This window comes from Capra hircus, chromosome 13 (assembly GCF_001704415.2).
Source record: "Capra hircus breed San Clemente chromosome 13, ASM170441v1, whole genome shotgun sequence".
Classification (NCBI taxonomy): Eukaryota; Metazoa; Chordata; class Mammalia; order Artiodactyla; family Bovidae; genus Capra; species Capra hircus.
In genome coordinates, this window is record NC_030820.1 from 26029789 (window position 1) to 26173967 (window position 144179).

General features: G+C 45.0%; 3 protein-coding genes across 3 annotated transcripts; 2 read left to right on the forward strand and 1 right to left on the reverse strand.

The window, feature by feature from the left end:
* On the forward strand, positions 345-66086 carry GAD2 (glutamate decarboxylase 2). The gene is made up of 16 exons (XM_018057112.1): positions 345-649; positions 1316-1375; positions 1580-1729; positions 2753-2986; positions 7538-7628; positions 8186-8298; positions 13692-13807; positions 27081-27160; positions 36421-36475; positions 38195-38311; positions 39695-39759; positions 47526-47604; positions 51358-51507; positions 58904-59011; positions 59550-59639; positions 61999-66086. Exons 1-16 carry the CDS (start codon positions 574-576, stop codon positions 62170-62172), a joined length of 1758 nt encoding a protein of 585 aa, XP_017912601.1. The 5' UTR covers positions 345-573; the 3' UTR covers positions 62173-66086.
* On the forward strand, positions 90770-93983 carry GJD4 (gap junction protein delta 4). Its single transcript, XM_018056880.1, has 2 exons — positions 90770-91013; positions 92900-93983. Exons 1-2 carry the CDS (start codon positions 90950-90952, stop codon positions 93838-93840), a joined length of 1005 nt encoding a protein of 334 aa, XP_017912369.1. The 5' UTR covers positions 90770-90949; the 3' UTR covers positions 93841-93983.
* FZD8 (frizzled class receptor 8) lies at positions 117371-120947 on the reverse strand. Its single transcript, XM_018057113.1, has one exon. The coding sequence runs from the start codon at positions 120190-120192 to the stop codon at positions 118117-118119; it is 2076 nt and encodes a 691-aa protein (XP_017912602.1). The 5' UTR covers positions 120193-120947; the 3' UTR covers positions 117371-118116.

Here is a 144179-nt window from a genome sequence, read left to right on the forward strand (position 1 = left end):
CTGGTGCCGGCGCGCAGTCCGCCGCGTTAGCACTCTGGACAGCGCCCCCGGGGTCGCCAGCATCCTCTCGCCGCACGCTCCCCAGGGATCGCCTGCTCACCTCCCACCCGCTCACGCTGACTCCTGCACGGGCGCACTGTCTGCCTCGCCCTCGGACGATTCAGCTCTCTCCCTTCCGTTTTTCCCTCCTCCGCCCCCTCGTGCGTCCCGGCTGGGCTCCCTCTCCTTCAAAATCGCTCGAGTGCTCGGGCGCTTTCCCATCTCCTGGCGGTAAGGACCCTTCAATCCTCTTCTCTATTCACTCCCCGAAGCTTTCAGAGCTTTGCCACTTCTCTGAGCACACGCGCGCACACGGACACGCACGTTTCCTGCCCCTGTGTGACACCCACCCTCTGTCGTGCGGCCGCTCCAGACCCCGCGCGGTGTTCCTCCTACCGCCACACACACACACACACACACACACACACACACACACACAAACGCACGCACGCGCGCGCGCAGGGCGGAGCGGAGGGCAGGCAGCTCGCCGGCAGTTTGCACTCGGAGGCGTCTAGCTCCAGTATCGCAGCGCCGATGGCATCTCCGGGCTCCGGCTTTTGGTCCTTCGGATCTGAAGATGGCTCGGGGGATCCCGAGAACCCCGGCACAGGTAGGAGAAACGGGACCTGCAGGCGGAGAGCTTTGCGAGCGGACTGGGATTTGAGGGGCTGGGGAAGATTGAACGTTTTCCCACCTGCAACAGGAAACTTCGGACGCTTAGCGCTGCCCTCGGGGTGGGTCCTTGATGACCCAACAGACTCTTATCCCCTGGGAAGATGCCCAGGGACCGTCTGGTTCTTTCCGCTGAAATCTGGGAGAGCCTCTAAACACGGTCGTCTCCTCGACACCGAATTCCTGGGCCTGGGATTCTGCCACGGTCTTAGTGTCTGGAGAGAGAGAGGTGGTGGGGAAAAGGAAAATTGGAAAGGGGAGAGAATTGTTGATCTGAAAGGAGAGCGTGCGAGGAAATGGGCGGCCTCGGGTGTCGAGGAAAACTCGCCCAAGCGAGTCAAGAAGGAGACTTTGTCCTAACCGAGTGGCACCTGAAAGGCAAGTGTAAAGGGCCACAGTGTGGGCCGCTTCTGAGGAAACAGCCAAGGGTCGAGCCGGGCCGCCAGGCTCCCGCCGCCTCTGGCACCTGCTCGCTGTGCGGGCGCCAGGCAGGCAGCTTTTCCCGGAGCCCGGGTTTATTGACGTTCACAAAGAACGAAATTTCACACGTGTGTCTGCTGTTTTCTTTCTGCCTCGGTGTCCTCCCACCTGTCTTTCCTTGCAGCCAGGGCCTGGTGTCAGGTGGCCCAGAAGTTCACGGGCGGCATCGGAAACAAACTGTGCGGTGAGTGCCTGCGCGGGTACCCGAGGGAGGGAGGCGGACATGGCCAGGCACCTCGAAGCCCGAGGAAGCCAAAGCCACCCTCTCACCTCCGCATCCCGTGAGGGGTCGGATATTCTTGATTTGGGGACCGGGGATGGGGGTCGGGGGCTGGGAGCCGGGCCGGCGGGCGGCTGACCGAGGTCCGCGCTCCTTGTCCTTGCCCAGCCCTGCTCTATGGAGACGCCGAGAAGCCGGCGGAGAGCGGCGGGAGCCAGCCCCAGCGGGCCACCTCCCGCAAGGCCGCCTGCGCCTGCAACCAGAAGCCCTGCAGCTGCCCCAAAGCGGAGGTCAACTATGCATTTCTACACGCAACAGGTAAGGGCGCCTCGCGGGGTCCCGGGAGCTTCTGCCCCTCGCCCTGCCGCGTCCACCGTGACCAGGAGGGACTCGGCGCCGGGAGCCTGAGCCGGGACGTCGAGGTGCAGGGCAAAAGCAGACCTTAGAAGACTCTCCAGGAGACCCCGAGAAACGCTGGGCCTGCCCTCTCGGTCAGACCCAGACCCGGGCCTCTGCGTGGCGCTGGGCTCCGGGGTTCCAAGCAGGCTCCCGGACTGCGGGCGCTCTGCGCCCAGCGCCGCCCTCGGGTCTCCGGGTGGCCTAGGCGCCCCGGCGCACCCTAGCTCCAGGTCCTATTCTCCGTGCGCCCGAGGCCTCGGGTGAGATGCGATTTCTTGTTCAAAATAGCTTAGACTTTCTAGGTCTTCAGATCGCAAGAGTAATTTGTAGCTGTGGTTTCAGGAAAAAGATTGACAGGAAACCTGCGCGCAGTTTTACTCTCGTACTTGCACACCCAGTGTGCGAGCGCGCGCGCGCGCACACACGCACACACCACACACACACAGAGGCACGCTGACTTAGGAAACAGCGGGCCTTAGTTAATAAGCCAGAGATCCTGTGATGCCATAGGCTAATAATAAGCCAAATGATAACCAAAATCTTATGAGCCATTTTGCCCGATTTACCCAAAAGCATTCCTCAAACATTCCTGACTTGAACTGATCTTTTAAGATGACTTATTGAGAAATACCGTTTAGCGAGAACCCGGACGAAACAGATGAATGGAAGCATATTTTCTTTAAAAAAAAAAAAAAAAAGATAGAAAAAGGAAGCAAATTGGTTATGAACTGAAATGCAAGAAAATTTGGGATAAGGAAAGAAATCGTATTTTTTCATTCCTTCATTTTTGAAAAATACCTCCCCTTTAAAGAAGATGCTCTGCTTTTCCAGAAGATTTTTTTTAGCATAAAATCTCAGTTCAGAGAGAAAGTGTCAGATGAAGACCTTTCCTGGATATTTTCGTTGTAAAATTAAAACGTGGCATTTTGATTCTGTTCTTAGATCTGCTGCCAGCGTGTGATGGGGAAAGGCCCACTTTGGCGTTTCTGCAAGAGGTTATGGACATTTTGCTTCAGTATGTGGTGAAGAGTTTTGATAGATCAACCAAAGTGATTGATTTTCATTACCCTAATGAGCTTCTTCAAGAATATAATTGGGAATTGGCAGACCAACCACAAAATTTGGAGGAAATTTTGATGCATTGCCAAACAACTCTAAAATATGCAATTAAAACAGGTATTGTCTGATCAGAAATAATAAAGCTCTTTTTTATGATTTTTATTTTTTCTAGGAAAATGTTTTCTTTTATGGAGTTGATAATTTCAAATTTACAACATTATTTTCATCATTAAAAAAGTCGTGATTAGAATGATTAATGTCAAAAGCACCCTTTACTGTTATTGTTCATTGTTTTGAAGTCGGAAATGTTATCTAAGTATAAATCATCAGATTTTACATTGCACTATTTGGCCACAGAAATTATCCACTGAGTAGAAGCAACCATTTGTCAGTAGAGGCCAGTAGAAGTGACTCTCCTATAGAGAAAGAAAAAAAGAGAATCTAGAAATGAGAGCGTAAAAGGCATGATCCAAACAAAAGCCCAAATACCAGGTCAGTGCTGGTATTTCATTGGCATAGAAATGAATAGAAATTGAACAAACCATCTGTGTAATGGTTGAAGCAGAAGGGTAATATTTTGGCATTGTTTCAGAAGACTAAGACTTCAGATCTGAACTCCGGCTTTTCTCTATTTTTGAAGAAATGTACACAACACAATGCAAACTAGCTTAACAATTCAGCCATGTTATACAAGGATGAATGTGCTTCCTAACCACTCTGTATAGAAGATAAAGGGAAAAAAGGATAGAGGGGAATCAGATATCCTTAGGGACAATACTTTTAGTGTATTTTGTGTGTTTTTTAAAATAGTATTCTCTATACTCTATCCATTTTTAGCCCCAGATGTAACATATATGTGAATGCATTCTAAGCTTTCATTCTAGCTACACAAAGTCAGCTATTCGTCTCCCCAGGTCACGATGACCCCTGCCTTTTCTGCTTTGCCTCTAATCATCCTGATACATGGTGGCCATGCACTTCATTAAAACAATAAAAATAAGCATGAATGAATTTGGAAGGGAAGGAAGACCTTGTGGATCTAAATTGATTTGTAGCCTTAGAAAGATTTGCTAACAAATAAATATGTAAAGTATCATAAAACATTAATTACTCTAGAAACATGATCCTTTTCTCAGCATATTTAGAATTACATGGCTTATCAGTACAATTCTAATCAAAAACAAATTTTAAGAATGTTTGTTGTGTGACTTTTAGCCCTTTGTTTTTCTATAGTTTTGTTTTTGTGAGTTCTTTTCATTGACAGGATAGATATGCATAGAAGCTTTGGGAAATTGATTTCCTATACTATTATTTTCCACTTTTGTGAAACTATAGACTTAGAATTAAGTACATAGGAGAAAGAATTTAACTTGAAGATTTCTATCAAACTCAGTCTATGGAAGATGCTTTTTTTAAAGCATCTTAGATTTCATTCTCAACTATATTGACAGAGAATCCACATGAGGTATATACTAGGCATTAAAGATTTTTTTTTCCTTCCAGTTTTTTTGTATATTTGTAGGTGCAAGCCTGAGCAATGTTTTTAGTTCATTTTTGTTTGACCTACTCCCCAACCTAACATTTAAATACACTCACAGTAATTTGCTACCTATTATTTTTATTGCTACCAAGCCAAAAAGAATCTATAAAAGTGTTTTCATATCTTCATCCTTAAAAGCTGATGGAGTCTGAAATGCAATTTAAAGAGTAAAGATAATGACAATTGCAGGTCAATGAAAGGAATAGTTCTGTCAATGTTCCATTTAGTGTTGGGAAAAGATGGGCCAATTCAATACTTAGATTTTGCCATAATGCTTGTGAAACTGTTGGTCAGTGTAGCTCTAATATGTTTTTTTAAAGGTCAGAAAAAATATGATTAAGTTGAATTTCTGACCAAGGCATATCAATATTAATTCAGTACAACATTATTTATAACATATATAGTCTCCTGGTCCTTCCTCCCATCCCCAATAACATTTCAAATAATTAACAGCTGCCACCTTCCTTTTTGACTGGCAAGTTTATAGGTTTTCTGTGTAACTTGTATTTGACAAGTAGTACTTTGAAATAGTTTCTGTCACCGCTACCATTAGATGTGTTAATGTTCCTTGGGAGATTCCTATATAAAAGCATGTTACTACTGAGAGTCCATAACCTAATTTCCACTTGGACTCCAGGCTTAGAGAGAAGAGAGGGGAGGTGGGGAAATCTTTATGCATTGTTAAAATTACCTCTGTAAGAAATATTGGAATAGAACATGGAAAAGTGTGGAGAATGATAAAATTCTGAAATAATTAGACTTTGCTGGGGTCATCAGGTTTGGCGTTAGTGTTGGCGGCTGAGGAGTGAAGGGATTCATGAACCCAATCATGAGACAAAGGGATTGAAGTGTGAGTAAATGAGCCGTCCTTGAATGTGTGTTACTGGTCTAGAGAGAACAGTCTGGACCAACTTGGGGCCCTTTCCCAATAGACTGTGGACACCAGGGTCAGAGCTGCCTGGGGCTGGCTATTCGCAGTCTGTGCACCCTTCTTGGCTCACTTGCTGATCTGTGGGGAGCGGTCCAGTGGCACAAACAGCGCCTAGTTTCAAACTCGCTCTCTGAGGCGGCAGCTCATGGCCATCCGACTCCTTCGCAGGGGGCTGACTCGCAGCACAGGACCAGGATGGGGCAGCAGCAGCAGCAGCTGGATGCCAGGGTGACTCGGACAGCAGGCAGACAGGTCTCAGGGAACCCTACCTGAATTTGTCAGCAGCCTATTCACAGGAAGCCAGCAACCAAGGGGACATTTTGTTCTGATCTGTCAAAACTATCTCCCTTCGTATTTCCACATCATTATCAGTGAATGCAAATTTTGAGGCTGGAGAGATTTTGGTGAAATAGACCAAGGTCAAAATTCGACACAAGAAGGAAGCCAAGCAATTGCAGCATCGCACTTCTTACCATAGTTTCCCAGAGGGAGTCATCAGGCTGAATTGACCTTCTGATAACCTGGGGCACGACATAGGTCTTGGGATCCCACTCAGTTTTATGCAAAGGTTTTCCTGCCAAAGGGTCCATAGACTTGGTGTGAGATGAGAGATACCAGATTCATCCAGAAAATGCATAGGAGTTGAGAGAGTCGATTAATGGCTAGATTTGCTGATCCTTATTAATTTTCTCATTTCAAGGAAATGGCTTAGGGAAAGAGGAATGGAGGGGCACTGAGAGGGAGACGAGGGCTATGATTTCAGCTGTGAGCGCTAATGAAATGGGGAGTCAGTGAGGCAGAGAGGGGTGGAGGGCTGCTGCAGACAGCAGCGGCAGCCACAGCCAGGAAGGCTTTTTCCCTTTCCGGTGGACCTGTAGACTGATGGGAGCAGCGTCAGAGAGCCTGGGAAAGAGCAAAAAGCTCAAAGGGCACCCTGCAAGGCCATAAGGATGTAAAACAATGCCATGCGGAGAATAAGTGAGAGCTGCCCAGTCTCTTTAAAATGTGCTCTTTCCCAGCTCTTCTCAGCATCTACTCATCTAGTAGCCACATGCTGGAGGCTGATAAGAGAGCAGTCCCTGGTCCCGGAGATAAGCTTTGTGTTGACTTTTGTCTCTGCTCTCCCCATTGCCTACCTTTATCTTGTTTTGTCCAGGCTGGCCTGAGAGTCTGTCACATCCCCAGGCTTCAGACAGGTGTCCAGTAAGTGGCGGACGTGTTTTAATAAGAAACTGTTTCCAGAATTGTTAATCCTGCAGGATTTTGGCTGCAAAACAACATCATAGATTTATAGATAGGCTTATGTGGAGCAGGACAGGGAAATGGAAGTCTAATGAGATCTTTACAATCACATTTTAAATAATAGCCACAGGAGTGTTGGGGTGTCAACCCCTTTAGAGAGTTTTAGAGAAATCCAGAAGTTAATTAGATAAGCCTGACTGAGGGACTGATCAATCCTGTTGAATATACCTTCATGTATCTTGGGGACAAAACAGGGATGTTGGCTGTATTTAGGTTTATTTTTAATTGCAACTATGAAGGAGCTCTGTTGTGTAGAATCAAATATTTGGACAGAAAAGAATAGAGAAGAATTACATTTGTTCATACCAGCTTTAGACAGTCATTGCCTTTTGAATTCAGGGTAAATCACTCAATAGAGTGTCCTATTTTCTCATTTTTGCCTTGTCTTCTCTGATCATCAGCCGTTTGTCACTGATATTATATGGATGTTGGCATGCCTGGCAGATGTCATCGTATATGACTGATTCCCAGCACAATTTAATGGAAAAGGGTTTTTTAGCAGCACAAGTGTAAACAAGAAGTGGCCTATTTTTGAGTAGCTTGGCATTGCCCCAGCATTTGAATCTACAAATATATTGAAAGAATGCTAGAAAATAAACCAGTGTCCACACTGCAAACCACATTTATTATCTTTTTATAGCATATGGTTAAAGAAAGATTTTTAGCATGTATTTTAAGAAATATCACAACACCAAACAGTCTGTCTTATTAAAGGAAATGCTCCTTTGCTGACTCTGTGTGTGTGTCTGTGTGTGTGTGTGTGAGATGGATTTCTGAGTATGGATTTCGTATTACTGAAGGCTCTTTCAAGATTCTTCATCTAGAGAAATCATGGATTTCAGAGGCATTCATTTTCACTGGACTCACCCTGATTCTGGTGTTCCATCTAATTCAGGGCATCCAAGGTATTTCAATCAACTTTCTACCGGACTGGATATGGTTGGATTAGCAGCAGACTGGCTGACATCAACAGCAAACACTAACATGTAAGTAGCTAAATATGTTCTTGTGTAATCCAGGATAATTATTAATGACATTTCATAATATTTATTCTACTTCTTATGTAAAAAAAGAAATCTCTTTTTTTTTTAAAGTAGCCCCTAAAATAGTGAGACAAACTTCAGAAGAGTATGGGTATTCACTCTTGCTTAAAAGAAAATAGTCCTGATCTCTTTTTCATGCAATCAAAGTTATGCATCATGTTTTAAACACGAAAAGACACTTTGGGGGCATACTGGATGTATTATTCCATGTAATATGAGAGAGAAATGGTACTAGATGTTGTCTTTTAGATAGTGTTATAATGTTAGCCTGCAATATATTTATTCACTATGATAAATGACCCTTGTGCATGAAGCCAATCACTGAAGCTCTTGACTTATGAATGTAGGAAACAGAGCAAACCTTTTTTGGTCTGCTTAACGCTATAATTGTAACATTTGTGAAAGCAGGGTTTGAACAAGGAAATTGTTCTGTAGATATTGTAATGATGAATCATTCCTTTGAGTGACAGATATAAAATGTGGCCATTACTATGTTTCAGGTTCACCTATGAAATTGCTCCAGTATTTGTGCTTTTGGAATATGTCACGCTAAAGAAAATGAGAGAAATCATTGGCTGGCCTGGGGGCTCTGGTGATGGGATATTTTCTCCTGGTATATGATATTTTAATCTTTCTTCATATCTTTTTTCTGGTTTGTCATGCCTTATTATGAAGATCAGTTTAGTTCAGTCACTCAGTCGTGTCCGACTCTTTGTGACCCCGTGGACTGCAGCAAGCCAGGCTTCCCTGTCCATCACGAACTCCTAGAGCTTGCTCAAACTCATGACCATTGAGTTGGTGATGTCATCCAACCATCTCATCCTCTGTCGTCCCCTTCTCCTCCTGCCTTCAATGTTTCCCAGCATTAGGGTCTTTTCTAATAAGTCAGTTCTTCACATCAGGTTGCCAAATTATTGGAGCTTCAGCTTCAGCATCAGTCCTTCCAATGAATATTCAGGACTGATTTCCTTTATGATGGACTGCTTTGATCTCCTTGCAGTCCAAGGGACTCTCAAGAGTCTTCTCCAACACCACAGGTCAAAAACATCAATTCTTTGGTCCTCAGCTTTCACTTTATTATGAACATGGGAATTATTAAATATCTAGCCTGTGTTTCTGCTTAGGTTAAATAGACCAGAGGTCCAGCCTTTTTGGCACCAGGGACCAGTTTTGTGGAGAACAATTTTTCCAAGCACCCTTCATAGGGGATGGTTTGGGGATGATTCAAGCACATTACATTTATTGTACACTTTATTTCTATTATTATTATGTCAGCTCCACCTCAGATCATCAGGAATTAGATCCTGGAGATTGAGATTAAGTACATGTGACCACTGACCATGCATCCAAGTCAACTACCCCATGCTTGAATATTATTTTTGTGTGTGTTTAGAAAGAGGATAATCAACAATGATATTAACCCAGTACTTCTACTGTGATCCTACATACAGGATGCATGGATTGTGTGGAACAAAGGAATAAAGATTCCTAATAAGTGAATTAGGGAATACGGTATTGTACTTTCCCAAGCATCAGTGAAAGGAGAAGGGTACCCTCACTGAATAAAGCATTCTCTGATTGAAGGAAAATAACAGGTACAATGTACTTAACAGAGCCTCTGTACACCATCCCTTTCAAGGAACAAGCAGGGAAGCTGATTCATACAGTTTTCAAGTAGGACAGAAAGTGCCTGGAAGACAGTTTCTTAGCATTAAAAGAAAAGGGTGATGATTTCTTTCAGAGGTTTCCCATTCCTTTTTTTTTTTTTTAATGATGTCATTTAGTCCTTCCCACTCTGCCTTTTTATCACCAGCCATTGCATTCTAAGCTCCATTATGTATACTTCTTCCAGCCATGAAAGTCAGCGTGGGACAGAAAGTCCTGCTTTGGGTTTCCAGGTCTGTGTGTGTGACCTTGGTTTGATGCAGAGAACTAAAAGCTAGGAAGGCAGTGAGAAGAGAGAGAGCCACTGCCCTGTGGAAAAGAAACCTGGCGTACAGACCGTCACCTCCTCAGCAGCAGGAGTGGGGGCTCATCAGAATGGGCGTCACTGGCCCTGGAGCTTGGTACCTAGAGACTGGCCCTGCTGGGGAGGCCAGAGCTACATCTGCCATCGTGTCAGGGAGAGCAAAGGCTAAGTCATGATTCCTCTTTAGCAAATCTGCAAAGGCAGGGGGATCACAAAGGAGAGAGAAAATGAAATGAAAAGACAGAAAAGACATGATGATGAGTAACAGTGGCCTCAAGGCCAAGTCTTAAATTCAGCAACTTTATCTACAAGCTCAGATCAGCTATTTCATTTTCTGTTTGTAAAGAGGTAGCATATGTTTTCAGGGGCTGAAGGAAAATGTGTTAGTTAAATGAAAGGGAAAATTTGCCTTAAAAAAAAAGTCATTGTACACCAGCTGTGATGAAAATTTTAGGCTAGTTTCAATTTGTAGAGAACTTAGTATTTAGTGCCCTTGGAAAACCATCCCCGACTGAGGGGAGTTTGTTAGCATTAACTGGAACTGATGTTTACGGTGTTTTTCATGAGGAACTAGGTGAAGTTCAGAGATGAATGTTGTTCCCACCTTTGTTCCGCCTACTCTTGTACGAGTGGCTGTGTGACTGAGCTGTCCCCAGGGAGCCAGGAGCTCCTTGGGCTCCGTGTTCATGGTTCGCAGTAATGGGGAGAGAACAGCTGCTCCCATGGACCTGGAAAAGTTGACTAAGTGGAGTTGGACCCGGCCTAACCTACCTGGCTGGTCTTGGAACACGCCTGTCCCAGAAAATATACACCCAGAGAAAGACTCCTCTTTGGCAATTCTGCTAAGCCAGGTATGGACTAAGGGCTGCCACCCCCATCAATGATGGGGAATGATCAGATAGAGAAGACTTAAGTTCTATCCTGAGGCTCCTTCCTTGAATCCTGAAGATCCATGAGCTCTGGGTTCCCAATACAGAAGCCAAAAATGCCAGGCTACAGAGTAAGGAAGACACTGGAAAATCAGGAGGGAACTGAAGAAAATGTCATGAGCAACCTGTTTCTGCTCTGCTTTCTATAATGCATTACAGAGAGGAAATGGATCATAGCATCCTCAGTTGCTAATAGATGACTTTCTGGGTAGCATCCAGCCTTATTCCTGGGAGAAAGGGCCTATGATTTAAGGGGTGAACATAGGGGAAATCATACATCTATGTGCCTGAGATCTGACAGTCCCATTGCCTGGGACTAGGCATGGAGAGTTAGGTCCATGGCTTGAATACTTAGCTCAGCCAAGTTTTTCTACACCTCCATCTATAACATCCAGTGGGGTCATGCTATGGAAAGTTCTTTGAGAAGGACCAAAAAAAAAATATGTGCAGCCTAATGGTTGAGCCTAAACATTTTCTTTGGTGGAAATTTTTAGGGCTTAAGCCTAGGAGGCAGCATCTCAAAGTAACCCTCCTTTGAGGAGTTGAAGGGAGGAGCCAGGGTATACAGAAGTTTTGCAGTGAATAAGGGCTGGTAGTCTGAATGTCCAAAGATGATTGTTAATCAAAGGAAGCCAGCTATTCCAAATTAAGGAATTTAGTGCTTTTTTATGAATGGGAAGATACAAGAGTTTGGACTCACTGAAATCATTCCTTTCATATGCATCAGTCATCTGAGGCCAGTATCCTGGATTTTCACATCCTGACCTTCCTTGGGGCAGATCACAGATCACAGGTATTCTTCTCCTTCCTGAGTGCCCTTGAGGCTCACCGGCTCACAGTGGAGGGCTACAGTCACTGATGATTGTGATATCCTTGTTTATGGACATGGCAGGAAATACTCCATTTCTCAGAGACTTTCAGAAGAAATCTGTTTATGGGATGTCACCTTCACCTGGGAGTCAAAGGGAACTGGAGAACGCCACTGCTCAGCATGTCCTGAAGGGCCAAGGGGGAGAAGGTGTAGTCGCAAACCTGTTCCTGTCTAACAGGATTCTCAGAATGTTTGGGGCTTGTTGTTGCACCCTTTTGTGGAAAATTTCTGGGAAATAAGAGCTCATAGGGCTTCTGCATCTCTCCTCTTGCCTGTGTTACACAGTGTAGTCTGCTCTGTCCAGAGACCCAGAAGCCTCTTCATCCCTCCTGGGCTGCCAAACCTTTAAATGGAGAATGACTGAGCTGTGAGATGAAGAGTGGGAAGCTGCTCCCTGGATCATTGTCCTGGGAGGCCTACTTTCTTTGTGTCCTTTTTCTCCCTTTTTCTTTCCTTTATCTTCCTCCCTCCTTTCTTCCCAGCCTCTCTGAAAATAATGAGGGCAGCAATTCTTAGTGGGGAGTGATTTTGTCCCCAGGGGACATTTGGTAATGTCCAGAGATATTTTTGGTGGTCACAATTTATTTGGGAGTGGGGAGCAGGTAGTGCTCATGACATCTGGTGGGTAGAGGGTAGGGATGCCCAGGAAAGCCCCATCACATGGAACTGTCCAGCCCGAAAGCTGGTCCCATGCCCGGCATCCTGCCCAGTCAGCCTTTTAGGCAAGGTGTCAGCTCAGAGCCGGCCTGACCTGGATTCTATTTATCCCATGTCTCTAGGGTCCAGAAGCAGTAGGAATTGCCCTCGTTCTGACTGATGATAGAGCCAGGCTCTGGGTGATGCCTGCTCTGTGCCTGCTTGTGTCAGACCCCAGTGCTCACTAGGCAGAGATCATCACCTTACCTGGGCCATCCAGAGAAGCCTCCTGCTCCACAGCCACCAGAAGGGAAAAGAACTGGGAGAACTCACATGATGCCAGAGCCCTGGCGACCCCCTTTGGGTTGGGGAGGAGGGTCATTGTGTTTCACTCCTCTTCGTGTTCTCACAGCTCCCACATCAGCATATGCATTTGCTTTCACAACTTTCTGTCTTCTATCTGGTTAACAAAAATCCTAAACTATCCAACAATCCTGGGGAGAAGCTCACTTTTCTTTGCTTGTCAAATGAAACTCTACTTATAAGACACTAATTCTATGGTATGAAATCCTTGACAGTCTTAGGATGGCACATGAAAAGTAGTTCAACATGGATTTAACATTCCCCTTGTGTGTCTTCCTAATTATGAAATTGTAGCCATTAAAATTATATTGCAATGATGTCATTAAGAGGGAAGAGCCATCTGAGGGGAATTAACAGATAAGTATGATGAGATGGGCTTGGATGTTTATCATTCTATAAGGATTGTTAACAGTCCACGATATTAATAGCAACTGATCTTTTTCAGCTCAGATAGAAGGCACTGCATGAGCTGAAATGAAATGTCTTCTCCATGAGGACATACATAGGATTTTCACAGATCTAATGCTGAATGACCTAATCTTAAGCCAAGAAGGAAGTCAACTTTTTAAGTTATTAAAAGCCTTTTCAAACGGCCCTTAGTAAGAGCAGAGTCCACTGCAGTTCGTGCCCCGTCCTGCCAACCCCAAGTCCCCAGAGACGGACGTGGATGTGGAGGGCTGGAATCCATCCTAGGTTTGGGTCGAATCCTCCTTTGGGCCCTCTCAGCTAATGCCTTTGAGTCTGAGGATTCAATTCAAAACACAGCCAGTAAGACGATTTTCTTCCGTGTCCAAAGAGGACTCTGCGGCTGCTGCTGCTGCTAAGTAGCTTCAGTCATGTCCGACTCTGTGCGTCCCCATAGACGGCAGCCCCCCAGGCTCCGCCGTCCCTGGGATTCTCCAGGCAAGAACACTGGCTGGCGTGGGTTGCCATTTCCTTCTCCATTGCGTGAAAGTGAAAAGTGAAAGTGAAGTCGCTCAGTCGTGTCTGACTAGTAGTGACCCTATGGACTGCAGCCTACCAAACTCCTCCGTCCATGAGATTTTCTAGGCAAGAGTACTGGAGTGGCTTGCCATTGCCTTCTCCGAAAGAGGACTCTGCTGCTGCTGCTGCTAAGTCGCTTCAGTCGTGTCCGACTCTGTGCGACCCCATAGATGGTGTCAGTGGAATTAATGTTGCTTGCTTGTGACATGTTAACGATGACTAGAAAAGGTAACTGTTGTTGCTCTGCCCTCTAGGTGGCGCTATATCCAACATGTACGCCATGCTGATTGCGCGCTTTAAGATGTTCCCGGAAGTCAAGGAGAAAGGGATGGCTGCCGTCCCCAGGCTCATTGCCTTCACGTCTGAGCATGTAGGTGTTCGACGTCCTTTCCAAGTTTAAGGTTATATTCCGTAAAACCTGGGTTGAAGGAGTGGTATTTGGAAATACTTTACCCCACGTTTTCTCTTTCCAGAAGATGCTTCTTGGGAGAGGACGAAGGGGAGAAATCAGGTGGGTGGTGCAGTGCGGGGAGCTCCTTTCTCTTTGCAATTCAGAAAGATGCTCAAAGTAAAAGCAGTTTGCTTTCAACCACCAGTCCTATACTCCCTACTTTGTAATAAGGTTATGTGTTGGGGAAACAGGAAGAGGAGAGGGCAAAGTAACCGTGGACTCATATGGATCATCAATGCTGTGCAGTACAGAATTCAAAACTGCCAAGTATCCTGTTGATACAGGCTTTCTGTTAGAAAATTCTGATCAGATATTCTACCCTCTTGGTTCCTTGGAAGCGAGTGAATACAATTCACAACCACTCCACTAAAAATGGAATTAAAGGAAATTCATGATTGATTTTAATACATTATCCTTAGCATCTTGCTTTCAGTCATGTTTTAGCATGTTGAATGCCCTTCCTCAACTTATTGGCATCAAATTTAGCAGAGAAGAGGACAGCCTGAAATCACCTGATGTTTTCTTTTCCTGTTGCTGCTGGAACAAATTACCACAAATTGTGTGGCTTAAAACCACATGGGTATCTTACAGTTCTGGAGGCCAGAAATCTGTAGTGGGTCAGGAAGGCTGCGTTCCTTCTGAAGACTGTAGGAGAGAATTCATTTCCTTGCCTTTACAATTTCCAGAGGCTCTCTGCCTGCCTTGGGTCGTGGCCGCTTCTTCCGTCTTCAAAAGCGGCAACAGCTATCTTCAGATCCCCTGCCCCCAACCCCAGCCTCTGCTGCAATCACTGCACCTCCTTCTCTAGCTCTGACTCTCTTGTTTTCCTCTTCCTCTTGTGATTATACTTTGATAACACAGGATAATCTTTCATCTCAAGATCCTTCATTTAATCTCGTCTTCAAAGTCCCCATTGCCGAGGAAGGTTACATGTCCACAGATTTAAGGGATTAGGGTATGGTCTTCTTTGTGGAGATGACTGTGCACAGTATTCAGCCCACGAAGCCTGATTCCCCACCATGACATAGCTCTCATTTCTCAGCTTCTCCATGGGTAGAAAACCAGAATGCATTTGTCTTCCAGTGACTATTTCCCTACAGTGGATTTGGATCCCTCAGTAATTACATGTTACTGTATTCTCAGGCTCGAAACACCCAGGTGATCTTATATTGGTATCTTCCTCTTTGGGTTTCCTTGCTGTTTCCACATCTGGAATGAGGTTGACCTGTCAGCATGTTCATTGCGCTTTCTGGTTTCTGCATGAGTTTCTTGGGCTCAGGTTAGATGTAAGTTCATTTAACGTTGCTCAGAAAGTTCAGTCATGTGATCTGAGGATAATTTAATATACCTTAGTTCCTTGACATTGCCAACTTGGGATCTCTCTCTTCTCCATTTTCCAAGGAAAGAAAGGTGATTTAGAAAGAAATGATTCTACAACAGCCATTCAATTCTTCACCTCCTTCTGGTATTTCTATCTGTGCCTATAATTATGGAGCAAGATTTGAAAATTAGGAACCTAAATTACCAATTGTCTCTAACTCAATAATTATTTTGACAGATAAGCTATTCTTCTAACGTGCAAGACCTTATATCCAATTGTTATTGACCATTGCTAACCTCCAATAGATACATGTTCATTTAATTCAAGAGCAACCTTGTGGGCCAGGCAGAACAGGGCTTGTTCTCAGCATTTTTTTTTTTTTAAATGAAGAGGGTGTAGTTAGCTAGAGAGATAGAGCCAGGATTAAATAAATTTCCTGACTCCCAGAGCAGTGAGGGCCCTGCCCAAACCACCAGTGTAGAAACTAGCTTAAAAAATACAACAACAGAGTTTTATAAACTACAGCTCATCGACTGCTTTAACATTTTATACCTTCCCAAGTCAGATTTCCACCAAGAGCTTTTTTCTTAACATGAGGCGATGCTAAACTGTTTCTTCTCCGTCCCTCCCCAGACTAGAATATCTTTCATGATACCCATAGGTTGGGCTGGAACGGAGTTTTAGAGCTTGATTTAAAGAACTCCAGTGTCTCCTGGAGCACTCGATCCAAACCGTTCTGGACATTTGTTGTTGTTCGGTTGCTAAGTTGTGTCTGACTCTTTGTGACCCCATAACTGCAGCAAGCCAGGCTTCCTGTCCTCCACTGTCTCTCAGAGTTTGCTCAAACTCATGCTCAGATGGTAAAGAGTCTGCCTACAAGGCAGGAGACCTGGGTTCGATCCCTCACTTGGGAAGATCCCCTGGAGAAGGGAATGGCTACCCATTCCAGTATTCTTGCCTGGAGAATTCCATGGATAGAGGAGCCTGGCAAGAGTCGGACCCAGCTGAGAGGATAACACTTTGACATTCTGGATATATGAGCCCTTAAAAGTGAGTCCTGCCCTTGAGGCTTCAGGTTAAGTGGTAGCATACCCCCATGTCTAGCTGCCTCTGGGCTCCAGACCTCAGGGCCATTCCATCCCATTCATCCTTTTGTACTGCTCCTTCCAACTTCAGGCCATGCCGGATCTTTCCTTAATCTTAATGGATTTTGCAATCACTGTCTCCACCAGCTCCAGAAATAGACCTTCACAGGCTGAAGAAAGAAAATTACCAAATCAGGTTTCAGCATACCCTTTCCACAAGCTAGTTTCCATCTCTGCATGGAGGTTTCTTTCCTGAATCCCTTGACCTGCAAGGAGACTGGAGGGGGCGTGGGGTGGGGTGCTGTGTGGGTCAGATGGGGAAAGGAGTGGCCAGTGGCTGAGGCATGAACTGCCTCCATTATTGTCTCTTGTTATGCTCCTAGAGAATTCCCAAGTCACAGGACGTTGGGAGAATGGAATGAGAGTCTTAAAAAACACTTCCATCAGTGCCTGGGAGGTAGGAAGTGAAGTCGCTCAGTCATGTCCGATGCGACCCCATGGACTATAGCCTACCAGGCTCCTCCATCCATGGAATTTTCTAGGCAAGAGTACTAGAGTGGGTTGCCATTTCCTTCTCCAGGGGATCTTCCCGACCCAGGGATCGAACCCAGGTTTCCCTCATTGCGGGCAGACACTTTACTGTCTGAGCTACCAGGGAATCCCAATGGGATGTAGGAAGCTCCACATAAATATTAGGTAACTTGAAAAAAACCACCACCAGCTTGTTTTATGTATGAAGAAGTCAGGCCTCAGAGATGGAAGATATTTTTCCCAAGCTTTCACACTCAGGCAATGGCAGCATCTGCTCTGCTGCTGCTGCTAAGTCGCTTCAGTCGTGTCCGACTCTGCGACCCCAGAGACGGCAGCCCACCAGGCTCCCCCATCCCTGGGATTCTCCAGGCAAGAACACTGGAATGGGTTGCCATTTCCTTCTCCAATGCAGGAAAGTGAAAAGTGAAAGTGAAGTCGCTCAGTCATGTACGACTCTTCGCGACCCCGTGCAGCCTACCAGGCTCCTCCATCCATGGGATTTTCCAGGCAAGAGTACTAGCACCTCAGTTTTCTAACAATTCTGGCACTGTGCTTTCTGCTCCTAGGCTGGCTGACCAGAGAGCCACACTAGCTGGCTGTTCTACATTCACTGGAAGTAGCTTTCCTCAAATCCTATTTTCTTCATGTTGGTTATTCTGACGTTAATATAATTTCCTGATCTATTGAACTGAGCTGGTTACTGTCCTTTCTTCTATTCTGAGCAGGGAGTTGATAACTGGACATGGTTAGTGCCATAGAGATGAAAATGGTGTTGAGAAACTGCCATCCTCCAGCATCCAGAGAGAAACTTCACATGTTCAGAAGGCAGAGGGTCATCTGTTGGTTTCTAGAAGACACTCCACTCCCTCTCTGCCACGTTCCACAAAGCTACCCATCACTTCTCTGGCCACAAAAACAGACTAGAACTTTCCCTAGCTGATGAGGAGGGCAAGCTGGTTTTGTTTGTTCAAAACAAACTGTTCTTGAAATTCGCCTAAGATTAAAGCAAACAAATAGTATGGTGATAAATCACTGAGTTGAAATGAGATAGTGTTAAGTTATGAGTTAGGAGTTCTAAGATTATTTTTCTCTGAAATATAGAATCACAAAATTGGAAATGATCTTAAAGATTATCTGGTTCAGTATTCATCCTTTGCTGGAATCTCATCAAACTCAGTGACAGAGAGCCCAGAAAAAATTAACCTGATGAATTTTAGGTCCTTTCTTGAAAGCAGGTTTAGAGGGAAGCTAAGATCGCAGCTTGGTAATTCATCTCTCTCTCTCTAAATCTTTTGAAAGCCCCAACCATGAGCTTAATTCCAAATTCCTCTTATTTCCTCATGTGACACAAGCTCTTCCAGAAATAGCTTCAATGAAGCAGCATAATCACATCTTGGAAAAATGTTTCTTATAATCACAGCAGACGCTGAGATCTTTCAGATAAATCACCATAACTAACTCACTCCACTCGTCACATGCCAGGTCCAGGGCGGGTCTGCATCTCCTGGAATCATCACCGGTGTTCTGCTGAGACCCCTCATGACCTCAGCCCACTTCCATGGGGGTGATGATTCTCATAATTGCTTTAGAAAGGTGATTTTCAGATAGCAATACTTTTTGAGAGGGTTTCAATGACAATAGATGTCTTTTGTGTTAAAAAATGAATGGTGTATTGAAGTAATTGTTTGGCTTTGTAAAATTCAATTTAAATTTTAGAAAGAATGTAATTCTAAATTATTCAATGTATATGAATAATAAGGCTATAACAACTTCTTATTGATAACGAACTATTCATATGTTCCTTAACAACTTATTCTTTTGATTTTACAATGACGTAAGTCCTCTAACAAAAGTAATGATAAGTTCTAGAAAATAAAGAATTGGGGAAATATAAAAGCGAAAACAAAAAGTGAATGGTGACCTGGGCAGCTTGGAAAAAGCTCCCATGTTATGCTCCTCATTAGACAGAAACACTGACTGATCTTTCAGTAAGTGAACAAGTTAACCAAATTCAGCTCACTCTCAGCATCCCCTACCACCTCTGTGTTCCTCCCTCCTTTTCTTCATAGGGTCCTTGTCACCCCTGTGCCATCTTCTCTACCCAATCCCATCAAAACCTCCTCTTCAGAAAGAACCTGAAAGTCACGTCAGTTCAGTTGAGTCGCTGAATCATGTCCGACTCTTTGCGACCCCATGGACTGCAGCATGCCAGGCTTCCCTGTCCATCATGTAAATGACTGTAAAATCCAAGTGTTGCCTCTCATGGGGGCATTTTCACTGCAATAGGAGGTGAGGAATGAGGCAGAAAAGCAGAAATCCAGCCGCTGGGCACTGAGATGTTTCCTTTATTCCTTCCTCTACTCACTCCATGCTGCTGGATGCCAGGCACTGGGGAGACAGCTAGTGAACAGAACAGACCCAGTGTTGGCTCTCAAGGAGCCAGCATTTGCATTGTCAGAGAGGAGAAGAGGATGGTCACCTCTCCCGGTGCCTCTGAGTCACATTCCTCATCTGATGGGTGACTCTCCCTTGCTCCAAGTGCCAGGTCGAGTCACTGGATAGACCTATTTTTCTTCAGGTTAGTGGATAAAGCTCATAAGCTTTGGGGTAGACTAGAAATGATGACAGGGCCTACTCTGCCCCTCCCAGGAGATTACTTAGCTCATTTCTTCCTCATCTGTAAAATGAAGATTACAACACCCAGTTCATGTAGTTGTTGGGAAGACGAGATGGGCTAATACAGTGCCTGGCCTTTAGTAAACACTCCACCAATGTCAACCAACACTGCTCTTGTAACCAGCTACCCGCTGGTGTCCCCATAGGTAGAGAGCTGAGCGCCTCTGGAGGGCAAGGTGAGGGCATATCTGGGGGTCAGTTATTTTCTTAAGATGGATAATGGCACCTCCCCCAAAACGTTTCCCTGGTGGCTTAGATGGTAAAGACTCTGCCTGCAATGTGGGACACCTCGGTTCAGTCCTAGGGTTGGGAAGACACCCTGGAGAAGGGAATGGCAATTCACTCTAGTATTCTTGTCTGGAGAATTCCAAGACAGAGGATCCTGGAGGGCTACAATCCATGGGGTCAAAAAGAGTCAGACATGCCTGAGTGACTAACACTTTCAGTTTCCCCAAAAACACCAAGCAATACTCAAGGAATCCCAGCTTTAAGACAGTTTGGATTCTCTGTTGTTGCTTGTATGATTTGGAGAGTTTTTGTTTTTGTTTTTTCACATGCTCCAATTTGGCATATGCTTATTTTATAACGTAAAGTGAATTGACATTAGTTTTGTTTGAAGGTTTCGAAATTCTGCTCAAGTTACTCAGGGTATCTGAGGGTGGTATTACATTAGGTGACAGACTGGAGAATTGGAAGGACCACAATTTTGTGAGCATCTATCAATGCTGGGCGACCTGTGGGCCCTTCCTATTCAATAGCTATGCTTCTCACACCAACTCTCAAGGTAAGAATTCATCCTTGCAGCCCAACAAATGATGACTCAATGAGAGAGTAACTTGCCTAACTAGAGCCAGGTTGTTTTATCTCAAGGAACAGCTTTCTTTTTTCTTTCTTTAATTTTTTAAATTGAAGTATAGTTGATTTGCAGTTATATAGTTGTTGTGTTAATTTCTGCTGTGCAGAAAAGCAATTCAGTTATACACATATATACATTATTTTTCATTTCCTTTTCCATTATGGTTTATCAGAGGATATTGAATAGCTCCCTGTGCTATACAGTATGACCTGTTGTTTATCCATTCCTATATATTATCATTTGCATCTACCAATTCCAAGCTCCCAACCCATCCCTCCCCAGCTTTTCTCTATGTCTGTGCATCTGTTTCTGTTTCATAGATAACTTCACTTGTGTCATATTTTCAATTCCATATATAAGGGATATCATATGGTATTTGTCTTTCTCTGTCTGACTTACTTCACTTAGTATGATAATCTATAGTTTGATCCATGTTGCTGCAAATGGCATTATTTCATTCCTTTTTATGGCTAATTTCTCTTACATACGTATGTACCACATCTTTATCCATTCATCTGTTGATGGGCACTTAGGTTCTTTCCATGGCAGATGACCTCTTTTCATTACACATTTTCATTCCACTCTTCTCAGGATCCTAAAATCAGGGAAATAATTGCTTTCATGTGGCTGGATACATGCTTGGTGCTGGTGTTCACGTTTGTCGCCACACACCACCGTTGGGTCTACTCAATCCTGGTACACGCCATTCATTTCTTTTATTTTTATTTTTTATTTTTTTGGTTTTATCTATGTTTTATTAGATGATCGGTCTGCTCTTAATTATAAATTGTAAACAAAGGTTTTCTCTAACTTTTTTTTTATGGAATAGGTAGGTTTTATTTTTATTTATTTTTATTTTTTTTAATTTTAAAATCTTTAATTCTTACATGTGTTCCCAAACATGAACCCCCCTCCCACCTCCCTCCCCTTAACATCTCTCTGGGTCATCCCCATGCACCAGCCCCAAGCATGCTGTATCCTGTGTCAGACATAGACTGGTGATTCGATTCTTACATGATAGTATACATGTTAGAATGCCATTCTCCCAAATCATCCCACCCTCTCCCTCTCCCTCTGAGTCCAAAAGTCCGTTATACACATCTGTGTCTTTTTTGCTATGGGGCACAGACTCACAGTGGGGTAACTTAATAGCTTTGAGTGCAAATGATAAGGTGGAAGCTGCACAGAAATGCCTCATATGCAGATCATGTCACCTCTGACTCACACGGAGGCTCTAAGAACATGGAGGGAGATCCCCTCCCCTCCACTAAATCGTAATAATCAGAAACCAATGAGCTTGTACTCTGAGCTCCCACAGTACAAGCCCCTTTGTCCATCAGATGCTTTCCAAAGTAGGATGCTCTTTTAGTCCATTTGATGAGCAGAAGCAGGAGCAAGAGTGACCAGCTTGTCTGAGATGGTATAGGAGGCAAACGAGGAGGGTCAGGAAGGGGTGTGGAGTAGCAGGAGGACAGGGAAGGGCTGCTGGTTCACTAACTGGCCGTGGAGGAGGGACTCCAGGGCAAGACAAAGGGCTAAAGGAGCAGATTCCAGCTCAGTCATAGGCTAGGCTGGGCTTCAAGATTTCCTTGCTGGGCATCTGTGACGTGTAAGGATGCATAATCCATCTACTTCTGTTCTGTGTGCCTACACAGGCACATACACACACACACACACACACACACACACACTCACTCACACACACTCACACACACAGACCCCGTTCACTCTTCTCACAAATCGAAAGGCTATATTGGTAATAAAGGATCAAATCCAAGGATGACTGGTAGACCTTCCAGCTGAGAGGTAAAGCTATCTCTAGATACCTGCTTCCCAAGCTCCTCAGCCTTCAGGATGCTGTGCTCTGCTCTGGTTTATCAACAAGGGGTTCTGTTCAACATGGTGCCAAAGAGTAAAGATGTTTCTCCTGGTATTCTCACAAGCTCAGGGCATCCTGTCATTTAAGCTGTCCTTATTGTTTCTTCCTCACTAGGTAGTCTCTTTTTTTTTTCCCTCTTAAGTTCCTTCTCTCCTAGGTCACTGGTTATTTGTGGATGTTGTTGTTGTTTAGTGCGAAGTCATGTCTCTTTTGCAACCCCATGGGCCGTAGCCCACCAGGCTCCTCTATCCATGGGATTTCCCAGGCAAGAATCCTGGAGTAGGTTGCCATTTTTCCTTCTCCTGGCATCTTCCCAACCCAGAAGATGTGTGTCTCCTGCATTGGCAGGTGGATTCTTTACCCCTGAGTCACCAGGAAAGTCCCCTATTTGTAGATAGCATTTAGCTATTTCCCTGTTCCCTCTCTTGAAAATGTAAGTGGACTTAGTGTTTGGTTCCTAACTTTCTTTTTCATGCCTTTGTTCCCCCTCTTGAAGCTTCCTATTTGGGTGTGTGTTTTTCCTTTAAATGTCTGGCATTCGGTACAGTGATCAATTATCCTCAGTAACTGCCCCTCACTTGAGAATCCCCATTCTTCCTCATTAAAGACCAGACAAGGCTACTTCCTCTCATTGACCAGTGCATCAGATCTCTTATTTATCCTCAGTGTGCCATTTAGCTGTTTAGTGCTGTCAAAGTTCAGGAGAGGAAGAAAAACCCAGAAACCAGTGAATTACTGATAGTAGACGTTTATGGTGCTACTACTAAGTCATGTCGGACTCTTTGTGACCCCATGGATTGTAGTCCACCAGGCTTCCTAGTCCATGGGATTTCCCAGGCAAGAATGCTGGAGTGGATTGCCCTTTCCTTCTCCAGAGGATCTTCCCAACCCAGGGATAGAACCCACCTCTTCTGCATTGGCAAGCAATTCTTTACCAGTGAGTCACTTGGGAAGCCCAAAAGTTTATTGTACACACATCAATAAGACACCTTGCAAACCACGAGCAACGAGGCTCAGAGATTGTTGTTACAGAGCAGCTTATATAATGTGGAGGCACTGACGGTTGATTCCTCACAGCGGTTGGTTACAATATTAAAATTTTCTGAAGTGAAAGGGAATTGGTTCATGGTTCCCACCTATAAATGGAGGAAAGTGAAAAGTGAAAATCACTCACTCATGTCCAACTCTTTGCGACCTCATGGACTGTAGCCTGCCAGGCTCCTCCGTCTATTGAATTCTCCAGGCCAGAATACTAGATTGGGTAGCCATTCCCTCCTCCATCCATGGAATTCTCCAGGCCAGAATACTGGAGTGGGCAGGCTTTCTCTTCTCCAGGGGATCTTCCCAACCCAGGTGTCTCACATTGCCTGTGGATTCTTCACCGTCTGAGCCACCAGGGACGCCCAAAGAATAGTGGAGTGGGTAGCCGTTCCCTTCTCCAGTGGATCTTCCTGACCCAGGAGTCGAGCTGGGGTCTCCTGCATTCCAGGCAGATTCTTTACCAGCTGAGCTACTAGGGAAGCCCCTATAAATGGGGAGAATGATTTAAGTCTCATGATTTTCAGAGGCATCCTTGAAAAGCGACCCGTCAAGTGAGCCTCATTTGTCTTGGAAAATCAGATAAATTGAGCTTTGTTTGTCTGACTACCCTGGTTTTGTCTGCTCAGGGAATTTTCAAGTCTCTGTTTGTGTTGGGTTTTAATAGTGCTTACAGGCTCATTCACTGAGGGGCCTAGTTGGGGGTGTGTGTGCTTGCTCAGCAGGGCAGCTGGCACCTCCATTCTGTGCCTCCCCGGTAGGAACAGACTTAGTGCCGTTTTCCCCGGGTGTCTTCCTTTGGGGGTCACCCAGGGATCCAGTAACTACATAAGAGAGAACTTTTTTTTTTGGTGGGGAAGCCATGCTTCTTTCCAAACACAATGAAACTTTCTTAGTTCCCAGGTATCTTGGTAATGGTTGTCCACGTTGTTTTCCTGAGGTTGTAAAATTAACTAAGGACTCCTTCCCATCACTACGCTTAACGGCACTGGGCTTTTTAAAACTCCCCTATTCAACACCTCATTTATTGGTTTATAGTATTTGCTGCTGTTACAAATGTGATTTCTTCTTGCTTATTAGCCACACCCCCTAGAAGTATGCGTGTTACCAGTTCCTAGGCTGCACATTTGAGAATTCGGAGAAGTCCAAAGTGTACATTGGAGGAGAACACACTCTGGAGCCATCATTTAAAATTCAAGGCAGCCACCCTTTGTGGATGTAAATTGAGGAAGCAGCTCTCCTTTTGGACAGCTTAATGACCTGTATTTAATAGTAGGAGGCTGCTCGCAGATGCAGTACAGCTGGGCAAGGTTGGATCCTCTCTGCTCTTCAGAATGCACAGTGATTACAGCCATTGAAATGATTCAGATTCTTAGCCAGAATCCATAATCAAAATCACAAAGATTCTGCTCATCAGGGTGGCCTTTCCACTTGCACTGTTTGCCCAAGCCAGTGACTGATGCCTGCATCCTGATCACACCCTGGGCTGGATGGTCATCTTCACCACAAATAGACCCTCCAATGAGATTGGGATGAAAGAGTGCTGGGTTTCAGGCCAACTTCTCTTCCTTGAGGGCACATAATTTCACTGGACTTGAAAAAACGTGAATGTAATTTGAGTAGCAAAATGTAAGTCTGGGAGCCATACGATACACAGCTGCTGGAGGCTGTGGCTGTGTTCTGATGCCTTGTGTGTGAGATTGGCATGGATTACTGTGTGTTGTTTACTCATTCAGTTGTGTCCAGTTCTTTTGCAACTCCACGGACTATAGCCCTCCAGGCTCCTCTGTCCATGGGATTTTTCAGGCAAGAATACTAGAATGGGTTGCCATTTCATTCCTAGAGGATCTTCCTAACCTCGGGATTGAACCCGTGTCTCTGGCTTGGCAGGTGGATTCTTTACCACTAAGACACCTAGCAGGTTGTTTTTGTTTTTTTTTTTTTAAATAATTTCCAGGATCTTGTTATCTTCATGCAAAAGCCCAAGTGAATTCAACAGCAACAAAATCCAAACAACTCCCTTCAAAAATGGGCAAAGAACTTGTAGAGACATTTCTCCAAAGAAATGTACCAATGGCCAGTAAATCCATGAAATGATCTTTGACATCACTAATGATTAGGTCTATAAAAAGCAAAACCATAATGAAGTATCACCGCACACCTATCAGAATGACTGTTACCAGAAAGCAGAAAACAACAACCATTGCCAAGGGTGTGGAGACTCTGGAACTGTTGTGCACTGCCAGTGAGAAAGGAAATGCAGCTGCTAAGGAAACAATGTGGCAGTTCCTCAGAAGCAAAATTACCTTAACGATCCAGCATTTCCACTTCTGCCTATATACCCAAAAGAGTTAACAGCAAAACTCAAGGAGATGATTGTCCACCCATGTTCATAGCAGCCTTATGCACAAGGCCAAAGGCTGGAAGCAACCCAAGTGTTTATTGACAGATGAATGAAAAACTAAAGTATTGTGTGTACATAAGATAAATATGCAACGTGCTCTCAGTTGCTCAGTCGTGTCTGACTCTTCGTAGCCCCATGGACTGTAGCCCATTAGGTTCCTCTGTCCATGGGACTTTCCATGCAAGAGTATTGGAGTGGGTTGTCATTTCCTACCCTAGGAGATCTTCCCAACTCAGGGATCAAACCTGCATCTCTTGCTCTTCTTGCATTGCAGGCAGATTCTTTCCCACTGTGCCACCTTGGAAGTCCAAAATGAATGTGATCTGACATTAAAAAGGAAAGAAATTTTGACACATGCTACAACATGGATGAACCTTGAGGCTATTATGCTAATGAAATAAGCCAGTCACACACACACACAAATTACCTGATGGTTCCGCTGACATGAGGTATTAGAGTAGTCAAATTCATCAAGATAGAAAGTAGAATGGTAGGAGCAAACCCTTCAGGAGACTGTGATGTATCCCGCGGTTTGGGAACCACTGCTGGCGAGAAGGGTGGACCCTCCAGCATGAAGGAGCCTCTGTTCTCCTGCGCTGTGCATGTTCAGGGCAAGTCGAGTGCTTCTCGCTAAGGGGGTTCCATTGACAAATAAATGCAAGAAACATAGCAAAACAGATCTACCTGGGATATCTGCTGCATGTGTTTTCCTATTAAAGGCTCTGACAAGTCCTGTACTAGGGAGATTTAATTCAGCTTGTTTAACCAGAAAAAGTGAAAAGTAGAAGTGTTAAAGTCACTCAATTGTATCCAGCTCTTTGTGACGCTATGGGTTGTATCCTGCCAGGTTCCTCTGTCCATGGGATTTCTTAGGCAAGAATACTGGAGTGGGTTGCCATGCCCTTCTCCAGGGGATCTTCCTGACCCAGGGATGAACTCGGGTTCCCTGCATTGCAGGTGGATTCTTTACCACCTGAGCCAGCCACCAGGGATGCTTCCACAAATTCTTGAATGAGGAATACATTATCACTGTGGTGATACCTGATAGTCTTTTTGCTAGGAGTCGTCAAAAAATGGGGAGCTGCTGTTTAATGGATACAGAGTGTCAGTCTTTGCAAGATGATAAAGAGCTCAGGAGATAGATGGTGGTGATGGTTGCTCAACAGTGTGAATATATTTAATGCCATTGGCCTAGAGACTTAAAATAGTTAAGATGATAAATTTCATGTTATGTGCCTTTGACCACAATTGAAAATTAAAGGTTAAATGAAGGATTCCATCTTTTCTCAGCAATTCAGGCTTTGGAGGGACATGTCAGAAATAAAAGGAAAAAAGAAAAACAGCCAAGGAAAAGGATCTTGACTTTATTTGCAACTAATTACAAATGTGGTTTCTTTTACAGAGCCATTTTTCTCTCAAGAAGGGAGCTGCAGCCTTGGGCATTGGAACAGACAGTGTGATTCTGATTAAATGTGATGAAAGGTGAGCATGAATCTGCAACCCTTGTTGGTTACCAGTTTGCAGTTTGTATACATACGCCTTAAAAGTCTGAAAACAGGTGATGACCTGTAGGGCACAGACCTGCCTCCTTGCCAGCTGCTGGTCTTCGCTGTTTCTTTTTCCCTCTTGCTTGGAGTCCTAGGACGTGGTTCTTCAGTGACGCAGAGGCATTCACGGCCTTTGACTGAATCCACACCTTTGCTGAATCAACCAGAATTTTCTGCACCGAGAAGGTGCAGAAGGACATTTATCATCTGGGCACTTAAGCAGCAGCCAACAGGTTGAGAACTGATTTATGGAGGTGTCACTCCTCCAGGCACCACAGATTGTGCGAACTTGATGGAGTGATTACAGGAGGGGGACAGTTTAGGGAGCAGAAGGTAAATAATGCCTCCAGCAACTCATCAGCTCAGAGCCTGAGCCAAAGAGCTCTCTTAGGAAAACTTCCTGTCTTAATCTGGTACCCAAACTTCGTAGGTACTCTGGATAAAGGTGAGGTTAAAATGTAAGAAAATAAATTTAGTCTTAAAAGGATTGAATAAGAAATTCTACTAAATTAAAAGGAAGCCACTCAATTCACCATTTATTTATTCATATGAATTTATTAGAGAGATATTTATGATCACTTACCATGTCACTAGGTTCTAGAAAATCATAAAGCATAATCCTAGTTCCCTGGATGTATATGACCCAAGTAGGGAGAGGGTCTGTAGGCAGAAGGAGGGTGGGCTGACCTGGGGAGGAGCAGTGGAGATGAAGTGCTGGAATTGACAGGAATTACTGACTGACCCGGGGGAGGATGTGTGCAAGTTGACAGGTGAGAGGAGAGGAAACACCAGGCTTCCTGGCTAAGTCCATGTGGTGCTATTCTCTAAGCCAGGAACCACCCCCCCCTCCCCCGAAGTGGAGATGCTGAGTTTGTAGAGCTTATGAGATGTCCAAGTGAGGGTGTCAGGGTAGCCAACGGAAGTATCAGCCTGGAGGTCAGAAGATGTGTGATGGGAGCCGTGCAGAGTGGGCCTGGGCAAGAGTCAGGGGGAACCCACGTGTCAGGGACAGGCAGAGCGAGAGCAGCTGCCGTGCAGACTGAGGAGGGCCAGCCAGAGTTGTTGGAGGAGAATCAGGACCCAGGGCTGTGAGAGTGATTCTAGAAGTGGTTGAAAGCTGAAAGGATTAGTTTCTCAGTCCTGTCTGACTCGTTGTGACCCCGTGGACTGTAGCCCACTAGGCTCCGCTGTCTATGAAATTCTCCAGGCAAGAATACTGGAGTGGGTTGTCATTTCCTTCTCCAGGGGATCTTCCCGACCCAAGGACTGAACCTAGGTCTCCTGTATTGCAGGCAGATTACCGTTTGAGCCACCAGGGAAGCCTGTGAAGTGGGTGCAGCATCAAATGCCATCAGTAGATGAAATGAGGGTCAACAGCAGCCTCTCAGCTTTCCTTATAAGAAGGTGGCTGATGAGTTTGGCAGGAGCAGTTTCAATAGAGGGTTGAGACTAGAAGGCAGTTTGCAGTGGGTTCAAGGGTGAGCGGAGAGGAGGAAATGGAGAAAAAAAGCCAGATGTTTCCAGAGGTTGAGCCATGAAGGGGAGGAAGCAGGGTGGAAGCTGGCCGGAGTCCAGCATGGTTTGGGTTGGGTTGTTTTGAGGAAGGGGGCTTAAAGAAAAGAAAGTGTGACAGAAATGGAAGTCGCTCAGTTGTGTCTGACTCTTTGCAACCCCATGGACTGTAGCCCGCCAGGCTCCTCTGTCCATGGGATTCTCCAGGCAAAAATATTGGAGTGGTTTGCCATTCCCTTCTCCAGGGGATCTTCTCGACCCAGGGATTGAACCCAGATCTCTCACATTGCGGGCAGATTCTTTACTGTTTGAGCTACCTGGGAAGCCCAAGGGGGCTTAAGACATATTTAACTGCACAGGGAAGAGTCTGCTAGAGATGGAGTGTGAATTATATGGGAAAAAATGGAAAAAATAGCCGAGGTTTAATTTCCTTTGTGAGTTCCTTATTCTTTTGGCTGAAATTATGTAGGAACTGCCTCTGATGAGCTCACAAGCAATCTGAAATCATCTTACATTATAAAACAGGAAGGAGACAGGGAGGAGAGAGCAGGAGTGGTGAAGGAAGGGCAGGAAGAGGTTTAGGCAGGAGGGCTGGCGAGGACGGGAGGGGGCCAGCTGCTAGCTGATTTCAGTTCAGATACCCTCAGCATTAGAAAGGTTCCTAGACATTTGCTCATCCAGCCTTTTTTTTAACTTTGTAATTTTGTGAATAATTTCGACCAAAGAAAAACTGCAACGATAGTAACAAGAACTCTCACACACTCTACACCCAAAGTCACCAGTCATTAGCATTCTGATATGCTTGCTTTACCATTCTCTTTCTTTCTGTGGATGGAATTTAACATTAATATTACATGTTGAACATAATGAATATTACAGTATTGTTGTTTAGTCGCTAAAGCATATCCTACGCTTTGCCACCCCATGGACTGTCTCCTGCCAGGCTCCTCACTCCAGTGGGATTTCCCAGGCAAGAATACGGAGTGGGTTGCCATTTCCTTTTCCAGGGGATCTTCCCGACCTAGGGATAAGACCCATGTCTCCTGCATTGGCAGGCAGATTCTTTACCACTGAGTCACCAGGAAATCGTTACAATATTACATACATTAATATATGGATATTATAGACATAATTTTTTCTGAATCACTTGAGAATTTCTTGCAGACATCATTCCCCTTTACCCATTAATTTGTCAGTGTGTATTTTTGTTTGTTTGTTGGCCACGGCATGCAGCATGTGGGATCTTACTTCCCTGACCAGGGATCAAACCCATGACTCCTTCTGTGGAAGCAGAGTTTTAACAACTGGACCACCAGGAAAGTCTAGTTCAATGTGTATTTTTTTAAATAACAAAGATATTAATTTACCTAATCATAGTCCAGTTACCAAAATCAGGAAACTTGACATTGACACAGACTAATCTTTCATCTATCCACCCTATTCAGATTGCATCAGTTGTCCCAATCTTATCCTTTCAGTTCAGTTCAGTCACTCAGTTATGTCCACTGTTTGCCACCCCTTGGACTGCAGCATGCCAGGCATTGCCGTCCTTCACCGTCTCCCAGAGTTTGTGCAAACTCATGTCCATCGAGTCTGAGATGCCATCCAACCATCTCATCCTCTGTTGTCCCCTTAGAGCTATTTTTTTTTTCCCTGTCCAGGTTCACAGGTGACACTTAGTTTTCACCTTTTTAGTCCCCTTTAATCTGGAACTTGTCCTCATCCTTCCATTGTTTATCATGACATTGATATTTTGATGAGTGTAGATCATTTATTTTGCAGAATATTTCTTAATTGGGTTTATTTGACATTTCCTTAGATTCAGGCAATGCATTTTGGGCAGGAATTCCAGGAAGGTCTCTCCACTGTAAAATGACTGTTCTCTACTTTGCAGTTAATAATATTGGTAGGGGATGCTTTGAGACTATATATAAATACTATGTCCCTCCTAAAACATACATTCACTAGTTTAGCATCCATTGATGATGCTAAAGGAAGGAAGAATTTCCTTTTTTCTCTCTTTTTCCATCTCTCTTGCTCTATCTCTGTCTATCTTTCTGTCTCTAATATGTGTTATCAGTATGGACTTTCAGGTACTTTTAGAAGTTAATTCTTTCCAGCATTCTCTTCCACTTTCTTTGATTTCTCCATTTCTTGCTCCTCCCTTCAGGGTTCCCTTTAATTTACCTAAATTATTAGTAAATTGCTATTAAACTTCACAAGAAATATGTCTGACCAATATACATGATACCCTGTTGGCCTTGGACCAGAAGAGTTGTCAACCTTCCAGCCCCCTTGTAACACAGTCATAAGTCTCTTGTAGAGTTGACCTGGGGGGCAGAGATCAGGAGTAAGGCACAGTGCAGTGACTGCTTCTAAAACTGGTAGTTCCTCGTCACTGCTGGGGGCCATTGCTATTAACAATGGTTGTAACATTAGGCAATTTCTAATGGGAAGGATCACACATGCTTTCTTCTTTGCACATAAATCTCTGTGAACAGAGCCAAGCTCTCAGCTCTTAGGCTGGTAGAATTATTATAGTTTACCAGTGTTAATGAGCAGAGTCCCCAAAGACTCAAGCACCCCATTTGTGACCTGCCCAGAGTGCCACACTCCCCAGTAATGTGCTCCTTTGGGTAAGACAGTTTGCCCCTTTACAGCCGTGGGAAGATGACCGTGAATCTGTATAGCAAATCTGTGTCATTTGCTTCTTTCCACAAAGAGAAGATTCTTCCTCCTGGTGGCTCTAGCTGGCAGTGTGGGATTTTGCTCAGGCAACTTCATCAAGTTTTCTGACCCAAGAGCATCATATGGATTAAAAAAATTTTTAATTTATTGAGACAGCATTGGTTTATCATAGTTATCAAAATGTCATATGTACAACATAAGGTTTTGACTTCTGTATACATGATGAGAGCATCATATGAATTCTTTAATATTTATTTTTCATGCTTAGGTTTTTTTTAACCCATTCTGACACATTTTGCTTTTTAAATTTAGAAATTTTGTTTTTTATTTGGCCACTCTGCGTGGTATGTAGAATCTTAGTTACCCAACCAGGGGGCAAACCTGTACGGCCTGCAGTGGAAGCTCAGAGTCTTAGCCACTACATGGCTAGGGAAGTCTCCATCACATACATTTTTAAAAGACTATCAAAATCAAGAATCTCTATGTAAAACTGCCTCATCCAAAGCAGCAGTCTGGTTCAACAGTCCTCCCTTTTAATGGCAGTTTTTTCTTAAACACTGGCACCTAATAGAGAATAGCACCACGGAGCATCAACCACTGTTTCACTGGGTGCTTACAGGCTGCCGCATATCTAAAGATAAAATATATACATTTTGCTATGGAAATACTTCTAAACCAGACATGCAGGATGCAATAGCTGCCGTCTAAAGCTTCCCTGCATGAAAAGATGCTTGTCTGGAAAAGCTAGGGCTGCCAGAGAGCTTCTAATCCTTGGAGGAGCCTGTTGGGGAGTTTGGAGGCTCTCTTCCTCCTCACAGCACGTGGGCAGATGGGGATGCACAAAGTCATGGCCGGACTTCCTTCTGCTAGCTTCCCTATGTCTGTGATGGCTCAAAACCCTGGGTCCTGTGAAAAGTGCCTGGCTAGTATGTTACACAGTCATGGAAATACCTGCCAGGGTAAAACTTCCATTTCTAAAGCAACATTTCTCAACATGTGGACCTAGGTCTGCCTGTGCCACAATCTCCTTGTTAGAAATGCGGATTGCTATGCATGTTTGTTTGCTTGTTATTGTTTGTCTCCTCTGTTAGGATGTAAGCCGTGGACAGTAGAAACTGGCCTGTTTACCCCGGTACCCCAGCACCCGTAATAGCGTTTGGCACATAGTGAGTCTTCAGCAAATATTTGTAGAATAAATTAATTCCAGGGCCCTATCACTGACCTTCTGAATCAAAATCCCTAAGATCAGGGCCAAAGAATATGCATTTTGAAAACATATATCATGATTTTTATGCATGCGAAATTTTACAAAGTTATCCAATTCTAAGATCACTGAAAAGGTGAAAAGTTTTGTCTACAGAGTCTCCCATACTAGCTTTCTGATCAGTCACCAAGATAAAGTGAGTATATTAATATTATCCTGGGGTGAAACGTTAGCCTTCTAGTCACATACCTCCGACAAATGTCCATCTGCCACCTGCAGTGTGCCAGGCTCTGGGTTTCTAAGTGGGCAAGGCAAATACAGACTTGAAGGCTGGATGCCTGGAGAAGTCTGGAACCTCTCTGTTAAGGACAAACCCAGAGCTTTCCACTCTGTGAGAAGCAAACACTTGGACTTGATGACTTGACAAGGCTGTCCCTTCTCCCTGCCTTCATGTGGAAATGGGACAGCGTGTGTGTTCACTGGGCTTCCCATGTGCTGCTAGTGGTAAAGGATCCACCTGCCAACGCAGGAGACATAAGAGACGTGCGTTCTATCCCTGGGTCGGGAAGATCCCCTGGAGGAGGGCATGGCAACCCACTCCAGTATTCTTGCCTGGAAAATCCCATGGACAGAGGAGCCTGGTGGGCTACAGTCCATGGGGTCGCAAAGAGTCGGACATGACTTATCACGCCTGCATTCATACGTTCATTACTGCTTTCCCAGCAGGTGTGAATGGCAGCTCTGATTCTTGAAAGCTAAATGTCATCACAAAGGATTTATCTTATCTTCTTCAAAGACAACAACATTTGCATAGAGGTTTCCTATATGTTTGGCCCTTTGAGTTTGTTCTGGAAGCTTGGCATTTACTTTCTCATTTCAGCCAGGCTTTACCTGATCCTAGGCGGTCACGCAGGCAACTGTCTTATCCTGTTTCCTCATTTGAGAAATGAGACAATCATTGAGAAAACAAGAAAGAGGTCTTGGGCCCCTCCCAATTCTGATGTCCCCTATCTGTGACTTCTCTGTGTGGTCTTACTGCCAAGGGTTAACAAAATATCTAGATGTCATTAGTGAGCAAACAGCAATTGTCAAGTCAGTCTCCCCAGAACTCTCCAAGGCAGAGGAGGTTAGTCATGGTAGACTAGATACCATTTGAGACTTGCAAACAATTTCTGAAAATCTCTCAATTTTATGTTTATCAACAAAAGCACCTTTGCAATTTTAAAGTACTTAAAACTTAGTTTCAAAGGTAAATATAAGACCTGAATTTCCTCTGAACCTTTTGTTTTTATCATGGTGGCTCAACGTGTTTTGGCATAGCCAGGTCTAAGAGAGGCCGAAAAATCACAACTTTCTTTTCCTTTTCTTTATTGGCGTATAATTGCTTTATAATGTTGCGTTAGTTTCCACTATACAGCAGAGTGAACCAGCTATACATACACATATATCCTGTCTTTGGGGGATTTCCTTCCCATTTAGGTCACCACAGAGCATTGAACAGAGTTCCCTGTGCTGCACAGTAGGTTCTCACTAGTTATCTGTGTTATATGTGATATCAGTAGTGTATATATGTCGATCCTAACCTCCCAATTCATCCCCTGCACTTCCCCTTTGACATCCATATGTTTGATCTCTATGTCTGTGTCTCTGTTTCCACTTTTTGCAAATAAAATCACAGCTTTCAGGGATGCTCCCAGGCCAAGCTGTGAAGTGTAGGGAGACATGTAGGGTGTGAAGGGCCTTCCAGAACTCTCCAGCCCCCCCCACCCACCCCTGCCACAAGACTGCCCCTCCATTCCTTCTGTCCCTCCTTCAGGGGCCCATCCCACAGAAAGTCCCCAGAGGTGGGCTGCTCAGATTAGAATCACACCCTCAGCACCAAATATACATTTAATGCTCTTTGTTTCACTCCAGTCCAACTGATTAATCACTGGTGATGTGTCTATTGCCGTTGCCAGGTAATTAATTGCATTTTAATGCTTTATTGACCAGGGGATTTTTGAAGAAACTAACACCTATGGCATTCATAGGTCTCCGGTCAATAATGTGTTAACTGCCTTTCTTTGGAAAATAGCTTCACAAAACTCAGTGGTTCTCCATGCTTTTTAAAGCACAGGGAGTAACCTCTGCTTTCTATGCCGACCATTATGTAATACCTTCTGTCAGCTTGAAATGAAAATTGTGGAAGATACAATGCCCATTATGCCCAAATTACTTTTATAAAATGGAGAAAGGTGAGAAAAGTAGTTTAAAATAAGATAACACGTTTCAGTCAGGAAAGCTTAGGCAAGACAACGCTAGAAGCTGTAATGAAGTAGCCTAATGGCTTGCTCTGTATCTAAATCTATATTTACCTAAAATTACAAGGATCCCCACAAAAGACTATGAATCTCCAAACCTCACTTACTGTCCCCTCAATGCCAGTAGCATTCCCAGCTGCTTATGGTGACATCCTCCTTCCCATTACTTATTTTTCCAAGCTGCGTTTTACAAACCTAGATCAAGGACCCCAATGTGAGAAGTTTAACGGTATAGAAACCTCAGAAGAGTTCTTTTGGTTCAAAAAATTGTTCACGCCTCCAATAACGTATAGTTAGCTACTTTGTCCTTTGCTTGGTTTTTCCCTCCAGAGTCTTGAGGTAGGAATGTCATAATGCATTATAAAAACCTCAACAATCAAAGCTCTCTTTTCTGGAATACTTCCTAAATGCCAAGCACTTTTAAAAATAATTTTTCATCTATTAACTCATATAGCCCTCATAACTCCATAAGTAATATTATCACTAAGGTATGGTCATAATAGGCACAGAGAAATTAAGTGACTTGACTAAGATCACACATCTAGCCACCTCTAACTTCTTGTAGAAATCAACTCCTTTGATTATTATAATAGTAGTTTTTTAAAAAGTACTAATTTATTTGTTTTGGCTGCGCTGGGTCTCCGTTGTTGCACAAGGGCTTTCTCTAGTTGCAGCGAGAGCAGCAGCTACCCTCTAGTTGCAGTGCACGGGCTTCTCATTGCAGTGGCTTCTCTTGTTGCAGAGCATCGCTCTAGGCTTGTGGGCTTCAATAGTTGTGGCGCACGGGCTTAGTTGCCCCGAGGCATCAGGATCTGCCAGGACCAGGGATCGAACTCATGTTCCTGCATTGGCAGGTGGATTCTTAACCGCTGGGCCACCAGAGAAGTCCAATACTGGGGTTTTATAATAACTAAAGCACTATGTGTTTCTACTTTAGGAAGGAAAGGATGAAAGGATGGAGATGAAAGGATGTTTCTCCGATGTCTGGCTGAGATTTGCGCCCATGAGTTCTTGGCCTGCTTTGTGATTTTAGCTCTCGGAATGTAACTGGGTGGCTTTAGACGTAATGTTTTCATTCAGATGTTTCAGAGTGGATTTTCTCTTCTTGGCATTTCATCTCTGTGTGCAATTGCAGGTCTGTTTGTTGGAAGATTTGGAAGACAAATCTTTTTTCTAAATCTGCTTTCAGTGCCAAATGTCTCACTCCAGAACAGGTTTGCTCTAACTAAGGAGATTGCCTATAAAACAGGCTCTGTGCAGAGTGGAGAGACACGTGGACAGTAGGATCGGGCGTCTCCTAAGCGCATCAGAAATGACAGTCCAGCGTCACTCAGGGAGGAAATGCCTTTCTTTCTGGAAACAACCAAGGAATGATTCCAACTGGTCCTTATTACCAATCATTTAAGGTTGAACTTTTACCCCCTTGCAACTCTTTGTAAAGGCAACAAAGTAAATTATTCAAAGCAAACATATATTTGCTTCTCCTTTCAGGGGGAAAATGATCCCATCTGACCTTGAAAGAAGGATCCTTGAAGCCAAACAAAAAGTAAGTTTTTGAAGGGAGTTTTATGCAGCTCATAACAAGCTGAGGGTGTGTATTTCTGTTTCCATCTACTAGAGAAAGTGTTTTTGTTGTATCTGTAAAGAGTACCTGGAATTTTTCATTCAGTCATTACTTATTTCTCTGAGTGATGGGCTTTACTTTGTTTTTGTTTTTTTTTTAATTTTTTTAAAATTTTTTGGGCTTTACTTTGAAAAAGTCTAAGTTACTGAGTAAATACTATATACAGTGGTACTAACAATTATAGTAACACAGTTATACTAACAGTTCTAGTAACACAATCGTAGTAACAGTTTCCAATGGACTTGCCTTCCTGTGTGAGGATTGGCATTAAACAGATTCACTGGAAAGACTGCTTTCACAAATGGAAAATCCCTAGAAGCTAATTTAGCATATGGGAGTTACTGTGTGTGGTTACTTGAAAGGGACCGTTTTCCTGCCAAGACACATACTGAAATGATTGACCCTCCAAACACCTTATTTTTCAGGAAGCCATTTAGTACTTTTTTTAGAAGTGACACGTTCTGAAGACCTGCTGAAAATTCCTACAAAGCTCTAGAAAGTCATTTACATCCCTTCATGATTTGCAGGTTGGAGCTGTTAGTAGATCTCTTCTACAGTTCCCAGTTCAACAGCATGATGCATGCATTTTATTATTAGGATCTCAGAAATCATTATTCGTTTGCTTAGGCCTCTTCCCTGCAAAGTGGCAGCAGGATCCTTTCCCCTTATTCTGGTCCTAGAACCACTTGTAACCACATAAACCTTTGCTGCCACCTAAAGACTGACTGTAACATCAGGGCCTGTCATGTCTTTATGGAGTAGCTCTGTTCACCCTATTTGAGGCATTCTTCAGCCATCTTTCAGCAACAGCCCATTATTTCTATCAGTTTTCATTTGGGCTTCCCTGGTGGCTCAGACATTAAAGAGTCTGCCTGCAATGCAGGAAACCCGAGTTCCACCCCTGGGTTGGGAAGATCCCCTGGAGAAGGGAATGGCTGCTCACTCCAGTTGCCTGAAGATTTCCATGGACTGAGAGGCCTGGCGAGCTACAGGCCGCGGGGTCGCAAAGAGCCGGACATGACTGAGTGACATTCTTTGGCCATTTTTTGTCAGCAGTCTATTATTTCTATCAGTTTTCATTTAGCCATGGCCAGACAGACTAAGTCAACTTAGATGGAAAAAATCATGGCTTATTGTTTACTCCCAAGTGAATCCTCTGAGACTCCAAATAAGTTATCTAGGGATTTTCCAACGAGGAATAATGGGCTGGTAGGAGTTCCTTCCCTTCATCCTTTTGTCTGCTCACTCTGTTATGTTCAGAGACCCTGCTATGAAAAAGGAAGACTAGGAAAGTAAGTGGGTGGGGAGGTGGGGGTGGGGGAAAGATCAGAAACTCTCCTTGGAATATACCAAAGATTTGTGGGCACCACCAAGTTTACACACCCCTGGGTCCAGTGCAGCCTCTTCTGAGAACCAGAGTGTCTGATCTCATAAGGCAACTGGCAGAGCCAACGGAATGGCCTGAAGAACTCAGATCTGGAGGGCAAACGTCGTTCCTACTAGGCTCCAAGGTATCGTCAAAACCCTTCTGGTGGCTCCAAAAAAGACAGATGTGTAAGATAGGAAGAGAATGTCCACAACTTTTTAAAAGAATCCTTGGACTGCTGGTTTACATTCTTTGGGGCTTTCTCATTTGCACAGGGGTTTGTCCCTTTCCTTGTGAGCGCCACGGCTGGGACCACTGTGTATGGAGCCTTTGACCCTCTGTTAGCGGTTGCTGACATTTGCAAAAAGTATAAGATCTGGATGCACGTAGATGTAAGTATCAGAGAGGGAGCACCACGGAAATGTTCTTGCACATTTTGCCCCTGGAGCTCATGGAATGAAATGTATTGTATTTTTTTTTTAACTTTAGGAGTTTATTCCCAGGATGATGATAGATAAGCTTTTAAAGGTGGCAGAGACAATGTAGTACATGACTCACAGTACATGACATGCTCTAGAAGCTGTCTGAGGCTGACTATGCCTTAACTTCCCCAACAGGATAGTATTCTTATTTCTGGGACCAGGACCTGAGCTGAGCACTTAGCTCTTGGTTCATTAGGTCATAATGTCCACAGAGGAACACACACAGTCACACATGAAACACACACACACACACACAAACATACACACAGTCACACACATGCAAAGACACAGACTCACAGTCTCACACATGAAAATACACAGTCACATACATGCAAAGCTTCCTTCCTTATGAGAATGATCAAAAGAGTAAACAGGAGTTTCATTTATCTAGGAGATCCAGTGGATAAAAAATTCAACTCAAGTCGGAAACTAGTATAACTGAGGAGGAAAGTAGACTTAACTTGCTAGGAAATACCAAATTTCCAATGTATGGTCAGCTAGTTAGACAGGCCATATATGAGACGTTTTGACTCCACAGTTAGTCACACCAAGAAATAATGGAGAGCACTCATCAAGACATTTTCAAATGAAACCAGATGTCAACCTTTAGAAGGACAAACTAATGGAATTTAAGTTTAGACCAACATGACTCAAAGTGTGGCTCAATGATCAGCAACCCTCTGAAAACTGCTAATGACCCATAATGAGATCAGGAATCAATGCCACATCGTCACTAAGCACCATGCTTGGTTCAGCTGATGTGTTTTCCATTGTGAGGCTTTATCAACGAAGGAAGCATAAGTTGCTTTCCATTCCAGTGCAAGAGGCTTATGTTGTTGAGTAGACTGGTTTAGGTCATTTTGGCTTTATATTAATAATATGCACTCAGAGTTGTCAGAAAGAGTTTTCCTTGCAATGTGAAAGTTGTTTAAAAGGTTTTAATTCATTTTTAGTCTAAACTGTGGAGCTATTAGTACTTCTAGTTCTGAAATGATGAGCTTCCCTAGGACTAAGCACAGTGATGATGGATTGGGAAGGGTCTTTCTCCTTTTCGTGCAGACTGAGGAAGTGTTTGGCTTCTTACACCCATATAAATGTGGGATGGAGCCTGAGACCTTAGAATAGCCCCCCAACTTAACCCTTGGAAGTCTAGTGCCAATCCCCAAGTTATCTGGCGTTGAGGCTGTTAACTTTCACTCCATGCAATGCTTACTGTTTTGAAAGATACCAAACTCTAGAAAACCAGGCAATGAAAAAACACTACCTTTTCTTTGTCTGCCCTTCTTTTTCCAGGCAGCTTGGGGTGGGGGATTACTGATGTCTCGGAAACACAAGTGGAAACTAAGCGGCGTGGAGAGGTACATACATTTTTCTCCTTAACAACATAAAGTGTGAAAGCTATATGTGAAAAGCAAATTACATCCAATGTCCAAGAAGTGCTGGTGTACAGGTGAGCCCATTCTGTCAGTGCTTGTGTGCTTTGCCTTGTGTGGTCATAAATGCATGAGTATTTTGTGTAGACAGCAGAGACATCAAGTCCTATCCAAGTGACCCAAGTTGTATGTCTCTCAAACATAGAGATCATAGAGATTCCTAACTGGCCTCCATGGTTGACCAGAGTACTCAGGAACAACCTTCCTGGGATCTCTGAACCAACAACTATCAAAATTGTTAAAAGCTTCAGGCAAGCCACTGTTTTCTAGGGAGATAGGTAGCTCTCACGTTTCATGAGAGGATAATAACCACTGCTTTAAAGAAACCAATAAATAATTTTGTGAAGCAAAGAAACACCTTGTAATTTATCAGTGTTGAAAGAGGGGTTTGTGGTTTAACGTGGCCCATTGACTTAAAGTGAAACCTGCTTATGATAACATCACCTGATGGCTTCATCTCCATAATGGTTCTTTCCGGTGAGTTCTGATAGATGCTGCAATCACCTTTACTTAGGAGACTAAGCAGGGGACCATTGAGAAAAAGCTGCAAAGCATAAAGGAAGTGATATTTGATTAGCATAAAGCCTACTCAAGGCCAAAGGAAAAAGAAAAAGAATCACAGAATGCAGAATTGGTCTCAGGCTTTGGTTCCTGCCCCTAATCAGAGGGAGCTCAGAGTTCCCAGTTCTCCCATCACAACATGGCAGGTCAAGGATATCAGGGAGCCTGACATGCCAGGCAACTGAGAAAGCCTGGATTCATCCAGGACTGCCAAATGCCCACTGTGCCCAGCCAAGTAGCCAGGTGTTGCCAAGGGGAAGTTTCCCCCGGCTCTACCTCTGGACATCTCGGCATAATTTCTATACCAAGATGAGGAGACTGACGGAGCTTGAAAACATCTGAGAGCACCAGTCACGCAGGGCAGCTGGGCCAGAATGAATGGACAGGGTGTGCTGTGTGATATGCAGGCCTACCCACATGCAGAGAGTGCATGGGTGGGGAAGGAGGGCATGGGATTACTGAAGAGTCTGAGGCACCCTGCCTCTTTAGCAGAAGGAGGGCTGGAGAAAACTCGAGACAGACCAGCCAAGGCCCAGGTCAGCAGATTGTGTCCCCTAATCTGCTGCCCACACTCTGACTACAGGTGCCCATTCAGGTGTGAGTGGATGAGGACAGGCCTGGCCTCTTCCCAGGGGGAGCCAGTTTTAGGTCTCTGCTTCTGGTTAGTTGATCGGAATTCCTTCTTGTCATGAAGATCTGCCTGGAACTAGAAGCTAAAGCAGGAGTGAACTAAACAGGAAAAGAGAATGAAGAAAAGAAAACCATCCAGAAGGTGCTTGTTCAGAAGATCGAACAAAAATTCAGATGATATGATATTCTATCAGAAGAATTGGCCTGTATACAGAACCTTCTCATCGTTGAGTCCCCTTAAATTGACCAGCACAGAATGTGAGAGGCTGTTTCTATACCTTTGATGCCAGCTGTGGCTCCAAGTGCTGACAGCCAGCCAGGGGTGCCCTCCACCAATGACTACCTGAAAGCTCGCTAAATCACATACTCTGGGCTTTGGAAAAATAAACACCCATGCACTTTTGTACTGAAGACTCTTCTTGAGAGTAAAGCTTAGAACATTCGTTATGGAACACAGAATCCTCTCTGGTGGCCAGAATTCTTGAAGCTGTGTTGGAAGTAAATCTACTAAGTGGAAACAGCCAAAGAAGTCCTTTTTTAAAATGAACGACTGTCAGGACTTCCCTGATGGTCCAGTGGTTAAGACTCCATGCTTCCATGGAAGGGGGCACAGGTTGAATCCCTGGGGAGCTAAGATTCTGTGTACCACACGGAGCTGCCAAAAAGAAAAAAATGAGGGACCATTGTTCTGCTTTGAGTGACCCTCCCCAGCAATCCATTGACCTGAGAGAATCCATCTGGGTGACTTATCAACAAAAGGCTCACTTTCTTTGGTGAAGATTTTAGGGCCAGGGGAAATCTGTGTGGACACACTTTCAGGAAAGAAATTTGCCTTACTTGCATGCATGTGTGCAGAGTTGCTTCAGTCGTGTCTCACTCTTTGCAACCTATGGCTTGTAGCCCACCGGGCTCCTCTGTCCATGGAATTCTCCGGGCAAGAATACTGGAGTGTGTTGCCATGCCCACTTTCCAAGCACAAGAACTCACTCTAAAATGGAAGAAATCTGTGAATTCCTGTCCCCCAGATCCGAAGGTGGCCTTCTGGTCACAGGGATCCCAGAGTGCTGTCCACATTACAAAATGTCACAAGCACCTAGGGGCCTGCCTTTCTCAGAAAGCACCTTTCTTCTCTGGTAACACTGTCAAGCTGAGATAGCTAAGAGGGTGCCAGGAGACCTGGCACTCCTGGGCATTGTCAATGGACCTTTCTTTAATCTCTCCTGCCAGCAGGCTGCTGTGTACCTGGAAGAACCCATTGTCGTGGGCCACTCTCAAGACTTTCTGGCCTAGCTGAAGGTTCCAGCACAGATCCTGCCAAATTACTCCCACGCCTAAGGGCCAGAGGTTCAGAAACTCAGTTCATTGGTTATGGGCCCTATGTCTTAGGCAAACCACTGTATGAAGCACAGTGTGGATGCAAAGTCAAATATGCTAGGAAGCCTGTCTTCAAGGGTTTTAGAATCTAGTAGGGAGACTGCAGTCAACCATGGATTACAGGTCAAGGCAGAGGAATTAAAGGCTCAAGAGAGAGATTGTTCCTTCTAAACAGGGTTATTAAAGGAAAGGAAGCCTTCCCCCTGGGGTGTGGGGGCATGGAGCTTCATCAGGCAGAAGCAGAAGAAGGGCATTAAGGTGAAGAGCAGGGTCACAGAGGTTTGAGAGGGTCCTTGGGGAAAGTTCAGACAAACTTGATTGGAGACCAAGATGGTTTTGTGTCAGAGACCAAGAAGCTAGTGGAGGATCCGGAAGTCCTGCCCAGTGAGTCTCAGTGGAGGGTCTGCCTGCAGAGCCAAACCCAGATGAAGGTAAATCCTTCAGCTGAACATCACTGCCACTCGAGCCCTTATTGTGCATAGAGATCTTTGTGTTTCTCGGGTTGGGGAAAAACACTGGAGAAAGGTCCTCCTATAGCAGCCATAGTGGGGGTCTGAAGAGAGGCCACCTTTGGCCACCTGATGCAAAGAACTGACTCATTTGAAAAGACCCTGATGCTGGGAAAGACTGAAGGCAGGAGGAGAGGGGGATGGCAGAGGATGAGATGGTTGGATAGCATCACCAACTCAATGGACATGAGTTTGAGTAAACTCCAGGAGTTGATGATGGACAGGGAAGCCTGGCGTGCTGCAGTCCATGGGGTTGCAGAGAATTGGATACGACTGAGTGACTGAACTGAACTGAACTGACTGAACTGAAGAGAGGAGTGGCATTTCCCGTGCTTTGGAAAGGCCACACTGGGTTCAAGGGGAGGTGGAGGCCAGGACTGAGGAGGAGCTACTGGAGCTTCACAGAGGACCAGGTGCAGGAGGAGTGGAGGGGAGAGATGCTCAGGGTAGGAAACAGAGATGTGGAGGGGAAGGAGGAGATGAACCCAGGAGAGCTGCTTCCTGGGGCAGAATGTGTCATCAGAGACCAGCTCTTCAGGTGTAATTTATTAAAAAGCTGGTGCTTCTGTTTCCTTCACTTCCTTCTGAAATACTTTGTGTGTGTGTATATATTGGGTTGGCCAGAAAATTCATTGGAGTGTTTCTATAACATCTTATGGAAAACCTGAACAAACCTTTCGGCCGATCTCATGGAAAAGTCACACTCCAATTACACTAAGAATGCCAGATGTTACAAAATGCTGACATACGATTTATATATAGTGCTCTTTTTGCCTTGCTATATTTTCTGTTAATAATCCTTTAGAAATTCCAGAGCGTGTCCTCCCTGACAGATGTTACAGTTTTGCATATTGTGTTGAAGACAGTGAGGGACATTTTTGGGGAGATGTCTTTCATTGAGCTAACATGAACTTGTATATAAAACACTTTTCTCAAATGTTACATCAGAAATCTAGCACCGTTGTGTTGGGAGTATATCATAGCGGCCTGGGGAAGTTTTTCAATACGCATATGCACAAGAGTCGGACAAGGCTTGGTGACTAAACCACCACAAGGATGTTTCCATTTTTTACTGGCATCTAGGTAACAGGTTGGAGAAGGCAATAGCAACCCACTCCAGTGTTCTTGCCTGGAGAATCCCAGGGACAGAGGAGCCTGGTGGGCTGCTGCCCACAGGGTCGCATAGAGTCGGACACGACTGAATCGACTTAGGATGCATGCATGCGTTGGAGAAGGAAAGGGAAACCCAGTCCAGTGTTCTTGCCTGGAAATCCCAGGGATGGAGGAGGCTGGTGGGCTGCCGTCTACGGCGTTGCACAGAGTCGGACATGACCGAAGCGACTTAGCAGCAGCATGCCAGTCACACCCCAAAAGGAAACATTTCAGACTCTCCATGGTTTTCAGTGGATACCTGTAGCATTAGGTCACCATTAGAGCAAGGACCCTGTGGACAACCAATGGCTTGAATCCCACTTGCTAGCTATGTGCTCTTGGGCAAGATGTCGCTCCATCTATAAAACTGGTACAATGACAGTGTGTACATCACAGGGCTACATGGATTAGATAAATTATCCATGTGAATCAATCAGAGCATTGCCTGCCACATAGGAAATACAAAATGTAGTTAGCATGTGAATGCTGAAAAATTTCCGAGTGATTCTCATATATCATCCACATACACGCACATGCAAATCAAGCACCAAAGTACTACAGAATAAAGTGCTTTATACAGAACTTAAAAAAAAAAAAACTGCAGAGAGTGATAGGAGAGGAAAGAAAGAGAATGAAACCACACCATTAAGGTTTGAGAGCTGAATGCTTGGGAGGAAAATGGGGGAAAAGGGGTGTGAGGAATTGAGGTCCAGAATAAAGGAGAGAGAAGAGATCTGGAAGGATGAGGAGGGGGCTAGTTAACCAGTTTGTTTGGGATCTTCTGAGCTTGGCACGCACAGGCGGGCACTGAGAAATGTCTCCCAAGAGCCCTAGGGGGCTCAGCTCTCTATAAACTTACTGAAAGTCACAGAAGAATAACATTTCAAGGCAAAACATTTTGAAATGAACCTGAGGCTGCTTTTCACAAATTGCCAACATTTCTCACATGAACTAATGCCATGTCGTTGAATCACTGTCTGCATCTTTTTGCATTTTTATGAGGTAGCCCCTCTGGGAGAATTCAGGGACCAGTCAGTGGGGGACTTGACAGCTTCTAGTCTAAAAAGACAAATGGGCCGCTGTGTAGAAGTAAACACCCTCAGTCAGAAACGTGGAAAACAGCTATTTTCTTCTCCATTTAGTGTCATTACTGATAAAGCTGCATTTTGTCAGTATTGGGCATCCAGCTATAGAAGAGTATAGAACGTACCGAATGGCTGTGTGCATATGCCCAGGGTCACAAAGCTCTAAATGATAGAGTTGAACTTAGTAGCAAGAGCCAGGCTTATTTACTGTTTATTGTGTTGGATGCGGTTATAAGCACTTTATCCAAATGATTTATTATTTTTTAACATTTAGTTATTTGACTGCGTTGAGTCTTATTTGCATGTGGCACACACGGTCTTTTGGTGCAGTGAACAGGCTCTCTAGTTGTTGCACGCAGGCTCAGTAGTTGCAGCGCGTAGACTTAGTTGCTCTATGGTATGTGGGATCTTACTTCCCCGACCAGAGATTGAACCGACATCCTCTGCATTGCAAGGTGAATTCTTAACCACTGGACCACAAGGAGGTCCCAAACAATTTCCTATTATTCTCCTTATACAGACAAGGGAATCTAGGCATGGAGAGGTTAAGGTAACCTGCTCAAGGTCACACAGCTAGCAAGTGATAGAACCTGGATGCAAACTCTGACTGTCTGGCTCCTGAGCTCCCCTCCCTTAACCAAAACTTACCTACTGCTCAGAGCCCAGGTTTCTTGACTCTAGTTTCATTCTAAAGAGCAAAGAGCTGTTTTCCTAGAAGGAGCTTTTCGATACCCGTTTCTTTATTATTCATGAAGTCTTTCAGTCCTCTGTCCAGGGGTATAGCCATCCCATCTGGCCATGAACCACCTTGGCTTCTTTCCTCACTTCCAATATATCTGACAGCCAGTGTCAAAGCTAAAGAAAGACCAGACAGTGAGCCAGACTATTCATCGATTCAGATAAAATCCCTAGGCCAGTAAGTGTTCCCTGACGGGCCAGCTGCTGACCGCCATTCATCAAGTAGAGGAATGGGCTCTTTCCTGGCGTCTCATTTCTTCCCAAGGTCCTCGCACGTTGAGTGCTGGGAGTCGGGTGAGCCCCGTCCGTCACTCAGCTGGAGGAGGGCCAGTACTCCTCAACGCTGTGGAGAGCCGCTGCGTGCTGTCCTGCTCCCCTTCCTCCTGTGAGTCTGTTGGTGCCAAGGTCACGTTCCCGAGTCTCCTCCTCGAGGATGCCTCGGTCTCTCAGAGACCGGCGCAGAGGCTCATGGGAAGTGAGCTGCTGCTCTCCTGGGAGCTGGAGGAGGAAGAGGGTTGAGCAGCACGGTGAGTGAGAAGGAGAGAAGCTGAAGGCAGTTGCAGAACTCGGCAGAGATGATACTTGATTGGCCTTAAAAGATTAAATATCAATAGGATGTAACCAACTGAAGCCATAGGAGGTGACATTCCAGGAAGAGGAAATAGCACCAGGAGACCCAAGATCATGAGACTAGAATTTTTTGAGAACTAAACAGACTTTGGTGTGATGAAAAGCGGTTCAGGAAACTGACAGGACTCCAGACTAGGCGCACAGCCTGGGATCTAATGTGGGGACACCGTGAGCCATACCCTACAAATTGGAACTTAGGCTGGAAGCAAAAGGAAGAGGAGAGAGCTGTAAACAGAACTAGAAAATAACTATGGTACCCAGTGGAGGAGGAAATGGAAACCAAACATCAGCTAAGACAGTATATCCAGATTAAAATAATAATAATAATAGCAATTTTTATTATTAAAGGACTCTGAACCAGGACTGTGGTTTAGGAGTTTCAAACAGTTTCAACCCCCCTGAGCTGAGCATCACTGTGACTGGTGAGAGAGTATCCTGCTTACCAAGGGTGTTGGAACAAATAGGCTGAAAGCTGCCATGGGAGCCACAGGGTATCTTCCCTGCAGTCCAAAAGGATATCTGTGGATGAGAGAAGAGATGGAAGCAGGGTATGGGCTAGCTTTTGTAAAAGAACACATTTGAAACACTTAGTCATCAACTGAGTGGAAAGAAGGAGGAACTGGACTGGGAAAAGAACAAAATTCAGCAGCGGAATGAGCCATTGCTCTGAGCCCCAGGCCACTACAGTTGGGTCAGAGGTGGGAACACTGAAGGCACATGAGGGACCCCCTGGTGCCCTGCTCTGTGGTGGCCAAAGGAGGGACCCTGGACAGGCTGGCCCCAGTCACTCAGAGCTCTCAGACCACTATGGAGCTGAAGAGAGATACCAGCCTTTCCCTGCTCTCTTTGTAGACAAAGGAAAGGCTGTAGATTTTGAAGGTTCCCCCTCTTGTTTTGTAAGTTAACGTCATGCTGGTGTCTGAGAAACAGTGCCAAGCACCCTGAGCCCTCACAAGGGGTCGTCTGAGCCTGTCATGGGTGCCACCCTCTTCACCTGATTTGTTTCCTTTAGGGCCAACTCTGTGACCTGGAATCCGCATAAGATGATGGGTGTTCCTTTGCAGTGCTCTGCTCTCCTGGTTAGAGAAGAGGTATGTCTTTCTTCACTCGTGGCCACATCTGCAGTTGGGGTTGGATAGAGTAACGTGTGCAGTGACAAAATTAAGACCATTTTAGAGAATGGAACAGTGAGCCACATCCACAGTAGGGGAAATTGCCAATGAGGATAGCTGTAAAGCCCTGCTCTTATGTCCAAATATAAGATGGTTATATTCTGACTAGACGAGACAGTCATGTTCCATGCATGGCTGAATTATTGTGCTTGTGAAGAAGGCATAGGACATTAGGTTGTACTCAGCTGCAGGGTCAACAGTGGGTCAAGAGAGAAATACCATTCAAAAATTAGTCATGGGATTGAAAGAAGTGGAGTTTCAGGGTGAGGGAGGTGGCAGTCCCTCACTGGCCTCTGGTTAAACCACACTTGGAGTGGTTTGCTCAGGTTAGCATCTAATCGTACAGGAGACCCCATCAAGCAAGACCTCCAATAGTGAGGAACATTAATCTACATGAACAGAGGTAGTTGAAAGAACTAAAGATGTTTAATCTAAGCTAGAAAAGGTTTAACTTAAAGGGATGAGAGGAAAGCAGCCTTCACAACATAAATGACTCAGGTTGGAGAGATTTGTTTTTTATTTAAGGCTTCAGGGAGCTGAGTTAGTCACATTGGATTTGATGACATAACCATGATTTGAAGTCTGACTTGGGGTCAATAAAAGGAATGCTTTTCTAAAAATTAAGCTGCCCAACAGGTAATGAATGACTTATGTAGGAATAAATTCATCATCAGGGGAGCTGACTGAATGGAGATTGGACAAGCACTTGTTAGAAAGAGGATGGAAAGATAGAAGGGGCTGGAATAGGGACTGCCCGACTCCATGCTTCCACCTTCCAGGGGCAAGGTTTCAATTTCTTGGAACTAAGGTCCCACATGCCTCGTGGCATGACCAAAAAAGAAGAAGGGGGAAGCAATAGATGAACAGCTCTAGGATCCCTTTGAAATCCAAGAGTTCATAACATTTCTTTTATAGAGGTCCAAGGAATAATACCATTCTATCAGATGATATTCTGTGATAAGAGTTCTTGGTTTTCAAAAAAAAAACTTGGAATATATTAGCTTAAAGAATTGAAAACAAGTTTCATAACTTCAGGGAGTATCTGAACTTTTATTGCTGATATATTTTATAAATATCTGAAGAAAATGATATTTATGACGGTTTCTGAAGTTTATTTGATCAGGGGAATTTTTTTGACAGCAACTCTTTTACAGCCATAAGCTATTCATGTATTTTAAAGTTTGGAATATAGTGACTCAGAATCAGAATATGATCTCCCTTTTTTATCTCACTTCTACTTGTCCTTTTGTACAAGGAGACTGGTGCTGTCTTACCTTTTAGAAGTCATGTGCTCTGAGTTGCTTTTCCTATCCCAGTAGAAGCTGGTCTGGTCTATCCATGATTCCACACTCCCTGGGTGGTCTCCCTTAGGATTGAAGGCACCTAGCCATGAGCTTGCATGGCTGGGGGAAAAATGGTGCCAAGTTTCTGGGACCATGAAACAAAATAGATTCACCTATTGCAATTTTTAGTCTTATTGGCTTTCGAGTCCCATTCTACTGCTCTATTATAATTACATTGTACTGAATTTCTTCCACTCTCAAACAAATAATGAATTCCACCGAATATGATGTCCAGACTACAAGACTGAGCCCCAATCTGTTATTACCATCTGGGGACCTAGTCTGGTCTTTCAGGATCTAGACCAGATTTTAGCTGCATTTCGTTTTAGTTTGGAGAACTTTCAAAAGGGGCTCTCACTTCTAACTTCAACCAAGCGATCACAGTTTAGTCTTTTCTTCTCTTGTCATGAGTCACAAAGGGAAAAAGTCAATGCCAAATTTTCTGTAAAATTACAATTACACTGTAGATAACCAAAGCGTCAAAGACTTCCTGTGGCTCGTGACAAATTGCAGTGTGGTAAGGAGGCTGACGATGCTGTTTTAGTCAGAGAACATGATTCATTCACTGGTCTCTGAAATAGTTCAATCACTTTGCCACCCATTTTCCATAGTTAGCTTGTGGTGCCAGGGTAAATTAATGGTCACTGACAACGAAACTTTCCACTGTAACTACCATAAGCAAGTGAGCATGAAAACACAGTGCCCAAACTCTAATCCCTCTTGAGAGAGGAGCATGACATCTGAAAGATTCACTATTTTGAAGACCTAAGAGTACCAATGTCTTTATTTTTTAGATTTTAGCATCTTTTATTTTATTTTATTTTTATTTTTTTAGTTTTTTATTTTTTTAATTTTAAAATCTTTAATTCTTACATGTGTTCCCAGACATGAACCGCCCTCCCACCTCCCTCCCCATAACATCTCTGTGGGTCATCCCCATGCACCAGCCCCAAGCATGCTGTATCCTGCGTCAGACATAGACTGGCGATTCAATTCTTACATGATAGTATACATGATAGAATGCCATTCTCCCAAATCATCCCACCCTCTCCCTCTCCCTCTGAGTCCAAAAGTCCGTTATACACAGCTGTGTCTTTTTTTCCGTCTTGCATACAGGGTCATCATTGCCATCTTTCTAAATTCCATATATATGTGTTAGTATACTGTATAATAGCAATGACTTGTACTGGGTTTCCCAGGTGACTCACTGATAAAGAATCCTGCTGCCAAGCAGGTAACGGAGGTTCCACCCCTGGGTCAGGAAGATTCCCTGATAGAGGAAATGGCAACCCACTCCATTATTCTTGCCTGGGAAATCCCATGGACAGAGGAGCCTGACAGGCTACAGTCCATGGGGTTACAAAGAGTTGGATATGACTTAACAACTAAACCACCACCACCACAATGAACTGTCCTAAAAACTGTGATTTCCATAAAGAACTCAAACCCTTACAGCTAAATGATAAAGTACTTGAACTCAATATGAATGAAACAGTAGGAGAATCACACTAATGATAATTTATAAAACCAAAGAGTTTTCAAAATAGTTTGATTAAGCAAAACCAGAACATCAGGACGTCCTCCCAATGAACATTATACTCTGACTGTGATTTTAAAAAAAATTTTAAAAAGCCTTCTTACTGAAATTCACCTGAGCTGGATTTACATCCCAACTGTTCCATTTCTAGGTAAAAGCTACAGAGCAGCTAACATAAAGTTTTTGATGTTCAGTCTCATCTGTAAGATTGGAATTATTAATAACCAGCCACAATAAAGGGTATTGTGAAGCTTAAGCAGAAATAATCAACAAATTAAAAAAAAAAAGATGAATTCCTTCTCTTAAGGAGGAGAGTAAAAGTATAAATATGCCCTGATGTTAACCTCTGGTAATAGCTGACCCTAAGCCATTCTTTCCCATAGAACTGAACTATCGCAACAGTCTATCCTGCTCAGATACTTGTCTCACTTTTTTTTCTCATTTAATTCTTACTGTTTTCTTTCTTCAGGATAGTCAGCTCCTCTTTCTTATATATTTTTGTTAATAATTTCCAGCACAAGGTAAACCCAGTAGAACACATTATAAAGTCAGTAGAGAGTTTCCTAAGGGCTTCCCTGGTGATTCAGATGGTAAAAAATCTGCCTGCAATGCAGGAGACCTGGGTCAGGAAGATCCCCTGGAAGATGGCATGGCAACCCACTCCAGTATTCTTGCCTGGAGAATCCCAATGGACAGAGGAGCCTGGCTGGCTGCAGTCCATGGGGTCACAAAGAGTCAGACATGACTGAGCAACTAAGCACAGGGTTTCCTAGCTTTTCTCTTTTCTTCTAGGGATTGATGCAGAGTTGCAACCAGATGCATGCCTCCTACCTCTTCCAACAAGATAAACACTATGACCTGTCCTATGACACTGGAGACAAGGCCTTGCAGTGCGGACGCCATGTTGATGTTTTTAAACTCTGGCTAATGTGGAGGGCAAAGGTGAGCACCCCAGAATTGGCTGAATGGCAACTAAAAACAGACACTGTATCTGGTGACCCTTGTTAGGACATGTCAAAAATTGACTTCCAAATTGAAAATTACTTACTCAAGACTAAGTTTCCTGAATCCTAGATCTAGTAATCTGCATTCTACATGGGCAGAAATATAAGAAATCTGTTGTGTGTTTGTTGTTTTTTGTTTAAGCCAAATTGCTTCTAATGCTCATTTATCTAAAAAAACAATCCATGTTGCTTTATACAGCAGACTCTCTGGATTCCTAAGAGCTGTTTCACTGCTGTTCTTGTCCCGACTCTTGGTTTTTACCCAGTGATTGATCATTTGGGTAGGTTAAATGTAGACTATTTGTTTGGAGAACAAAAAAGAAAAGGAAAAAATCAGCATGATAGCTTGTTTTTGTCATTTCGTTGAGTAACCTCTAGTTATAAAGCTCTTCTTAAAAACCCTGGAACTTCCTAGTGACCTCCTTTAGTTTGGTTTCTCTGTTTGCCTCAGAATTTAACTGTGGATGATCATGCCTCTCTCAGACATGGAACTCTGTAACTAATGTTGTATGCTACTGGCTGGACCTGATTATAGCTTCCAAGAGCACACATGTGTGGTTAAATGTAAGCAGGCTGGGAAGGTCAAAGATTTTATTTTTCACTTTGACCAGATTTCTAACTTAAATGTCACAGCTTGGTGACTTCCCACCTGGTTTCATTTATCTCCCACAGGAGGCAATGGCTAGAGCCAGTGAGGACATGCTGGAAAAACCCAACTGCTAGGAAAGCCCAACTGTTAAGAGTATGTGCGGGAAACATGACAAAGGGAGAGATGAGAGGGAAGCTGGTGAGACCTAGGTCCAGTGTGTTTGGGAAATGGTCCACAAATTTGACTCTCAGCTTTCTTTCCTTTAATATTTAGTTATTTTATATATTTATTTAGACTGTGGTAGGACTTTATTTCTGTGCGTGGGCCGTCTCTAGTTGCAGTGGGCAGGGACTGTTCTCTAGCTGCAGTGGGCAGGGACTGTTCTCTAGCTGCAGTGGGCAGGGACTGTTCTCTAGCTGCAGTTGGCAGGGACTGTTCTCTAGCTGCAGTGGGCAGGGACTGTTCTCTAGCTGCAGTGAGCAGGGACTATTCTCTAGTTGCAGCACACAGCCTTCTCATTGTGATGGCTTCTCTTATTGCAGAACATGGACTTTAGGGCTCATGGACTTCAGTAGTCACACTGCACACAGGCTTAGTTGCCCTGAGGCTTGTGGGATCTTCCCCGACCATGGATAGAACCCGTGTCCTGTGGATTAGCAAGTGGATTCTTAACCACTGGACCACCAGGGACATTCGGCTCTCAGATTTCTACGTTTCCTACACAAAGAGATGACAGGGTCAGCCCCATAGAAACAAGCAAATGACTTGGTCAGCTGGATGAGACCACAGAATGGCTCCTTCGTCAGGTCTATAGAAAGAGCTATGGACCAGGTCCACAGTACCCAGTCCATATGCTGGTGTTTAAGCAAACTGAATTTCCTTAAACAGTTCAAACAGGCGGATGGCTAATAAGAAAAAGAGGGGACTTAGGAGTGAAACAGTGGACATCTATTGAATTAGCCAAAAAGTTCATTCAGGCTTTTCTATAACATCTGATGGAAAAATTCAAACTAACTTTTTGACCAGCTTAATATTGTATGGAATCTTCTTTAAACCCATCCTGGAAAAAGGCAGTTTAACTAGAAAGATGGTCTTGCTTAATGCGCAAAAATTCTTAGCTGGTTTCCAGGGGTGGCTGGACTGACTACATGGTCTTCCAGCAAACCTCCGTCATGTTATTTGGCCTGATTGAGTTTTCTTTAAGTATTGCTAAGTACAAGACAGCCACCTGGAGTGAGGCCCAGGGTGACTTATTGCCCCATACAGGTGTGTGATGAGTGGGCTCAAAGCCCTTGATCTGGGCAGGGGACTCCTTCCTCTTTTGAAAGTTGAGCACCTGACAAGGACAGGTATCTGGTCCCCACCGCCCGAGTCGAGACTCACTCTGTTGGCAATGACACTGATTTGGCAGTAATAAATCCATCAAGAATGTAGACTTATTGGTGTACTCTCAGGCTGTTTTCAAATGAGCAGGCGTTTCATTTCCTTGATTGGTGGGAATGATAAAATGACAGAGGTAAACATCAGCTAAGAAGTTGAGGAAAGCTTGGTCTCTAAATATTGTTCAGTGTCCCTCTCCCTCTTTTTGTCTCTTGTTCCCCTGGTGTTTTTATTAAGATCATGATCATTAGCTATATTTACACAAAAATGTATCTGATATGGTTCATCGCATCCTGCTGCTGCTTTTCCATCGGAAGCCTCCCTGCCAGCTTGGTGCAGCCGGCTGGTTCTCAGAGAAATCACGTGGAAGATATCAGGTGTGAACTCAAGAGCAGGACCAGTGAAGCTTGAAATAAAGGCAGAGGATCCAGTTTCTAAAGGGCTGAGATACAGGCACCAGAAGAGGGGATAAAAAGAGAGAGAGAGAGAGAAGTCACAGTGACTTTGTAACTTACAGACACATATGTTTGCATTGAAAATTAGTTTATCATCATCCGGAATTTAAAATAGTTTCATTAGTTCTTGTACATCATCTTTGTGTAAAGGAATAATTCATTTTCTAACCTTTATGTGTAAGACGTGAACAGAAATGAAGACATGTGGATAACTCTTTATAATTAATGAAAGTCAACATATTGTTTCTGTGTAAAATACAGAAAGAGACTGTAGTAAAGAACTTCAAAAAAGAACTTGAATTACTTAGAGGACAGGGACACCTATTTTTTTAATTCCTTACACAAAGCCCTAAGTATCTAGACATCTAAATGACAAAAGCATCCATTTGGTTTTCAACTTAAAGTTGCGTTTTTTTAAAAAAAGGAAATGATAATAGCTATTAAAGTAATAATCACAGTCCTACAACCCAGATCAAGGGTAAGCACCCTCTGATATGCCTAACCCTGTCATAACGCCAGGCAGGGCAAGAGAAGTCACTCTCCGTAAGAAGAACTATGAGAGTTGACCATGTCATTCTGTTTTGCATTTGCAAAAACAATAATGAAGAGGAAGAGAAGGAATGTGACATTAATCTGCAAACCCTCTGTTATCCGATACACCTGGAGAAGACAATGTTCTGGTGAATCCACATTTTCTCCTTAGTAAGATAAACCATGGGAAAATAGTAATCTAAGTATAAATTCCTATTCTTTCACCTGTTAATAACAAATGGAGCTAAATGCACTGAAGACAACTGTCGTATTAAATCCAAGACAACTCGATTGGAGCAAATTAATGCCAAAAAAAAAAATTGAGCCTCCTGATGTGGAATGCTAGAAGGTACTCTGGATGGTGACATGATTTGTAAGCTTTTCACTGGCAAAGACACTGTGTCTGTCCTCAACTCTGTTCTTATTGGGTAAACCTTTTATTTTATTAGAGAATCCTAGAACTTATTTTTCATCTTGACAGATTACCTCTGTTAAAACTCTGTGTAGATAGAAAAAAAGAAAAAAATCTTAAAAGGAGTCCCTTTTTTTAGGCCTCCAGTGATGGCTTAATATGTAACTGCTGAATTTTTACTGTAAATCTTGATGTTTGTATGTGATTATGCAGATTGGCAGATTTTCTTATAGTTTTCTGATTGACCTCCATAATGAAAGTGTAGATAACCGTGGGACTGGCAAATAGCTGAGGGAAAAAAGAAACCAGGAGAAACTATTAAAGGGAAATGGATGTCTGGCCCTCCTTACTGAGTGAATGAATGTTCCCTTTCTCTCTAAAATATTAATTTTTTTCATAAGTGGCTACTGAGCATCTGTTGCTGAATGAGATCAGGGGCTACAGTTTCCAGGCAGGAAAGAGAAATTCACCAATGACCATCATAAAAGACAGAACACCAATTGGCAGATTGGGATTGACATACTATTATATATAAAATAGATAACTAATAAGAACCTACTGTACAGCCCAGTACTCAATTCTCTGTAATGGCCTATATAGAAAAAGAATCTTAAAAATGAAAGTGGATATATGTATAACTAATAAGAACCTACTGTACAGCACAGTGCTCAATTCTCTGTAACGGCCTCTATAGGAAAAGAATCTTAAAAATGAAAGTGGATATATGTATATGTATAACCAATGACTCTGTGGTGAAGAATCTGCCTGCCACTTCAGAAGACCTGGATTCAATCTTTCAGTCAGGAAGATCCCCCGGAGAAGGGAATGGCTACCCATTCCAGTATTTTGGCCTGGGAAATCCCAATAACAGAGGAGCCTGGTGGGTTACAGTTCATGGAGTCACAAGAGAATCTGACACAACTTAGCAACTAAACAACAACACACAACTGAGTCGCTTTGCTGTACACCTGAAATTAACACAGCATTATAAATCAACTAAACGCCAATAAGGGCTTCCCTGGTGGCTCAGATGGTAAAGAATCTGCCTGCAATGCGGGAGACCTGGGTTCGATCCCTGGGTTGGGAAGATCCCCTGGAGGAAGGCATGGCAACCCCCTCCAGTATTCTTGCCTACAGAATCCCCATGGACAGAGGAGCCTCATGGGGTTGCAAAGCTGGACATGACTGAGTGACTAAGCACAGCGTAGTACATACTCCAATATACATTTTTTAAAAAATAGAACACAACTGGTTATAAAAGAAACACAGACACACCTTGAAGAGTTAAAGCATGGAGAGCTCAGTCCTCATTTGAGAGCCAAAAATAATTTATCAAGAAGTGACCTTTGAGATTGCTTGTGAACAGGATGGAGAGGATAAGTAAGACCTCGACCAGCAGGGCTGGTAGAAAGGACATCCCAGGAAGATGGTCAGGCAGGGGCTGAAGGGCATATGCTGAGCTAGTGGAGCATCTCAATTGACTGAAGAAGAATTAGGATGTTACCATTCAGATGAGAAGTAAGAGGGCCTGAGTGGGTCCATCCAAACCCATTATGAGTGTGTAAGGATGAGGGATAAGAAAAAACATCTTTCTCCTGAACCCCCTTCAGCATAGCCCCGAAACTGGGAACCTGCTGTCCACCCAGAAGTGGTCATCTGAGCTTTTAGCTTCTTTCCCAGTGATTAGGGCCATGGAGAGGCATTGCCTGATAAGGCTTTGTAGATGCCTTTATCATTCTCACAGGAAGAGCTGTGTGGTCTGTAATGATTCAGCAAGCATTTGATATTAATATAATGAATTTCAGAGAATCTCCTAAAAACCTACAAAACCTTGAAAATAAAATATGGATCTTAATCTCATGAACACCCAATTTGAAAGGAGGAACCCCAGACTTATACAGGCACATCAGAGTCCCCTGATGTGTCAGCCTTCATCTCAACGGGGCAGATGGATTACTCCTGAGCTTAGCCAGAGTGGAGTCCCAGACTAGCAGGGCTAGAGAACTCCCATCCTGTCTTTGGTAACCCCACTCCCTTTATGGTCCAATCACACTCATTTTCAGAGCGTTCATTTCACCTTGCTCACACTCATTTTCAGAGCATTCATTTCACCTCGCTATGTCTCTGTGTGGGAAATAGTACAGGCACCATCATTCCCATGTGACCAGAAAAGTTAGCCAAGGCCTTATGGCTGGACAGGGTCAGAGTCATATGGGTCCTGAACAGATCCTGGATCAGGTCCCTGCAAGTTGAAATCCAATGCTAGCCTGGTCCCAAGGATACAGTTTGGCTAACAGTAAACTCCCCTCCCTCTTACTTAACGTACATCCCAACTGGATGCAAACTGCCAACTTGGTCCAAACCAATGGTAAATCTTTGGCACCCACAGACTCTTTGAGTGCACGGGTGATGGCCTGGATGTCCAGGCATCAGGTGGACTCTTGGAGTCACAGGAATCGGTCAGCAAGGGTGGCAGTCCCTAAAGAAATGGATTTCTGAACCCATCAGCTCTCTTTAATGCAGCTTACTCTTAAAAATGTGTTTCCGATGCTACAAGTCATCGTTCTGCTAGATCCCCCTTTTAGATGAGATGGTGAGACTGTGTTAACAGGAAAGTGGGCACATCTTATCTCCGTTATTACTTCCTCTGGATTCCAGGTTGGATTAATCACTGGTAGGTCTGTTCTCAGAGTTCCTGGGACGAGCATTCGCTGTTTCTCTAAGCTTTCCTGTAGAACTCCACACATACCAGTGGAGTTAGGAGTAAAGCCGTGTGAAAAGTAATTCCCTGGTGCTGGAGTCCCCAACCTCCAGGATCTGATACCTCATGATCTGAGGTGGAGCTGATGTAATAATAACAGAAATAAAGTGCGCAGTAAATGTAATGTGCCTGAATCATCCTGAAGCCTTCTCCCCACCCCTGGTCTGTGGAAAATTGTCTTTCACAAAGCCAGTTCTTGGTGCCAAAAATGTTGGGGACCGCTGCCCTAGTGTGTTCCGTTGTCAGTGAAATCATTGTCGTCCAAGGATGTTGTGTTGTTTTTCATAAGTCCAGATCCTGGGCTTCCAACAGCTGGAAAGTAAAAGGCCTCTGTGATAATGTTCACCCATTACAGACATAGGAGTCATTTATCCCCAAGTGGTTAGTCACTCAGTCATGTCCGACTCTTTGAGACCCCATGGACTATAGCCCACCAGGCTCCTCTGTCCAGGGAATTTTTCAGGCAAGAATACTGAAGTGGGTAACCATTCTCTTCTCCAGGGGATCTTCCCGACTCTGGGATCAAATCTGGGCCTCCTTCGTTGCAGGCAGATTCTTTACCACCTGAGCCACCAGGGAAGCCCCATTTATCCCCAAAGGGGAAATCTAATAAGCTTTGCAAAATGACAGGCTAATAGAGCATCTGTGTGCCTCTCAAGAGTCAGTGATTCTTTTGTCCAGCACATATTCATTGAGCACCTACCCTATTTGTTCTATAATGGGTGAACAAAAGTGGGATCTGGAAATGGCAAATTCACCTGATGGGCAGGGACTCAGCAGACATCCTGGAGGGGGAGGGGCGGTCTCTGATGCTGCTTTTTATCTGCAGGAAAAGAATAGCCAGCCCTCCTGTCATTAATGACTTCCATAATTACCCCTCTGAGTGGCAGTTGTAAAATTTCCCCTCGAGTAATCAAAATAATTGGCTGGGGAATAGAGGCTCTGAAAGAAAAGGATTCTGCCGTGGAGAGCTGTAATGACATGAAAGGGAACAGGGGCATCTGATGCTGACAGCATGAAAGGAGGAATAATTGTCAGAAAAGCCTCTACACACATGGTCTTGTGTAAGCAAAGTGCTGGCGCAGAGCAGAGGCCAAAGGGCCCGAAAGACCACCAGTGTCCAGAGAGATGCATCCCCCCATCTCACCTGAGAGCTTGCCCACCTTCCTCAGCTTGACTGCTAAGCTCTCTTCTTCTCTCACGTAGGGGACCACAGGATTTGAAGCACATATTGATAAGTGTTTGGAGCTGGCGGAGTATTTATACAATATCATCAAAAACCGAGAAGGTTATGAAATGGTGTTTGATGGAAAGGTATGTATTCTGATTTCTACAGTGCCCCCCCCCCCGCCCAAGTTTAGTCCATTCTAACTCTTTGTGGTTTTTAAAAATATTTTATTTATGTATTTATTTGGCTGCACCAGGTCTTAGTTGCAGCATGTGGGATCTAGTCCCCTAACCAGGGATTGAACCTGGGACCCCTGCACTGGGAGCGCAAAGTCCTAGAAACTGGACCACCAGGGAAGTCCCCATTCCAACTCTTCTCAGTGATATTTTTTGAAGTTAAGAATGTACTGTCCAAGTAAGTGAGCCCATGACAAAGGAAAAGCAGTGGGGAGGGGGTAACCATTTAGAACGGAAGTATAAATCCAACTGTCTCTCTCACACACACAAATATTGTATAATGGTGTGAAAGTCAGGCAGTTCAAAGGTGATTAGAGGTTTAAAAGTAGGATTGTATCTAGAAGCTACAGAACAGATTTGAAATTTGGAAATTTCGAATTTTCAAATTCTTGAAATGTTCAAACTTGCCTGTTTGAGCTGAGCGTGAATTTTACCCTCCTCTTCATAGCCTCAGCACACCAACGTCTGCTTCTGGTACGTACCTCCAAGCCTGCGTGTCCTGGACAACGATGAAGAGAGACTGAGCCGCCTCTCCAAGGTAAGGACTCGTGCTCCTCTGATCTGGACCTCAGCCTGTATAACGGGCCTGCCGTGTCCCCATCATCCTTGACAGAAGTGCATGTCTTTAGGGAACATCTGTCTTCAGCCATGGTCACAGGTCCTCTGCCCTCTGTGGCTTCCTGCTGAGCCAGGACACACAGAACTGGTCTGTCCAGACTTTTAACAACTCGACTGCCTCTGTGTTCTGAGAGCATGTTTATGAGGGCTGAACATAAGCACTAGGTTATACCTTTCCTGGCTTCACAACTCAGCGGGAATCTGCTGAAATTGCTGATCTGCCAAGAGAAACTGGTGCTCAATTACAATATGGAAGAGACTCCAGGCCTCAGAAATGGGTAGAAAACAAAACTGCTGCTGATCCTCTTGAGGAGCCATGTTGATTGTTCACATTGAGTACTTTGAGGATTAAAACCTCATTGCAAACCAGTGGTCTTGATATTCAAAAGTCACATGAATCTATCCTTCATGTAAGACAAATACAACTGTGAGAGAGGGCATGGTTCCCATACTGAACTGAGTTGCTGACTATAAAGATCTGGCCTAAGCCCAAAGCTTCCCTGATATCTACATCCCTGGTTACGTATTTGCAGCCGTGAATCGAAAAGATCAATGCTATATTTACAAACTCCAGTGGTAAAATATGTGGACAGGTCCTGCATATAGTTGGACATAATTCAAAATGTATGCCTCATCCTCTTATGACACTCTTTACAGTCAATAAGGACTCAGGGAGCCCTCCATGTGCAGACAGTGCTGTGCTGATAAAGGAGCTGAAAGACCCCACCCTTGCCCTCTAGGAGCTTACAGCTGGGTACAAAGATGAAGTATATTTTCACATAAGTGAGGGGATGTTAGGAATTAGAATATAGACAGACTCTGTGGCTAAGGATCATGTACTTACAACTTAGAGAAAATATGCTAGTGGATTACAGAAGTCAGCAAAGGCTTCCTCATGGGTGTAGGACTGTTGTGGAGCCTTGGAGTCTTTGTAGGATGCAAACTGGAAGAGAAGGGATTCTAAGCAAACAGAACACATGTGACATGGTGAGACTGAGGACGATGTGAAGGGATAAAAATATGTGCAGTACATCCAAGGGATATGGAATAAGGAGGTCTTGTTAGAGTTGCAGGTTCATTTGGGTGAGCCCTGGGAGCTGAGTCCTCAGAGCTGGAGACAAAAAGGCATTTAGATCCCCTGGAGAAGGAAATGGCAACCCACTCCAGTATTCTTGCCCAGAAAATTCCATGGATGGAGGAGCCTGGTGAGCTACAGTCCATGGGGTCGCAAAGAGTCGGACACAACTGAGCGACTTCACTTGCTCACATTTTATCTTAATTTCATACACAATAGAGGACCAAGGGCTGTAATTATCCGTCGGGCATAAATGTGGTGAAATCTTGTCTGTGATTCAACTCCATAATGTTAAATCTTTGTGGGTGCAGCTTTTTGCCTCAGCTGATTCTTCATCACTATTAGGAAATATATTTCAAATCATCTTATGAACTGAGGAACCTAAAATGAAATTATACAAATGAACTTATTTACAAAACAGATACAGACTCACAGACTTAGAGAAAGAACCTGTGGTTGCCAGGGGGAAAGATGGGGGATAGGATAGTTAGGGAGTTTGGGATGGACAGGTACACACTGCTGTATTTAAAATGGGTAATCAACAACTGTATAGCACAGAGAACTCTACTCAATGTTATGTGGCAGCCTGGATGGAAGGGAAGTTTTGGGGAGAATGGATATATGTGTCCGTGTGGCCGAGTCCCTTTGCTGTCCATCTCAAACTATCACAACATTGTTAATCAGCTATACTCTAATGTAAAACAAAAAGTGTTTTTTCAAACTAGGAAGCTGTAGGATCTCAAGAATGAAAATTGCTTTAAGATCTCACAAATCTGCTTATTTTCACACATCACTTGATAGTGGTATCCAGTCTCTGAATTTTGTCTTACTTCCAATGTTTTTATATTTACTGAAGGATTAAAAAGTCCCCCAAATGTTGTATTGCTAAACTTTTTATGCTTGGAACCACCATCAGATTCTTCCTGTTGTCACAAAATACTAAGTAGAAAGTCGAAGATAAGATGTCAAGCTCCTGATAGCCCACCACTGATTATTCCTTTCAGCACCTTTGAGATCTTGGATGTATTAAACTGTTCTAGCCCTCTGTTCTCATAAAAAGTGTGAGCAGTTCCTTTAAGGGAAAACAGATATGGTTCTGGTTGTTTAGTTAAAGATTCAAAATGCTACTTGGCACTGGATTCTTTGATAATAGGAAGAATCCCTGGGAGAGGCAGTCATCGCAGTGGTCTCATCTCTCCTGCAGGTGGCTCCCGTGATTAAAGCCAGGATGATGGAGCATGGGACCACAATGGTGAGCTACCAGCCCTTGGGCGACAAGGTCAACTTCTTCCGCATGGTCATCTCAAACCCCGCAGCAACTCACCAAGACATTGACTTCCTGATTGAAGAAATAGAACGCCTTGGACAAGATTTATAATAACCTAGCTCACTAAGCTGTTTCAATTCTCTAGGTAGACAATTAAGTTGTCACAAACCATGTAAATGTATTTGTAGTTTGTTCCAAAGTAAATCTATTTCTATATTGTGGTGTCAGAGTAGAGTACAGTTTAAAAATCAAAAACTAACAAACATTATTCCTTTTAAAAATCGTTTCTTAAGTTTAGAACACCTCTGTAATAATTAGTGACAAAAGGCTGTGTTCTAATCAATAAGGAAAAGCTTACAATTGTTATAAATATTTCCCTTACTTTTAATATAGCGTGCAAATCAAACTTTATTTTCAAGTCAGAGTAGTAGGATTGAATAGTGCCAAATTGCCCCTGAATCATAAAAGGTTCTCTGGGGTACAGTGAAAAGGATAAAGTAAATATAAAATATATGTTGACAATTTAAAAAAAAAACTCTTGCCTTTTTCATAGTATTAGAAAAAAATTTCTAATTTACCTATAGTAACATATCAAGTGTATTTAAATACATATAATTTTACAAAAGGAAAATATATATATTAAAAAAATCCTATTTTGTAACATATAGATTTTTATTTTATATGGGTTATACAAACTGCAGGGGCAGATATAAAAACTAAGCCAGATTTTTTTTTTCTCTTTCTTTGAATGGAGGCACAACTAAACACTTAGCAAAGTTATTTTGGAACATAGGGCCCACAAAATTCTTTAACAGTATGACACCTTCTTTCTGTTCAGGCTCTTACAAAACAAACACAAAAGAATACTGCATTTCTTTAAAAAGCGATTGGTCAGCTTAACAGTGAGATTCTTCCCTTTTCGGTTTTTCACCCATTGGACCTTAGCAGACCTGCACTGTAGGCCTGACAACTGAGCTTCATCTTAGACTAATGAGGGTAATCGTCTCTATTCTTATTTCCCTTCAGCCTGTTCTAAACAGAAGGTGAATGCTGGTTCTTGCGCTGTCTTCCAGACAGTATTCTCTTATGAAGTCATTTGGATTCCTTAGAGAAAATAAAATCTAATCAGCCAGAGCAAAGAGGAATGAGACACACTCCAGATGTGGCAAGCCCAGAAAATTACACTTGGCCTTCAGTGTCTCTGTGAGAATAGTGACGTCATCCTGGAGGCCATATCGCCTGTCCAGGGAGGAGTCATTTTCTCCCAGGTCATTGCTTATTCGGATTCCCTCCCATTCCGACCCACAGAAGTCCTTCCTGCTGAGTTCCCCATCTCTGGGATCCCAAATAATTAATTTCTGCTCCATGAGAGGTTATGAGGAAATGAGCTCCTCACCCAAGATTTTTTTTTTTTTAGATTTATGTATTTATCTGGCCGTGCCAGGTCTTAGTCGTGGCACACATGATCTTTAGTTGCAGCATGTGAACTCTTAGTTGCGGCATGTGGGATCTAGTTCCCTGACCAGGGATCGAACCTGAGCCCTCTGCCTTAGAAGCTTGGAGTTTTAGCCATTGGACCACCAGGGAAGTCCCATTACCCAGGATTTTGAGATAGCGTCTTAAGACCCTTCTTCTATCTTCTGTGTCCCATTAAGATCAAAGTGACTAGAATATAGAGAGGACATATGCTCCATAGAATTCAAGATAATATTCTAAAAGCATCCTTCTGCCCCTGCAAACCTGATGGAGAGATAGGAGCTAACAAGAGCTCTCATAGGTATTTATGTGGTACAGACTGTCAGATTCCAAGTGCTAGCGGAGAACTATATATGTCCTGCATATATATCCACATATATGCAGACTGTGGATGCACATTTAGGAGCATTCATCCTTTCTGTATGGACCACTCAGATCTGTGATCAGGAAGACTGCAGATGTATGAGGGAGGGAAGAGAACTCCATCCTTCATCCTGTAGCAAAGCCCTCTCACTTGACCATAGGATCCAACCACCTGCAAGCTTCATGAGCTTGCCCCTACATCTCTCCCCTAAGTTGGATACAGAAACATTGATACTTGAGATGCACGTGACTTTGGTCCCTTTCAGTCTAAGAAGCAAATGGATTTCCTATGCCTGTTAGAGTTCCCAGGTGGCGCTAGTGGTAAAGAACCCGCCTGCCGATGCGGGAGACATAAGAGACATGGGTTCAATCCCTGAGTCAGGAAGATCTCCTGGAGAAGGAAATGGCAACCCACTCCAGTATTCTTACCTGGAGAATCCAGAGGAACCTGGCTGGCTACAGTCCATAGGGTTGCACAGAGTCAGACACGACTGAGGCAACTTAGCATGCATGCATGCATGCATGATGATTAGAAGAAAACCCTATGCCCCAGAATTTTATGCAGGAGTAAGCCTCTCCTTCTAGGCTCTGTCTAATGGCCAAGCATTCTAGAATTTGGCTGTTGAGAATAAGCACACAGCTGCCCAGCTATCATGAGTCTCAGGCCCAAAGGACCCATCTCAGAGGCAGAGATGCTAGTTATCAAACTCACCATCCTGCCTGGAGGATGGAACCCAATGTCCTGATCTGGACAGACCCCTCTCTACTCCAAGAGGCTTCTACCTAGAGGGTCCAGAATCCCCAGCAGAATTGACTGCTTTTTCACTTGATAGTACAACTGAACTTAAAAGGGAACATTTGTGCCTGTGTTTGAAATTCCAGAAAAGAGTTTTTATCAATAGATCATTCCCCAACACCCTGTCCTTTCCAGGTTCTTTCCCAAGTTTGCTGTGAGCCTTGCTCCATTCTATGCAGTGAAATGCTACCAACCATAACCCAGGGAAGGAGGTAAATAAAAGCCTGATAGATCCCAGTAGTTTAAACGTTCTTTAAAGTAGGTTTGCAATCTGCTCAAGTGGAAGGGAAGTAGGCAAGGAAGGAGCGAAGGAAGGGAGATTGTTTTGAACTTTAGCGCAATTCCCAGTGCCAAAGGCCTTTGTGTGGGACCATTCTTTTACATGGGGTCGCAAAGAGTCAGGCATGACTGAGTGACTGAACATATTAGAAAAGTTGGGTTTTAGCTTTAATCACATTTGACATGGCCATTTTCATTTAGACAGCAATATTGCATTTCTTATTTTTAATTACTTGAAAAAAAAAGTGTGGTATGTCTTCATCAGAGACACATAAATGGTATTGACTTCCTGGACTGTGTCAAGGACATGAGGAAAGAAAAGGAAGTTAATCCTGTGTGTAACTGCATTGCCTTTAATATACTGCTAGTACTGTCTCGTCCCCTCAGATTGGGGTTGTGCACTTTAGATCTGAATTTGCAGTGTTGCAAGTCAACATGTGTTGCTGTAGAAGCTTATACAACATATTATTGATGTGTCTATTCCTGTGTGGTGGCCGTATCGATATTCCGAGAACCACGCTTGCATCCGTGCCGTACTTTCTCTGCTACACCGTAAGCCCTCCACCTCAGCCCTCACAGGGAGTGCCCTTGGCTCCGCTTGCTCCTGAGAAGTCTCCTTTGAGAATTGTGTGATTTCACACCATCCAAAGGGAATGCAACTTCAGTGTTTCTGAGAACAAGAGACCAATAAGGAGGGTCACCAGCAGCCAACCTCACAGGTACTGTCCCTGCTAGCATCATTTGGAGTAGATGCTACTCCTCAGACTATGGACCAGGAAAACACGGGTGTAAATATAGCAGCAGAACAGGGAACCCAGGAACCTAGCAGTGGGTATCATCTTGCACGCGCCCTCCTGTTTTCAAAAGCTAAGTGCACATGCTGTGTATTGATTAGTTACCTGTGCTGAAATACTGTTTCCCATTGGTGTTTCTGAAAGATATTGACACTTCCTCAGCATCGCTCCATTACTAAAGACAGAAAACACTAATAAAAAAAAGAACTATAAACATGTGACAACCTGATGCTCTTACCAAATATGGACTTGTGTATGATCAAAGTATTTTATGTGTTGTCTCTCTAAATCCAAATAAATGTGTACATGTGGACATATCTCAGACTTTGGACGCTTGGTTCTGGCTTTGCCATGTTGAGGGGCTCATTTCTAATGACTTGGCCTGCATAAAAGGTCCTTCCATTGTCACAGAGCTCAGAGCATCTTTGGGTCTTCTTTGGGGAAAAAAAGCTCTTACTTCTGTAGTTGCTTCTCAAAGATACTTTTTTCACTACCCTGGTTTCTCCTTCACTCAGATCCAATTTTTTTTTAAGTATTTTATTATGGAAAATTTCATGTACATACAGAAGTGGAGAAAATAAGTGTAATGACTTCCCATGAAGGTTACAAGCAGCTTCAGAAATTACTAATTCAAAGCCTGGTACAAAAAAACCTGAACAAATTTTTGGCCAGCACCAGCATGACAAGGATATTTGTTGAACACTCTTGAGTACAAGTCTTCCCCAGTGGCACAGTGGTAAAGAATCCACCTTTAATGCAGGAGATGTGGGTTTGATCCCTCCTGAGTCAGGAAGATCCCCTGGATGAGGGCATGGTAATCCACTCTAGTATTCTTGCCCGGAGAATCCCATGGACAGAGGAGCTTGGCGGGCTACAGGCCATGGGGTTGCAAAGAGTCACATGACTGAAGCCACTGAGAACACACACACTTGGAAACAAAGTGCTATGCGAACTGCTAACATTTTATTTAACCCACATAAACACCTGGTGCAGATTATAGTTTAATAACATCCATGAAGATGTGAATGGGAACAGAAGATTGTTCCCAGCCCAGGAGAATAACGGGAACCCGGGCAGCAATGTCAGGTGTTCCTGTTGGTTTGGCTCTTGTCTATTGGTTCCCTATAAGCAGTATTGAAATTATCCAGAAACTTCATCTCTTATAGCCTCTCTCCATATGTTTGCTCGAAGTACTATCTCTTCACTCCAGGCTAATACCTTTAAGGGCATCTCAAGCCCATAGAGCAACCTGAGCTTGATAAAGCAAATCAGGATACACTCTACCACTGACATCCTCGTGGTGTTCTAGCTTTTACCCTGCTCACACACAGGCTTGCATGAGTGCTGAGTCACTTCAGTCATGTCTGACTCTTCACAACCCTATGGACAGTAGCCCGCCAAGCTCCTCTGTCCGTGGGATTCTCCAGGGAAAACTACTCAAGTGGATTGCCATGCCCTCCTCCGGAGATCCTCCCGACTGAGGGATCAAACCCAAGTCTCATGTCTCCATTGGCAGGCGGGTTCTATACCACTAGCGCCACTTGGGAAACCTCACACAAAGGCTTAGAGACCTGCAAATACTCTGAAAGATCATTCATCCAGAGTGTTGCAAAACTCTGGCCTGTGGACCCAGGAAGAAGGAAGATGTCTCTACTTTGGGGTACAAAAGAAGTTCAGGATGAAGACGGGGTTTTACACAGTTGAAGTCAGTCTCCCATCTCGGGTTTTGCCCCTGGCACATTTCACTGTTGCTTTCCTTCATCCGTGCTCTAACGTTTCTAAAATGATAAGAGAAGGAGTTAGCAACTCTGCTAACTTGCATTTCTTTTCCCCTATAAATCACAAATCTCAGAACCAGTAATGCCATGAGAACTTTCGGATTCTCCCTGCCCTCAAACTCCATTTCAGGGCACTTAGCTTTTAATGAACACTACTTAAATTGACTGGGATGTTTGTAAGTCAGACTGTAAGCTTTGAAAGACTGCAGGTAGTGAAGCAGTCTACATGTTTCGAGAAGCTACAGATTCCCCAATAATATTTTCATTTTCAAATCCACACACATCCCAACACCTGTTGGCATTGAACTCCTCCCTTAGAACCTAAGATTTTTCATGATGTTTCAAATAAACAACAATGAAAAAAAAACCATCAAAATTAGTCTTTGATAGAGTAGAAGTTGTGACTTTGAAATATCAAAACCATCTCTTCATTTCATTCCGTCGACTTCAGAAGAGAGAGAGTTATTGGCTTTTTCATGTTCTAGGTGTTGCCGAGGCTCCAGTGATTAGAACAGCCAATTCTTTTTTTACTTCACAGAATGTTTCCTGCTCCACGATTTAAACAAATGTACACATCCGACACCATTTGCCACCGCATGGAAACTGACAATTCTCAGCAACATATATCAAAATGTTCATTTAGGAAAAACACCTGGTTTAACATCTGTCCTTGTTTATGTAAAGGAAACTTTTATTGGAAATGACTTAATAAACTCAGTTCTTTTCTTGCCAACCCAATCAGTTCTCAGTGGAAGTCTGCAGCAGGGAATAGGGAGGGAAATGAATACAGAGAGAGAAGCATGAAGCTCTTATTACTATTGTAAGCTCTTCATCCCAAAAAAGACATCACAGTTTTTTTTTTTCCCCTTGGCCTTCCATGAGTTGCAATTAACAAATATCTACATCACTGGTATATGTATTTTAAGACTAAATGACAAAAGAGATTTGTTTTGACGATAAAAACAATATTACCCCAATGTAGATGAAATTTCTTAAAAGATGTTCCCATTCCCATACCTCCCCTGCTATTTCTTTCATCTGTAATAGTAAGAGATTCCAGTTCCCATGCCTACCCAAACAGTATTAAAATTACCTGCCCAGTGTTTACGATGAAAGTACCACAGGTATTAATTACGGAAGCAGAGGGGTCCCAAGGAAGCTTCTTCTTGTCCTTGACATCCACTGAGGCTCCGAGTCCCATTAACTTCCTTCCCAGACACTACCAAGGCCAGATAAACACAAATTTGATTTAGTAGGTATGATGAGCCCTTGCAAGCACCATAATATCAAGGAAGAGGTGGCCTAGAAGGCTGGATTTGTGGTGGCCTGTGAGCTCCCACCAGGGGACAGATGATCTTGCATGCTCACATTTTCATTCCTGCAACAAGGCGGCTCCTGGAGACATTGCAGGGCCTCAGATGCCGACTTGGCTACTGAACAACTCTGAGCAAATCCTGGCCCTGAGCAAATCCCTGCACCTCTCTGAGCCTCAGTTCTTCATCTGAAAAGCGAGGACAAAAAGAACACTTACCTCCCGGGACAATAGTGAAGATTCAGAGAAGAGAGCCCAGTGCCTGGAACATCGTGAATGGTCAGTGTGTGTTTATTATACTTGGATTCTGGGCTGCTGCCTGTAAGGACTGGGCTCTCAAGGCAACGTCTTCTTCCTACTTCGTCCACCTAGAGTCGATCCTCCTGAACGCAATGAGGATGTGGCAGCAGCAACTCCCTGGAGAAGGCCATCCTGTGAGTCATCCCTGAGGACTGCAGACCAGGCACTGAGGCGGCCTCCATCAAGGACTCAGCCTTCACTTCGGCAGAGACAAGAGACCCAGAAAGGCTGGCCAGGGTAGCTGAAGAGAAGAAAAAGCAAGAGGAAGTAAGTTATCTCTACCAGGATAAATAACCTAGTACCTGTTTGAACCTGTTTGCTCAGGGAGCATCCTTGCCTCAGACAAGCACCCAAGAGAATTAGAGAGATGACATGGATCAGCAGTTTTGGCTTCATTGGAAAGTGCCAACACAGTCAAGTCCAGTCAAGTCACAGTCAAGGCACAGTCAAGTCAATGCCCTCCAAGCTTCCATTTACATAAGGAGAATGACTCACTGGCCACACACCAAGAGAAGGAAGAGTGGCTTGGTCTTCCTAAGCCATCAAAGAGTTTCCAACATCTCAAAAAGCAAGTAGCAAAGAACCATTAAAAGATCTTACATTGAAGGTCACTCCTGCCCAGGATCACTGGTCCTGGAGCACGTGCACAGGAAAACACATGTAAATACAAAGTGGGGATTCTCCACTTCTGAAAAAAAGTAATTAAAAGCTTGCTACAGTTGCCAAGGAAAAGACATTCAAGAGGAGTTTTAATTTAATGAAATGTGATAACTTTGTGGATTCCAAGAGAACTTAATTACACAAACTCAAGAAAAGGAGAGATTCCTAGAGTTTCTTTCAATTCCGATTTTGGTTGGTCCGAAGAAAAACTTGCTGCCAAGTCTTTTGCCTTCTCTTTATTTATTGTGAATTGAAGCAGAGTTGCTTTACAATATTGTGTTAGTTTCTGCTGTACGACAAAATAAATCAGCTATGTGTACACACGTATCCGCTCCCTCTTGGACCTCCTTCCTATCCCCTCATCCCATCCCTCTAGGTCAGCATGGAGCCCTGAGCTGAGCTCCTTGTATAACAACTTCCCATCAGCTATGTTTTGTGCCTGGTAGTGTATATGCGTCACTTCTCATCTCTTGGTTCATTCCCTTCTCGTCTCTCTTTCCCCACGGCCACATGTCCATTCTCTACGTGTCTGTCTCGATTCCTGCCCTGAAAATAGGTTCATCAGTACCGTTTATCTAGACTCCACATATATGGGTTAATATATGATACTTTTTTTTCTCTTTCTGACTTTCTTCACTCTGCCCAGCAGTCTCTGGGTTCATCCACATCACTACCAATGACCCAGTTCCATTCCATGGCTGAATAATACGTCATTGCATGTATGAACCACCTCTTCTTTATCCATTTATCTGTCGATGGATATCCAGGCTGCTTCCATGTCCTTGGACTTCTCTTTATTTCCTTATGAGTCTGTTTTAGGATTGTGGAGATCAAGAGGGTAAAGAAGAGGATTTTCTTTAGCATTCATTTTTATTTAAATAATTGCAGGAATTTCCTGGTAGTTCGGTGGTTAGGATTCTGGGCTATCACTGCCAAGGGCCTGAGTTTGATCCCTGGTTGGGGACCTAAGATCCTGCAAGCCTGCCAGGCATGGTCCTCCCCGCCCCCCCCCCCCCCCCGCCTAATTTTTTTTGCATAAGGTTTCCGTTCCCTCTGAATTGTTGAGATGTTATTCTAGGGGGAGAGACTATCCCTCACTGTGCATCTCCACAGCTGGCTGAGCTCAGGCTGGTGTGTGTTCAGGAAAGAGCAGATGGCTCCCATTATTCCTCAGCAGCCAAGGGAAAAAGAAAGCATTCTCCTTGTGCTGTGTATGCGCTTGTTAAATTTGCAAAAACAAAGCATCTGTTCACTTCACTTTTTTGAAAGGGTGGATGGAGTTTCAGGTAAAATATCTCTTTGGAATGAACCAGTCACAGTTAGGCATGGGTGGGAAATTCGATTCTGGTATTGACTAATTCTCTCTGTTCCTATCACAATGAGCTCTAATAATTTATTTTGAGAAGATTTAATCTAGGAGTAAATCTATTGTATGAAGGTCTCCAACCCACTGACACCATTAATCTGATAATTACAGCAAAGCTCAGTGAAGAAATCCCTGGATGGAGGAATGGGCCAGGCCTGGCTGAATTCTTTGTCTCTGATGCACCCTGACTCTGAAGCAGATATTCCAAAATTCCACCAGCCCTTCTCAGTCTTCTTGACTAATGACAGAATGCCCTATTCCTCGATAATATCTTGTCTTTTCTCTTGATAAATTCTGAAAGTCTTTTCCTCATCTGTAAAATTGAGTTAGTGATATTTATCGCAGGAGATGGAAAGAATTCAGTGAGAAAATATATGTAAAGCCCTTGGTGATAGGAAGCGGCCAGACCAGCGGCTGCTCTCTTCTATCCCCGACTGTGCCGTGACCAAATTCCTCCTGTGTGTTAGAATCATCTCCTGATGGAAATTTCGTGGGCAAGTCAACCTGATCCACATATTCATTGTAAATCTGATTATTTGCTATCCTGGGTAGCTCTTTGTATAAACTAAGGTATTTTGTCTGTGGTAAAAGTCACATAATATAAAATACACTATTTTAATAATATTTAACTGCACGTTTTGCCTGCCAAAGCAGGAGATGTAAGAGTTGTGGATTTGATCCCTGCGTTGGGCAGATCCCCTGGAGGAGGGCATAGTAACCCACTTCAGGATCTTGCCTGGAGTATCCCATGGTAAGAGGAGCCTGGAGGGCTCCAGTCTATAGAGTCAAAAACAGTCAGACACGACTGAAGTGCCTTAGCGTGCATGCATGCAACTGTACATTTTAGTGGCACTAAGTGCATTCACACTCTTGTGCAACTCTCACTATCATCCATCTCCTGAATTTTTCACCTTCCTAAACTGAAACTTTGTCCCCATTAAACACTTAAGACCCCATTCCACCCTCCCAACCCCTGGCCCCTGGCATCAACCAATGATATACTTTCTGACTCTTGAATTTGACTGTTTCAGTATCTCGTATAAGTAGAATCAAACAGTATTTGTCTGCATCTATTGTATATTGGTGAAAGTGAATTGATAAAGGTGAAGCAGGAGAGTGAAAAGGCTGGCTTAAAACTCAACATTCAAATAACTAAGATCATGGCATCTGGTCCCATCACTGCAGGGCAAATAGATGGGGAAACAATGGAAACAGTGACAGACTTTATTTTCTTGGGCTCCAAAATCACTGCAGATGGTGACTGCAGCCATGGAATTAAAAGATGCTTGCTCCTTGGAAAAAAAGCTACAACCAACCTAGACAGTGTATTAAAAAGCAGAGACATTACTTTGCCGACAAAGGTTTGTATAGTCAAAGCTATTATTTTTCCAGTAGTCATGTGTGGATGTGAGAGCTGGACCAAAAAGAAGGCTGATTGTTGAGGAAATAGTGGTTTTGAACTGCCGTGTTTGATGGCGAAGGCTCTTGAGATTGCCTTGGACTGCAAGGAGATCAAACCAATCCATCCTAAAGGAGATCAATTCTGAATATTCATTGGAAGGACTGATGCTGAAGCTGAAACTCCAATACCTTGGCCACCTGATTCGAAGAGCTGACTCATTAGAAAAGGCCCTGATGCTGGGAAAGATTGAAGGCTGGAGGAGAAGGGGATGACAGAGGATGAGATGGTTAGATGGCAGCATTGACTCAATGCGCATGAGTTTGAGCAATCTCCGGGAGATGGTGAAGGACGAGGAAGTCTGGCATGCTGCAGTCCATGGGGTAGCAAAGAGTTGGGCACAATTGAGCGACTGAACAACAAAAATTGCATATTGGAATGCTTCTTTAAGGTTCACTTGATATGTGTCCTACAGATTATGCCATTTTTCTTTTCCCCTCTGAACCTACTAAGGGGTTTTCAATTTTGAATTTCTTTATTTAAACAACCATCCACTGACACCAGGCACTTTTGCAAAGAGAGCCAGGAGTTGGTTGAAGCACCTGGAAGCAGGTTTCATTCCAGTAAACTCATTTATAAGGACTTTATTGGATTCGGCTTAGAGCGGGGCCCACCAGGGGCACAGCAGATAAACACCTATTAGCAGCAGCCACCTGAGACAGAGGTCCCCAGGCTGGCAGATGCCACCGCAGCTGCCTGTGCTGCAAAGCGGAGACTCACGGGAGCATGGGTGACCTAGGCAAGCAAGAGACAGAGTCAGTGAGCCTGCGTCTCTCACATCCTGCGCAGCTTAGGAAGAGCCTCCTTTTGCCTTCATTGGCTGCAGGCACCAGAGAGAGGAAGCCGCCCCCTCCCTCCAACGGCAACAGTCACCTGCCAACTGGTTTCCCTACTTTTACATGCTGAATTGTCCTTTTCCAGTAAATACATCAATGTCTACAGATTTTCTTCTGTGTTTGGGTTTCCCTCTTTTCTATTGTTGTTATTTAGTCGTTAAGTGGAGCCCAACTCTTTTGTGACTGCACGGATGGCTGCCGGGCGCCTCTGTCCATGGGATTATCTAGGCAAGAATATTGGAGTGGGCTGCCATTGCTCCTCCAGAGGATCTTCCCCGCCCAGGGATCGAACTCAGGTCTCCTGCATGTCCTGCACCGGCCGGCAGATTCTTTACCACTGAGCCACCTGGGAGGGTTTCCTGAGCCTTTTCCATAGACGCTAACATATTTTCATTACTGTTTACCTCTTATCTATAATTTTAGTTTTGATTTTTTGTTTATAGGTGAAATATATAGATCAATATATCCGAAGATGTAGAAGAATATACGGTATTCTTTGGCAGGGGGCGCCGTGCTGTGTCTTCATTACAGCTCGCAGGCTTAGTTGCTCCACAGCACATGGAATCTTTGTTCCTCCATCAGGGATCAGACTCATGTCCCCTACATTGGCAGGCAGATTCTTTACCACTGAGCCACCAGGGAAGCCCCCAAATGCTCCCTGTTTGTGTTCAGTTTCAGAGAGAAGATTTTCACTGCTTTTGTCATAGTTTCCAAGCTCAGCTGCTTAAAATGAGTGTTCTGCTCCCCAGGCCCCCTGTGTGTCCTGGTCGAGCTGCATGTTCTCTCTCAGGGCACCATCCTGAGTTCACACTTAGCTGCAGCTCAAGGACTGGGGTCCCCAGGACTGGGCGTAGGAAGCGGGGTCCCAGCCTCTCTGGAGAAAGGAACTGTCTTGGAAACATTCAATCAGGATGTTGTTCAGTCACTCAGTTGTGTCCGACTCTTTGCGACCCCGTGGACTGCAGCACACCAGGCTTCCCTGTCCTGCACCAACTCCAGGAGCTTGCTCAAACTCATGTCCATTGAGTCAGTGATGCCATCCAACCTTCTTGTCTCTGTGGCCCCCTTCTCCTCCTGTCTTCAATCTTTCCCAGCATCAGGGTCTTTTCTAATGAGTTGGCTGATTGCATCAGGTGGCCAAAGTATTGGAGCTTCAGCTTCAGCATCAGTCCTTCCAATCAGGATGAACTTCTTAAGTTCCTTATGGTAAACAAGCATTGCTGAAATGATTCTTGCTAATATTTTCCTCCTTTTGGTTTCCCTCACTTTCACTTTTCACTTTCATGCATTGGAGAAGGAAATGGCAACCCACTCCAGTGTTCTTGCCTGGAGAATCCCAGGGACGGGGGAGCCTGGTGGGCTGCCGTCGTTGGGGTCGCAGAGTTGGACACAACTGAAGTGACTTAGCAGCAGCAGCAGCAGCAAAGGCAGCTCTAGGCTGGGAGAGTTTCCGCTGTGTCCCGGTGCACATCCATGTCCCTGGGTCCAGTGACCACTGCGGGCTCCTCCCCATTTTGGCCTCCTTCCCCCCGTTACTGGCTGGCTGGGACTTCATTTTTATGCTGCCCTGGGAGCACTTGTTTGTGTTCTTGGGTCTTTTGCTGCAGAGCCTTTTCCTTCTGTAGCCCTGGAAGACTCCTTCCTGCATCTGTTATTCTCCATCATAAAAAGTAAAATAAACAAATAAATACAGTTTTTATAGCAAGAAAAATATAATGAAAATACTAAAAAATTCTTAATTATATTTCAAGAAGAAAATTGTCATCCAGCCTGTAAGTAGGTTGCTTCCACCTCTGGCTTCTGTGAATAACTTTGCTATGAACATGGACATGAATGTGCAAATACCTCCCGGAGGTCCTGCTCTCTGTTCTTGGGGTCTATATCCAGGAGCGGGATTGCTGCTGGGTGGCTGGTCTTTAAAGTAAGCCCATTTTTCTAGAAAAGCCGACAGGCCATGAGGTGATGAAATCAACTCTACTCCATTGTAGAGCCGCAACTGCAAGCTGCTAAGTGGGCTTCCCAGGTGGCTTAGTGGTAAAGAATCTGCCTACCCGCCGGAGATGTAGGAGACTGGAGTTCAATTCCTGGGTTGGGAAGATCCCCTTTGGAGGAAACAGCAACCCACTCCAGTATTCTTGCCTGGAGAATCTCATGGACAGAGGAGCCTGGCAGGCTATTGTCTGTGGAGTCACATGGTCGGACATGACTGAGCACACACAGATAAATGGCATCAGTTTACTTGGTTTTCTTTACAATGTTGATCTAATGTAACAAATATTTCTGAAAAATATTTTTATTTAGTGACTTGACTTATTTATCATACAGTTTTCTATCAGGACTATTTCTCCATAATTATCCCCCTGAGAATAGTGAATCCATCAATCCCATTCTCTCTGCATCACTGTTAGTTTTCTGATGACTTATCGCATAATAAGCCATCAGATATCTTAGCCTTGGCTGAAGCGCTAAAAATTTCGTCTGCAGGAGTCCTAGGAGTGCAGGAGACGTAGGAGACATGGGTTTGATCCCTAGGTCGGGAAGATCCCCTGGAGAAGGAAACGACAATCCACTCCAGGATTCTTGCCTGGAAAATTCCCAGGGATGGAGGATCCTGGTGGGCTATAGTCCATGGACTCGCAAAGACTAGAGCATGCAAAGACAAGCTGTCAGATGTCCCTGGAGGAGGTACTGCAGTCCTTTGGAAATTCAAATTTGGGGAATTATTTTTATCTTCTAAATCTTGCCTTGGTTTGAAAATACTTCTCCAGAAAAACAATCCCATTCTCCTCGCACGGAGAATGGGATCTGCAGTGGCAGCTTGGGGGAAGGCGATGGCACCCCACTCCAGTGCTCTTGCCTGGAAAATCCCGTGGACGGAGGAGCCTGGTGGGCTGCAGTCCATGGGGTCGCTAAGAGTCGGACACGACTGAGCAACTTCACTTTCATTTTTCATTTTCATCCATTGGAGAAGGAAATGGCAACCCACTCCAGTACTTTTGCCTGGAGAATCCCAGGGACGGCGGAGCCTGGTAGGCTGCCGTCTATGGGGTCGCACAGAGTTGGACACGACTGAAGAGACTTAGCAGCAGCAGCAGCAGTAGTGGCAGCTTTTAGCCACGGGGCGGCAGTGTGTCCACAGGCAGCTCCCAGGTTGTCCAGGAAAGAACTGCCTTAAACAGTATTTTTGACATTCTTGTTAAGATCTCATCTGGGTTCTGGTATTTCACAGGAGGACTTCTGGATAAATTTCACTTAAAGGAGGCATAATAAAAGTCACTAAAAGTGTAATATTTCGCACAACACATACATTTGGGGCTTTACTCCTTGCCCTCGGATTAAATGACCTGAGTGTGAACAGTGAGTATTGAGCACCAACTAACTGTGGGGCAGCCGATGTTCCCGGGGCCAGGCTGCAAAGTCAGACGTCATGGTTTCTGGCTTGGAGGAGAGACTGTGCTAAAGGAGGGAAGTGAACCCAGGGTGCCTCCTGGGGGGGGGGAGGGGTGGTCTGAAGCCGAGAATGCAGCCCAGGACCAGTGTTCACAGACAGACCTGTCCCTGAGGATGCTTCTCCCCCGCAGTAAGTGCTGAGAGGTAGGCCTGCTGATGGGGGAAGTCCTAAAACTTCAGGTGGGTGGATCCAGGTGGATCAGGTGGGTGGGCCCAGCGTGGGTCCTCACATGCCTTGCAGGCAATGAATGCAAGCTCCGGCACAACCCTGTGCATAAACAGAAATCCAGCGAGGTTTCTGGAACTCAGCCACGCGGCCATTCTTCTCATTCAGATGCTGCTCAGATGTCACGTGGTCCCAGAGGCCTCCTGTGATCAGCCTGTGGGAGGCTGCTGCTGTCCCAGCGAGGACCCTGCATGCCCCTCCGTGCCTCAGCTCCCTGGCCCGTCTTCCCATCCCCCTGCCCCTGGAGTGTGGCCGCAGGAGGCAGAGAGGTCAGAGAACCGGGACAGAGGGGCCTTGAGGGAAGAAGTCGTGGGGTCTGTGCACACGCCGAGAGGGAAGAAGTCCACTCAGGAATTCTGCCCCCTCTCCTTGTGCCCACCTCCCAACACCGCTTTCTCTCCCCGCTTCCGTCCTTCCTCCATACCTTCCCTTCTCCCCATTTCCTCCCCTCTGGGCATTGCTGAGGCCCGTCACTGGAAAGACATCACCCTCAGAAGAGATGCGGGTGCAAACATGGACGACTGAAGTCAACTAAGGAGATTTGAACAGCATTCTATGTAAAACAATTTTTAAAATCCTTTTTAAATTCTTTTTTTAAATATTTTTTTTGTTTTTAAATTTATTTTTAATTGTGGGATAATTACAATATTGTGTTAGTTTCTACCAGTTTTGTTTTAATCATTTATATTTTATTTGTGAAAGTCGCTCAGTTGTGTCTGACTCTTTGCAACCCCATGGACTGTAAAGCCCCTGGAATTCTCCAGGCCAGAATACTGGAGGGGGTAGCCTTTCCCTTCTCCAGCGGATCTTCCCAATGCAGGGACTGAACCCAGGTTTCCCGCATTGCAGGCGGATTCTTTACCAGCTGAGCCACAAGGGAAGCCCAATAATGCTGGAGTGGGTAGCCTATCCCTGCTCCAGGGGATCGTCCCGACCCATTTATTTTTGGCTAGGCTGGGTTTCGGTTGCTGTGCGGGCTTGTCTCTAGTCTCGGAGAGCAATGGCTACTCTTTACCTGCAGCACGTGGGCTTCTCACTGCGGTGACCTCTTGTTGCAGAGAGCGGGCTCCGGAGCACAGACTCAGGAGCTGTGGCCTGTGAGCTCAGTTGCTCCACAGCACATGGGATCTTCCCACTTCAGAGATTGGACCTGTGTCTCTGTACTGGCAGGCAGATTCTTCATCACCTCGCCACCAAGGAAGTCCTGAAGAGTATTTTAAACATAGCTTTTCCCTCAGAAACATAATGCTGCTCTCTCATATTCAGAGCTTCAACTCACAGAGCTTTCTCCTCCTTTACACCCTGGGCATTTCCCTGATGGAGCTGAGCAGACGTGGTCCCCAGTCTCCAGACGGGCTGGAGTCAGGAAGGCAGAGTGACTTGGCAGAGGGCACAGCCCCGGCTCGTCTCCAGCTGCCCCTAAAACCTCCTTGGGGCAGGTCCCTCCCGTCTCCAGGAGCGACGTCCTTGGTGGGGAGACAGCTGCGCTCTTCTAGCCGTTTAGAAAGGCTTAGCAATACCTACCAGCGTGAGTGACATACACAACTGTTATTTTTATAGTTGCTAAATGCAGATGCCACACAGATGGCATCCTGGCCTGCTCACAGCATCCTGTGGACTCCAGATGTAGCCGTTTCCAAACTTCGGCTCGGCCTCCAGGGACGCCCTTCCCACCAGGTCTCATCTCTAAGATTAGGGTTAGAGAATTCCCTTCAGAGAATCTAGACTCCAGGGATTTCTTTTATGGCCCCAGCTGTCTCCTCCCCTGAGGCCATGGCCCATCCTCTGGCCTGCAAGGGTGCAGCTAGACTGTGGTTTTCTTTTTCTGTACGTGCAAATTCTCACTTTTAAGTCTGAGGTACATTTTCTAGCTCAAAGTATGCCCAGGCTGCGACTCTCACTGGGTGTCTCGGTGTGGCTTGTTCTTCCTCACTGTTCACATCTCAGCTCAGAGGTCATCCCTCAGTGGCCTCTGCTGTCAACTCCCCTGGAGTGGCACCTGCCCTTCCCGCCACCACAGTTCACTGTTGGCCTCTGAGTTTTGCTCGTTTCTCTGCCAGCCGTCGGCTGAGAGTATCTGCTGCTTCTCTTGGGTTTCGAGCCGGCTTTTCCATCTTGTAACAGGAGGCGGAACTTGCTCCTGTCAGAAAGGACTGGCTGTCAGGGGGTGACTCTGAGCAAAGGGAATCTTACACAGGATGTTGGCTCAGGGATTTCAGCACCTAATGGAGCATCCTTGTTGACCAGGGAGAATGGGCCCTAAACCAGGTCTGATGGACTCTTGTTGCTGTGGCCACGTAACAGCCAGAAGCTGCTCATCCCAGTGCACTGTGAGCTCCCTGAAGCCATGGAGACTCTGTCTTGTTCGCCTCAGAAAGTAAAAAGAAAGTGTTAGTTGCTCAGTCCTGTCCAACTCTTTGAGACCCCATGGACTGTAGCCCACCAGGCTCCTCTGTCCATGGGATTCTCCAGGCAAGAATACTGGAGTGGGTTGCCATTCCCCTCTTCAGGGGATCTTCCCAACCCAGGGATTGAACCCAGGTCTCCTGCATTTGCAAGCAGGTTCTTTACCATCTGGGCCAGTAGGGAAGCCCCTTGTTTACCCCAGAACTGGCCCCTTCTCCTGTGCTGGGAGGGCCTGGGGAAGCCGAACGCTGAAGGATTGAAGGGACAAGATGGGAGGCAGGTTAGCATTGCCCTGGGTCCAGAGAGCGAGCAGAGCCACAGCCAGGGTCAGGGCCAGGTTCGCGCTGTGGGCTTCTGCTCAGTGTAAGGAAGACAGACCTTGAAGGGCAGTGGCCATGGGTGGAAACGCAGCCTGGCCATGGTGTTGACAGGGAAGAGCCCGGCTCCTTGCCTGATGAGCAGGGCCCTGTCCTCGGAGGGCCTGTGGGCCAGAGACGGACCTGCTTTCTGACCCAAGTCGAAGGTGCCACCAGCCTCTCTCTTCCCGCTGTTTATGTTAGGGTGGCAGACCCCAGGCCTCTGGTATCAGCTCCTAGTCACCATTCACAAAGCCCCTGGTCAGAAGGGTCCCCTCTCCTTGCCCAGACCTCGTTGGCAGCCTCTGGAGGCCACATGCATGGACTGAGTCACTGAGAAAGGGCATTGGAGGGAGGTATGTCGCTATGCCCCTGCCTGCTTATGCCACCTGCTGGTCATTGTAAATGACCTGTTCTCCCTGCTCTCTGGGCTCTCCCAGGAGTGTTAGAGGGGCCCCCAGCATGATGCCTTGCAGCACAGGGGAGTGTTCTCCATATCCTCCATGTCCGTGCTGGGCCTGGATACAGGTAGAGGAGTGGAGTTAGCACAGGACTCGAGCACAGAGTGGGGTTCGAATGCCTGGGCTGAGGCCCACCTGGGAGGCTGGTATAGATTCTGTCCCGTCACTCGCAGGCAGCGATAGGTCTTGACAAAGCTGGGGGTTTGGTGGCAGTACTTTGTCCCCCTTCTCCCCTACCCCCTGGTTTCTAGGGGAAGGCCTTCTTGCCCCGTTGGAGCATGTGTCCATCTCTGAGGTGAGTCTGGGCAGGCAGGACACACAGAAACAATGATGGAGATGGCAGGGGACCTGCCACCCTCTTGGCCGCAGAGAGAAACCTGCATGGCAAGGCCGAAAAAAACCAAGATGGAAACGGGTTGAGAAGTTGAGGAAATCTCTCCAGAGAGCAGGCCACTCACAGGAGGCCTTTACTGGAATTTTCTAAATCTGGGCACTCTCACAATCAAGAATAAGCATCTCTTTCTACCCTCCCTCTGCCCCGTCCCTGGTCCTTCTCCCATGAGCCTCTCGGTGAACAGCAGCCCCATGGACCCTGTCAGCCACCTGGGCCCGGGGAGCCCCCTCTCTTCGGTTCTCCCCCACCCAATATACATGCACACTCTCAACTGACACTTAGCAGTGGAAAAACACTCTGTGGATAGCGAAATTCCATGTTTGTATAAAGTCCTGTGAGTGAGGTTCTAAAGCTAGGGGAAGTGCTTTATGGAGAAGAGTGTTACAGACAGAAAATACAGCAGCTAACCCAACCCAACGGGACGTGGCTCTTCTATGAAGCCAGGCCGATGACACTGCTGCAGGCTGAGCTGGTGACCGGGTACAGGGGTGGCAAGACCAGAGCCAAGTCTAGGGTGTGGAGAATCCTCCATGTGTTTCAAGCCGAGAGAACTGGTGGGCTCTGTGTCAGAGAAGGAGTGAGAGATGTTAGGAGTTGGCCCCAAAGCAGCTTGCCGTTAAGCGGGAGTTATTTATGCTTTCATTGTGCAGAGTCCTTCAAAAATAGCCTGATCTAAGCCCTTCGGCACCACGGGAACACACAGGCATCTCCCCTTAAGCTGGGCGTGTTGGGTGATGGTAGCAAAGGCATGTGTCCCCTAGAACAGGCTGAATCCGGCTAGGGAGGGAACGGGGGCCTGCAGTTGGGCTCAGCCGCCATGTCACAGACCCCCACCTCTTGCCCCATCACACTCATCCCCAGATACAAAGTCACTGCCGTGAGGGCGGATCCAAAGTGCTCCCTGCTCCTCCAGTTCTGCTTCTTCTCTGAGTCTCCAGAGTGAGGCTTCTTGTGACTTCTGTAAGTAGCATTGGAATTGGACACGTTGCCCTGTTAAGGGCCTCTGAGCTTTCAGAGGGCTGTACCGAAACCACCCCCTCTAAATTCTGAATGAGTCACCTGTGTGCTCTGTGGTTAGATGGAGAGATCGAAGTCCTAGAAGATTCAGAGCTCTGACCCTAGTTCTTATATGATCTTGAGCAAGTTCCTTGGCTTTCTGTGTTATTTGCAAAGGCTTCTATAACAAAATGCCCCAGACTGGATGGCTCCTACAACAGAAATTTCTTTTTCTCCCAGTTCAGGGTGTAGGTGGGGTTGATTTCTTCTGGGGGTTTGCTGACGATTGCCTTTTCATTGTGTCCTCATGTGGTCCTTCCTCTGGGTTTGAACATCCCTGGTGTCTCCCTTGTTGGCCTAAACAAATAGTCAGCCAGATATTTCCCCAGCAAAGATGAGTATATTTGGGATCAGCAGAGAATTGCGATTTGAGGTCTACAACCATGGGGAGCCCTGTAAAAGACCCTGCACAAGAAAGGAAGGAGGATGCTTTCGTAGGGAAGAAAAGGAAGCTGAGGTACGGGTAGGTGTGGGGCTATGGTAGACAAAAAGTCCATGGCTTGTCATTGACTGAGTCCTTGTCTGAAAAAGAGCCGGGTCTTCCTTTCTTCTCTTGGGATCTGCATTGTCATTGGGTGTGAGAGCTCCCCTGGCTGGTCTCCTGACTCCATTCAATCAATTGAGGCTTCTGGTATTAATTATTTATACCCTGTGTGTCCTAATCTTCTTTTTCATAAGGACACCAGTCGGATAGTATTAGGTCCTACCTGGATGTCCTCATTTTAACTTAATTGCTTCTTCAAAGGCTCTATCTCCTGGGAATTCACTGGTGACAGTCCAGTGGTTAAGACTTCATCCTCCAACACAGCAGTGTGGGTTTCATTCCTGGTCATGGAACTAAGATACCACACGCCTCGAGGCCCAAAAATCAAAACATAAAACAGAAGCAATAATGTAACAAATTCAATAAAGACTTTAAAAATAGTCCACATTAAAAAAAATCTTTTTTTAAAAAAGGGGACTTATCTCCAAATTCAGCCACATTATGAGGTCCTGGGGCTTAGGGCTTCAACATGTGGATTACTGGTTCATGGGGGAGGAGTGGCAAACACAGATCAGCCCATAACACGTTTTCTTTTTAAACTTCATTGCTTTTGATTGCTAATATCTGAAGGATTTGAGCCAGTGACTTCTGAGGAGATTTAAAGTTCTTGTTCTTTTCCTTATCTGTTCTTCTTTTGTGATTTTTTTCTCTCCCCTCTCTCTCTTCTGTTCCTCTTCATTCTCTTATTTTCATTTCTCTTTCTTTCCTAAGGGTATACAGGTCACTCCCTAGGTGATGATACCCAGGTTTACTTATCATTTTTATGACCCTGGTTAGAATGCATCAGATCAAGTTGCTCGCAGAAACCTGACAGCAAGTACACATAGCCACATGGCAAGAATAGATTAAAAGTTAATGGGAGGAAAAAGCCTTGCTATTTCTCTATGTCCTCAGGGTAAAGGAAAGTCAGGGTCAAGGTTGACACAGACCATTAAGCAGGGTTTCCGTCCATAGTAATGACAGAATAAATGATACTGAACTAGACCCCCTCACTGTAAATAACTTAAAAAACTGGATGCAATTGATGAAGCAAAAGCTTCCAGATGTTAAAAATAGGCAGCAAAGGGCTATGGGCCCTGACATAAGGGAAACAAGAATGAAGTCACTTCACGATTTTTCTAGCTTTTTATCTGGAGGCAGTTTTTGGACTACTCCCAGGGGAAAACCAAGCAGAGCATGGAGGGTTCACTGAGTTAAGAAGACAGATTAGAGGAAGATATATAGAACCCCAGGAATGTGCATAGAAGTTCCCTGCATCTTAGGTTGAATACTGAGCTGTACATGTAAAGAGAAAAACTCCAAACAGTCAGGAAATGAGCAACTTCAAGGAAAATTTTTGAAATAAATAATTTTTAGGCCTCACAAGGGTATAAAGCGGCTTCCCTGGTGGCTCAGTGGTCAAGAATTTGCCTACCAAAGCCTGAGACCTGGGTTTGATCCCCGGGTCAGGAAGATCCCCTGGAGAAGGAAACAGCAAGCCACTCTAGTATTCTTGCTTGGGAAATCTTATGGACAGAGGAGCCTTTTGGGCTACAGTGCATGGGGGAGCAAAAGAGTCAGACATGACTTAACAACTGAACAATAGCAAAAAAAGCATAGGAAGACATTTAAATTCTAGTCAGCCAGAATGAGGATCTCTTGTTAAACACCTGGGAAATTCAGTGACGACTCAAGAAATGTAATACCTTAGTAGTCAGGCCAAACTGAATCCACTCTAATAAAGCTTAAAATGAGTCTCAGAAAGATCAAGCTGATACTCAAACAGCTCAACTGTCTGTTAAATCAAAATTCAACACTTTTTGAAGGAAGCTAAAATCCAAACATTCAACAATGTAGCATACACAATGTCCAGCATTCAATAAAAATAACTAGACATATGAAAGCAGGAAAATGTGGCTCAAAGAGAAAAAAAGAAAAAACAACAGTTAATAGCAATAGGTTCAAACATAGTAGATTCAGATGATGGAATTAGCAGACAAGGACTTCAAGACCAGTTATTCTAATATACTCAAGAATTTAAGAGTAAACAAATAAAATATGTATAATGGCTATGTTAACATCAGGAAAATACGCTTCAGGATAAGGAATATTACTAGAGATGAATTGGGACATTTCATAGTGATAAAAGGGTCAATTTATCAAGAAGACATAAAAATCTTCACACGTATGCCTCTGATAACAAAACTTCAAATTACCGGAAACCAGCTGACCCGGAAAAAACAACACCTATAGCAACTGTTTCAAATTTAAAAGGAAAATACTGCACAGCTACTTGCAAGGTCATCTTTATCACCATAGGTTGATTAAGGGAACTACCCTGGGGTGTTGCTGGAGTGACAGAAAAACAACTTAACAAATTTGGCTTTGACCTCAAAGAGCTCACAATGAGGCTGAAATACAGAACACACATACACAGATTAAAAGATTAAAAGGTATGTCTTAAGTATTTTCCTTAAACTTCTGTCTTTCAATTTTTGAATCAAATAAATCATTAAGCTCCTGTTGGCTATTTTCCGTCTTGAAGGATTAGTACTTGGCCTTACCAACAGCCTTGTAACGGCTTAGTCATCCACAATACGCCCTAGTAGCTATATGACCCACCCCGATAAGTTCAGTTAGCACCCACAGAACTGGAGGACGATCGTTGTTAACATCCCATGAGACCAGAGGCCAACACTGGGGGTCCCAACAAGGCTTGTGATGACTTACTGTAGGTCCCTTGCTTTCAAATATTCTTGAAGCAAGCTGTGACTAGTTATGGAAAAAGATTCATTCTAGGGTGATTCACACTCATTATGGTTAATTACACCAGTGATTAGTTACACCAGTGGCCCCACTTATGATGAGGCCAGGGCCACACCTTGGGAAAAAAATCACTCTTAAAGATCCACTTTGTAGACACAACTTGGTATTTTTAAATTCAGTCTATTTCCCAAGGAAACCGCCTTCAGGTCATTCTGGGATTAGCATGGATTACCTCTGACAGAGCCTTTCCAGAAATCCCAATTCAGCTAACAGGAGAGGCTGGCTCTTTGTTACCTTTAATAAGTGATTGAATTTCTTCTTCTTTTTTTAAATTTTACTTTATTTTACTTTACAATACTGTAGTGGTTTTGCCATACATCAACATGAATCTGCCACGGGTATACACGTGTTTGGCACTTCTTTCCACAAAAGATGAAAGTAGCTCATCAACAAACCTGTGCACTTAGCTAGTTCCAGGAAGGAAAAGCAGAGACCTGGAGAGAAGTCTTCCAGGCTCGGCTGGGAGTGAGAGCTTCTCTCGGGAGCTTCCTCAGTTTCCCCAGTGGCTCCCCAGCTCTTATGTCACATGGAAAGACCAGGGACATTGACATCAAATAATGTGGGATGGAATCCCAGCCTTGCACCTACACCTTGTGGGCTTAGGTGATCATGGGACATCACAGAAGCCTATGTTCTTCATCTATAATGTGCCTCACTCACGTGTGTGCACTCACACACACACGCACACACTCCAGATATTCGTTCTCTCCTTTCATGCCCTCTTCGTGCCTCTGTTACAGTCCTTCACTCATTACTGTTACCTGACTGTGTCTTAGATCTCCTGGGGTCTGGAAAGTTGGTCACTGTTCTCATGGGTAGAAATGTCCTTGACGGGAAGGGCTGTGTTTTACTCCCCTACATCCCTAGACCCGGTCCAGCATCTGGCATAGAGTTGATGTCAATATACTATTGTTGGATGAAACTCTCTCTCTCTTTTTCAGAAGGACTCAACAAGCTCTCCAGTACCTTCTTTATGAAACAAACAAAAGGACTCCTCTGACTTCCTCTCATGGCCTCTCTCAAAATCTGTTCTCTCCTAGTCTGAGGTTGTCTTACTTTTAGTGGGTGAAGAGCAAAGGGCTTTGGTGTCCGTCCCTGTGTTTGAATTCCCAGTCCTTTCGTCACCAGCTGGGTGACCCTGCGACATATCCAAAAAGAAACTGCGTGTCCTGAAAGGGGCGGGCCTGGCTCCTGTCCCTGCGCTGTGCCTGCTCTTACCTGGATCGCACACTTAGGTATAAAGCAGTCCTTTTCCATCAATCCCCCTCTGCTGCGTCACCCGTCACTCTGTCTACCCTCTGCCCCTTTCCTCACACTGACTTCCTCTGCCTGCGGTCCATCTTTGCCTCCATCGGCGAGCACAGCGTGCTCACTGTTTCCCTGGAGGTCCAGGTGGTACCGACCACACTGCAACTGATTAAATGAATGTTTCCTCCTTCCTTAGTGTCTTCCTTAGGGGAGAACTTGACCTGAAAACACTGTCTGAGAAGACCGCTTCTCTCACATCACTGGTGGGTGGGGAGGACCTTGGTTCAGAGAGGAATTCCCTGGCTGCTCCACCAGACACCGCTGTCGGGGGGCTTCCGAATATATCCTTCATTCAACAGACAGGCTCATCACTTGTCCCAAATTAAAGCGCTTTGAATGCTTGGAGGGTTAGCGTTTAACAGTTGTGAGTTTTAAAATAGATCGAATTCCTTCACTCCCCCTTCTAGTATTTCATGGTCTGGAGGAGGCAGAAACACACACAGAAGGAAAAGGGGACTGATTTGTGCTCCTGACAAGACTCAGTCATCTAACCCTGGACTCATAGTCGCAGCCACCCAGTGTCTGCCTGCTTCCTTTCCCATCCATCCCCCTTCTGTCTCCCTTCCTTCCTTCCTACCTTCTTTGCTCCCTCCCTTCTTTTCCTCCCTTCCTTCTCCCCACCAGTATTACTTAAAACATAAGAAGAAAATATAAGCGCTAACAAATTTGAATTGCTTGGTAACATGGGAGCAAACTTACAACACTCTGTTGGCTTCTCTTCCCTAACCAAAGTCCTCACCTTCGTAGGGAAGCCTGACTTCTCTGGACTTACCCTATGCTGAAGGTGACTGGTAGGAATTCAGGTATTACCTCTTCCTGAGGCACTTTCATCATCATCGCTTTTAAAAGCTGAAAGACCTTGAGCATTTGACATGTAATAGTAGACAAGGGGTACAGGTGTTTGAGGCAGGAGGTCCTACCCAGGGCCTGAAGATGCCTCTTAGTTACCCAGAGAGAGAAATAATGGCAACAAACATCTCTCTCTCTCTCTTTCATCTACCTTTATTGGAGAACAACAAATATCAAATAAAGCTGAATCAAAAATTTGTAACTCACAATGTTTTCAAAGACAAAACACTGGTTCCAAATCCAGAGGATGACCCGTGATCTGTGAGAGATTTAGGGCAGTGCAGTCAGACTGTGCCTTGCGAGATGGTGACCCAGAGACAGGGCCGGTCAGCACACATCCTAGAACAAATCTGCTTCACACAAAGGGGCTTCCAGCAATGTCAAGGGAACGTCAGGGGCATAAGATTCTGTTTTCACAGAGAAACAATGCAATCCATGGTGTCTCTGGGTGATTAAGATTTGGACAAATTTCAGGAGCAAAAGTTGGGTCAAAATAGTAGGTGCTGAATGTTCAATCCCAAGGAAAATTAAGTCAGGAAGAGCTCAGAGTACAAGAAGCAACCTCTGGTGTGTGGTGACTGCCCTAGTCAATGAGCAAAGAGAAAGAACCATTCCAGCTCACTGACCATCACGCCTAAAATGGGCCAGTCCTTTACGCAGAAAATAGGTGAGTAAAGAGAAGCAAAAGAGACCAGAAAAAGTGAAACTCAAGCTTCCATTATTGACTGTTTCCAGTGTCAGTTTACATGGATTAGCTCATTTAATTTGATCAATAACATGAGAGGTTGGTGTTATCATTATCCTTGTTTTTACAGCAGAGGAAATAAGACCCAGAGTCAGTAGTGACAGGACTAAGGCTCAAACCCACATCTTTTCTCGTGTTCTCTCCTCTCCTGATTCTTAAGCAGGACTGACTCCCAAGTCCAAAAGCATAGGGTAAAGGAAGCTCACTGGCCCGTGAGGGAAGCTGGCATCTGACTGTGTCTGTGGGGCCAGGGTGGCAGTCAGGGAGCAGGTGGGGTGGCGGGGGAAACCAACACTGATGGAGTCCAGGGTCCCAGCCATGACATGGACACGGTGGGCCATGTGAGCACTCACAAGCGCACCTTCCTCAACCTTGGTGAAGGAGAGGGAAGACTCTGGAAACCAACCAGAGAGGGCAAGTTGCCCCAAATGGAACCAGCAGCTGTACCAGGTTCAGGGGTTGCAGAGTCTTGGGAGCTGCCCGGGTGGTTATTCTGGGGGTGGGATGTGAGTGCTGGGCAGGCCAGTTGGGCTTGGTGGGCCCTGCTAGACCTGGTCCCAAAGGTGATGGGCCACTGAAGAGTGTGAAGCAGTTAAAACAAAACAAAACAAAGCCTTAAGTGTTTCAAGCAAGTTGAGCCCTGGGATTTTGCTGGAGCATGGCAGATCTTGGTGTCACTCACCCAGAGAGAAAACCAGGGGAAGCGTTCAGGACATGTAGGGAAAAGCCAAGGCTGGGAACCAGGAGGAGTAGACCCTCAGATGCCCAAGTCACTACCGTGTGCCATTCTTTATATTTTTAAGCCATTTTCATGCCGATGATCTTACTTTGCATGTCACAGCCACTCTGTGTAGGTAAAAGGCATCATCTCACTGATGAGAAAAGCGAGGCAGGAAAAGCTCTAGTGATTGGCTCAAGGTCACAACATTCTGAATCCCCATTCAGAACAGGCTCTTTAGACCCTGCAGCAAAATTCAGTCACTGCTTTCCTGAGCAATGACTTATGGGTGACTTGTGAGTGCCTTTTAAAATTCAGTCATTGCTGTCCTGGTCTTTCTGCTTTTAAATCAACATCCTGTGTGGCCTATTAGGGAGCAAATATATTTTCCTTTATTTTATACTCAAACCCTTGAAATGACTATTTAAATATTTTAACTACAATTTCTCTCAATTTCATTGTCCGTGTCAAAGCATTTGACTAAAATGTAGCACAACTATGGTTCCTTTCAAGGGGGTCAAAATGTTTTCTGTGGATGGAAGCGTTCCCTATGAATGAAGATGAAAGAAGCTTTGTTGTACTCTTCCTTGGGGAATCTTTCTAGGGTTATTACCAAAGTCAAGAATAGATCAGAAATGGAGAAAAGGTAGGAATATCAAGAAGAGCTTTCATGGAAAATTGAAATCATTCCTTTTAAAGTTGACAAATCCCACCCTGATGATAGACCCCCCAGCCTCACAGGACAGCTCTTCCCAGGTAGAAAAGTGGTGTTCGTGAAATGATTTTGAGGCAACTGTGATTGATGTCAGCAGGTCCAGATGGTGATATTTTATGAAAAATCGAATGGACATTTGTTAAGCTGATTCAATAGCTGCAGCCCTGGGCTCAATGGGGCCAGGAGATACAAGTGGAGTGCATCATCTGTGAGGGTGTTTGGGGCCAGTTAGGGACGGAAATGCTAGTGATTTGAGTTTTGCACACAAGGTTTCCCAGCCTCTGGGCCACAGACCGGTACCTCCTGTCAGATCAGCAGCAGCATTAGATTAGAAATAAAGTGCACAGTACATGTCATGTACTTCGATCATCTGGAAACCATCCCTCCACCAGGTCCATGGAAAAATTGTCTTTTGCGAAACTGGTCCCTGGTGCCAAAAAGGTTGGGGACTGTACATGCTCGGTGCTCACAACAAACACCACTTCCTGTCTGTCTCCCACAAACCCCGCTGTAAACACAGGACTATTGGGAAGAGGTGGTGATTCCCAGTGACCAGGTGGCTGCCCCAGTTTTGCATCTTGGTTCTTTGTCTCCACATGAAGGGCTCTCATCGCTAACCCAGAGAGGAAATAGCTCCGCAATGACCTAGTCCCAGGGCAGATTCCTGCTGTCATCCAAGATATAGGAATTCAGAGTTAGGACAATGATTCTCTGGGGCTCAAGTTATGATGGGTTAATGGTAATGAATCCACCTGCCAATGATGGATACTCAGTAGATGCTGGTTCAATCCCTGGGTCAGGAAGATCCCCTGGAGAAGGAAATGACAACCCACTCCAGTATTCTTATCTGGGAAATCTCACGGACAGAGGAACCTGATGGAGTTGCATAGGGTTGCAAAGAGTCAGACACAACTGAACATGCAGGCACCGTTCAGCGCTTCATAGAAGAGATGAAATGTGGACATTTTAGTGCTTCTTTAACCAGTGAAGATGTTATAGAAATGTTTTCAAGGAGGAAACGCCTTTTTCATAGAGACTTGGCTGGTTGACTGAACTTTTCTTTCTTGGGTTAAACATAGCCACTTCTCTTACATCCTGAGGCATCGGCTCTCCTGGTGGAGACATGTGAGCACGGCCAGGGGCCTGGAATGTCCCAAGAGGGTAAGAATAGCCAGATGAGCGACGGCTGCTACTGGCCTCTGGTCACTGCAGTTGTCAGGAAGGCTTTGCCTCAAACAGCTCGGGGCCGCCTCCACTGGAGACAGAAGAACAACCTTGTGCTCCTGGGCTTGAATTGTCCCTTTAGTATCTCCAGCTCTCACCTGGGAGTATTTTGTAGCAAAGATACACATATTCTTGCAAAGATTTCCCACCTCCTTGGAGAACACAAGCTCCGGACGGCTTCAGTCACCTTGAGTCTGTGACCCCCTGGAAGCATGGACCAGTCGGATCTGCTGGGGTTCCTTGTTATCACCCTAAATTGCAACGTGACCATGGTGGGTGAGTAGTACAAACCCCTGCAGAACACAGATTCTGCCTTGGATCACTTTTCCTGGTCCTTCTCCACGAGGAAGGCTTGCCTATCCCTGGAGGACAGGGAGCCATGGCTCAAGTTGTCCTCTAATTCTCCATCATTTCATGAGGCTCCCCATCATTTAAGCATGTCTTGGGGGTGAGCAATATTTCTCTCAAGAGGCCTCTTCTTGCTAACATTTGGGGGCTGAGTAAGTGGCAGGGGTATTTTTATGTAACTCTTCTCTGGCTACTAGGAAAAGTAACAATACAAAGTTAAGAAATTCATGCCTTGAGTCAGCTCGCTTGTTCATTTTTTTAGGGATTATCCTTGAAGCTCCATTTGTAAAGATTAGTAAATTCTCTTGTGTACTTTAAACCAAATCCCAATTTTAGTTTTAGCCTTTTTCCCCTAACAATGAAAGTAATAAAGTTTTGATTTATTTGAGTTTGATGTAGCCAAGTTAAATTTTTGGAGAGGTGTGGCTACCCTGATAAAGGGGATTGAGAAAAGGATTAAAATATATCCATGAAGTGGCTGATATTTTTCTTGTTCATTACTTTTTAAACTAAGCCAACTTAGTTTTAAAAGTTTGAGTTAATGACTTTATCACGTAATTATCATGCAATTCTCTTGAGTTGAAGTGACTTCATTGATAAAATAATTTAATTCTTCTGATGTCAGGTGATGATTTCTGCATCTCATCGCAAAACAAAATATTTACAAATTATTTTGACTCGTCCTTCAATATATTCCAAAATTGTTGATTCATGACATGAAAATAGGACTTGGAAGTGATTTTGATTTTAGGTTAGCCTCACACATTCACGATAAGTTGAAGAAAGACAAAACCTCAATTCATAATAGTTGGAGTAGGGGGAAAGGAGTTCTGAATAATTGAAGAGTCTAAAAAACTGAATGTTCTTCAAGAAATCTGATTTCAAGGGCCATAAAGCAACATTAAACATAAGGATCATGTGGACAATTACCATAGAGAAAGCTCACTGAAAATAGTAGCTTTTATTTGCTATACACAATTACAGGAAAGCACTAACATCTTTGAAAAAGTTCACTCTTTAAGAGGAAGACTTTATTTACATCAGCCCAACTTTCTAGAATTTTCAGCCCAGAGTCTGAACTAGCTGAGCCAGATTAAACATTTTAGTTATCTATGCTTCTTTAAATCTGTCAATTTCAAAGCATTTTACAAACAAGTATAGACATAGCTCATTTTATTGTGCTCCCCAATATTACTTAAAAAAAGAAACAATTGAATGTGGCAACCCTTCCTTAAGCAAGTCTTTGGAGCCATTTTTCTGACGGCATTTGCTCACTTCCTGTCTCTGTGCCCCATTTTGGCAATTCTCGAAATATTTCCAAGTTGTTCATTGTTACTAAATTTATTCTGATGAACCGTGTGATCAGTGATCTTCAGTGTTAATACCGTCACTGGCTGAAGGCTCAAAGGATGGTCAACAGTTTTTAACAATGAAGTATTTTTTAGTTAAGATGTGTACATTGTCCTTATAAAGCCACTGCACACTTAACAGACCAAGGTAGAGTGAAAACATAGCTTTTATATGCACTGGGAAATCAAAAAATCCTTATGACTCGCTTTATTGGGGCGGTCTGGATGAAAAGCGGCAGTGTCTCCAGGGTGAGCTTAGTTGAGCCCAGGGTCCACACGTTGTAAGTGCTGGTTAGATATTCACCCAGTGAGGCAACTGGCTGATAGTCTTGTTGTGACTTCAACATGCTTATCCACTTAGTTCTCCAGTCTCTTCTCCATTCCCCTCAGTAAAGACTTAGAACTACTAGGAGGAGATGTTATTTGTATGGCTGTAATGGTGCCCTTCCTGCTGCTTCTTCCCAGGGAAGATCTGGCTTATCTTCATGGTGCTGCTGAGGATGGTGGTGCTCATCCTAGCCGGGTCACCCGTCTACCAGGACGAGCAGGAGAGGTTCGTCTGCAATACTCTGCAGCCGGGATGCGCCAACGTCTGCTATGACATCTTCGCCCCCGTGTCCCACCTGCGATTCTGGCTGATCCAGAGCGTGTCTGTCCTCCTTCCGTCCGCGGTCTTCGGCGTTTACGTGCTGCACAAAGGAGCTGAGCTGGCCGCACGCAGATCCCGTGGGCCGGAGGATGCCTCGGAGGACCACGACGCCCCAGGGCTGACCCCCAGGGCCAGGCGCTGCCTGACGGTGCCAGACTTCTCCTCGGGCTACGTGGTCCACCTCTGCCTCCGGACCTTGACCGAGGCAGCTTTCGGTGCCCTGCATTACCTCCTCTTCGGATTCTTGGTCCCCAAGAGGTTCTCTTGCACGCACCCTCCTTGCACCAGCGTGGTGGACTGTTACGTCTCCCGACCCACGGAGAAGTCCATCCTGATGCTTTTCGTCTGGGCGATGTGCGCGCTGTCCTTTCTGCTTACTGTCGCCGACCTGGTCTGCAGCGTGTGCTGGAAGACACGAGGGCGACCCGGTGGGGCCCGGAGGAGACCGTTTCCAGGGGCAAAGGTTGCGGCGCCTGAGGGACGCGGGGCGCGGGAGGGGCTGGGGGTGCACGAGGGACGCGGTGAGGGCGCTCGCACGGGACTGGGGACCCGAGGGCCGGGCGCGCACAGCCCCGCTGCGGAGCCCGCCGCGCCCGGGAGCCTGGAGCTGCTGGGGGAGGACGAGAGCGACGCGTTGTCCTCAGCCAGCGACCAGCCGCGCTTGGCCCGGCCCGGAGCGGCGGCCCCGGGGTGGGAAGAGCGCCCCTGCGCGCCGCGTGCCCCGCTTTCCGGCCCCGGCAAGTCCGAGTGGGTGTGAGTCCCGGCATCCCACCCCAGGAACCCGAACGCGGCGACCATCCGCACCGCAGAAAGGCAAGCCGGCGGGACAGACGGACTTCGCAGGAGGCTCTGATGCAGGTCACCAAAGATTTAATTTAGATAAAGCCTTTCGGGGGAGGGGCGACCGTCCTAGGTGTTCAAATAAGGATGGGTTAACCCAAGAGCATCAGGCCTCTGAATTTGCTGCTCTCTGCTTCTATTGTCTTATTTTATCCTGTAGGTTGAAAAGCACATCCTCTTGCATTTACAGAGCTTTGATTAATATGTTAATGTTTTCGAAGGAGTTTTTTTTGGGGGGGGGAGTGGGGGGGGTTGGTTTGTTTTTCTACTTAGCTGAAAACGGCATCTGTTAGGAACTTCATGCATAGAGGGATATATTCGTTTAACTTCTCCAGAGTCCTTTAATAAAATTAATACTGATTGCATTGAGATCCCGCACTTCTTACTTCACTGTGTCATAGGAGAAGCCACAAATGCAGGAGATCTGGCTAAAAACCACTGGGGTCTTTTGTGGGGGCATCTTGAGTGGTTATTGCATGTGGGTGTGAGGTGCACAAGCTGAGGAGTGGCCACTGGCTTGCTTAGTGTTGCTGGGCATGCCGGCTGGGTGGCTGTCCTCACTGAGCAGAGGGGAGCACTTTGGCTGCTGATGGCAAAACTAGAGTTGTCACAGGGCTTCCAGTCCTGGCTGACTCTCCCCTGGCCCTGGGGACAGTCCTACCGTTAGGGCTGCCCTAAGGGTCTTCATTCATGTCCCAAATGAGAAAGGCTGGGGGTGTTCCAGCCTTGTACTGTGGGCTGATGACCTGGGGAGGGGCTACCCTACACACACAGCAGTGTCGTCTTCCAGGGGAGCTCCCTGCCATTGACTCTGCTCTCCTCCCTTTGCCCTGATTTTGGTCCAGGTGCTGCCAAGTTGGAGCGGAGTCTGTTAGAGCCTCCATGCTCCCTTCAGCTGCCATGTGGAGGACACAGTGCAGCAGAAGTTGGGGTAAGGCTGTTCCTCTTCACCAGGAGGAAGGAAGAGCCACTAGGCTGTCTTCCCAGAGTGGATGAAGTGCCTCAGGTCCACGAATGCCCAACACTGCAGAACCCAGCAGATAGTGAAACAAGGGAACCAGGGCACCCAGGGAAACAGCAGTCACTTTTTAAAACTGTTCTAAAGATAACCTTGACAGTGAAATATCTGTTGGAATGGGGAGTGACCTCCTTGATCTGTCTACAGAGTATCAAAGCCAGTGATTAAAACTTAAAAAAAAATCATACAAAATAGGTCTTAGCATAAAGCTCATTGAATGAATGAACCTGTTTTAACTTTGCAGTAAATCTCTCTCCTACTCTCTGACTCTCTGGTGTCCTCTCTTGATTGCTCATCAACCTATTCAAAACCATGAACCATGACTCAGACCCCTTTGTTTGAAACTTAGATCAATGTCACACATAGCAAGTGCTCGATAAATGTGATTTTTGAGCCTGATATCCCTGAAGTATTCGGGGAAAGATCTGTTTCTTGTCCCTTGCAGTATGCAGTTCTGGCGTACTTTTGAGTTTGGGCACAGTCTTACAGACATAAGAATTCTCTAGGGGCTTCATTGCTATTTTAAAAATAAGTTCCTCAGGATCGCTCCAAGCCCCAATGTGAGCCTTGATAATGTTGAGTGAAGAAAGGAAATCAAATTAACAAATATTGGTGGGGTGCTTGGCTGAGTGAGTGATAGCCGCTCAGTTGTGTCTGACTCTTTGTGACCCCATAGACTGTAGCCTGCCAAGCTTCTTTGTCCATGGGATTCTCCACGCAAGAATACTGAAGTGGGTTGCTATCTGGGTAACTCCTGGGAAAGGGAACTAGTGAGGGCTGAGCAGGGACTCCCTCCTAGCCATGGCCCCAGAGAGAACTGGGTGGGCCCTGTTCTCCTATGAGTTCTCTGAGTGCATGCTCAGGTTTGGCTTTATAAATGGCACTGGTATTTGGGTTTATTGGTAAGGGCTGCTTGGGCCTCTCAGTTGATGTCCCAAATCCCACTATTAGAGGAAGAGCCTGGAGATTTATTCTATGGAAAACTTTAAATGGCATTCAGAGTAATGGAGACCAAGAGAGGCAGAGAGATACAGTGTTGTGGGTAGGACCCCATGTCCATCATTTCTTGGCCAGGTCACTCCCTTCCTCTGGGCCTCAGTTTCTTTCTGTGAGGAAAGAGGGCCTGCAATGACAGGTGCAGCTGTCAGCCCTTTTAACATCAATAGGGGCTAGTTTACCAGGCCCACAGTTTATCAGGCCTGGTCTACCTGCCTGAGCACAGGTTTCCATAAATGAAAATGGTCGGAACAGGAGAGACTTGCCTGTGCCAGGGAGAGCTGCCCCGGAGGGGAGATGGGCACTTCACGAAAGTGGGGAGGGGGCTCTGAGGATGACTCACTGACTCCCCACTCGGCTGAGTGATGGCAGAGGCTGCACGGACAGACGTGGGGTCATCTGCCGTGACCCGCACTGTGAGAGCAAGATTGCAGAAGGGGCTCGGTGTGTTCTGGAGCTTGCTTGGTTGCGTCCGCTTCATGGTAACTGCCTCATCAGAACAACGCAGAGGGCGTGAGCTTCCCCTTCTCTTTCACACAGGCTGCTGTACATCGCCCCTGGTTTGTGACAAGTTCTGAAGCCTTCAAAGATCTTTTCTAGTTATCCCTTAGAAAGAGGGGGGAAAAGTTTTTCAGATTCTGTCCAAGAAAAGGTTAAAAAAAAGTAGAAAATCGTGTGGCTATCATCCTCCTTGCCAAGATTTCAGTCCACCTCTCTGTATCTTGGGGCTTCTTTGGTTCCTCAGTGGTAAAGAAACTGCCTGCCAATGCGGGAGATATGGGTTTGATCCCTGGGCCAGGAAGATCCCCTGGAGGAGGAAATGGCAGCTCCTAGGAAATCCCATGGACAGAGGAGTCTGGCGGGCTACACTTCATGGGGTTTCCATAGATCTGGACACACCTCGGCGGCTAAACAGCAACAGCAAAGCTGCATCTTGGGCACGCTGGGTGAATACAAGACGGTTCAGGGGCTTGGGTTCCTCCCACGGAGCATTACAGAGTCACCTGCTGCCCAAGGCAGAGGCAGCAGGAATTAGGTAATTGTACCTGCTCTAGCAGGTCACCCCAATTTGAGATTCTTAGCACAGCAGTTTCATAAAGAGCTGCATTTTCTGACGGATGGACAGCTTTCCTCTGGGTGGTGACTTGGGGCTCCTCCCATCCTAGGCTCTACTATCTTCTGCCCATGATGCCAAGATTGCTGTGGCAGAGACCAGAACTGTTTCGAGGCCAGGTCAGGAAGGGCCCTAGCATACCCAGCTAGAGCTCAGTCCTAAGGGCTCAGAAGGCTGCGAATGGTGGTTGAGTTATACAGCTGGCCCTCTGCATCTGTGGGTGAATTGGTTTCAGCCAACTATGGATCTAAAATTTTAAAAAAGATTCTGGAAAGTTCCAAAATGCCAAATTGGATTTGCTGCATGCAGGCAGCTATCTACACAACATTTACATTGTATTTACAACTATTTGCATAGCATTTACTTTGTATTAGATATTGTGTCATCTAGAGATGATTTAAAGTATAAGGGAGGGTGCACTTGGGTTGTAAGCAAACACTAGGCCATTTTCTATAAGAGACAAGACCATCTGCGGATTTTGGAACCAATTTCTAGCAGTTAGTGAGAGATGACCATGTGTCCAGGAAGAAGGAGGAAAAGTTAGGGCCAACAGTTGGCCAGTGTTCGCGTCAGGCAGCAACTGTTCCCTGGGGACCTGCCCTGTGGGAGGGATTTAATATCTTTTCAGTGGCCAGTGAACCAGTCTCAGGAGAGAAGATAAGCAAGGATGTTGGCTCAGGTCCTTGGATGGGATGCACTGGGGTTGCAGAGTAGAGAAAGGAGGTGATGCAGACGCAGAGAACCCACAGAAAAGGGTCTGGACCCCGAATCTCTTGTAGTCAGGACTGTGTTCTTAGAAACGTTTCAGGTGGGAAAGAATCTTAGTGGGTATTAAGTGCACAGCGATGGTCTTTGCTCAGTATGAATGGTTTGTTAGATGCTGTGTAAGTCTAGCTTTCCAGGTTAGATTTCCAGAAATCTTCCTGAGTTAGTGTTCTGGCTGCAGTGAGGACCAGCTGGTGGAACCCAGCACTGAGCCACCATACCTGGGCCTGGCTCCCTCTGGGACAGATGTGCAAGACAGCATGTGAGGGTCAGTGAGATGATGCTCCTGCTCAGCGCAGAGAGGGATTATTTGCAGAAAGAATACACGTGACTCTTTTTTGGTAGGATGCTAGAATCCACTTTGAGAATCTACTTCAAATTTTCTGTGTGGATCTGGTTTCCAGCAGGAGGTGAGGAGGAGGCTGGGGCTCTGCAGTGAAGACTTGCCCAGCGTCCCCTCCTGCAGCGGATCTTTCTCCGCCCCTAGTGCAGCATCCGAACTGCAGGGGCCTGGTTGGCAGCTGAGCCTGTGAGTCCTGCCAGCTGTGCTATGGCTGTTTTGTGGGAGAAATATTTCCTAGAAAGGGAACAGCTGTCTCCCCACCTTCCCCATTTGAAACAGAGGAATGTACACTTTTCTTCCCTCCTGTCCAGCATAGAGGGAATGTCTCCCTTGAGCAACTCTCTCCTCCATGCTGTGACCCAAGAGAGAGATGTGAGTGGCAGAAAAGAGAGCTGAAAGAAGTGACTGATTTTTCTCAGAAGCTCCACTCAATGAAATGAGTTTCATGGAGAATTTAGGAAATCAAAAATCAAATGCAAAACGAGACTTTATTTTTTCTTTTATGATTATTTTCACAATTGATGAAATGTATGTATTTACTGATTTAGCTGTGTCAGGTCTCCGTGTCAGCACACGGGATCTTTCACTGAGGCTCACAGACTCTCTAGCTGTGGCTCGAGGGCTTAGTTTCTCTGAGGCATGTGGGACCTTTGTTCCCCAACCAGGAATTGAACCAGAGTCCCCTGCATTGCAAGGTGAATTCTTAACCACTGGACCACATGAAAGGCCCCAAAGCTGGATTTCAGTAATAAGTTTCTTCCATCCCCAGACAGGCAGAGTACAGAAGTATGTGACCCATTTAAAGGATGGAATGATTGTGTAGCATGTGCCTCTGGCCAATGGGAGTCCACATTCTAGTTGCTCAGTTGCTCGATTGTGTCCGACACTTTGTTACCCCATGGACTGCAGCATGCCAGGCTTCCCTGTCCTTCACCATCTCCCAGAGTTTGTTCAACTCATGTCCATTGAGTCGGTGGTGCCATCTAACAACCTCATTCTCTGTTGATCCCTTCTCCTGCCCATAATCTTTCCCAGCATCAGGGCCTTTTCTACTGAATTGGCTCTTTGCATCAGGTGGCCAGTGTATTGGAGTTTCAGCTTCAACATCAATCCTTCCAATGAATATTCAGGGTTGATTTCCTTTAGGATTGACTGATTTGATCTGCTTGCTGTCCAAGGGACTCTCAAGAGTCTTCTCCAACACCACAGTTCAAAAGTATCAATTCTTCAGCGTTCAGCCTTCTTTATGGTCCAACTCTCACATCTATATGTGACTACTGGAAAAAACCATAGCTTTGACTAGACAGACTTTATTGGCAAAGTAATGTCTCTGCTTTTTAATATGCTGTCTAGGCTGGTCATAGCTTTTCTTCCAAGAAGCAAGTGTCTTTTAATTTTATGGCTACAGTCACCATCCACAGTGATTTGGAGCCCAGTCTGGCACTGTTTCCATTGTTTTCCCATCTGCTTGCCATGAAGTGATGGGACGAGGTGCCATGATCTTAGTTTTTTGAATGTTGAGTTTTAAGCCTGGTTTATCACTCTCCTCTTTCATCTCGTTCACCTTCATCAAGAGGCCTTTTAGTTCCTCTTCACTTTCTGCTGTAAGGGTGGTGTCATCTGCATATCTGAGGTTATTGATATTTCTCCTGGCAATCTTGATTCTAGCTTGTACTTCATCCAGCCCAGCATTTCGTATGATGTACCCTGCATGTAAGTTAAATAAGTAGGGTGACAATATATGGCCTTGACATACTCCTTTCCCGATTTGGAACCAGCCTACTGTTCCATGTTCAGTTCTAACTGTTGGTTCTTGACCTGCATACAGGTTTCACAGGAGGCAGGTAAGGTGGTCTGGCATTTCCATCTCTTTAAGAATTTTCCACAGTTTATTGTGATCTGCACAGTCAAAGGCTTTATTGTAGTCAATGAAGCAGAAGTTTTTTTTCTGTTTTCTCTTGCTTTTTTCTGATTCAGCAGATGTTGGCAATTTAATCTCTGGTTCCTCTGCCTTTTCTAAATCCTAGGCTCCCAGTCAGTTGCCCTCCTGGTTAACTGGATGGGTTTCTCTCCCTGCAGTCCTCTTTCCCTCTGCTGGTGGGTGCTTCTTGCTCTCCACACAGCCCCTGTCTGCATTTTATCAATAGGCTGAGAAATGAGATTTCAAATTAACAGAGATACTTTGATTAACCAGTATTTATTCAGCTCCAGGTTTGCACCTAGCATGTAATATCTTGCTTTTGTCTCTTTCCATGAGTCTAAAAGAAAAACAAAACAAAACATCAGCTTATCACCAGCTGATTGAGAGGCCAGCAAACCAGTAGAAATCTAACTAAAGGCCATTGTTCCAGTTTAAACAACTCGTCCAGTTTCTGTGAACTTTGATTTTCTCTGCGCTGAAAGGTGGATGTAAAGACTGCCTTACTGTTCGGGATGCTCCCAGTCTCCTTCCCATCTCCTTTCTGACCAGCAGAGGCCTCCCCTGGACCACATTTAGGATGCGGTGCTTCTAAGCACCAAGATGTTAATTTATTCCTAAAGGCGCCCCTAGAGCATTTTCACTCTGCTCCATTCTTACTTATTTCCACCCAGAAAAAGAGGATTTAAGAAATCCCTGCAGCAGATCTGGGAATTGTTTTAGGTTAACTTTGGAAAACAGAAGGGGTGAGAAATTCGGGCTGAAGGAGTAATTGTAGGCACTCAGGTCTCCTGGGAAGGAGTTCATTTAACAAGACAATGGTTTATCCTCTTGGGGTTGAGATGCGGCCCCTTATATCGACTTTACTTGATTTTTGCCTATAGTGTCTGATTGTCCATTTCTCTGGCTTTTGCACGTGTTCAGGCTGCAAACTGCAAATGTTTGGCCTGAGAGGCAGGTTTGTAACATAAGATGGACAATGATGGCTGAGACTGGCAGAGATGGAGTTCAGGGAAGATTGTGCACAACCCCATGGTGTGAGTACCCAGGAAACTCGTGGTGGACGTGCCAACAAACGCAAAGGACAGGGGCTGCGTGGAGAGCATGTGCAATTCATGCATGAGTCCTCCTTCCAACCTGTTTCCTAAACAGCCACAATTCCTCTCTGGCTGTAACTTGTCACAGAAGGTATCTGCAAAGGTGCATGAGGTTTCCCCCCCTGGGTGTATGAAACGATGTGTTACTTTGTCTTTTAGAGTTCTCCTTTTCTTGTGCTTTAAAAGGTTAAAGTGCTTTTGATCTCAGAAAGAGTATTTGAGAGGCAATTAAATGTTTGTAATTGGTCTTCCTTACCTGGGCTATTTGATCCGAAGAAAGCCTCAGGCATTGTTAAAGTTGACACCGAGCACATCTAGTTCCGTTTCCTTCCAAAATTAAAAATTCGGTCATTTTATACACGTGGCTGTGAGGAGGAAGTAAAGTCTTATGCTAAAGCAGGTCCATCAGCTTTTGCTCTGTGCCCAGAATGTTTCCTCAGACAGAAGTTGAGAAGCTGTTCTCTGGGGATGATGAAATGTTTCCATTCCCTCGCCAGCTGAGGGCTCTGGGAACATTAGCTTTTCGTTTATTTGTTTGTCTTTGTTTCCTCATCTATTAAAAAAGTGTCACCTTTTGGAAATAAATGGAAGATAGTGAAAATGACTTATTACATCTGTGTATTTATTGAGCATCTTTTTATGCCTGGTACTTGTGCAAGGTAAGGGATGAATTACTAGAGAAAGATAAGGAAGGCCATGCTTGTATTTGAGTATGTCTTTTGATGAGATGATTGGGGCATAAATGCAGATAACATATACTTAAAAATTAAATTTTATGGTCCAGACTTGGATATTCCACCATCCAATTTCTTTTGTTTATAAATAGACCACTATTGAGCTGATGGCAAAACTTCTTCTCAGGAGAAGGGAATTGGGCTGCTTCCCTTACTCTCGTGGTGGTTGGACATGGGGCGTTAAGTAACCACCCCTTCCTGGACTCCTCGCGTGCCCCTCTCTCAGGGACCTGCCTCCTCACTGCCTCTGGCCAGGGCTCTTCACCCAGACTTCACTCTGGGGGCAGGGGTGCGGGGGCGGGGCTCCCAAGCCCGTTCCATCCAGCATTTGGCATCTTAGAGTCTTCCATCTGCCAGGAGCCTTAGTGACTTGAACTTGACCAGCTAATCTTACACCTGGGGATATGAAGGTCCAGGAAGGTGAGATCACTCATCTAAGACAATGTGGCCAGTTGGTGGCCAAGCCTTCTCACTCCCAGCTGGTTTTGGTCCTTCCATCACTCCCAGATGCTTTCTTGAAGACAGTCAGATAGAATGAGTTATTGTTCACAAAGATGAATGTTTGCAATATTGTAGGCTTTCTAGGAAGTTAATAAATTAATAGAGGGTCCCCATTTGTGTATGTGTGCTCAGTGTCTCAGTTGTGTCCCCATAGAGTATATTCTTTTCCATATTATTTTCCATTATGGTTTATTACAAGACACTGAATATAATTCCCTGTGCTATACAGTAGGACTTTGTGTTTCTTGTTTGTTTTTCTTTGGCTGCGCTGGGTTTTTGTTGTGGTACAAGAGATCTTCAATCTTCATTACAACATGAGGGATCTTTAGATGCAACATAGAAATGATCCGTTGTGACTTGTGGGATCTGGCTCCCTGACCAGGGATTGAACCCGAGTCCCCTGCATTGGCAGTATGAAGTCTTAGCCACTGGAGCACCAGGGAAGTCCCAGGACCCTGTGGTTTTAATAAGTGAGTCTTTAATGTGGTGTTTGAGGTTGTATGAAAAGTCTATGGTAGAAGAAGAATGCAATTGTTTGAATGCAAGTTAGTATGGCAAACATTTCTTGAAGTTAAAAAAGTTATAATGGAAATATAAGAACATAGAAGTTTTGAAATAATGCCCCCAGTGTTCCTCTATAACCCAATAGCATAATCTGTTTGTTTTCTTTAGCTTCTTAGGTGTTAAAATTTATAACTTCATTTGTAATACTTCTATTCTGCCTTTTCCCCTTGCTAACAAAGCATCCACATTGTCTGTGGTTCTCTGATCTTTATCACCCATTTGACTGGATGGGGAATAATCCACCAAGTGATGGTGCTGATCAATAACCCCAGCCTCTGTTCTAGAACATTCAGGGTGCTGTTGAATAAAGTGCTTCTAGATTTTTGATGTTAGAAAATAAAATGGCATGGGCACACGAGTCTTTTCTCTTATTGGGTTATTTCCTTATGATAAACTTTCAGAAAATTTGTACTGAAGTCTGCACACACTCTCCACTGACTGTAAAGCCAGTGTCGACTCCAGGCCAACTATTTGTGATGCTGCCATAATTTTATGGGGTGAGTTTAAAATGCTAACCTTGAAGATGCCATTTTCCTCTGGAGCTTTGTGTAGAACTTGGGGGAGTTCCCTCTGAGTAGATGACATGTCTGAGCCCCACACTAAGTCTGTTAGTGACGTTGCCCTTGGGCATGAAACTGAGTCACAGTGACACAGGTAAGTTAACATTTTAGCAACTAACCAGTTAGGAAATAGTCATCCTTACATCATAGAGAATTTAAATTGAATAAGATTTACAAGTTGGGCCAACTTTTCAAAGAACTTGATCAGCTAGGTGTGTTTAAATGCCCTCCAGGTTGTAATTATTTAAATCATGATTTTCTCTCATTCTTGAGGAAATTGCCTCCCCAGGATAACTTTCAGTTCAGATTAAACTCAAAAACACAATTTTGGGTCTTTCAGCCTGTGACTTGAGGCTATCTCGGTTGGTCTTGCCCTGTCCCTGGGCTCTTCTGCTCCATCTGTTTTATTTCAACTTGGCAGCCCCAGATGCATGCACACCTGGGGGTAAGGATGCTGAAGAGCTGTTCTGGAGGTGGTGAAACACGGCTGGCTCTGATGGGTGGGAATGAAGAAGAGGGACGAGATCATGGGTGCTTGGTTCAGTTCAGTTGAGTTGCTCAGTTGTGTCTGACTCTTTGTGACCTCCTGGACGGCAGCACACCAGGCCTCCCTGTCCAGCACCAACTCCCAGAGCTTGCTTAAACTCATGTCCATTGAGTTGGTGATGCCATCCAATCATCTCATCCTCTGTCGTCCCCTTCTCCTCCTGCCTTCAATCTTTCCCAGCATCAGGGTATTTTCTAATGAGTCAGTTCTTCACATTAGGTGGCCAAAGTATTGGAACTTCAGCTTCAGTATCAGTCCTTCCAATGAATATTCAGGACTGATTTCCTTTAGGATTGACTGGTTTGATCTCCTTGTAGTCTAAGGGACTCTCAAGAGTCTTCTCCAACACCACAGTTCAAAAGCATCAATTCTTCAGCGCTTGTCTTTTATTTATGGTCCAACTCTCACATCCATATGTGACTACAGGAAAACCATAGCTTTGACTAGATGGACCTTTGTTGGCAAAGTAATGTCTCTGCTTTTCAATGTGCTGTCTAGGCTGGTCATAGCTTCTCTTCCAAGGAGCTAGTGTTTTTTAACTTCAAGGCTGCAATCACCATCTGCAGTGATTTTGGAGCCCAAGAAAATAAAGTCTGTAATGTTTTGTTTCTCCATCTATTTGTCATGAAGTGATGGGACTGGATGCCATGATCTTTGTTTTTTGAATGTTGAGTTTTAAGCTAGTTTTTTCACTCACCTGTTTCACTTTCATCAAGAGGCTCTTTACTTCCTCTTCACTTTCTGCCATAAGGGTGGCGTCATCTGCATTTCTGAAGTTATTGATATTTCTTCCTGCAGTCTTGATGCCAGTTTGTGCTTCATCCAGCCGGGCATTTCGCATGATGTACTCTGCATATAAGTTTAATAAGCAGGGTGACAATATATAGCCTTGACGTACTCCTTTCCTAATTTGGAACCAGTCTGTTATTCCATGTCCAGTTCTAACTGTTGCTTCTTGACCTGAAAACAGGCTTCTCAGGAGGCAGGTAAGATGGTCTGGTATTCCCATCTCTTTGTAACTTTCACCAAAGAGGAAACCTTAATGGAATATGGATGCTGTTGGTTTCTGCTTTGGAACTGCTGAGGCTGAGTCATTTGTGAAGCGTTTAGGAGGAGATCCCCAAGCGGAAGTTCAATTTACTGGACAGGAACTCAGAGAGGGGTTTGGCAGGAGATAGATTTGGGAATAAACAGCACAGAACTGCTATCAAATCCTTGGATATTTGTGCCCACACTCTACCATTTGCTTCAGGCAACTCCACACCTCCTTGGTGTTCAATAAACAATTTTTAATGCGAAGTTTTAGAAGAAACTTTAAGCTATAGGATGACAGCAGTACAGAGAGGGAGGTTTGAAGACAGGAGATAAAGGGGGGGGGGGGATCAGTAACAGAACAGTTATTTGACCTGATGGAGGATCAGACAAAGAACGCATGTGAGTGGATCATCGGGAGCAGAGGGGAGACATCTCCTTGGAGACTGGAGGCAAGGGGGCAAGAGAGGAGCTGACAAGATGCTCACAGGAGGGCAGGGAGCTTCTTTAGGCAAATGCGTTTGGAGACAGTCTGAAACAGCTGCTGTACGGAAGGCAGGAGGAAGCTGGCCGAGGAGCCGTATAAGAGATCAGTCAGTTCCCTGCGGCTGCAGGAGCAGAGCACTGATTGTCTGCTGCATGTCAGCATGCAGGTCAGGTCACTTGATCCTCTCGGTAGCCCTGAAGGTACCACTGGATGGATTAAGAAAACTGAGGCTCACTGGTCACTTTCTCAGGGTCACACAGTGAAGGAAATTGGATTAGGAATTTAAATCTGACTCCAAAAACCTGTGTTATTTCTCCACACCCCACCACCTCTCATGAGATTTTGGCTCGTTAGGGAGAAAAGCCTTCCCCACACCGTAATCAACTCTTGGCCAGCTCAAGGCTTCTTAATCACTCCTTTTCTGGGTCAGGAACAGAGAGGACGCTTACGGTCATGGAGGTACCACCTTTGCCAACTGCTGATTTTTCAATCAGAAGAGGATTTCTCAGCTGCTTGATGAACTCATTCTGTGTGCCTCTCCCACCTGGTATGTAGCAGGCTATTTGCAATTGACCCTTTTGTCAGATGTCCAACTGCTCTGCCCTGGGTATAAGGAACTTCAATCATGTCTTCTTACACAGCTTAACATTCAGTAGTGATTAAAAAAAAAAAACAACAACTTTTACAATTCAATTCTTATAAAGTGAATCCAACAAGTCTTTAAAACAGAGGTGTGCATACTACTACATATAAAATAAATAACAAGGACCTACTGTATAGCTTCCCAGGTGGTGCCAGGGGTAAAGAATGCCAGTGGAGGAGATGTAGAAGATGCCAGTTTGATCCCCGGGTTGGGAAGATTCCCTGGAGGAGGGCATGACAACCCTCTCCAATAATTTTGCCTGGAGAATCCCATGGACAGAGGAGGCTGGTGGGCTACAGTCCATAAAGTCACAGAGTCAGACACGAATGAAGCAACTTAACACACACATACACATTGTATAGCTCAGGGAACTAAATTCAATATCTTGTAATAACCTACAATGAAAAAGAATCTGAAAAAGAGTGTGTGTATCTATATCTATATCTATATCTATATCTATATCTATATCTATATATATATCTGAGTCTTGCTGTACACTCTAAATCAAGTATACTTCTATTTTTAAAAAACCCAGAGATGTGGAATAGCTCTATAACTCCTGGAACTTTTTTCTAGTTGGGTAGGACCTATCCATGACTGATGTTTGAAATTACCCATCAAGATTCAGCTCTTGAACTAAAATTCCAAGCATAGATAGATTTGAAAGTCTCAATGCCTTGGGAGAAACCACTCTCTGTATCACATGGTATCCACAATTACACTTTGGTGATCATGGCAGACCCATGATTGTGGTAAGAAGAAGAGGAGGGATGGACGAGGAAGATAAGATTAGGAGAGGGACAGACTTCTTGGGAGTGTAGGGGAAAAGTGATTGGTACCTAAGTGAGATGGAGAAGGCAATGGCACCCCACTCCAGTACTCTTGCCTGGAAAATCCCATGGATGGAGGAGCCTGGTAGGCTGCAGTCCATGGGGTCGCTAAGAGTCGGACACGACTGAACGACTTCCCTTTCACTTTTCACTTTCATGCATTGAGAAGGAAATGGCAACCCACTCCAGTGTTCTTGCCTGGAGAATCCCAGGGATGGGGGAGCCTGGTGGGCTGCCGTCTATGGGGTCGCACAGAGTCGGACACGACTGAAGCAACTTAGCAGCAGCAGCAGCAGCAGCACCTGAGGGAGAAAAGGAGGAAAGACTGGAGTCACGAAGACCAACTTTGTGTCTGAGTCACCAAGGAACAGAGGAGGGAGCCTGGGAAGGGAAGACCTGGGTTTTAGGAGCTCAGGGCAAGCAGCACGATGGAGGCCCAGAGGCAGAGTTTAAGACCCCATGCCTGGTGGCCTTGAACATCTGGGAAAGTGGAGGAATGGTGGCTTGTGTTTGTGTTGGGGAAGGATCAAAGAGGTCTAAAGGTCTAGCTCATCTGTTGGTAACTCCACATGTCTCAACAGGGCCAACAGGAAGCCACACATCCCTGATGTCAGCCTGAGGTAAGGGAATATATGCGGTCTCCTTTAGAGGGGGTTGGAAGGCTCTGCCCTGGTGTATCTCCCCACTGGACCTTGCTAAGAAGGCTGCATGTATTTCAATTTTTAAAAATATTCATTTATATGGCTGCATTGGGTCTTAGTTTCGGCACTCAGGATCTTCATGTGCCATTCGGGATCTCTAGTTGTGGTGTGTGGACCCAGCAGTTTTGGCACAAGAGCTTCACTGCTCCAAGGCATGTGGAATCTATTGGGACCAGGAATCGATCCCATGTCCCTTGCATTGCAAGACAGATTCTTAACCTCAGATCTACCAGGGAAGTCCCCACTGCATGTATTTCTAACACTAATGTTTCCTAAGAAGCTGTTATTTAGTTGGATCAGAAAGCATATTTTCTATATTATGTATTTCTGATTTGGATGGGGCATGGACCCTGTTCTGTATTCTTTTCCTTGGAGTCTTATTGGATTTGGTTGGAGAAGAGACTAAAAAGGAAGTTCAATGTAAATCAAAGGATGCAGAATAGAATTTGGAACCAAAGGATATATGGGCATCACCAGACAGGGGGACAGAATGAGGGTGGAGGGACCCCAAAGACACACTTCATCTACTTCTCAAATGGGTGTTTGCCCCCCAGCCCAGCAGGGTGCCTCTGGATGGGTGCTGGTCCAATGGGGAATGTTACCGGCGACTGGGAGGCAAAATAGAACCGGAGGTAGAATGGCACCCAGTTGTGTCAGCAGAATCTCGACTGTGCTGGAAAGTCACACTGCTGATAATCCAAACAGAATTAGCACCTTTTGTTGTTAACTTGACACTTCTCACCCAAGTTAATGAACAGCTTACAGTAAAACCAAATCAGTAACTTTGGGGGCCTGGAAAAGAGTTACCAACTTTCCGCAGACCCACCCTCGCTTTATTGTACTTGGAAACCTCTGTGTTAGTCTTGCATTAATCCTTCTTGAGCTGGCACAACACAATTGTGCTGAAAAGTCATGGAATTCACCACATTCATCCTTTAATTAGACTAAACTTGGATTTAAAAGCTTCTGTGTGATTTGGAAAAATCCAATCTTTGGTCGCAGACTGCTAAATCCTCTGAGGATTTTGGAGTGCAAATATACAAATCATAATACAGTGTTAGGTTCTGTTAATCTGAAGAGTATGTGAGTCATTTTAAACCAAGAGTATTTTAGACTTAGTCATTTCCTTCATGTGAAATCCAGATTTCCAGTATAAAAGTTAGGAAGGGTAAGGTTTTCCAGGGTATGGAACTACACGTCTCCAGTGTGGAGACTGGGTATGGAGGTAACATTGCTAATGGAACTTGCCACATTTTGTTGCACCTCTGATTAGACACTTTTTCCTTCATCCCGTCTTTTTTTCTTGTAAACTTTCTTCTCCATTTTCTCTTGCTTCTTTATTCTTCTTGCTGTTGAGCTCCACCAGGAGTTCATTTTCTCTGGTGAGTTTCACGTGAAGGAAATGTCTGCAGCTGAACCTGGTGCTTTGACTCCTTTCCCATGGCATGGCGGTTCACAGAGATGCTCAAATGTAAGCTCCAGTTCTCTGCACAGTAGGTACTCAGCAGACATGTGCTGAATGAATGGATTTTTAGAACAGCATAATTTTTTTTTTTAATTATAGAAATTCTGTCTTCTGAGTGGGTTAAAGCACTGACACTTAACCCTTATGAGTACAGTGGAAGTCACAAGCATCTCATTGGAGAGTTTATATCTTGATTTTTCTTTTGTTCTATAAATAGAGATTTTAAAATATAATACTATTTTTCTCTTGATCCTGTCATTTGTCTCAGAAGAATTGTGTGAGAAGGGCAGAGAGATAGTATTGGGTTGGCCAAAATGTGCGTTCATATTTTTCCATAATGTCTTACAGAAAAACCTGAATGAACTTTTTGGCTAAGCCAGTACATCAGCTATACCTCAATTTAAAAAAAGAGGAAAAAAAAAAAAAGGATTGACCTATGACCCTATGAAGTAAGTGCTATTCTTCTTCCCATTTTATAAAGGGGGGAAGCTGAGGCAGACAGAGGCTGAGTAACTTGTCAAAACGTCACACAAGTGGAGCAAGGCAGTGGGTCGGGGTCCTTGTTCTTAACCTGTCTTCATATCATCAGCTTTCAGCTGCTTCCTGCAGTTTCTTTAAGCAAACCAGACATAAACAATGTTCATTATGAGATAGTTTCCAGAAAGATTAAATTGAATTATTAACTCCTTTTGGTTCCCATCAGTATAATCAAGAATCCTCTTGAATGGTATTATGCAAAATTTGTATCCTGTCCATAGGTTTGATCTATGACCCTCTGCTTAGACTTTTTCTTACAGAAACTGGATAAGGTGTAAGTAACAGTTAAGATCTAAAATCATACTTGTTATGTAGACTCAGGAAACCTTCAGAGTTTACTTGTGAGATGATTTCTCTTTGGGGTCTTTGGTCAAGGACCCTTCCTTCTCTCAGGGTATCAGAGGACACAGTAGCTTTCTGTACTGAATAAGCATTATCCTAAAATTCTAAAGCTTGAGCATAGTTGCAGCTTGAGGTAAGACAGTACAAGGTTCCTTTGAAAAAATTTTTAAGTTCCTTATTTTTTATTTTTGGCCATGCCCCACAGCATACAGGATCGTAGTTCCCTGACCAGGGACCTCACCTATACCCCTTGCAGCGGAAACTTGGAGTCTTAACCACGAGACCGCTGAGGAAGTCCCACTGGACCGCTGAGGAAGTTCCAGAGTTTCCTTTTAAAGATGTGCATATTGGCATATATCCAGGATCCCAGTCTACCTGCCTCTGGACTACAAGGTGATAGATAGATCACGTGGTCATGGAAAGTCTTACCCAGATCAGGTCACCACAGGATGAACCTTCATTTCTAGCTGAGTTTGTTTCACTAAATAAACAGTTACTGAAGAAAAACAATATTTATAATTTGTGTGTGTGTGTGTGTGTGTGTGTGTGTGTGTGTGTGTGTGCTCAGCTGTGTTTGACTTTTTGTGACCCATGGACTGTACCCCGCTAGGCTCCTCTGTCCATGGGATTTCCCAGGCAAGAATGGAGTGGGTTGCTATTTCTTCCTCCAAGGGATCTTCCTAATCCAGGGATCAAACCCACATCTCCAGTGTCTCCTGCATTGGCAGGTGGATTCTTTACCACTGTATTACCTTGGAAGCCCATGATTTTAATATCTTCTCCTAATAGTATATTGACATGATTGGGTCCTAATAGGTTTATAGGTTGTGTATAATTTCTAGTTTAAAAGAATCATTCCATGGGCACCCAGTTTTCTGTCATTTCTTTACAAGTGAAAGAAAAGCCAGGGTTATCCAAAACATCCCTATGTAGTGAGAGCTTTCCCTCTAAACAACAAAGCATGAAGTTCTCCCTTTGGACCACGTGAGGGCACCCTTGTCCTCTCCCAAATATTTACTCAAGGTGACAAAAAATCACCACTTCATTCAAATTGGATGACAACAGCAATTTGCTAATTTCTGTTTGTACTGATATTTTGTTGTTTCATTTTAGATCTTTCGTAATGTCACTTTTAATAGCATTCACCGGCTTTCAACTCTGCCTACCCATGGTCTTCCCTGGTGACTCAGTAGTAAAAAAAAAAGAAATCTGCTTGCCAATGCAGGAGACGTGGGTTTGATCCCTGGGTCAGGAAGATCCCCTGGAGGAGGGCATGGCAGGCAACCCACTCCGCTAGTCTGGCCTGGGAAACCCCATAGACAGAGGAGCCTGGTGGGCTAGATTCCATGGGATTGCAAAGAGTCAGACACGACTGAGCGTCTAAATAACAACAACACAAGAATCATTCACCTGGGGCAGTTTGAGAAAACCCTGAATTCCCAGCTTACACACCCAGAAGTTCTGGTTCAACTGGTCTGGAGTGCTTCTGGGGCACAGGGTGTTCATAAGGAGCACCCCAAGAGCTTCTAGCGTTTAGGCAGGGATTAGAGCGACTGCTAGGGTTAATTAGAAACAGATTGGTTAGAGGATGAATGTTGGAAATTGTTCTTCTACTTTAAATTAGTGTACGGTTCACCAGAGCATTAAATAAGGCGCAATAAAAGGGTACCTTTGTCATTGGTGAACAATGATTCTCCCCAAGGCTTCGAAAGTCATTCAAACGTGGTCATTTTGTTAAAATTTACCCCGATTTTGCTCTTGCCTGGCAGGTCCTCCATCACTCCATCCTTTGGCTGCCCCATTCAGGCACCACCACCCTCCTGGGATATCTCCTGGAGCCTGTAGGTTAAATCAGCTGAGTTAATCTCCTGTCCCCATTGGTCCCTTCCTTCCAGAGATCTCCAGGGGGCTCAGCCACAGTCTGTTTTCTACTGTGGCCTGGCTCTTCACTGCCCGGTGGCTCTGCTATTCGCCTTCCTCCTGGAGGCCCCAGCCCTCTTCTGACCAGGGCAGCTGCCCTCTCTTCCACTTTAGGACCATATCCGCCAGTGAGACCCCATCATCCGCTGACCCCTTATCTTTCCTCCTGGTCACTGCATGTGTTCATGCTAAATCGCTTCAGTTGTGTCTGACTCTGTGCGACCCTATGGACTGTAGCCTGCCAGGCTTCTCTGTCCATGGAATTTCCCAGGCAAGCATACTGGCATGGATTGCCATGCCCTCCTCCAGGGTATCTTCCTGGCCCAAGGATTGAACCCTCGTCTCTCATGTCTCCTGCACTGGCAGATGCGTTCTTTACCACTAGCATCACCTTGGAAGTCCTGGTCACTGCAGCTCCTAAGTAGAATACAAACTGTGTCCTTGGGCCTTTGTGACAATTGGGAAAATGTGAACTTGGACAGTTATTGTGTGACTGAGGGTCTGGGCCACACAGAGCAGGTGACTGACCCAAGCTGGCCAGGGGCTCGAGAGACAAGGCTTCCTAAAGCTCTCCTGGCAGCCTCTCAGGCTGTATGTTTGTCTGTTCCTCTGTGGGTCAGTGCCAAACCAGGGTAAACTTGAACTCTGGTAGGCTTCTGGGGCTGGGTGAATGAAGCTGGGAAAGCTGAGGTCAGGAGCGGATGCACATGGCAGTTGGTGGTCTTAGGGACTTAATACTGACACTAGGGAAGCCAGAAAAGGCCTAGAGAAGTAGGGGTGACCATAGGATCTGCAGCTTTTAAGCCCAGCTCTGCTCCTGGCTGTACAGCTTTAGGCAAGTCCAGCCTACTTTGGGCATCAGTTTCCTGGCCTACAAAATGAGGCAGTTCCATGTATGTGCTGAAGGGCTGTGGATCTGGATACAGTACAGCTTCTGATTCCACATTCTATCACATTCCTAGGAAACACTGCCACTTCTTGTTCACAGAGCACCAAGGTTCTCTACGTTGTTGTTTAATTGCTAAGTCATGCCCGACTCTTTTGCGGCCCCTTGGTCTGTAGCCTCCCAGGCTCTTCTGTCTGCAGGATTTCCCAGGCAACAATATTGGAGTGGGTTGCCATTTCCTTCTCTGGGCATCTTCCTGACTCAGGGATTGAACCCAAGTGTCCTGCATGGGCAGGTGGGTTCTTTATCACTGAGTCACTAGGCAAGCCCAAGGTTCTTGATAATCCCTTTCAAACTCCAGGATCATGTAGGTGACCTCTCAGATTTTCTTTGGTCCTCATCCCCTTGACAAGTGCCACCTCCTCCCTCCCGGCTCCACCAGGCATTCTGATCCTTAGAAGCAAGTAGCCTCAGATGAGGGCTTCATGAATCTGCCCTTTCCTGTAGGCACCCCTATCAGGCTTGGTCTTCCCACATTGCTGTGCTCAACTATTCTAGAATTGACACTTCCCCCTCTTCCCTTTGGCTGACCTGCATCCTGGCACGATTGTTATTACTTGGTGTGTTTCCATGAACACCTGGCTGGGCAAGGAGGGACAGCCTGTATCCCTCCCAAGCCAGAACATTCATGTGAGGCCTTGGAGAACATCCACCAGACTCAGCAGATTGACTTCACGGTAGGCAATTGTAAGGCTGACACTGAAATGAACAAGCCATCTGCACACCCCTTCAAGATGGTCTTCACAGTTTATTCTTTCTCCCATGAAGTTTTGGTGCGGTGACTCTGGTGAGCAGCTCATTCTTGCAATAAAAGCAATGCAGAAGATAACTTTTATTTTCAGTTAAAAAATTAAAAAAAAAAAAAACAAACCCACTTCCCCTGGCCCCCATCTTCTGGCCACATAGCATGTAGGAATCTTAGTTCCCCAACCAGGGATCAAATTTGTGCCCCCTACAATGGAGGTGCAGCATCTTAACCACTGGACCATCAGGAAGGTCCCAAAAGATAATTTTAAAAAGAGACATTGTTGGATTTCAACCCAGCTTTTTTAGATTTTTAGCATAACTGTTGTATTGAGGGTTTAATTCAAGTGAGGTCTTGTGAGACCTTAAACGGATGCAGCTTGGGGATCTTTTTCTTGAGAGAAAAAGTTAAAATTATAAATACAGAGAGCTGCAGGCCCTCTGTGCAGGGGTCAGGTCAGCACTGCGTGGGGCTCAGTGTTTGAAAGAATTGAAGTGAGGCAACCTGCCCATCCTCTGGTTCTGGAACTTTGCAGTACCGCCAGGTGGCAGTATTGTATCAAATGTGAGATACTGACCACCAGGGAAGCTGTGCACAGCATCTCAATGGACATCTGTACCTGTGCTTTGAATCCCATCCTGAGCTCACAACTGCTTAAGGCTCCATGTGTGACGTTTCTCTTGGCAAAACAATCTGGTTTCCTTCCTTCAAACTTTGAAGGTTTACTGAAACCTTCAAGGTTGTCCATGCAGATGACATCAACACAAGCATCACTGTCACGGTGACAGAGTTTCTCCTTAAGCTTCTAACACACTTCCCCCTCTGTCTTACAGTAATTTCAAGTTGCATTTATGAAAAAGCAAAAAGTGTTTTCCATAACTTCTCCCCAAGTAATTTTAAGGAGCTTTGGCTTTTCTAATGCTTTTAACCATATTAGACTTTATTTACATTGATCTTCTAGCCATACAGCAACCATATCCCATCCTTGTCCCACTATATTTGACACGGTTTTCAGACACTCACACTTGCTCCATGCTCTGGCAAGGGACCCATCTATGCATCAAATGCAAATGGTCAAATGCTCTTCCTTCCTTTTCCCATCCCTCAAACCTATTTTTTTTTGTTTGTTTGTTTCTTTTTTATCCATTAATAGATACCAGTTGGGTACTGGCAACTTTGTGACTCAAGTTTTAGGTTTAAAGGCAAAGAAGTAGCTCAGTCTCTAAATCAGTCTCTCCTGACAGCTGGCCTCAGAATGCTGGTGAGGTTTTCTTTTTATTAAGCATGTTTATATTAAGCACATTTATAGCCATTTTGTAAAAGTTATCAAATACAGCATCTTACAAGGCTATATTGAAGAATAAAGAAATAAACTTCCAAGCTGAACATTTCGCACTGTCACATCCTTGAAAATATATCAATGAGAATCCTGCTAAACTCAGAAACCAATATGTTAACTAGAATTTTTAAAAAGTTTTTTTTTGATCTGGACCATTTAAATTATTTGTTGTTTCTATTTTCTGTTTTGTTTTGTTGGCCACAAGGCATGTGGGATCTTAGCTCCTCAACCAAGCATTGAACTCTCACCTCCTGCATTGAAAGGTGAATCTTAACCACTAGACCACCAGGGAAGTCCCTCTAACCAGTCTTTTAACTTGCTCTTTATCCCACATATGTGGGAAAGACTATGGGAACTGCCTTCAAAACTTTAAAATTGACAATGTTAAGTTGATGGCTGGTTTATGTACAAAAAGTACATGAGTCACCCTCATGGATTACATGCATGCCACTCATTGACATCCAAGTTACAAAATAGGAACTCTTTAATAGAAACTGCAGGAGGCGGAGATTTTACAGTGGTTCTGACTTTAAAAAAATAAAATCAGCATGATAACTAAAGTAGGTGTTCTGACTGTATATCTAATTTTAAAAATCCAATTAACACCAAGAGGGACTGGAAAGGATTTGCAAAATGTTTCTACCAAGAAGTTCTTAAAAGCTTCTTACATGAGAAAGATCAGTCAAAGTAGTTTCCATCCTATTCATTAAAAGAAAAAATTTCGAACCACTAAATATTCCTATTAGGAAAAGAGAACAAACTTCTTTGCAGGCTGCAGAGGTCCCCACCCACCCCAAAACGTTTGATGCCCCTCATCATTAGCAGGGTAGCTACCCATTTCTTATCTTGATTGACAGGTTAATAAGGGTCCTGGGGCTATCTTTTCAGCAGGAACACACAACCTTACCAATTACTTTTAAATTATTGCTAATCTGTCAGAAAATAACAAGCATGGGGAATAAAAATATCTGAAAAAGAGAAATGTCAGTTGAAGCAGCATTTACTTCCGGTGTTTGAAAAGGTTCGGTTCAGAAAACTTGCCAGAATTCAGTCAATAGAATTTAGGCACTGAAGGTTTTTTTTTTAAGAAAAACTTGTAGTTTATAATAGTTCATTGGTTCAATTAGGAGCGAAAAAGAAGGGAGTTTTGTAATGCAATTGTCCAGCAAAGGAAAACGCTTGAAATTGGGGGATTATGTGCACAGACCACCTGTAGGGCATTCAGAACCCTTTTCTATAAAGCTTCAACTCATGCCTAGCTGCCTGCAGGCTGGCTAACAATGCCGGGAAAAGCTGTTTAAAAGGCTGCGGGCACTTGTGCCTCTGGTCTTCACTAACTGTTACAAGTCTTCCTCTCCCTGGCTCTCTCTCCTTTTTAAAGTAAAAGTCCCACATCCCTTTCATGGAAGAACTTTAAGGCTCCGCGGTGGCCAATTGGTCTGCACGAAGAGGAGCCGGCCGCAGGGAAAGAAACTTCAGACTATACAGCACATTTGGAGAGGAGAAAAGATCAAAGTTTTTCCAACTCAAAGGACCAAGTTCCCTACAGATTAACCCTATTCATTTGGCTCCTCTTAAAGGAATGATGTGCTGAGCCACTGGGCAGACAGGTAAAAAGTTCAACAATTGCCAAAGCATTCTTCTGCTAATTCAACAGCCTTCTGCTCAAATAAATTAGCTTAGTCTTGACAGAGGAACAATAGCTTTTTTCTCTAGGAAAAGCAGCACATTTGATATACACAAGCCTGGAAGGTTATTAAGATGTTAACCCGTTAGTTTAATCCATTAAAGAGCGCCTGTTCCACCACCGGATTGTCGAGTGACTTACACTGTACAGTGTGATTGATGGCTGAAAACATTAACCTCTACCCTTCAGCAGTGTGTTAGGTCCTGGAGGAGCAGGTGCTTTCAAAATCACGGACGACGCAAGAAATGAGTGTGGGGTTTGAAGCCTTTAGTGATATTATACAAGATAAATAACAAGGCCAGAGTGGAATTGCGCCTTGCAAAAGTTCCATTTACATCGACTAAGGTGAGTGGCATCCATGGATCAGAAAAGAGCTATCATTAAAAACACCATCTTTTCGGAAAGGTGCAAAAACCTCCATTTTGATTTCAGTTTAACAGTTATATTTACTTTGCTGACAACTTAGGAACTCGAGTTTAACAGGTCATTTTTCTTCATGCCTAAGGTCAGTGTACATAATGAGAAACCAGAAAACGTCCCTGTTTTGGAGGGGCCCTCCACAAGCACGTTCAAGGTAACAGTTTAGAAGAGGCAGGGGGAGAGGGCGACGGTTAAGTCATTTATCAAAAGTCATTTTATTGACAAAATAGAATACTTATATTTGTTCTTACAGGGGTGGCCTCTAAACTTTTTACAGAATATGTACAGACTGTATATCTTTGGGTATGTACATATTTTACACATTTTTACAATTTAACAAATAATTATATTTATAAATACATCCTCTAATGTAAGAAACCCGTATTTACTTGGGGTGTATAATTAAGACATTTCTTGTTTGTTTACTTAAGGCATTTGCCTGGTCATTAAGAATACCCAAACCGTGCAATCCCCTTAGGTCGCGCTCATCCCGCCTCTAGGACGTGTTAGGAGTTAAGAGTTTACGTAGCAGAATCGAGGGAGAAAACTTAGGTCCCTCAGGTGAAATCTGTAGGTCTGGCTTCAAGCTCAGCAAATGGCAACCAGCGAGGGCTCCAAACCTTGGGTCTCAGAAACGCAGCCGCGGGGCTCACCCTCCTCTGCCCTGCCAACAGAAATGAACGCCTGGCGGGAGAAACTCCTCGCCCGTCGGTAGAGGAAAGAGGGGTGGGGTCTGGGAGCCTTCAATGCCAGGTACTTTGTTCTAAGTGAGTCCCAGCTAATGGATACCATTAAGAGTTCATTATGATGCTAATAGCAATCAACACGGTGAAGGGGTGGAAACCTTTGCTTTCGAGTGTCCTCCTCCCAGCCCCCCACCCCCCGCAGCACTCTGTCCCCTCGCCCCCTCCCTACACCTCGCGGGCGCACCCTCCCCTCCGCTCAGACCTGGGACAATGGCATCTGCTTTGGATAAGACACCGAGCTGGCCGTGCCAGATCGCCACGTCAGGCCGGTGCTGACGTCGCTGTAGAGGGAGCCCGCCCCGCCGGCTCCCGGTCCCCCGCCCCCGCCGGCCCCCGGACCCCCGCCCCCCGGGCCGCCGCCCGCCGCACCCGCGCCCGCCGCGCCCGCGCCCTTGCTGGCCCAGCAGCAGCGGGTGCACAGCGCGCGCCACGACTCGAGCGTCTTGCCGGACCAGACCCACACGCCCGAGGTGATGCCCACTACCAGGCACATGAAGTACTTGAGCATGAAGACCGCGTAGTCGGGCCGGCGCGCCTGGTCGGGCTGTAGATCCCGCAGGCACGGGCAGTTGTGCGTGGCCTCCCAGCGCGGGCGGTTGTGCTGCTCGTAGAAGAGGCAGGCGACCACAACGGCGGCGGGCACGGTGTAGAGCACGGTGAAGAGGCCCAGGCGGATCATGAGCTTCTCCAGCTTGTGCGTCTTGGTGGGGCCACCCTGCTGCTTGATGACCGAGCGGATGCGGAAGAGCGACACGAAGCCGGCCAGCAGGAACATGGTGCCGATGAAGAGGTAGATGACCAGCGGCGCCAGCACGAAGCCGCGCAAGTTGTCCAGGCTCTGATTGCCTACGTAGCAGATGCCTGCCACCGGGTCGCCGTCCACCGAGCTGAGCGCCAGCACGGCGATAGACTTGACGCTGGGCACGAGCCACGCGGCCAGGTGGAAGTACTGCGAGTAGCCGGCGATGGCCTCATTGCCCCATTTCATGCCCGCCGCCAGGAACCACGTGAGCGACAGGATCACCCACCAGATGGAGCTGGCCATGCCGAAGAAGTAGACGAGCAGGAAGACCACGGTGCACAGCGCCGGGCCAGTGGTCTCGTAGCGCACGTGCTGCTCCACGGCGCCCAGCTCCTCATACTCGCCGCGCCCACCCGGGCCCCCAGCGCCGGCTCCCGCCGCACCCGCGCCTGCCGCCGCGCCCCCCGCGCCCCCGGCCCCGCCAGCAGTCCCAGCGCCGCCGCTGCACGCCACCTTCTCGTGGCCCGCCACCAGGCGCACCAGGTAGCCGACAGACACGAAAAGGTAGCAGGCCGAGAGGAATATGATGGGCCGCTCCGGGTACTTGAAGCGCTCCATGTCGATGAGGAAGGTGGAGACGGTGGCAAAGGTGGACACGAAGCATAGTACAGACCACAGGCCTATCCAGAAGACGGTGAAGGCGCGCTCGTCCTGGCTGAAGAACGGGTTGTGGCAAGGCAACGCGCAGTTGGCGATCTGGCCCGTCTTGACGCGGTTGTAGAGAGGGTGCCGCTCGCTGGACACGCTCACCATGGGCGCGCGGCACTGGCATCCCGGCTCGCAGGGCGCCGCGCCGCCGCCAGGGGGCCGCGCCTTCCCGCCGCCGCCACCGCCGCCACCGCCGCCGCCGCGCGCAGGGGGCGCAGCCGCGTCCCCGCCGCCGCCCCTGCCGCGGGACGGGGGCCGGGCCCCGGGTGGGCGGCCGTGGCCGCTGCCGGAGGGCGGCTGCTCACCGGGGGGCGGCGGCGGGGGGCGGCGCGGCGGGCTGGGCGCGGCCGTGGTGAGGTCGGTGCGGTTGTAGTCCATGCACAGCGTGTCGGGGTTGCCCTGCTCGGGCAGCCGGTCGCAGCGCATGCGGTCGGGCCAGGCGAAGCCGTACTGGCGCATGAGGGGCGCGCAGCCGGCCTTGGCGCGCTCGCACACCGAGCGGCACGGAGGCAGGGGCTTCTTGTAGTCCTCTAGGCAGATGGGCGTGTACATGCTGCACAGGAAGAACTTGAGGTCGGGCGAGCACTGGATCTCCACCAGCGGCCAGAACTGGTGCACCTCCAGGCCCGCCTCGTCCTGCGTGTCGTGGTTGAACTGGTTGGGCATATAGGTGTAGTTGTAGCCGATGCCCTTGCACAGCGGCACGGTGATCTCCTGGCACGCCAGTTCCTTGGCTGAGGCGGCCGCCGCACCGCTCGAGCGCTGCAGCAGCGCCAGGGCGGCCAGCAAAGAGGTCACTTCCAACAGGTAACCCCACTCCATGCTGCGCGCCTCGGCCCCTCGCCTTCGCCCTCCGGGCGGCGCGCGGAGGGGCGCCAGGGGCTCCTGCGAGAGCGCCGGGCTCTCTCCTGCCTCTCTCGGGAGGGGTTCTGCCAATAGCCTAGTCCCTTATCGGGATGCTTCCTCTCGGCGCTGCGGGAGACGAGGGTGGCCGCCGAAGGGCACCGTGGTCCCAGCGTCTGCCCCGCTCACTCCCGCCGGGCTCAGCCCTCGCGGGACAGAGTGGCCAGCCCCCAGCTCATCTCTCCCTCCCTCGGTCTCTTTCTCCGCGCGCGCCGGTGACTCTGCCGGGCACTGAGGGCGGAGGCGCAGCAAGTTTCTTCTCGGGCCGCGGTGCGCAGTCAAGATGGCTGGGCCAGGCCGCTCAGAGCCGGGTCAGCCCCTGCAGCCCCCTTTCGGCGTCCCGGGGCTCATGCTCGCCCCCAGGGCCGCGCGGCTGCTGCCGGGGTTAGAGGCCCGCCTCCACCGAGGCCACGGCCCTCAGTCCCCGGCGTCCGTCCGTCGGTCAGCAGCCGGGATGACGGGCCCCGCCTCCGGTGGAAGTCGCGCTCCTGCCGGCACTGGGGCAAGGTGTCGGTGGTCCCCTTCTCGCTGAACTCACGGAGGCAAATCCAGGCCGGAAGGCGGAGCAGACACCTGAGCGGCGCGCCCGCGCTCCGCCACCGCCGCCGCCACCGCCGCCGCCGCCGCCACCGCCACCTCCTCGGCGGGAGCAGTGTCCCTCGCCAACTTCCCGCTCCGGCCCCGCTACGCCCAGGCCGGCTCATGAATATTTATACGGCGCGGACTCGGTCTCCGCCCGCGGCCGGCGCGCCAATCCCGGGCTCGGGGCGGAGTCTGCGCGCTCCCCAGGCCCCGCCTTCCTGGGGCGGACCCGGCTGTCCCCTCGGCAGTGCGAGCTGTCTGCGGCTGGAGTTTGGATAACCTTGGGGTTGACCGCAGAGACGGGTTTTGCCACGATCGTCCCCGAGGCGCCCTGTGGGGCTGAGGTCGGGGTTCCTTCACCCCGAGTCTGCGCTTGGGAACTGGGGGATTCTTTATACAGCGCGCTTTCAGAGGCCAGTTTCGAACTAGTCAAGCCCCTGCTTCCTACGCTCCCCGAATGTGGGCAACCTGCTGGCGAGGGGACTCCGCGCCCCTCAGCCAGCCGACGCGTGCGCGGGGGCTTTGCGGGGGAACGGGAAAGCGGTGCCCTTCTTGGGATTGTCAGAACGATGGTCTTGGAAGCTTGGCGATGTGGGAGGAGTGCAATGACTGCAGTTTATTTCTAGATGATGGGGCTGGACAGGGGGCCGCCGGGGAAGAGGTACCCGGGAGCCCAAGGGCGCGGGCGCGAGAGGCGTGTGCACCCGGGCGGGCGGGAAGAAAGGGGTCTCCTCTTGCCTCAGCTGAGGGACGTGAGGCAGCGTCAGTTTCTTTACCTGGAAAGTGGGGTTCAGATCTCAAAGGGGGTTCTGCTAATTAGGCTAGATAAGATATATAAAGCATCCGGACATATTTAAAGCGCTCCCTTAAGAGATATAATTCCCTTTCTTCTTTAAAAAAGAAAAATAGAAAGGGAGAAAGAAAAACTTATAGGACAGACTGGAAACTCTGTGGCTGGATTCTCCCTCTTAGCCTCGCGCTTTTGGAACGTATGTGCGTCTCTCCAAAGTTGACATGTTTTTGCCAGAGCCTCCTCCTCCCGGTGGGAGGCGGCGCCGGGCCCTGGCGCGAACGCGCGGACACGTCTCCGCGGTGTTCCCGGGGCCGAGCGGCTGGGGACGCGGCCAAGGAGCGAGTCCCCCCCCAGCTCGTAGCTACCTTAGACGGGGAGGGGCCCGAGGGGCGGGAGGCCTGGCAGGTTCATTTACGCTTGTTAGGACGTCCCAGGGGGTTGTCTTTCTCCGAGAATAGAGTGTTTATTTTTTAATTGATGTGCTGTTTCATTTAGCGCTTGTATGGAACTCACGCTGGGGCTGTAATTACTGTAATCTCGGGAACAAGCATTTCAGTTAGCCAGGAGGGTGGCAGCAGACGTCTGTCTCTCTCTCTCCTCCTTTTCCTCTCGCCTCTCCCTTCTCCCTCTCCCGCTAGAAAACTAAAGTTATTGAGGATACGGGGACGATAGGATACGGATACGAAGGAGAGGTAGAGCTAAAAGCTCGTTTGAGGCCAGGCCTTTTTTATTGGGTTGGGAGTGAGGGGAGGAGGATGCGGTGGTGGTGGTAGTTGGTAATTATCTGTTTACAAACAACTCTTGTCGTGAAACAAAAATAACTAGCAGCGTCTGTGTATGGCAGGACCCTATGTCTCTCCTGTTCTCTCTAGCTTAGTTTAGCAACCGCATTCTAATTAGAAAGATAGAATCTCCCAACCCCCCCACCCCCTCACCCCAGCCCCACCCCAAATTTTTGGCAAGTTCGGTATTTTCACCAAGAATTCTAGGCAGAGCCACTAGGCTGTAGTCAAAACCCCATTGTCTTTTTTCTTTTAAACTGGTCTGTTTAGAATCTCTTTATTATACCAAAACAAAACACTTCCTTCGCATTTTTTGTTTTAGAAAAGCTAAACTGCATAGGAATCAGAAATTCTGAGGCTTCAGAAAGATTGGCTGATTCAGCAGAAAATGATCTCGAGTTTTCAAAAATGCAAAGACTCAACTGTTACTTGGTCTTTTAAAAATGAATTTCGTTCCTTTCTCCTGATGGGAATTCCCTTTGTGGCATGTGGAACACAGAATGTCACCTCTCTCCTGCTGGAATCCTGTTCAGTGATAGCCATGCTCCAGAACATTCAGCTGCAGAGAAACAGCAGGTGACACCTGGAGATAGGATGCTAAGCACAGTAGTAAGGCAACCCCCACCCCGCCCCATCCCCCCTGCCCCCCATACCCCCGCCCCCCGCCCCCCCCGCCCCCCCCCGCCCCCCCAGCCCCGTACCCCCCCCCCCCCGCCCGGCCCCCGCCAGTTTAAGGAACAGCCTGGGCCCTGCCTGTCCCTGACCACAGATAGGAGGCGCTTGCTTCCAAAAGCAACACAGAGAGTTTCTTATAATTTTCTTCAGCAGGAAATGTCAAATAGTGGAGTTTAGAATTACACTATATAAATTTACTTGAATTGGGTAAAAACAAACTGACATTTGAAAGTTGAAGCTGCAAATAGTTGATTTTGGCTTTTAATTGGCATTAAAAAATTTTTTTTCCTTTTGAGACAAGATGAAAGCTCTGATGATGTGGAATGTGGAAATTTGGGGAAAATGTATTAAGCTTGCTGGAGAAAAGCAGACAAAAAGTTCAGAGCTTTCAAAAATCATTTATCAGCTATTGAGTGTGAGATTAAACCCATTTACATAAAATCATTAAATGCTTACTTTTAATTGAGAGAATAGAAGAATAGCATTTAAATTTTACTATTAAATTAAATGGCTAGTTGGCAATCTTTAAGAGCACAAGAGGCTTAGAAAGCCAATTAGTGTATAAAAGGCAATGACGGGTCAGCAAAAAGAAACTAGGATCATTTATCAACATCCTGGCTAAATAATGATTTTTCTTTTGTATGTAAAGCAGCTGCTTTTTAAGGGAGGGGAAATAGCTTTAGTAGTGACATAAATAATGTAGGGAACTTTCTAGAGGGATTTCTGAACAGATGTCTGGTTACTGAATAGCCCAGGAGCATAATGATATAAACAAGTTGAAGGCATGAATCTAACAGAGAGGAGGGGATGTTAAAAAAACACTGGATACCTAGTTAGATGATTGACTAACAATATATTATAAGTAGTGAACTTAAGAAACTTTGATGAATTATGTTTCAGTGAATTTTAATTTAAAAGCCCAACCTAAAATTCTTGATCAGTAAGACCATCCAAGTCTATATTATTAGAGAATATTAAACTCTATCAAACAATATTGATGTTTCTTGATGTTTTAGAATGTCTTTCAAAGGGTTATGCCTTGAGACACGCAACCATAGATGGAAGCAAAGGTAGAGATTCATTGGTCTTGCTTCAAGCTCTGTTAGAATTAAAATGGGTGAGATTACTTTTCTATCCTTCCATATTTATAATTAACTCTATTAAAGGGCTTCCATTTTCTCCACCACCAAGAGAAGGACTCTGCCAGGAGGAAGGACTCCTTGCCATGTCTGCTGTAACGAGGCCAAGTTATAAACAGATGCAGATAACTGAGGCAAACAAGTACACTGGCCAGGTGTCACATTTCCACTTTACATGCAGCTGCCATTTTGGAAAATGGTACGTGCACTGTCATTTAATTGGATAATTATTGTGACATATGTTTTAAAAATCAGTCATTGATTTTCCCGCTTCATTTATACTGATGTATTGGCCAGTTGCTGACTCTTATGACGCAGAATGCCTTGTGCATGAGTTTGTGAACTTTCAGATGAATAAAGATCTTTAAATAAAACTGGCAGAGCCAAGAAGGAAACGGCTAGTCTCACATATCAATCCATCCATAAGCAAGGAGTTTCACCATTGGTTCACATTGGGACAGCAGTGAGAGACATGCAGGTCTGCTCTGGTCTCTTGGTCTCCCCTTGGATTTCATGGGGCTTCCCACTGCTGAATCATGAACTTTCACAGGACAGCAGGCCAAGGCAGGAAGCGTGGCAGGATCTCCCACTATTAAAGAAAATCCTTCGCCTTAGGTTACACTGGTCTGAACCTGTCACACCAGTCTTAGCCACGAGGAAGGCTCAGCAGGTGAGAGTCTGGCGGGCAGCCCATGGTGGTCGGGCCTGAAGCTGCCAAGGGGAGGAGGGCTGTTGAGCCGACATACAGCAGTCAACCACATGTTACTACGGGAAATTAACTTTCAAGTGATATCGTTTACCAACATGCCTACTTTCCAGAGTATTTTGTTCAGGGCTATAAATTAAGTATGATCTAGATCCAAGAAAACCTTGATATTTACTTTTTTATTTTTTCCTTTTGAAGTACTCTGTACAGTGGTGTGAATTAAATGTCAAACAGTTTACTACTTATTTTATTTATAATGTGTATAAACTGTGTAGTGTAACTCCTCAGTTGCTTTTTGTTAAGCTCCTCCCTTCCCGTTTGGGCACTTCCTTAAAAACATGGAGACGATTCTGGAATTTTAGGTCTTTTATTTTTTTGTCTTATATCATGTAACTTTTTGATATTGACAAACTTAAATAATGTAGGAGAAATGATGTTATGCCCCACCCCTGAAGGGCTTATGGATGTGAAAGAACTTTTCTATCAAAAAATTTTTGGTGCAAGTGTTTTCTTCTGGTAACACTGATCCATTTAAATGGTGGTCTGAAACAATAAAATTTACATTAATAATATGAAAATTACAAGGACCCTGAGGGCCTAGAGGTGATGTTGGTAACAAAGACATTTCTATTTTCTCTTTAGCCCAATCCACTTTGGATCAGGCAGCCCTGGGGAATCACAGCTCAGTTATTTCCTACTTGTGCCAGCAGGTAACCTATGACCTCTCTGATATTTACTTCCTCATGCATAAAGTATGGAATGACAAATACAAGAGTCCTTACAAGCCTTGAGGGTTAGATGAGCTAAAAGCTAAAAACTTGGTGCAGCACCCCTGGTGGCTCAGATGCAATGCAGGAGACTCAGGTTCGATCCCTGGGTCGGGAAGATCCCCTAGAGAAAGGAATGACTACCCACTCCTGTATTCTTGCTTGGAGAATTCCAAGGACAGAGTAGCCTGGTGGGCTATAGTCCGTGGGATCCCAAAGAGTAGGACACGACTGAGTGACTAACACTTGGCACAGTGCAGTATCTGGACTTTGATGCATGAATTGAGCTTCACAAGGGTTTTTACTCTGAATGTGCAGAGTGATATGAAATGTATCTATTGATCACAGAAAGAAATTATCCTTATCTTTCACTAAAATTTCACCTGATCTAGTCGAGTCCACGCAGCAACTTAACCATCACAGATGTCCTCTTTTACTGGGAACACACAGTGGTCAGCCACAGATCCACAACCACAATGCCATTTGATGAAAGTATTTATAAAATACACAGAAATAATCTTAGGGAACAGCGAAATAGGCTGGAGAGAGCTGGAAAGGCCTTCGTAGGGTTTTTTAGAGAGTAGTCAGCAGTTTGCTAATTTGAGGGAGGCAGGAAATTTGAAGCAGGTGGCAATGCATTTACAGATTGCAAAGATGAAATAACCTTTGCCTTGGTTACATTTGTTGGTGAAACAGCAAGAGCCATGTTGAACAAAAACATTTTGACATGTATTCAATCAGTTGACAAAATGTGCACCTTTGGTGAGATTGCATCTGGACCTAGACTTCAGTGTGTTACTGTGTTTTCAGCTTCTAGTAACGGGAAGCTTGGCATAGTGGCCGGGAGGACACATTGTCTCACATCCCCCAGATCTGGGGGTGGGGGTGGGGGTGGCTATGGAGCTAGTTGATGCTGTGTCTTCCCTGATGCCATCAAGATCCAGATCTTTCCACCTTCTTGGCCTGTCTGCCTCCGTAGTAGTGAGTTCCCCCTCCTGGTTCCAAGGTGGTGACAAATTAAATCTTACACCCTCACACACCGACTGAGAGGCAGAAAGAGGAACATTCATCAGCCTGTGTCTCTTTGCAAGAGCCAGAAGGTTCTCCTGGAAGGGAATCTTCTTATTCCTTGTGGGTTAGAACTGGGTGACAGGCCATGTCACTCTGCCCTGGCCTGGCCAAGGAGGGACCCCTTGAGCCAAACTGGGGCTTTGCCAGCAAGGAAGAGGGTCGGGGAATAGGCTTGGGTGGTGAGCAGGGGTGTCTGCTGAAACCCAAGGCCTGTTGCAGCTCACATAAGGGGCCAGTATCTCTTGAAGACCAAGGCTTGCTGCCCAAGGTCAGATGTTGATAGTCTGGTCCTCTGTGGAAGATGCTTATGCTCTGAGTATGTCAATCATCAGCAAAGCTCAAGGCCTTTCTCCTCCTCTTTCCCCCAAAGCTGCATGCAGGTGGAATCTGTTAATAAGGTTCCAGTTCTTTATTCCACGAGCCATGTATTTTGCTTCAGCGTATGGTTTGTTCTGCCTTCAGAAATCCAGTTGCCTTGAGGGCTCATCGGCCAGGCTGGGGAACCACTTTGTCTGGCAGGACAAGCTGGGTGGTTTGCAGTGTTTGCTCACCGCCTGGTCTCACCACAACTCCCTGCAGGGTAATTACTTGAAGGAACACCTTACTAAACAGCTGGGAAGCATGGCTATTAAGGATCTGCCAGAAATGAAAATTTATTTCTCACCTGTGCGGTTTTCAGAGCCTCATGGGGCTGATGCATGAGCAGTTTCCAGTAACCTGTGGAAAGCCCTGGATCCAGGGGGCCAGTGGTGTTTTGGCCTGTGGTGTGTAGACTCCTAGACACTTGGGCTCCAAACAAACCAGCCTCTAGAGAATTACATCTGGGGGAAAGTGCCAGTTTCCACATTCTTTATCTTTTCTGCAGCATTTTGTGGATTTTAAAACTTTATTGTTACTTCTTGATTTTTATTTATTTTTTTTTGGCCACAGCATTTGGGATCTTAGTGCCCTGACCAGGGATCAAACCCATGTCCCATGCAATGGAAGCCTGGATTCTTAACCACTGGACCACCAGGGGAGGTCCAGCATCTTGTGTCTTTACTCACTTTCGGTACATCAGTCTTCTCGTGACATCACTCCCAGTTCTCAGGAAGACCCCTGTGACAATGATGGAGCACGGCTCCAGTAATGACCTTGGGAGTTACCTTTCTGTTGGTGATGCTGGTTGATAAGGCTTCTTACTCACCAAATCCTGCCGACAAGCCTTTGGGTGGGATGTGATTCCTGACCTCTTGGGTCAGGCTTTTCCACGGGAAGAAGTGGCCCAGATTCACCGAGGTGACTTTTTACATCACACTTGAGCCCTCACCCCTGATCACGAGCCTCTGCCTTGGTGACTGTCACTCTTGGGAGAGAATCTTTTCTTCATATATGTTGACTTTGTTCTGTTCTGCTCCTTTGGGAGCCAAAAAGGAAGGACTTCTGTTGTTTCCTGTTAGTCTATTATCCCTTTGATTATTAAAATCATTATGTTTCCAATGGGATCCATGTAGTCTCTGAATTCCTATTTCAAAAAATGTCTGTCTCCACTGTGGCACTTCATTTTGTGATGTCTTGTCCCCCAGTCTTAAATAGAATGAAAAGATTCATTTTATGCTTTATGTGTCAAAAAACGGAAAGGATTCATTTTCTATTAGGATTCTACTGGAGTTCGGTTGCCTTGTGGTAATAAAAGACTGAGGTTTCTGCTTGAAGGTAATTCATTGAGATTATACATCCTAATGTTTTTGATTAGACTAAAAAATGTAGATATAACTAAGTAAAGTAAATCCCAACCTATAATTCATAACTGCAGAATGATAAATGTGAGCCTTGTTCCTAGGTTCCCCAAGTGAGCTGTAAAAGCTGCACTTCGAAAACGAAGTTTGGATTCTATGTTAATAGTTACTGCAGGGAATAGTCCCTTCGCTTAAGAATAGAAGTGACCAGAATAAGGATGGAAAGTAGTTTGATCTGTGTTACATCGGTGATGTATCAGAGGGTAGTGAGAGGAGGCTTGATGGACAAGGTCAGAGTAGAATAGTAATGTTGACTACTATTTTTAGCCAGCCTTTGATGTGTGGAGCTCTGGGCTTGACCTTTTTCATCATCTAGGATGTTTTAGCAACTAGCAGCAGTTAACCCTATTCAAACTGGCTTATACACAATAGAAATGTGTTATCTCACCTAGTGAGGTGTACAGAAGTGTTGGTACAGATTGTCGAAAATATCCTCAAGCGTTCAGGTTCTTTCTGTTTCTCTGTCCTGCCTCCCTTAGAGTGTTGGCAGTAGTGACCTCAGGGTCGGAAGATGGCTTCATGTGCAGAGACAACATACCAATGAAATACAACAAACAAGCAATGATGGGGCTATTTCATTCCTTTTCTCTTTCCTAGAAGGACACACTCCCAGAAGTCTCCTGGAAGACTTCATTGGTTGTATTGGGTTAAATCTTCATTCTTAAAACTTTGATAAAAAAAATGGGAACACCACACTTGGCTTAAAGAAATCAGGATACCCTATCTCCTGGAGCTCAGGAGGTACCTGGCCAGGTAGAAGAGGGTAAATACCTGAGTACAATTAAAGGTTTATAAGAAAGAAAGAAGGGAAGTGGGGATGAATGTTGGTACAGCAACCAACACTCTGCTACATGACTGTATCCATCAGTGTCTTTCTCATGTCTAAACCTCATGGAAAATCTGGCAAGATAGATATTAATACTAAAAGTCATGTTTTACAGATGCAGCTCATTTCCGTGTCATGTATTTGATCATAGAATTTTGAAACAGTGGAATTCTTTCTTCCAAGTGAATCATTCAACCAAACTACTAATTGTGAACAAATAAAGATACATCTAAGTTCAAATAATGAAATGGACAGGAAAATCAATGTAAAAACTCCAGTAAAGCGTTTGAACAAGAACATTGGAAAAGATCAGTTATGGATGATACTGGTGACATCACACGCAGGCCTAAGTTCAGAAAAAGACCAGTGCTGATATATGGCTTTCCTAACAGGTGTATGTATGCACAGAAAGAGAAAAGGGGCTTCCTTCTGTGCACTTCAGGTAAAAGCTGATTGCATAGTGCGACTGCTGTGTTGAGGGTTTTCAACGCATTACAATCATATCATAATTTGGTGAACTGTCTTTTCTGATATTTCCTTCTGTGTGAAGCATCTCCAGCTGGGCACAGCGCCCCTGGCTGCTCCCCATCTGCTCGCTCCCTCATATTTGTTGGCTGTGATTGTAGAGGCCGTGGGCATGCACTGCCCAGCCAGCCATCTCTCCTCCACTCCTCTGCCCCTCCGGCCAGCTCTGCTCTGTTCCTGCGGAGAGAGACCTGCTTCTCCTGGGGGTGGCCAGTGACCGGGGTGAGTCCACTCTGTGCGGGGATTCAGTAGTAGGACACAGCCCATAAATAAAAGCAGCATTTTCTAATATCAGCTTTATTGGTTAGAAAGATGTATTTTATCCTCTGTGGACTACCTCATACCTTCGTTTTCAAATGTTTGGCATCTAGGGAACTACAGTTTCTGTTTATCTCCCTATCCCTGTCATAATACTTGGACTTGCTTTCTTTTTTAAAAGTGCATTTTATTTTTTAAGGTTTAGCAATCTTATTTATTTCTTAGATGGAAGTATAGGTGATTTACACTGATGGGTTAGTTTCTGGTGTACAGCAAAATGATTCAGTTATGCATGTAATTCTTTTCTATTATAGGTTATTACAGGTTATTGAATATAGTTCCCTGTGCCATACAGTAGGGCCTGGTTTTTACCCATTTTATATTTAATAACTTGTATCTGCTAATCCCAAACCTCTAGTTTATCTCTCCTCATTTTCCTCTTTACTTTTTTTTTTTACTTTGCATGCTTTTATAAAGCAAAAACATTATATTATGCAATATTTGAAGCATATAGAAAATGTGGGAAAATGTAACAAATATACAAGTCATAGTTAATGGGATAATATTTTGATATGATTGTTTAAGATCTCGTTTTTAAAATCACACTTTACAGTGACACGAACTTATTAAAAGAGATTTTCTAATTAACTATAAATTAATAATTATGACATATAAATGAAACAGATCAATAAAGTTACTTTTAAAAATTGTCACATTCAGTGTCAAACTCTTCTCAATTAGTTTTTGACTCATTCACCAGTGTTTGTGCTTTTTCAGGCCCTATTACCCTCCATGCTATCAATAGCAGCATTTCTCAAAAGAATCAAAAACCATAAGACTGTTAAGCTGGCTTTGCGATTATGTAGAACAAGCTTTTTTTTTCTACAAAGAGTCTAGTTTTGGGAATGTTGTTAAACCTGTTTTATTCATCACCTTCTCCCTTCCCACAACGGTTTGGGACTTAGGAGTTAAAGCACTGTTCCACCATTGTTTTCTCCGGAGATGCTGATATGGATTCTACAAGTGTTGGTGCTGGCTCTTGTGATGTTCCTGTGTGTAGTCATTGGCATCCATGTCACAGGTGCTACATGGCCAACAGGGACTTAAAAACACCATCAGTAGGAATATGCATTCTGATTTCCCAAATGTTAAAATGTGAACATATGTGCACCTGAAAAAAACTGGAAGTGTTAGTTGCTCAGTCGTTTCCAACTCTTTGTTACTCCATGGATTGTAGCCCGCTATGCTACTCTGTCCATGGAATTCTCTAGGCAAGAATACTGGAGTGGGTTGCCATTTCCTTCTCCAGGGAATCTTCTCAACCTGGGGATTGAACCCAGGGCTCCTGCATTGCTGGTGATTTCTTCACTGTCTGAGACACCAGGGAAGCTGACTAAAGTGATTGCCTGGACTCTATTCCCTCCTCATCTAATGTGTTATTGTTCTCTTCCCTCACAGCTCAGTTGGTAAAGATTCTGCCTGCAGTGTAGGAGACCCCGGTTTGATTCCTGGGTTGGAAAGATCCCCTGGAGAAGTGATAGGCTACCCACTCCAGTATTGTTGGGGTTCCTTTGTGGCTCAGCTGGTAAAGAATCCACCTGCAATGCGGGAGACCTGGTTCGATCCCTGAGTTGGGAAGATCCCCTGGAGAAGGGAAAGGCTACCCATTCCAGGAATCTGGCCTGGAGAATTCCATGGACTGTATAGTCCGTGGGGTTGCAAAGTGTCAGACACGACTGAGCAACTTTCACTTTCACTATTATAGCTCCAACTTGTTTTTTTAAAATATTTACTTATTTATTATTTATTCGACTGTGTTGGGCCTTCATTGCAGTGTGCAGGATCTTTCATTGTGGTGCATGGGCTTCTCTAGTTGTGGCACTCAGGCTCAGTAGTTGCGGCTCACGGGCTTAGTTGCTTTATGGCCAGTGGGATCTTAGTTCCGTGACCAAGTATCAGATCAATGTCCCCTGCATTGCAACCCCTGCAAGGCAGATTCTTAACCACTGGACCATCAAGAAAGTCTCCCAACTTTTTTTAACCATCCAAGTTGGTCATCATCATTACTCTTGTTATGATTTTTATGAATATGCAGATTTACTCACATCTTGAACAGTGTCCTTCCTTACCTTCACTCTTTAGATCTGCTTCTCCAAAACATGCTGCTACTTCAGTTTCCTTCTTCCTGAGATACATCTTTTAATTTGAAAATGTCTTATTATGCCTTCACTCTTAAATTATAGCTCCTATGGATATGGAATTTTGGGGAGGAGAGTGATATGTGATTTCTGATATGAGGTGTGTAGTGTAAAGGCTTCCCAGGTAGTCCAGTGGTAAAGAATCCACCTGCTAATGCAGGAGACTCAGGAGATGCAGGTTTGATCCCTGAGTAGGGAAGATCCTCTGGAGAAGGGAGTGGCAAGCCACTCTAGTATTCTTGCCTAAAGAATCCCATGGACAGAGGAGACTGGTGGACTACAGTCCATAGGGTTGCAAAGGGTTGGACACAACTGAGCATGCAAGCAGTGGGCTCTATCATGTGTAAATCCCACCCATACCCTCAGCTTATACAATAAGCTCACTATTGCTGTCTCTGGTGCAGGTCAGAGGGCAGGGCTTTCTCAGTGCCTTTCACTGAGAAGGAACCCTTTCCATGGCTCTGGCCTGATTGCACATGTCAGTCTTACTGGACCTGTGGAGTCAAGCTACTTCCTTTTCTTCTTGGCCTGATTACTACCCCGCCCCCTGCTCCCCCACCAGCTTTCAGGCCCCTCTTTATTGCTGGCTGTTGGGAATTTCTCCTTCTATCTTCTGAGCTCAGGTTTGTGTGAAATTTTTATCTTGCATTTCTAGATGTTTTGTAGCAGTAATGTTTTGCATTGACCCAGTCTGCCTTTCCATGGACCTTCTGAGAAAACTACATTTTTCTTTATGCAGTGTATTTTCAAAATATTTAAAACAGTTAAGATTATATTTTAAAAAGGGGGCAATCTGAGTATTCAGTCCAGCTTCTGGCTCCATGGAACCTTGGCTTTCTATAAAATATGGTCTTCAAATGACTGCTGTGTTTTTTGTTTTTTGTTTTTTTTTTTCCTGGCTACACCATGTGGCATGTGGGATCTTAGTTCCCTGACCACGGATTGAACTCACGCCTCTTGCATTGGAAAGGCTGAGTCTTAACCACTGGAACATGAGGGAAGTCTGCTCTATTGTAGGACTTGGAAATCCTCAGTTAAGTGATTGTCTGGGCCTGAGATCCTGGACCTGGAGTGGACAAAATAGACTTCAGGCAGGATGTCTCCCCTCAAAGTTTGCCAGCCTATGACACACCTGAGGTGTCAGAAATTTGCTCCCTATCCAGGGTTGTCACTCCTAGAGTAGCCAGTGCACTTCTCCAAGCTATGACTTGTAGAGTCAGAGAGGCTAGGTTAGAAAAAGTAGTCTAAAAGGGCAGAGCAGTTAACCATTATGCAGAAAGAATATCTGTTTGCATGTTTTTGGCTAATGGAGTTTCTTTTTCTTTCATGTAAAAGAAAATGACCTCCTTATTTTTTTTTAACCTCTCTTTTTGAAAACTTTATTTATCTATTTCTGACTGTGCTGGGTCTTCCTGGCTGCACAGGCCTTTCTCTAGTTGCAGCATGTGGGGCTACTGTCTAGTTGTGGTGCATGGGCTCCTCATTGCAGCGGCTTGTTTTGTTGTTGAGCACGGGCTCTAGGACACATGGGCTTCTGCACTCGTGGCACACGGCCTCAGTAGTCGCAACTTCCAGGCCCTAGAGCACACAGGCTCAGTAGTTGTGGCACCTAGGCTTAGTTGCCCGGCAGCAGGTGGGATCTTCCTAGATCAGGGGTCAAACCCCTGTCTCTTGCATTGGGAGGCAGATTCTTTGCCACTGAGCCACCCGGGAAGCCCCTTATTTTTCTATGATGTGATATCAGGGAAGTGGAAACTGCTCTAGCCCACTGGGGGAGTATGAAATGGTGTAGCCAAGGAGATGGATTCCATCTTTCAATCAGTTAGCTCTTGGTGTGTAACAGACCACTGCGAAACTTAGTACTATAGAAATAACACACGTGCTCCACATGAGCTCCTGTTCTCCAGGAGGCTAACCAGGCTTTTCCTGACAGTGATGTCAGCCTTCCAAAGAGCAGCAGAGGGAAAAACAAAAAACAAAAAACAAAAAAACAAAAAAAAACAAGAAACTCACTGCATAGGCCCTAGTCAAGCTTGTCTTTTGTTGCTTATGTCCTGTGGGCAAAAGCAAATCATATTATTGGTGGACATGAAAGTCACATTGCAAAAAGTGTATGTGTAGGATTGGAGATGACCTTCTGGCCATTGTTGCAAACTGCCATTCTATTAAGTACATATACGCTCTTTTTGGTGTCAATGCCTATACGTTAGACATCTATGAGGATGTTTATCTCACTCTCTCTTCACTGGGAACTATTGAAATGCACATTTGACTAGGAGTAATAGCAAAAACATCTGTGATACTGAATACATAATGCAGTTGAAGAGTGAATGATAGATTCATGTATACAATCCTAAAAGACATATTAACATTTTCAGTGATGTGACCATTTTCAAAGTCTTTATTAAATTTGTTATAATATTGCTTCTGTTTTATATTTGGTTGTTTAGCCACAAAGGATATAGGATCTTAGCTCTCCAACCAGGGATCAAACCTGCACCCCTTTCACTGGAAGGCAAAGTCTCAACTATTGGACTGCCAGGCAAGTCCCTAAAAAGACATATTTTTAAATGAAAAAAGCCAGTTGATGAACCATATAGACTTCATACTACCCAACATACACAAAACCTGAATTCCTGCAGGTGTATCACATCTCATCATGTATGCACATGACAAATATCAGGAAATCTACACTCTAGATGGAGAACAGTAGTTATCACTGTGGACGGGATGAGCTTGTGTGGTGGGCAAGAGGAATTTTATTTCATTTTGAGGGGTATCACATTTATTTTTTGCCTTTAATTTTTATTTAATGATGAGTAATATTTAAATCTGAACTTCAAGGAATAACTTAGTCTGATTCTCATGAGCTGGGCTTCAGTCTCATTATTTGAGCAGCCACAGACATGGAGGAGCCCCCGTGCCCGGAGACTTTCTTCTCGTCTGCTCCTTCAGTCAGTCAGTCACACGTGCTGCTTGGTGGGAATGTTTCAAGGTTAGTAAACCAGATCCAGGGGCTTCCCCGGTGGCTTAGTAGTAAAGAATCCACCTGCCAATGCAGGAGACACAGGTTCAATTCCTGGGTCAGGAAGATCCCCTGGAGAAGGAAATGGCAACACACTCCAATATTCTTGCCTGGAAAATCCCATGGATGGGGGAGCCTGACAGGCTACACTCCACAGGGTCGCAAAAGAGTCGGACCTGACTGTCTAAACGACAACAACAAACCAGATCCAAGTCAGGGCAAGCTTCTGGAACTTACTCTCTTCAAAATACACTATTCATCCTAGTCATTATGGTGCCCAAAGTGACAGCAAGCATAGTTCCTGTTTGCGTAGTTTTGGGGTCCTGGCTACGAATGCCAGCCAAAATGTTATGGTATCATTTTTTCCTAAACAATTTCAACATCGTCTAAAGTTAGTTGGTCACTACCCTTTTACAAAACATTCTTGTCTGGTGAATTATAATTTTGAGGCTGACACAAGTAGAAATTTAATTGTTCCCATTTCCTGTTCATTCCAGTCAAAATGTTTAGTTTCTAGAATTTCTGATATTTCCACAATGTACTGTAAAAAAGTTAGTCCACCATATACAAGGACTATTTTATTATTCTCTGTCTACACCACCCCTTTGGGGTTCTTGGGAAAGGAGTAATGCCAGACAAAATACCACAGTTATTTCTTTGGCGTGGCCATCTGACTTACATAACACAGGGCAAGGACTACTTCATCTTACTGACCAGTTAGAATGGAAACTAAGGAGCCCAGCCTGGTGCTTTGTGATGACTTAGAGGGGTGTTATGGGAGGGTGGAAAGGAGGCTCAGGAGGGAGGGGATATATGTATACATATGGCTGATTCATGATGCTGTGCAGTAGAAACTAACACAGCATTGTAAGAGCAATTTTATTCCAATAAAAAAACTCACAAAAATTATGATTATTTCAGATACCATTGCCTATTGTTTTAAGATTTTTTGGATGTGGCCCATTTTTTAAGTATTTATTGAATTTATTACAATATTGCTTCTATTGTTTATGTTCTGGTTTTCTCACCGCTAGGCACCTGAGATCTTAGCTCCCTGACCAGGGATCAGTCCTGCACCCATTGCAATGAAAGGTGAGGTCTTAACCACTGGACCACCAGGGAAGTCCCTAGGTAGTATTTTAAAAATGGATTCTTTGGTATCTGATGCCTAATGATACCTTTATAGTATTGATTTATTATCTTGAAGAGAAAATTTAAAACAGCTATGACAAAACTAAGTTTTAAAAAATATTTGTATTGACTTGCAGATTTTAAAATTCTGTGCTTCTTTCCTGTCCTACACTTTTTCTTGTGTCTAGGTATGTACAGTTCTATTGCAGAACACACACACACACACACAACATTATCCACTAGAGCTCTAGAAAAGAGCTATTTCCCACAAGGATAAAGCAGGTGTCCCCTGCTCATGAACACTTATGACTCATGTCTTTATTCTACCTTTGGAGGGACTGTCCAATTTTTGAGGCAATGCTAGCCTCTTAGATTTTTTGGTTTGAGTCAAAGAGTCAATGATACTAATCAGATGCAGACACACCCTATGAATTATGAGATGTGGCGTGTAGGTGATTTCCATATGCTTCTTGAGTCAGGGGTGTGTGTGTGGCTCCTGTTTAGATGATAACTTACAGCATCATGTATCTTTTCTAAGTGCTGGAGTTCCTACTGGGTAACATGATATCGCAACTAACACAATTGTATTTTGGTGTCAATATTCAAACATTTCTTCTACACTAGATAAAACACTTGGTTAAAAATCAGAATACTATTAAGATTTCACAAAGAATTATAAGATGATTATTATTTATTGGCAGTAACTGAAAGCAAAAGAATTGGTCTGACAAAGAACATTCTCCACAAGCAAAGTCAGGAAAGTGTAATTGGTCAAACTGTTTCTTGTATGTCAATGAAATACTAATATATACATAAAACTTTTTTATTAATAAATTCATTTATTGTTAAATATTTGGATGTTATAGTGAGAGTTCTGTAAATATTTAACTTTGAAGTCCACTTAGTTTGCCTAAAAGTGAATGAGATTATTTTATAGCCACATTTTTAATCCAAAGAAATGAATGCAGTCGAATGTTTATGTCAACTCCATCACTAAAAGTTTCAGTTCATACTGACATGTTAGTTTCTGGGAGGGTGTTTATTCTAAAGGTCCAAATTTTCATTCAGCAAAGATGATCCATCTGGTAGATTTTGGTTGATGCAGGTTTCAGGTTTAAAGTCTATTTCATCCAATAATATGTTAAAAGAGTATAGACTTGTGCACGTAGGAAATACTGGTCCTGATATTTTCTCTGAACCCCATTCATTACCTTATATACTATATTATTGACACACAACTATTTGCGTTTGAGAACTCACAACTCTTGAATTCCCTTTCCTCCTATTAACCGCCTTCTGGGTTTATTTACACGGAGGCATCACTACTAATTAGATTCAAGGAGGGAGAAGGGAGATTTCTATACATTCTCTTGGTGTGACCCCATGAAGAGCTGGTTCTCATACCTGGAAGATCATCATCTTTCACTCATTACCTTCAGGAAATACAACTTGTCCCTTTAGTGACCAACTGCTTCTTTCACAGCTTCTAGTGAAGAGCTGAGCAATTCGCCACATTAATTTTCAAGGTAGTTTTCCATGAGTAATGCCTATGTATACACACTTTTAACTGGATGACTTCTTAAAAGTATGCTTTGCAAGATTGAACGGTTTCCCAGGTGGCACTAGTGGTATAGAATCCATTTGCCCATCGGAAGACATAAAGATGTGGGTTCGATCCCTAGGTAGAGAAGATCCCCTGGAGGAGGGCATGCAACCCACTCCAGTATTCTTGCCTGGAGAATCCCATGGACAAAGGAGCCTGGCAGGCAACAGTTCATAGTGTCGCAAAGAGTCAGACACGACTGAAGTCACTTAACACGCATGGAAGATGGAAAAGTTGATGATGAAAAGATCATCTTTCCTGTCCCTCATGACTGCTTTTTATAGTTTATTGAAAGTAGTATTCTTGGGGTTACATCATGGGAATGTCTTTAAGACCTTGGCCAATTTTGAATTCATTGAAAGCAAGATATATTGACTTGTTTACACTTGGGGGTTTTTATCTGGTCACTTGATTGCAATGAAGAAGATGGTAGGTTCTGAAAACATTCTTTCCAAGAGAAGAACAGCCTTTCTGCCCCCATGTTTTCACGCACAGTGCTTGGGTTCCTCTCTGTCTAGACAGAGTTCTTATGGTTGTAGCATCAGGGCATTCTTATTTAATTCTCTCCCCAGCAAAAGCTGTGATGAATTTCCTTATAAGTCAGCACGGACTAGATGAGATTCTGTACCTACATGAGTTTCCAGGGAAGGTTAACACACTGGCTCTTGAAATCTCTTTAGGGCAGACACAGAAATTTTACTCAGATTTTCTTCTATATACAACATCAATAAATATGGAAATGAAGGCTGCAAATCTCACTTCTGATGTAACAATATGCTGCCTAAATTCAGTTAATTGTCAGGTACTTAGTGTTGAAAGACAAAGATATGCTAATCTTATTAAAATATGCCTGGTTAAATTTAGCTATAAATTCCATCCAGGGTCTCCTGCTTTATATCAATACATTGTTCCAAGTCAGAATGTCTGGAAAGAAACCACCCACTGAGCAGGATGCAGAGTTAGTAATTTGGAAAGGTGAAAAGTTTAATTATGAGTCTATCTCTGGGGGAAAAAGGGAAACAAGGCTGAATTCTTAATTTTTTTTTGTTTGTTTAGATTAAACCAACTGAAGGGCTCTCTCACACTGTTTACATTTATATTACTCTGACAGTCAGAAAAGCTTTTAACGTTTTTTTCTGTTTCATTTGAATTGAAGTTGTTTTTAATATATACAAATGAGAGAAAGAGACTTAACTAGAGTTCAGCACTGTTTAGACAGACTTGATCAATTTTTAATTTTCCAGATAATTAGAGGAGAGCATACTGAACTGTGGCTAAAGGCTTGGCCACAGATTTAGAGACTAAGGGTTTCAACCCTAACTTTGCTCATTTTATGTAACTTCATAGGCATTATAGAGCCTCTCAATAGCTCCGTTTCTTTGTAGGTAATCTGGGGTAAAATAAGTTTATAAGATGTTTCCTCGCTATCCAAAAGAAGAGTGTTCCCATGAAAGCTTTTGTGAGCTGAAATGGCGTAAATTGAGAAGCAATTACCTTAGGACACATCTTGCTAACAAATGCACAAAACAAATGGAGATCAAGCACAAATGCTCACAGACCCAGTTCAAAGCTCTGGCGGCTTAGTGCTGAGATGCTGAGTGTGGTCCCCAGGAAGGAGCTTGATGCTGCTGCTCTTGGCGCCTCTGTAACAGCTTGCTGCAAAACACACACTCAACACTGTTTTTACTTTTTGCTTTTTTCCTAAAAGTAAAACTCCCCCTTGAATTTCTTTCAGTTATCAAAAACAGGTGCTAGTGAGGTTTTTTTGGTAAAAGCGAAGTGGCATAAAGTGAACTTTTGAAACTCAAAGGATGCCTATATTTAAAAGGGGCTTTTATATTAATTTACTCATAAAATAAATTTTTGTTAATGAATATTTACAAACATTTACATATAACATTTATAAAATTTGGATAAACACAGACACACACAAACATGCACACTACTACCATCCATAATCCATTCAGCTATAACTTCTATTCCATTTTGGTTGGATTCCAGCCTCTTAGCCCATCCATCTGTGCCTACATTGACAAATAGAAGATTTTCATAACCTATTTTTAGAACCTTATATATCCAATTACTGATGCTGAAGCTCCAATACTTTGGCCATTTGATGTGAAGAACTAAAGCATTAGAAAAGGCCCTGATGCTGGGAAAGATTGAAGGCAGGAGAAGAGGTCGACAGAGGATGAGATGGTTGGATGGCATCCCCGACTCAATGGACATGAGTTTGAGCAAGCTGTGGGAGTTGGTGATGGACAGGGAAGCCTGGCGTGCTGTAGTCCATGGGGTCGCAAAGAGTCGGACATGACTGATTGACTGAACTTAACTGAACTGATATCCAATTACTGTGTAACTACTATGTTTGAGCAGGTTCTGAAAGCATTACATTTTTAACCCTACCCCTACACTTTATGTTTTTGATGTCATATTTTACAACTTTTTATTTTGTGCACCCCTTAACTATTGTAGATATAGAGGATTTTACTACTTTTGTCTTTTAACTTTCATACTAACTATAGACAGATATTTGAGATCTATTACCTTTACTATATGTTTGACCTTATCAGTGAGATTTTTCTTGCATGAGTTTTATATTTATATTTATGGCCTTTTCTGTTTAATGAAGTCCCTTTAACATTTCTTTTAAGGTCAGTTGTGTTGAACTCCTTTACATTTTGCTTGTCTGGCAACCCTTTGTCTCTCTTTCAATCCTGAATGATAAATTCTGCAGAGAAAATATTCTTGGTTGTAAGTTTTTCCCTTTCAGTTCTTTGAATACCATTGCGCCTCTCCCTTTTGATCTGTAAAGTCTGCTGAAAAGTCAGCTGATCATCTTCAGGGGGCACCATTGTTTGGAACTAGTTGTTTTCCTATTGCTGCTTTTAAGTCTATCTTTGACTTTGGACAGTTTAATTATAATGTGTGTTGGTGTGAGTCTTTGAGATTTATCTCATTTGGGACTCTATGCTTCCTGGAGTTGTGTATCTCATTCATTATGTTGGGCAAGTTTTCAACCAATATTTCCTCATGTACGTTTCTGCCCCTTTCCCTCTTTCCTACTATAATGCAAACGTCAATATGCCTGATGCTGTTTCAGACATTCTTTAGACTGTCTTTATGTTTTTCCATTCACTGTTCAAACTGGGTCATTTCCACAGTGTCTTCCAGATCACTGATTTGCTCTTCAGCATCATCTAATCTGCTCTTTGTTCCCTCTAGTGTATTTTTCATTTCGTCTTTTGTATTCTTCCACTCTGACTGGTTCTTTTACATATTTTCTATGTCTCTGTTGATGTTTTCAATGTATTCCTCCATTCTTCTCCTGAGTTTGATGAACGTTTTTATGACCGTGATTTTGGACTCTTTATCTGGAGGATTGCTTATCTCCATTTTGCATAGTTCTTTTCCTGAGGTTTCTTTCTTTTTCTCTTGTTTGGAACATATTCCTTTGTCTCCTCATTTTGTCTAATTTTCTATGTATGTTTCTAGGTATTAAGTAGGTCAGTGACATTTCTGACCTTGAAGAAGTGGTTTACGTCAGAGGTGCCCTGTGGGGCTCAGTAGTGCAGTCCTCCCTGGTTACCAGATGGCACCCCACTCCAGTACTCTTGCCTGGAAAATCCCATGGACGGAGGAGCCTGATAGGCTGCAGTCCATGGTGTCGCAAAGAGTCGGACAGGACTGAGCGACTTCACTTTCACTTTTCACTTTCATTGCATTGGAGAAGGAAATGGCAACCCACTCCAGGGTTCTTGCCTGGAGAATCCCAGGGACGGGGGAGCCTGGTGGGCTGCTGTCTATGGGGTCGCACAGAGTTGGACACAATTGAAGCGACTTAGCAGCAGCAGCAGTGCTACAGAAGTGTTTCCTGGATGAGCTGTGTGTACCCTCCTCCTATGATCACTGTAAGTGTCATAATGTGTGAGACTGGCCCTGGCCCACGTGAGTGCAAGGCTTGGCCATGGCTATTGAGGGTACTCTGGCGTGTGGAGCTGGCCCCTGGAATGAGAGCTGCTTTGGGGGGATACTGGCTGTGTCTGAGGACACCCACAGGTTGTAGGGCAGGGACCACTTTAGAGGGGCTCCATCACCAGCCAAGGGCATCCATTGGGTCTGGAGAGGCAAGGGGCCACTTTGGTGAGAACTTTTTGCCAGCTGAAGGTACCCACCAGGTCTATGGGGCACAAGATCACTTTGGAGGAGTACTGGTAGGGTGGGTTCAGAGGTGAATCTGGAGTGGGATAAACAATGCTAGTAAGGTAGATGGGAGAGTCAGAAATGACACCCCCAATGCCAGGCAAGCTGGAGAGATGAGCAATTTCCCACCCCCCCCACCCCCCACCCCCCCGCCAAAACTGGCACCTATCAGTACCTCTATACCCCCACAGATCCCTGCCTCCTGGGTGCACACCCTAAAATTAGCCAATGAGTCTCCTTCATGTCTAACCCAGGCACTTTTCAAACTGCTGCCTCTGTGCTCCGGCTCAGGTGAGTCAGTTTTTGCACACACCCTTTAAGAGCAAAGTCTCAGTTTCCCCCAGCCTTCCAGTCCTTCCAGGCATAAGCCCCACTGGTTTCCAAAGCAAGGCGTTGGAGGGACTCGTCTTCCCGGTGCAGGTCCCCAGGGCTGGGGAACCTGATGTGATGAGAGGGAAGCTGATGTGACGGGTGGATCCCTTGCTCCTCAGAGCTGAAGCACACGGCTGTGATGTCCCTCCGCCACTGCACTGGGGAGTGGGTCCCGGCCAGACTGTGTCTCTGCCGCTCCTGTCCTTCTCAGTGTGGCTTTTTTTCTTTTTGTCTTTAGTTGTGGAAAATCCTTTTGGCTAATATTCGGGTCGTTCTCAGCTCTAGCTGCTGTTTATGTAGCTGTAGTCTTGTTGGGTCCGTGGGAGGAGGCGAGGCTCAGCCAGTTTCCCGCACATATAATCTGATGGTGGAATCACCTCAGCACATGACTTCTTCCTGTCTGTGGTCTCCGAGATTCCTGAGGGTACTCAACCATGGTACCTGCCTCAGGCATAAGCAACCAGAGAGTGTGAGTGTGTTTTGGGGGGCTAAGCTAACACGGAATATCACCCAAGGGGCCACCTTGACAAACAGGGGCCAAAGTCGTGGATTAAACGTTTCCCTTTACCTCCCCCAGGCTGACAGTTGTGACATGCATCTCAACAATGGCTCCTCACAAGTTCCTTTGCAGAGTCCAGTGCAGTTGCCCGCAGCGGTGGCCAATTCAATTACACGTCCCTCCAGCTGCTGTCCATTCAGCCTTGTTTCATCCTCCCTAATCCTTCCCTTCTGTGCATTGGGATCACCTTCCAATTAGACAGCCTGCCCACCCACCTCTGTCTCAGGCTCTGCTCTCAGGGACTAGGCTGACGGGGGCTGCCGCAGCATCAGATTTGAACTACAGGGATATCTCGTATGCACGTGCCGGGAAAACGTCAATTTTCAATATGAATGTGATTCTTAAACAATATGGAAAGACAATTGGTTGTAATGTTATTTCTGCATTTTTGAAGACTTGGCATTCGTGGATTTTTAATAATGCCTTAAAAAAAAAAAGAGAGAGGGTTATTTAGCTAGTCTCTGAGAAAACACTTAAATGCCTTATAGATTTCCAGGCAAGAACACTGGAGTGGGTTGCCATTTCCTTCTCCAATGCATGAAAGTGGAAAATGAAAGTGAAGTCGCTCAGTCCTGTCTGACTCTTTGCGACCCCATGGACTGCAGCCCACCAGGCTCCTCCATCCATGGGATTTTCCAGGCAAGAGTACTGGAGTGGGGTGCCATCACCTTCTCCGATAGATTTGGTTACCAACAAGGATTCCATTGTCGAAGACTTTATTAAATAACCACGTGTTGATGTTACACTTGTGGCAAGTAACTTTGTGTGTTTTGTTTTCCTTGTTTTGGTTGCTTGCTTTAGGAAAGTCTTATTGACTGCATGAGTGGATTCTATTTGAAATCTTTTGATTCAAGAGGGAATATAAAAGAGTTTATTTAAGATGTCTAAAATGGTGAGGCATCTAGATACAGTG

Bases quoted from the DNA above. Each gene is read 5' to 3' on its own strand.
- FZD8 (XM_018057113.1), bottom strand. From the start codon at position 120,192: ATGGAGTGGGGTTACCTGTTGGAAGTGACCTCTTTGCTGGCCGCCCTG.
- GJD4 (XM_018056880.1), top strand. From the start codon at position 90,950: ATGGACCAGTCGGATCTGCTGGGGTTCCTTGTTATCACCCTAAATTGC. The intron at 91,014-92,899 runs GTGAGTAGTACA...GCTTCTTCCCAG, and splicing joins TTGCAACGTGACCATGGTGG to GGAAGATCTGGCTTATCTTC.
- GAD2 (XM_018057112.1), top strand. From the start codon at position 574: ATGGCATCTCCGGGCTCCGGCTTTTGGTCCTTCGGATCTGAAGATGGC. The intron at 13,808-27,080 runs GTAGGTGTTCGA...TTTCTTTTACAG, and splicing joins TTGCCTTCACGTCTGAGCAT to AGCCATTTTTCTCTCAAGAA. The intron at 39,760-47,525 runs GTACATACATTT...TGTTTCCTTTAG, and splicing joins AAACTAAGCGGCGTGGAGAG to GGCCAACTCTGTGACCTGGA.